Genomic DNA, 144,179 nt, shown 5'->3' with positions numbered 1-144,179 from the left:
CACCACGCTGCGCCGTCCGTTTCAACGGATACTACCGCGGAGGCCCCCACTTCGGCAGCTTCCACCGACGACAGTGCCAGCTGCCCGTCGACAGGCGACACCGACGAGAGTGCCGGCACCTTCTACTTGCCAACCGCAAGTATGATTGGCTCCGACGTTACGTCCTCCCGCACGGACGCGGCCGCCTCCCCCGCGAAAAGTCCTATCCGCCCGGAGAGCCCCTTGCTTTCATCGACGGAAGCCTGCTCGTCGCCTCCGCTCAACACCGCACCAGACGAGAGTCCGTGCGCGACTGCGATGTTGCCTCTCGACTATCTCGAGCATGCCGCCGACGGCCCCGCTTCCAACCACAGCCGGCCGAGAACGCCTACCCCAGTTGCGGAAGGATCAGGGCAGCACTTCCTCAGGAAGTCTCCGCTGCCGCCCGCGACCGCTAAGGACTCGCAAGCCTGCCAGCCCGCAGCGGGAAAGTCGAAAAACGCCGCAAGAAGACGACGCCGATTCCGACGGTTCGTCGACTTTGAGGCGCATTCCCCACCCGTTGACGGCGGCGTTACTCACGATACCGCCGTCACTATCCTCTACCGGCCCATCGAGCGCAGAGCCACGTTCCTGGCTCTCTCGCGAGACAGTGTCGCCGCTCAGCTATCCGCCGTGCCGGGCGTGAGGCGTGTGCGTGTCAACTTCCGTCGCAACGTGGTGGCTGTGGACGTGACACGCGGTGCCGACTCGGCGCCCCTTCTCGAGGTGTGCGTCATTGGTAACGTGGCGGTACGCTCGAAGGCACTCCACAGCAACTCCTGTGTGGGTATCATCTATGGGGTCGACCCTTCTTTCGACGCCCGCACAGTGAGCGAACACCTGGAGGCACCCGTCGCGGTGCTGTCGTGCTCGCGGAGTGGCGCAAGCGTCACCGTCACTTTCGTCGGGAGCGTCGTGCCTCCGAGCGTGCGACTTTTCAAGCAGCTACGCGCCGTTCGTGCCCGTCTGCCACGGCCACTTCAGTGCGACCGCTGCGGCGTTTTCGGCCATGCCGGCGCCACCTGTTTCCGCGACGCCCGCTGCCTCCGCTGCGGTGACTCGCATCCTACAGGAGACTGCCCCGCTGAGAAGCCACGCTGCCTAAGTTGCGGTGGTCGACACCTTTCAACAGAGCCGAGCTGTCCCGAGTGGCAGCGCGAGAGGAAGGCGGCCGTGTTGTTGTCTTCGTCTGAGCGGCCCCTCTCGAGGAAAAAAGCGCTTGAGCTGGCCGGCACTACATCGTGCGAGCCGCATACAGCCGCTCCGCCGACGTCTGCTCGCTCGCCGCAGGGTCGATCCTACAGTGACGTCCTTCGTGGCCGCGACACGCAGACGGCCGCCCCTGAGCCATTGCGCGGCAAACAAACCGCTCCGAGCAGCGACCCCAGGGACGCGCTCATAGCCGCTCTCGCGGCTGCACTCCGTGCCCTGCTCGTTCAGTGCCCAGCTATCGACGGCAACGTCCGACAGATGTGCGACGCGGCACTCGCCGCGCAGGAAGCTCTGCTTCACCACGACTAGGCGCGTCACCGCGCCTCATAAGCGAATGTAAACAACTTGCCCTCGCGCACTGTTTGGGCAGCCGCCGCTGCGTCTCTTTCACCCTTCTTTCAATTCCCTTTCCCTATTGTGCAGCGCGGTTGAGGTGTCCTCACCTGAGAGACAGTTACTGCGCTGCACTTTACCCCAATTTTTCTTCCCTCCAACAAGAATCTCTCTCTCTCCGCTCCCCCATTTGCCAATCCGTGTCACGTGGAAGCACGCGTTGCGCTTTTGTGCATTTTTTCTTTCCAGCGCTCTCCGATCACAATTTTCGGACCAGTGCGACGAAAGTGCTGTACGTGCAATCGGATTAAAAAATTATGGGGTTTTACGTGCCAAAACCACTTTCTGATTATGAGGCACGCCGTAGTGGGGGACTCCGGAAATTTGGTTCACCTGGGGATCTTTAACGTGCACCTAAATCTAAGTACACGGGTGTTTTCGCATTTCGCCCCCATCGAAATGCGGCCCCCGTGGCGCGGATTCGATCCCGCGACCTCGTGCTCAGCAGCCGAACACCATAGCCACTGAGCAACCACGGCGGGTCGCAATCGGATTGATCGAGTGCGTTAGCGAGCCAGATCAAATGTGCTAGGAACAACTTCATTGTGATGCCGTGCTGCTGCGCCTTCGGTTGCCGCAACTGACATCATCATCATCAGCCTATTTTTATGCACACTGCAGGACGAAGGCCTTTCCCCACGATCTCCAATTAACCCTGTGCTGCCGCGCAACTGGACGAGGCACTTTGCATGTACTCGGGGGCTTCTTTCACGCTCGGAAAAAAACCTCTTAGGTAGCACCTGTTGAGCAACAGACAGCTGTATCGGGAGTTTTACATGTCGCTCTACAATTTTGTCATTGACACTTTTCATCTAATTATAATATTTGAGAAGTTCATTAATGAATCAGGATTAATTATCGAAATAAATGGAATGAAAAAAATAATTTAAGTATCTCCAAGCGATGACAAACATTACCTTGGTTCTGTCCAGCTACATGGCATCTACGTGGCTACGCGTATCAATATGCCACAAGACAAACGCTTGAATTAAGGATGAGATATGCCTACGCCGGTATCGGCGATATTGCTTTCGCCGCAATCGTTCAAAAGGCCGGTTTCTGGGGTTCAAGTTCCCGAACTAGAACTTGGGCAATTAGCGACACCACACAAAGCTCCGAACTATGCTCGGCTGTTAACGTGCACGCACGAACAGCGAACAGGCGTGTTTACCTTTCGTCTTTTATGAAAATGTGGAACCTATACGACGGAAAAAAAAAAAAAACGAAAGAGGTGAGTGGTCAGCAGTGGAACACCGTGATCGTTGCACAGCCACACTGCACAAGAAATCTGATTTTAACACGCCAACATCAATTCATATATGCAGGACACGCAACTGCTGCCGGTGGGACATACATGAAAAAAAAAAAAAGGAAAAATGTGTCTAGTTCATATGGCAATTATTCATACATGGTCATTGCAAATTTGGAGGACTATTTGTAGATACATAAACCAACTTAAATAACCGTATCATGTGTACCCGTTTGGGGTGTTGTAGACATCATCCACGCGGCGGTCCTGGGTTCAAGTATTGTTGTGCTATGTTCTGTGAACTAGCACGGTGTGGATGTACAAATTGTCATGCACTCGCCATGGCGCAAATGTGCTTTGCAAAAAAAAAAAGAAAAAGAAGCATTTGTTACATAAATCTTTTTAAAGAGCCCGCTCACACTACGGGCCGCGTATATTTGTGCCGCATAGCAAGGGTCGTTATATTTAACTGTAGTGCCACATAAAAAATCTCGCATTCAGACGGCAGGCCCCTTTGTAGCAGCGATTGTTAAAGTTTAGTACCGCATAAGAAAAGCCCGGCAAAGCACACGGGCCGCATAATTGCTGGCCGCGTACCTAGGGCCCCGTTACACTATGAGCCGCATACATTTAGGCCGCATAGCAAGCGTACTTTTGCTAGGAACTTTTCTCCTGGATAGACGACGCTGTCTTAAGCCAGATTTGACCGAAATTATCCTGTTAGATGACATGAATGCCCAAACACAGGATTTAGACGGTTATACCGACAAGAACGGGAAGTTAATGCTAGATATCTGTGAGCAACGTAACAATGTTAGCGTGAGTACGCGGCCTAAATATGATGGCCAGACCACATGGGAAGCCATAAATAGGCAATCGAACATTGATTACTGCCTGATGACAGAAGGAATTTGTAAATTGAGAGAAATGGTCATTGACCATGAAGGGTATACCTTGCATAGGGAGTGACCATAAACGGCATCATTTTGTAAATGGGATATCTAGTTGGGAAAGAGAGCAAGGAGCGAAGAATGGTCAGTTCAGAGTTGAACGGTGAAAAATAACAAATATAGGCACACGAGTCGAGAACAAACTTGGCAAATGACCAAGCAAGGGGTGGGAATATAGTGAGCTTCTAAATGCAATGACGAGAGAAATAAGGAAAGAGAAGCAACGCGTTTACTGGAAAGCAAAAAGGAAACCGAAAGGCTCGTGGAACAGTACGATACGGGAAGCGATCGGCGAACGACAGATAGCATCGCGAGAGCATAGCCAAGCAAAAAAGAAAAAAAAAAACCGAAAAACGAACGGGCAGTTGCCGCAGGATGAAGCAGACAGATGAAAAATATAGCGCGAGACAAACATCTATGGTTCAAATACTGCTTCAAGCAAAGATTGAAGGCGAAAGTGAACTTTGGTTGTGAGAAATGCGTTAGAAAAAGAAGGCTGCACCTAATATTCTGGAACCATATTAACTAGGTAGGAAGTCAGGAACAGTGAAACTCCATGTATGTGGTAAATAAATGAACTTGAACTTGGAACTGTACAACATATCCTAGACGAAGGTGGAAACAAACTGAAAGGAGACGTGGCATTAATTATATACGAAAAGAAACAGCGGATTCATTTCAAAGCAATGACGAGGTGATTTTTGAAGAAAAATAAACAGCATGAACGAGAACCAGATGCAAAAGGAGCTGGTGCTGAGAAATTTCAACTGGAAGAAAGCCGAAGAGAAAATTCCTAAGCGCACAGCCACATGGTTAGAGGAGGTTTCCATTAGGCTGATTAATGAACTACAACTAAAAAGTAAAGAAGCTCTGTTGAAAGCACTAGGAAAATACTTACAGGATAGGTAAATACGAGAAAGTTGGCTACAAAATAGAAAGAACTTAATTTATAAAGGTAAGGGGGAAAAAGATACAACTCACTCATATAGACCGTTGACCATTACATCGGTGATACACAGGTTAGCAACGTAGGTGATTCAATTGAAACTGCAAGCATGGGCAGAACGTAATGGCATATTGGGAGAACTTCAGGATGGCTTCAGAATCGGTAGGTGTCTGGATGATACCTTATTTGTTCTTGCTTAGTGTATCGAAATATCCAGAGAAGTAAGGGGACCGTTATATGTGGCCTTTTTAGACAATAACTGAGCGCATGACAATGTGGACCGCAACATTTTGTGACATATATTGAAATGGGAAGGCTAAGGCAACGACTGTATACAGCTTTTGAGAGAGATTTACCCCCAAAATACCGTTTGCGTTGAATGGGAAGGGATGAAGAGCAAGGAGAAAGTTGATATCACCAAGGTACTGAGACATGGGTGCCCTTTATATCCACTTATGTTTAAGATGCACATGGCAAGGATGGAAAGGGCACTAGAAGAAATCAATATCATGTTTAATCTATCTTACAAACAGGCGGGCACGATAGTGGAGCAACATCGTCCAGGTTTGTCTTTTGCAGACGACATTGTGTTGCTTTCTAACAGACAAATTAATATTCAGCGTCTGGCTAATACCTGTGGACACCAAGGTGAGAATTTCGGATTGAAATTTAGAGCCAATAAATCAGGTTTTATGGTTTTCAATGAAAACAGTGAACAGACAGTGTCAATAATGGGCCAGGAGATGCTTCGGGTAAAAGTGTACAAATACTTTGGTGCATGGATAAACGAAGGCAGTAGATATATGGAAACACAGGAAAAAGAATAATAGCAAAGGGGAAGATAAATAAGGCCATAATTAAAGACAAAGCGCAGTGGGGATGAAATAGGTACGAGATGCTCCGGTGTATGTGGAAAGGTGTAATGGTTCTGGGACTTACGATTGGGAATGCGGTTGCTTGCTTGAAATCAGAGGTACAATCAGGACTCGATGGTAACCAAAGGTCAGTGGGACGCCTCGGATTGGACGCTCAAGGGCAGACTACAAATGAAGCTGTACACGGCGATATGGGCTAGACAAATTTTGAAGTGAGGGACTCGTAGTAAAATTGATTTCGAGGAAGGACATTAATATGAAAGTAAATGGGTTGCGAGAATGTTCAAGTATTTGTACAGGAAAAATATTGAATCACAGTGGCGGATAAGAACTAGGAAGCTTACCAGCAAGTATGCCACTGGTATAGTAAGCAACATGGCAAAAAAGAGCGTCAAACAAGAAGTCAGAGAGGCTGAGACAATCTCCTGAGTGGCGGCAACTTAAAAGTAATCTGCCATGAGTAACTACGTAAGAGGTAAAAACGAAATCAGGAAACAAACAATTTATGATAACTCAAAGAGAAGCTCATTACTTTTCGAAGCGAGATCAGGATGCCTTAGAACGCGTACTTATAAAGCGAGATATTAGAAGGAAGAAGTATGGGGTTGCTGCGGTAAAGCTAGGGATACGATGGAACATGTTTTATTAGAATGTTAAGATATCTACCCAGCTGCCAGTTCAGGCTCCCCGTCGCCTCCTTGAAGCATTGGGTTCAGGGCTAGCAGGGGGAAAGTAAACATGTCCGCAACAGATATTAGTAAAAGGCGATTGGAGGTTTGGTGGCAGAAAAATAGGGAGGACACAAACAGGGAGGCGTACAAACGCAAGGTTCCCAATAGTGGTTCAAAATGGTTGATGCCGGGAATTCTTTTTGTGCTTTTAAAGAAAAAAAAAGAAGATAGGCAAGGCACTAGGTAACATAACAAGAACTCTGTGGCGCCACTCCACCGCCCCGTTTCAAAGGGTACACTCATAGCATGCATTCATTTTACTCAGGCTGTGCACTTTTACCGATTGCGTGCGTCGACAGGAGGCGTAAATGAAGCTTGCTGCCAATCTCTGTACACGTTTGAGTTTGTTGATTTCGTATTGCTGGTGAGGATCTTAAATTACGCTGGCGTATTGCAAAGCTGAGCATATGATCGTTTTGTGAGCTTTGAGCTTGGTGCTGCAGCTGATAGCCTCTTTTGGAGAAAGCCAAGCTTGCGTTGGGGCAACTGCACAGACGTTATCTAGATGAGCATTCCAATTTAGTTGGTCTGCAATCGTTACGCCGAGATATTTAATATGGTAGGCCATTTTGAAAAGTCTTTTTTTTTTCTTCACTAAATAGATTTTTTTTTACCATTTATGTATGCCGAAACATTCAGCTACATGTTGCAAAAAAAATTTCAACTATCGTTAGTTCGGAAGTTACAGTGAGTTTTCCAACACGTACCCTCGTATTGTGAAACCGAGAATCAGTACTGTTCGCTTTACATAAATATTATTCTGAACTTTTTTTTTCATTTTATGTTGTCGCCGAGTAGCCACATCAACAAAAGGAGACTCTAGAGCACCTCATGGGGGACCCAGCTATGAAGTTGATGCGTTTTGGGCCTCCGTCTTGTTTCTGACATCTTTCACATGGTTTGAAGATTTGTTTACGTTTTTCTCAAAACAAGATTTTGTTCCACCCCATGTTACGCAAACTTTGATACCTTTCATTAATGAACATTTTTATATGAAATTTTGCCCACTAATTCCTCGCCTAGAGCTGTGTGCAATGAACTAGAAAAAAAATTTATACCCTATTTTTGCATTTACAGCTCATTTTGCAAATAAATTTGGTGCAAATTGGCATTTTTTTCGCCTTTGCTTATTTTTTCGACATTACTTTCTTAATATTTGTCACATTGCATTTATCCTAATTCATTGCACAGGTCCACCACTTAACTACATAAATGCCAAAGCTTTACAAAGTCTATGAAATGATTAGTTGCTTTACACTGCTCGCGCGACTAGCACTTTTACCACATTTTGATAAAGATTACCTACAAAAAAAGATCAAATGAACATTTTCTTTGCTTTAAATAGTTTAATAAGCTAAATAAGACATGCTTTTCCGGAAGCGAAATTTGTTTAAATCCTGGCTTCCGATTTAAAGAATTTCTTTTGTGTGTAGCCTATCACTTTTTGTCTTGAGCTCGGAATTTTCTTGCCATTGATTCCTTTATCTAAAATCAAAGGGAAATTTCCTGCTTGAGGAGGTTATGCAAAGGGATATTCCTCCGTGTGCCTCTTCAAGGAACATTGGACAGCAAGAAGATCACACAGCTTAAGTAATGTACAGGTCAGTGCTAATAATGAGCTAGTATCTTCGTAATTCATTAAGGAAGGAAAACCACAACACAGATATTAAACTTAGCAAATACAGCGTGGGAGCTTTCTGGGAACATTTCCTGCGTGACAGCGGCCTTATTTAATGTGCGTAAATAGGTTACATCATTGACGTCACATTAACATAATCAGCGCCGACATTGGAGCGTTAAACTTTAGAAGGGAACTTTGGCATTCGGCTTTGATGACTGCCATTGTTCTCTGGGAAGAGCTCTTTGAACGGATACTTCCCCAGCATGTATAATCTGCTTCGGTGTTGTCTTTTAGTCTGTCTCTTGATTTACATACCTGCAAACCTGTGGACTTTAAAATTCGTTAGAATCCCGCAGACACAAACGGGACGGGTATAGGGGTGGGTGAAAGCACGCATTTCTTTAATGTTTGCCCTACAAGTATACACGTTTTGTGGTATACATGTGCACTTTAGTAACAATGATATACCGTTATACGTGCAGCAGACAAGCAGCAGCAAGCCTTTTTTTTTTTTTTGAACAACAAAGAGTAGCAAGCAACACATAGCTTTTAGATCACAATGACTTTTTCATCGAGTTCGAAGCAGCATCACTGCACCGCTTATGGCTGGGAGTGGCGTTTGTAAACACGAACCCCCTACCGTTCTAAAATAGACGATCGCTCGACGTTACACTCCTGTAAGTGCGAGGAAATAATTGAGTAATCGCTGCGCCCACGGCGCAGTGGCCAACGCTTCTCTGTCTCCGGAAAACTTGAAATCGGCTAAACTCGAGACCATTTTCCGAGTCAGAAATAGTCGGACTAAAGCCACATCCGCCGCTGGCGGAATAAAGAAAAGGAAAAAGAAAAAAAAATCGCGCATTAGTGCCGCTCTTGAAGAGCACCGGCCTGAGTGACCGTTTTTAAACCTCTGCAACTTCCCGCGTTCACGCAGGGCTCACTCTTTCCCTCTTTCTGCTCCCGCTTTCCCTCACCCTCAGCGTAGGGTAGCAAAGCGGAAGTTGACATTCATGTCTTTACTCTCCGTGATTTCCCTCTCTCGCTCTCTGCCTCTCTCTCTCTCTTGCTGTTGCCAATTTGACCTACTTCAGGAAGCTGTCTTAATAAACTTTTACCCTATGGCATGTGACAACTTGTTCTGCCACAAGAACGCAACGCAGGTAAACTCACAATTTATTTTTTGTAAGCATATTTTGCAATCCTGCGACGCCCCAACACGGTTAAAGTTTTTCGAGAAAAAAAAATTATTTTTCGTAGAACTTGGTGCAAGATTCGCAAAATTATAAAACAATCCGGAATTTGCAAACTTAACGAAAAATTCGGATTAGTTGGCATGTAGTATAGGCTTTAAAGACACACTAAGTTGATCTTTCGTTTAAAGACACAGTGCATAAAAAGTGTGACTGTTTATATTCACCTCATGGGGGGGTCTTAACATTTCTAGGCTTGGGGGGGGGGGGGGGGGCAAGCGTGCTGAGTTGCTCGTATACCTTTTCTACATCCTTGAACGTCACGAGCGGTAAGTTTCTGTCGCAATCTCTAGCTATGCTTTCATAATTGTGCTGTGTGGTTGAAAATTTAAAATTTTTGCACGAAGCATGCTCACACCCCGTATATTAGCGTGCGCTGTTCGTTTTCAAGGCGCCGTACATATAGGGTGTCCCAGCTAACCTTGGCCAAGCAGTTCAACGAAAAACAAAAGCGGTAAAAGAAAACAAGAAAGTGCAGTATACAATTATAATATCTGCGGTGGTTGGCCGTCAGAGGTCTGACGACCGAACACCATAGCTAGGTCTTAATATCGTTTCTTGCGCCGTGTTTTTTCAATTTTTTTTCCTTGAACAGCTCGATAGCTCTTTAAACAACTTGTATGCAGTGCTGACGCTCGGCGAAGGCTGCAAACGGAGCAATGGCGCCCGTACTTGATGCATATAAAGGCGAGGTCTCTGCCCCCGTATTGTAAGGAAGGATCGCAGAATGTCTCGCCTGCAGACTAACCTTGGAAGGTAACGTGTACGAGCGCAGTTTATCCCTCGTGTTGTCCAAATTTCACCTCATTTATATTTTTCGATGTGCGCTGAACGTTTCTGTGCTTAAATACATGTTTCTTTCGCACTCTATGTTCCCATGGAAGCGTAAAGGACAATCAGTAGTCGTGTTTGCATATGTGCTATACAGCAGAGTGTCGCATTACTTTGCCAGCGCATCGCGTTATACAAACGGAGATAATGCGCTATACCAGGTGTAGATCAAAGAAAGGCGTCACTCTTATTGGTGAGGTCATGGCGAGCAGCTGGCATCCCACGTAAAGGTAAACAGGATGAATGTGAGACGGGGGGAATCCAAAATCCTGGACATGTGGCGGGTTAAGGAATCTGCCATCAGTGTCTCGGCCGGCCCTGCGCCTTCTGATCGACAGCTGGCTAGCAGCTGTTCGCCAGTGCATGGCCCACCATTGAAGCTGGCGCGCCTAGCAGTTCGGCGCGTTTTGCAGGCGCCGACTGCCTGACAGCTTTCATTATGCAACGAAACGAAGGTGGCGGAGTACCGATCGCACATACGGTAGCTGCTATGTGGAAAGCATCTGTTTCGGCAATCGGTTGAAACTGGATTGAGGCTACGTGATGAATTACATAACCTTATAGCAGCGCTTCTGAACATTTGAGCCACTGCAACACGGTTTTTTCCCCCCAACGTTCAGGACTCTCACAGCGCTGGCTTCAGTGTTTGCCGCACTTCTCTGTGCAGCAGCGTATGCTTTTGAGCCTATTACATTTGGCAGAAACCGTGCGGCCTGATTCTCGACTTCCTCACGCGCGCGGATCCGAAAAGGCGGCGAACAGGAGCCGCCTCAAGGAGGTGGGGCGGCGACAGAGTTGCCATCGGAGGCACGTGAGGTCACCACCGGGCGGGCGCCTCCTTCCACGAGAAAATCGACCGTTGGTGTGAACAGCATGGGGCGGCGGCGAAGCAAGAGGAAGAGACCGGCCGAGTCCGTGAGTCGCCGCTTCGCGTCCGCCGTAACGTTGCACCGTCGCGCGCTGTGCACCCGGAAACGTGGCGACATGGGGGAGGACCCAAGGATGTTGCTCACTCCTACAGTGCATAGAAATCGCTAGAGTGCGTGATACGTAAAAAAAAAAATATTACTTACAAAGACACTCTTGCTTTTTACGCGACCACGCTTGCTATAAAGATGTCAAGCATCACTGCTCAGTGGTCGTCAGTGGTTGCTTGATAGGAAATTCCTCTCTCCAGTTCACCGTACTTGGCTAATATGAGCGAAAGACCGTGACAGAAATGTGCACTCAAACGAAAGATGCCACACTGAAGTTTTGTTGTTGACGATCGAAACTCACCGTAAGCACCAATCCAGTTCGTGCACTCAAGCTCCGCAGACCTGTCAAGAGCGGGCCTGTAGGTATGCTTATGGCACATTGAGGTCCCGTGTACGTATACTTGAAACACATCGCAATCTGACCTGAGCGACTAGCACGGGCGTTGAAGTTTACTCCAACATGCTTGCGTCCGTCAAGGTATTACACTGCGCTGCAGTCTGACCTTACAACACAGGACATCAGGCACTTTTGCAGTAAATATATACTTATATACGACGTAGTTCCTTCTTGTATTTTTTTAAGTCTTGATCTCATGTTTCAAAATCTTTACTAATATGACAGAAACAAAATAGTAAAACGTGGTTTTTTATAATCGCGGGAAATTTTACTTGAAAAGGGCGGAAAGGACAGAGGAGCGTCACTTCCCCCAACTGTTTAATGCGAGACAGATGGACACCGTTCCGTTTCTATGTATATGTATACAACGCACGTGCCACATCACATATGTTATTGACGCCACGACAGTTTCTCTCACAGACATCTCTCAGATAAACGCAATTTCCGAAGGAAGTTTACATACGCACGCCCTGTTGTTCGCTAATAAATAAATAAATAAATAAATAAATAAATAAATAAATAAATAAATAAATAAATAAATAAATCTATGTGCACACGAGCTCTTTGGTTCTTTTTTCCGCCCAGTGTTCCAACATTGGAAAAACAAAGCTTACGCAAATGCAATGAAATGTGAGGTGTGCGTCTCCTTTTTTTTTCTTTCTAATTGTTCGATGCTTCCTTAGCGGTTTATACACCGGCCTGCTTGCCGTACGCAGGACTATTCCACAGCGGAGAAGAATCTTTGCGGTGCCTTAGAGAGCCTGACCAGCTGGCATAACAGAAAGTTCTATTGAATAACCCCGCAATGTGTACTATACTCATTAGAGCATGCCTGTTTAAGAGGCAACCTTACTTCCGGCCTAACTGGGACTTCCCTATTAAAGTACATTTGAAACACAGAAATTATCTCGTTGAACTTTGTTGCACTAAAGCGAAAAAGCCCCATTCTACCTATACGGCGGGGAGCAGAATTTTGACATAAGTGCTCAATTTTTCTTTTTTAGAGATAGTGCCGGAAATTGTTCATTTAAGAAGCACAAAGTTTACAAATCCATAAATTCGCACCAAAAACAAATATAGCAGTCCTGTAAACTGCAAATGCTAAAAAAAAAAAAAACTGAGACAAATGTATTACATGAGCTTACAGGTCACGTAAAATTGTCGCAGCGTTTAAAGGGTTTCTCAAAACCCCAACTTACATTTGATTCCGTCCGAGTGTTTATTGACGCGAAAGCACCAAATGGCCGATTCAGTGATAAAGCCGGTGTCTGTCGTCTGGACAAGCGAAGGACGGCGCCTAAATTCCCATTGGCTGCGACGCCACTTCACGAGCGCGCCTCGACGGAGCAGAGCGGGTTAAAGGGAACACCTGCTGCCGCGAAAGCGCGCTAGGTGTCGCGTGAGGGGAGAGCGCATGGCCGCGACGCCACGTCATCCTCGCTTTCGCAAGCCTGCGTTATCCGCGCGTTCTTTGTCCGCACGAGCCCTTGCCTGCGTTCTAACTGCGCCTTGGTCTATCAAAACGCCCCAATCGTTGGTCAAGCGTCTCAACGCGCTCTCCCGCCCGCGAGGAGTTATCTCGAAGGACGGCTCAGCGGCGTTCAGTTGGACATCAGTGCTTCCGCATTCACTGTTCACAAGTGCTTACGCGTCCTCGGATTTTTTTTACAGGGTACTCAAAAAGGGAGTTCGAACACGGTGCGGAGGTTTCACCATTCGTACTGTCATAATCGGACCCGTACGTGAACCCTGGCGATGCGTTTGGCTGATGGGCACTTCTTCATTGGATATGAAACGATAGAGGTGCGCCTGACTGACGGGCGGTTCTTCTTCGCTACAATTCGTATCCTTCATAGCTACAAGAGTAAGGGGGCCTATGGCGGTGTTCCGATTCGCCCGCTCCGCTCGGTAGAGGCGCGCTCGGGACGTCGCGTCGCAGCCAATGTGAATTTAGACGCCGTTTCGCTGCTACAGACGGCGCCGGCAAAGGTGGCAGGCAAAGAGTGCGAGACAGTGGAGAAGAGTTCACGTGACTTTTTTTGTTTTTGCGACCTGGTTATGAAGTCTTATGATTCGAAATCACTTGATGGCAAAGAGTACGAGCCAGTCGGGAACCGTTCTTGGGAAAAATAAGTATTTTTAATTCTCGTACTTCGCGCGAGAATGGGGCCCAACTAGTATTCATGATTATGTCACGCTTTTCTAGTAGCTAGACGATTTTCACCATTAGGCAAATTTGTGTTGCGACAGACCTCGTCAAACGCAAGAGACCTGATCTTGCAGGTGCCGAGCCAAAGCGATTTCTCCAAACCCACGTATAGAGAGGAGCTCCTGAAGTAAAGCTTTCTCTTAAAAGGCTTCTCACCAGGCCACATAGCAAATTTTGGTTTTACGCTGGAAGTTGCTACGAACTCTCTAAGGAGTCTTATACCGTAATAATATTTTTTTTTCAAATTAATTCATTAATAACAGAGCTGGCGATATCTGAAGTGCCACGAGCACATGCTTTCATGAGGTGAGCGACACCACCAACATAGACACTCTCTCCGCTTTCCCAAACTAGCCGCCGCAAGCGAAATTCCTTCCCTGCGTTCTCCCATACCGAAGCCGAAGGATCACATGACGAATGAGTCACGGGCCTCCCCCCCCCCCCCCCCCGCTCCTCTTTTTTTCTCTCTCTCCTGCTCTTTTAGTGAGTGGCGCACTACCGGTGACGATCTCGCGCGCGAGCTGTTGCTTCTGTCTCGCTTAGCGCAGCGGGCGATTTTGCGCGCTCTGCACGAGAACGCCTGATTAGCTTTATCAGTCAGCGTCCCAACCGCGAGCACGGAGCCATGTGCGAGAGAATGACAGAGCATGATCGCTGCGCCGGGACACGGTAGAAAATGACAGTTTCGTTCTCTGCGCGCGCGACTGGACGACGTGGCAACAAGCAGACGAAACGTAACCATGTGTCTCTTGCTGTAAGCGGTACGAAGTAAAAAAACAAACAAACAAGAAAACACGCAGACATTCGGTATGCATGTTTTATTATTTCTCTACACTTCAATTCATCTATTGAAGCAACAGATTAAACAAATAACTAATGGTCCTTTAAGGATTGCGGGCTGCACGCGATCTATAGGCAACACTCATTGTGTATGATGCCTGCGCGCTATATGTAATTATATAACTATATATATATTATATATAATTATATAATTATATGTAACTATATGTAATTAAATGAAATTGCCGATATTTACGCGCAAGAACCCCGATATGATTATGAGGTGCACGCCGTTGTGCGGGATGGCGGAAGAATCTTGTCCACTTCGGGTCCTTTCATGTGCATCTATATCTAAGTGCACAAGCGATTTTTGCCCGCCGTGGTTGCTCAGTGGCTATGGTGTTGGGCTGCTCAGCACGAGGTCGCGGGATCGAATCCCGGCCACGGCGGCCGCATTTCGATGGGGGCGAAATGCGAAAACACCCGTGTACTTAGATTTGGGTGCACGTTGAAGAACCGCAGATGGTCGAAATTTCCGGAGTCCTCCACTACGGCGTTCCTCATGATCAGAAAGTGTTTTTGGCACGTAAAGTCCCATAATTTTTTAACGAGCGATGTTTTACATTTCGCCTGCCCCATCGGAATGCGGCCACATGCAATGCACGAGCATGTCATATTAAAGGCCGAGAAGAACAGTCGTGTTAGTGCTCCGTTAACGATGTGTACTTCAACCGTCTTCTGCTCGCTTGTGTGCTTAGATTTAGGTGTGTTCTGAAGTTCAGTTGGTCAAAACTAATCCGCAGGGGCCCTCTCCCGCTACGGTCTCTTGCATAATCAATAGTTATGTCATCTTGGACGAAAAATAAAGAAACGAACAGTACGTCTCCTCGCTTTGTGGATGCAGATGATATACAAACAGGATGCCGACCTCGTTTGCACCTGCCCAGCGACGGTGGTGAACTCTAGGACTAGTGTCGCTGTAATAGATTCGTTGTTGTTTGCGTAACATTTGTGCCATTTCTTTATGCAAGTTCGCTATGCCAGAGAATGGGAGCAGCCAGTGCTGCCTATGGACGCCAATATCCGACAACAAAAACAACACATCTGTCGCAGGTTTAGGCTAGTTGGCAACAACGACCGTTTGCTAAATAAATAAATGAATAAAAAAAAAATAAATCAGTCTGGCTTGGATCCAGCATTTCACTATTCCTTCTGTATAGTGCGGCGACAGTATATACGCCCAGCAGAAGGACTAAACTACTTGCTCCTCGATCGGCACCGCCTAACTATACCCCGCTTCTTTATTGCAGCTTGCAAATGCGGCGTCTGCCGAACCGGCTGCAGTCAGTCCGCGGGCAGTGTTGGCAATGGCTGTGGCATGCTTGGCAATGGTGCTGGTGATCACCGCGCTGGTGGCCTACATTCGATCGACGCTTCATCCGTGGCACCAGGAGAGGGACGACGGCATGTGTCGAAACCCCCAGTGCCGTGGCTATGCGCAACTCTTTTTGGTGAACGTCAATTGGACGGTGAATCCGTGCAGCGACTTCGAGGCGTACGTCTGCTCCAAGTGGAAGCCATCGAGTGACCCTTATGCATACGGCTCGGCCCTGGCCACGTACGCTATCCAGGAGTGGTTTAACGTCTTCCACACAATGATCGTCGAAGGCCCCAAACATTTTGCTGCCGCAAGGAAGGCGCAGGCAATGTTCGAGGCTTGTCTTACCAACAGCAGCGCTAACGGGTCTTCGGCGGCGTTGTTGAGGCAGTTCATGCTCGACAGAAAGATACCGTGGCCGGACGAGCCACTCCCTAACGCCAGTCCACTGGGGGTCCTTGTGGACCTTGCGTACAACTGGCGACTCGATCTCTGGTTTCAGCTGAAAGCGCGGAGGACGCCTCAAAAAGCGCCGCATATTTTGATAATCGCATTGGGTAACTTTGCTCCGCTGTGGGGCGCCTATAAAGAAACGGCAATCAGAGCGGAGGGCATCGTCTCCTACTGGAATCGGTTCCACGACGCTTTCGCGGTGCACCAGCCCCGACGCAGTGAGGAAGAAATTGGGAGAATCGAGAATGTCGAGCAGAACGTGCTTGCCGAGCTTCTGCAAGTTTTTGATAGAGATGTAGCCGCACCTTGTGAGTTCTTGCTAAAAGACATAGCCAATATTACGACTAATCTGTCGTCACAGCAATGGATAGAAGAGCTAAACACGAACGCACGGGTGCAAGGTGGCTACGGTCTGTCAGATCGCATCGTTGCAAGCGACGTGGCCCTCCTAGAGGCTGTGGGCAGGCTATTTTCCAAGTTCGACAGGCGTTCTCTGTTACTGCACATTTCCTGGTTTTTCATTCAAGCCTTTGCTCCGCTTGAAGACCGCAGCCTTCTGCCCATAAGCACGGACGGTACTTGGTATTCCTTGGTGAGGCGCCGCAGGCTGTGCTCCACACGAGTTGAAATGTCGTACAAGCTGCTCATCAGATCACTCGTGGCTCTTACAATTTTTACGGCGCAGTCTAGAAAGGCAATCAGTGGCTATCTTGGCCTCGTGACGCAGCTGGCGCGGAACAAAATGTCCGTCCTTCCGTGGTTCGCTGATGAATCGTTCACGCGCGCCGCATCGTCAAAGCTTCAGAGCAGCACAGTCGCCCTCTGGCCACCCAAAGACTTATTAACCGACGAAGGCCTGACCGCCATGTACGCCAATTTCTCGTCCAACGAGGTCTCCGTGGTCGAGCACTGGGTGAATGGCATGAAAGCCAAACGTGCCCTGCGAGAGCAACCAAGATACGAAGAGGTCCAGGATTACCCGCTAAGCTTTATGCAGCCGCTGTTTCGGTATGACTATATCATGAACAGAGTGCTCATATCGGCGGCAGCTCTGCGCATGCCTGCGTACTCGGGGCAAGGCACAAAAGCAATGCTTTATGGCGGGCTGGGTTTCTCGTACGCTTTACAGCTGGTGAAAGCTTTAGACCCAGGAGGTCTCAGAGTGGACGCTGACGGAAATGTGCACTCGTGGGCTCCGAAGGAGTGGAGTGAAGCGATCGCCAACAGGTCGACCTTGTGCCACGGGTCGTCTTCAGGCAAGAGTCTCTTTCCGGAAGTTCCGGCGCTAGAAGTGGCACACGCCGCTTACGAGATGGCGCCTGGTGATACGCCGCATCCCGGCCGCGTAACGATGGCGTTTAACGAGGACCAAGTTTTCTTCATCACTGTCTGCCTCAGTCTCTGCAACCTGTCGCCAACCTTCGGCTCGATAAGGGGTGACTGCAACAAGGCCGTCGCGAACTTCGCGAACTTCGCCCGGGCCTTCAAATGTGCTCCCCGGGATCCAATGAACCCGGAGACAAGATGCTCTTTTTTCAACTAGCCATCGGCACTGTGTCACTATTTGGCACTTTTTCTTGCATTTGCGAACAGTCTTCGAGTGTTCGTGGCGCTAACTATTTCGATATTATTTATGCTTACTGATCGGATTTTGTCTATGGAATCGATGACATGGGATACAATAAATTTACGCACGTAATAAAATGATAAATCGCAAGGTATATAAGAAGCTTGAGGGGGGGGGGGGGGGCAAAATGTATATAAGCATGCCTAAAGGCGTAATTTAGGCATACTTTGCATACTTTCTGTAAGTAACGACGGATTATGCATGCTGAATGTCGCATGGTTCAAGTGGGTCTGAGTTGTGCTCTGATGACAAATAACCCGCACATATCGCGGGGTAAAAACGTGTCGTTTTCGTTAAAATCTACTCCGGGCCCGCATGAACTCCTCGCACGTTTATGTCCACTGCAATCATGTCAGTGTACGTTTTCCGCTTACTTGTGACTAAGATAGTCGCGTGAAATCGCGTTTAGCCGCTGTTTAGCTGATGCCCTACTTAGTCCTGTGACAAAAAGAGCTGTACAACCGTAATTCGTTTTGTATTTATCGTGAACATGTGCTCACGCATGTCGTCGTAGTTCGCAGGAGCTGAGATAGGACGTTTAGTGATGGAAGCTACCGTGAGTGCGTCTTAACTTCAACCCCTGTCGCCACATGCGTTAACTTCTTGCGTAACCAGGTGTAGTTTAGCACTGGATCAACGCCATGAAAGTCAGTCGCAGCGTTGTTACGAACGGCCTGCGGGGGCTGGCGAACTATAGGAGAAGCGACCGACGAAACTTGCCTGGCCCGCTGCGATGACTCACTTTGTGAAAACAACAATGCGCCGAGTCAACAGGCCATCGGCGCCGCGATGTCTATGGCGGCGACTCGCTTTGTAAGGACGAAAGTACGACAGTCCCCACCGAACGGCGCCGAGATGTCTACACGCATCGGCGGACCAAGTATTGTTAGTGGATTCGCCGTCACCGACACGGTTTGTTTGAAGCGGTGAAACTCCTGGAAGAAGGTGTTTTGCGGCGCCGTCTCACGGGTCTTAGAAGTCGCCAGTCAATCGACAGACGCAGCATACACTGTCTGCAGGCTCAGCTCTGGGATCAAAGAGGCGCCAGCTTGGGTCAAAACCTCTGTCTGCGAGAAACCTCTCAACTCGTTGTGGTTAGTGAAACCTGTGCGGAAGTGAGTGTGTAAACCCTCCCCCTCAAAGGCGGGTCGGCGACGATGACTTTGGACTCTCCCATCGGTCGAGGGTTGAACGGCCGTTTTCCCTCACCTAGGGATCTAGGGAGGATAGAGTGTATTTAAGCAGCCGTCGTCGGCTGTTCGGGGTGCATTCCTCTTTCAGTCATGCTAGACTGATGAACTGTAACGTTCTCATGTAGATACTGTAAATAAACCCCATATTCCTCGTTCTCGATGAGAAAAAGTCTCTCCCTTCAACAACGTCCTCAGCGTGGATGAGTTGGAAGACGGCATGGGCCAGCTACCATCGATTTCATGCCCGAACCCAACCATTACAGCGTATACGCGACAAACCACGTACAAATGCATGACGTTGCTTTAGGTGGGGTTCTTGGGGACTTGAGCGCTACAAGGTAAGTGCGCTGGTGGGATGAAAATGATGCTCCTGTCGTGAATAATGGGTGCTCAAACTTCATACAAACAACGGACACAGCAACTGATATTTATTTGGAGCGCAAAAATACGTTATATGTGAAGCACACAAAGAAAGCGCATGAAAGGACACAAAGTGGCACATAGAAGTGTCGTGGATTTGGCTCCAACAAAAAGCAAGAAGCAAAAACATATTCAGTAGCATACAAAGAAACAACTGTACATTCATCACTCTATTTCTTAACCTAAAAGCCTCCAGTGTTTCTCTTACAGCGGTGTATTTGCTTCTGCCTAGTACTATCCTAACCTCCAAAATTACTGGTCACAACCGCAACGATCACTAAGCGAGCGCCGTAAGCCTTAAATTTCGCGCGTGCGCTTTGATTGTGTCATCCATGCAGCAACGGATGTGTTCCACATAGGCCTTGCTACATTACAACATTATTCTGATGCACCGCTCCGACGGAAGAGTTCATTATAGTTGTGCCGTGATTTTTTATCGTATACCGGCTTTTTATTCAATCGATCGTCAAAACAGGTACGTTCCGTGGAAGTTGTGTGTTCTTTATTCGATTCCTGCTTCGCAGGGCCACTGTTGCAAGCCACTGCTTATCCATGTGTAAACTGGTTGTGCTCCCCATTGTTTTACAACACAGCTATCTTTCTATCGGCATAGTGAGCAGCTTACACGAGATGTCATACAGAAGCATATATGTACCTGCAAGAACTCGGATGCTTATTGTCATGTCAGAGTAGGGCTGTTGCAAAATGAATCTGTAGATGATTTGAAGGATCTGCCAAGAATGGGGTGGCGTTAGAAGAGCATGTTTAAAGTATTTTTACATTATATGTGTCAAGCTAAAATGGCAGCGCTCACACCGGTATGCGAGCAGAATGGGAACACGCGAGCGCACACGCACACTAGTGTGTGTGTGTGATAGATAGATAGATAGATAGATAGATAGATAGATAGATAGATAGATAGATAGATAGATAGATAGATAGATAGAGAGAGAGAGAGAGAGAGAGAGAGAGAGAGAGAGAGAGAGAGAGAGAGATTGTCTCTGAACGGGACATATATTTGTTTTGGGTGTAAAGGTAAGGGTGTAACGAATGCCGGTCTCTGCAAGGGGATAGCGACCTGCTGGAGTTTGCGATAACGTCTCATATTGCGTTATGAGGTGGACCTTCACCGTGTCCTCTAACGTATTGTTTATTCCCAGCGCGAGCAGCTTCGGCGTTGAGGTGCGTACCGGTAGGCCGAGGGTCACCTTGTATCCGCAAGAGTGTCTCGACCCTATACTTGTCACCTTTCATTAAGCGTAGACGTGGTAGGGAATAAGTAATTCTGCTCAACACAAAGGCCTGAACGAGCCGGCTTGCTATTAATGCTGAGTCTGAGCGTTTGTAGAGCTGCCTTCAGCAACCTCTTAAGTGGTTCCGCGTTGCGTCCTGTTTTGAATATAAAGTTCCAGGATCCTAATCGTAGGGTTTTCAGGGATCAGATTCCCTCCCGCTAAGATTTTTGTCCTTGGTGTGGGGCTGCGAGCGCCCCGTCTCCCGCGCTGCTCTCGAAGGACAAGTAATTCGGATTTCTGTAGCGAGCAATCGAGCCCTCGAGGTCTGACGTTCGCACTGCTTCCTGTAGGGTTTCTCATATGTGGGCATCGTTTCCTTTGGATACCTAGAGGTTGAGATCATCAGCATAGATGCTATTTTTTAGGTCTGGAATCTGGGACAGCAGAGGTGGTAGGCCCTTCATCACCAAATTAAAGAGAAAAGAGGACAGAATCGATCCATGAGGGGTCTCTCTGCTGCCTAAATGGAGGGTGTTCGAGTGCCGATCGTCATTAAGGCTTACCTCTGCTGTCTTGTTGTGTAAGAAGTCTCTGACATATCAGTAAGTGCGCGACCCCACGCCTTATAGTTGATGTAACGATTCAAGAATAGCCGAATGCGCGATGTTGTCGAAGGCTTTTGTCAAGACAAATCCCAATGTTGCCGTAGTGTCCGCCGCAGAGGTCCCATCCAGCACGTCATGCTGGATACGCAGCATGACGTCCTGAGTGGACAACCCCGGGCGAAATCCGATCATGGTGCAAGGGAGCAGATTGTTGTCTTCCACAAAGCTGCGGAGTCTGCTAAGAGTCAGATGCTCCATTAGTTTGCCTAAGTAGGATGTAAGCGAGATCGTGTTCATCCAGAGGATTGTCTTGCCCACATCTCTGGCACCGCTTGACCGTACGGGTAGGACAGATGTCCTGGCAATTCCATATGCCACGACAGATGCTACAGACTGCTATATTTTTCTTATATAGCATGCAACGCATAAGAGTACCCCTTATTCACGTAGTGGAGACTTTTGGTCCATCGAAAACGGTGATAATAGAGGTACTGGTATCCAGACGCCGAGCATTGGGTGTATTGTGCTGCAAGCTGGTTATGACATTTGCTTGTGTGTCATATCCGAGGATGCCATGTAGGATTCCTTTAGCTGAATCGTCTGGAGCAGTGACGTAGGGGCTTGATTTGTAATTTTTTTTTCGCTGAGCGGTATCTCAGTCAGGTTACTGTAGGCCTCTGCTCGTTCTTCATCCGGTTTAGCAATCAGGACCAGTGGCCTTATGACGTAAAACTATTCCAATATATTTTTATTCCAATCTCCTGACGTCAAATTTGGGTAACCACCGACGCAAGCATTGGGCTGTGACCCACAAGATTGTCTGAACAGACCAATCAAACGCTCTCCTTGTTTATAGGAGGTCACTTTTATTTGCTTTAAAAACGAATAACATTGCCTACAGTGAGCGGCTTGTCTTATCGAATTTGCTGACAAGAAGCGAGGAGCACGCTCAAGTGGAAAGGAATTCGATGGGGCCGAGCCAGTGCACCGAAAATCGATAACCCGATGAAGAGGGTGGTGCTGGCGTCTGCGATCGGTCCGCTTTCCCTTACTTGGTTTCAGGTGGCTGGTCGAAAATCGCGGCGGCATGCAACGGAATGTTAAAATGCAGCTAAAACGGATCCTCAGCAAAGAAGAGTTGGCAGAACGAGGTCGTAAACGTGCCGAAATTGCTTGAAAACGTTACACGGCCACTCAAGAAGCTTTATTGTACGCAAATAAACCCAACTCTCCGGCAGGTACGAGTAGCCAGTGCCTAAAAAATCGGCGGCAGCCATCTTTTATTCCTTTCGGAACGGGGCGCCCTGCGGCCATTAAAAAAATTCAGTTTTCTTCGGCATATTAATACATCTTTAACGCGTACACTTCACTTTGACGCGGTGAGTTCTCGCGATTTTGCGACGTCGCGTGACAGACAGGTGAAGTGGGTGAAATCCGAAAACTTTTGATATAGCCGAGGGCTAATGGTAAAAAGGCGTCGAATCAGAAATAAGTATTTTTTTTTTTTGTTCGGTCCAATGATGCATAATCAGTGTGCACAAGTCATATCATATGGGGAGCTATCGCGGTTTTCGTGACGTCGAGTGTCAGACAAGCGAAGTGGGGGTGGTTCAAAAAAGTTTTTGACCAATCGCAGAGGGCTGATTGCAGAATTGGAATAGAAAAGTTTGGAATAGCTTTACGTTATAGCGCCCCAGGTTCTGCGCGCTCGGTTCAGCCGAACCACATCCCTGAAGGCCATTGTGCCCGTGATACGTGGAGTTTTCCGGATGTGGTTGGCGACTTCAGCCTCACTCCAGGCGCTAAGTTTGAGTCCCTCCCAGGGGCGAACGATGATATTGTAGTCATTGGCTGGCAGTTGAGGCGGAAGCGCGCGCCGACTTGGCTGGCGCGGTGCAGCTGTTTGCGACGTGGATCGTTTACGTGCTGCGCTTGCCTTGCGCTTGTTACGCTTGCAGAAGCATGCGGGAGGAATTTCAAAGTTATGGCGAGTCATACTTAAGATTGTTCTAAGCGCATTGACGACGAGGACAAGCCAGTGTACACGCACCTGCGGATGAGTGTAATTTGCATGGCAATGAATATGCGCACCTGTTTCTAATAGAAGAATTTGTTGAATAGCGCTTGTGCGTGTCCGCTCGCTTGTCCTTGTCGTCACTGCGCTTAGAGCAATCTTACAAATGCCTTACCAACAAGGCCATACGTGAACGCTGGTAGTGGGGAGTCCTTTGGAGACGCTGTCGGAGATTTTCGACTGCCCCTTGGACCAGAACGCCAACGCATGTCGTCGGACACTTTGAAAATTAATATCCCGGAACTGGTGCTGTGCAGAGAATTCGTTTCAAGTGAATACGCCGGGCGAACTCGACGGCTATAATTCGTAGATTGAAATAGATGGCATAAAGTAATTAATTAAAAAGATAATTAGCGCAAATATGTTAATTATCCAATTGAAAATTTTGATTTCTCGCAGAAGTAATGGCCGCCTCATCGAGTAATTTAGATCAAGGGTTAGAATTGTGCTATCTGCCATAGGCAATTTAAAAAAAAAATTGGCGCAAGCTAAAAAAAACGCACCCTGTATTTAGTAAAACTACGTAAGAGACATTGTTATCATATAATTCGTAATATTATATAATTGTATAATGTTTTTACAAAAGCCGTTACACTTGCTCAATGAGCGCCAGAGTTCCCTCTAGCATAGAGTTTCCTTCAATAATTACTACAGTGAACTCTGGCGCTGTAATCGTTGAGCCACCATGGGAATGATGGGAAGTACATGGATTTGTCTGATCTGCGTGCTTGTGGATTGAGACGTTCTTGTGGCTTTGTTTATTACGCTTTATATGCCTTCATTGTTGTAAATTTTAGAGCGATATATGCTCTTCGAAGTGCGATCACGCACAATCGCTACTAATTGCAACGATTGAGCTCGTCGAGGTGGCCAGATCGAAACGCGCCAAGCGTCTGAAGGTACTGGCGTTGGCTAGTTAGCTGAAAAACTTATTAAGGTCCTGCAAGGCGCGCGTTAGCGCGCAGCGGGCGACTCCCACGTCGGAACCGTCAAGCCAAGCCTGTATGTAGCCTGTAGCCTGTAGGCCGTGACGTCACGCCGCTGCCGCGCGTGACGTCACTCGCGGCAGCGGCGAAAGGTCAGGTGAAGGAGTCGGCGGCGGCCACCTGCGCCGTGCGTGACTTCACTCGTGCTCCGACATACGCCGGCTCGCGCGAAGCGCAGTGTTGACTAGCCTAGTGAAGCTTCTCGCTTCAAAATGCTTGGTAATTTCGTTGTACGTAGTGGGCGCGTCCCTATTCTCTGCAACCTCGTTGTCGCCGAGCCGTTGCCCGGAACCGGCGCGCGGTCTGTTTAGCGCGCTCGCGGACTCGTGGGCAGACTCGTTAAGGTTGCGGATACCGTCGCCGCCGCCATTCCGGAACTCGCGCAGGGCTTGATCGGGGACGCCGCCGCTCTCGAAAGCTCTGACTGCCGACCTCGAGTCGCTGTAGATTACATCTCTTTCGCCGCCCAGCATGGTCAGGGCGATGACCACTTGCTCGGCAATCACCGGGTCATTGGTGCGGACCGATGTGCAGATGGTGACTTGCTTTTTGAGGTCGACGACGACTGCGGAGAAGGCGTGGCCCCCGTGGTACGCCGCCGCGTCGACGAAGCAGGCTTTACGCTCGTCGCTGTGGATTTGCTTGAAAATAGTGGCGGCTCTTGGCCGTCGCCTGCCGCGGTTGTGCTTGGGACGGACGTTCCTCGGGATCGGCACCACGGTGACGCGATCACGGATCTCGCGGGGCATCTGCCCCATCTTCTCGCTAACCTCGGCCGGTGAGTGGCCGAGCTGACGTAGTACGTGTCTACCGGCCTCGTAGGTTGAGAGGCGTGTGACCTGGGCCCGTCCCTGCGTTTTGACAATCTCCTCCAGTGTACTGGGGACGCCGAGCTGGAGCAGTCGCTTCGCTCGGTGTGGGTCCTGATCGGGATACCGAGGGTCCGCCTGTTGATTTTTCTGATCAGGACGTTGAGCTTGTCCCGCTTGGCTAGTTGCCAATTGTGCATGACCGCGATGTACGAAAAGTGGTAGAGCACGAAGGCGTTGACCAGGCGGATGAGGTTGTCATCTCTGAAGCCATGGTGGCGATTGGCAACCCGCTGGACCAGCCGAATCGCGCGCACTGGTGTGCCTGCAACAAATTCATAAGGGCGCTTCACATCGCTTGTCGATGCATGCGTCCTTGGCGTAATGGTCTCAATGTCAGGCTCTGTGCTAGAGGCCCTGTGTTCCAATCCTGCCGTTGGACAAGTTTAATAATGTTTATTTAATTGTTTATTACGCACTACATTGTTGAAAATGACAACCTTACAAAGTCACGAAGCCGCGTGAAACCAGAAGGACGAAGTTTAGGAAAACTTATGTACTTCCCATAATTCCCATGCTGGGTCAGCCGCTCCCATCAGAGCTCCCGTAGACACTAGCGCCAGAGCTCCCTCTACTAATTGTTGTATGAAACCTCATGCTCTTTAGTATATTGTAGGAAACCCTATATGCTCGAAATGGTGTCGTTCAACCGTGCGACAATGCTACTTGCCTTGAGCGACTCTGACAGCAGCTCTAGTTCATTGGAAAGCATAGCCGCACCGACGACGACGAGGAGTAGTACGTGCTTTACGAAACGGCATTTAACATGCAAATCATGAAATCGCGATATGGCAGGCGGATAAGCGGACGTCCAACTTTCGCTGCCTTCCCTGTCGGAGCACGTTTATTTTTCGCTGGTCGATCTGAATTGGGTCACCCCTAGCCGGATTTTGTTGATCTCTCTTGGATTCAACACCCCGCTCTAGACCGACCTGTGGCATTCACCATTACATAGATACTTTTCTTCGGTCAATCCTTTTAGAGAAGTCAAGAAAAAGAAGAAGAAGACTGTGACGCTTTGCCCGCGCGCTCGCTGCCGATGAAGAGGACGACGAAGGTCGTGGTTCATGCTCACGTGCCCTCGAGGCAGCTTCGCAGAGAAAGGAACGCCGGAGACGGGAGCCATTTTTCTCACTCTGCGCCTACGAGCAGCTCGTCCGCAGTCGGTGCGTCGCCCGGTATACCTCTGGCCCCTTCGGCTACTGCGACGCGGGTCTCTCGCTGCCCGGGGACGGAGGCGCCGTTCGATTTCTCCGGCGACTGTTCCGCTCCTAACTGGGGTGAGTGTTCTTTGCAATACGCCGCTGCGCGCAGGCGTTTTCTGAGCGATAATTTCTCGCCCGACAGCTGAATTTCTCACGTGGCGAGATCTGCGGCGCTCTCTGCGCACTTTCCGAGACGCGTCGCATGGCAAGCAACAGTCTTTCTCGAGTCTGCGTCTGCTCAGCAGCAGCGCGTATTGTAGGGCTGTAGCTCGTGGCCTAGATTTCGTGGTACGCAGCCGATCGAAGGTATAAAAACCGAAGGCGTCTGACTGAGAGAAGCGCCCATACGCCTTTCTTCCTTTGTTTGCTGTTGGCTATTTTTTCTGCTGGCCTATTTTACCCTCCGGCGCGATTTACGGCAGCGAGAAGTTGGTTAGGAAGAACGAGGCCTAGCGCCCGCGTTGACCTCGTTTTTCCCGAGTTCTCCGCTAACTTCACGCGGTTCTTGGCCAATTAAGCGAGTCCATTGCATGATGCATTCATTCGCTCACTTTTCTCTCAGTGCCGCCTCTGCAGAGACAATTGAGTGCTGAAGTGCGGCGAGAATATTTTCGTGATTTTTCACCGCATTTAGTCGTTTAGTAAGGTGGTTATAGAAAGGTACTCTATTTGCGAAAAAAAAAAGAAAAGACAGGGTGGAGGCAATAATAATAAATCCTCGAAGGGATTCGCCTTGAGAACAGACATCTGGATTTCGTTGACCGCAAGGCACTTCGAGCAGTATAGCTCTGTCTTACCACCGCGACCGCATTACAAGCCGTCCGACTCCACAAATTTCGAAATATAATTTCGAATTTCCTAGCCCACATTAGCAATAGAATGTCTTAATCTGGAATGTTTCCCAAACAAACTTAAAATAGCCATAGTTTTCCCAGTTCTCAAAGGCGATACTGACCGTACTGTAAACAATTTCCGACCAATATCGATATTACCGCCTCTTGCAAAGCTTTTTGAAGCTGTAATAAATACTCGATTAGAAGATGTCTTGAGGAAGTATGCTATAATTAGTGAAGCACAGTAATGGTTTTCACACACACACACACAAAAAAAAAACGGTCTTGTGTGAACATGCGCTCTTAAATGTCAAGCATAAAATATTACAAAACTTTGAGAAACGATTGTACACGATAGGCTTATTCTTCTACCTCAGTAAAGCATTCGATAATATGAACCATGGTATACTCCTGTCTAAACATTGATTGTGGCATACGTGGAACGGTATTGGAGCTAATGAAAAGTTGCTTGACTGAAAGGTATCAATTTGTTTCATTTAATCAGTTCAACTCGTCACTTCTCAAAGTAAAGACTGGTGTCCCCCAGGGTTTCATACTTGGTCCTTTGTTATTTAACCTCTACATAAACGACCTACCAAGTATTTCTTCCACACTTAACATAATCATCTGTGCCAACTACACAAATCCTTTTTTCGCGAACGCTTCCCTACAATACCTCGAGAAATAAATGACTGAGTATTTAAATTTATTGGCTGACTGGCTCTACATGAACAAACTGCAATTGAGCGTTAATAAAACGAAATCTATAATATTCAAACCAACAAACAAGAAATTCCTTCGTAACATAAGTGTTTTATTTCAGAGGAGGTGTATAGAACGATTAAAGCCATAGGTCCTGGAAGTATGTTTCCAAGATAACCTCTCTTGAGACACTCATCTCAATAAGCTAACCGGTGAGCTTAGTAAAGTAGTAGGTTGTACGAGTAGGATTAATGCTCTTGTTACACTATGGCTAACGAAAGTGTAGGTGTAGTGCGCATGCGTTTACCGTGATGCAATTGCATAAACACAAGTAAACGCAGATCTACAACAGGAACTTCTTGTATCCGCAACGTCGCGAGGCGAGAAGAGGTAGCGACTTCCGACGCTACACGACGAGTGAGTCCAACCCTTCTTCCAATGTCGAAACTTGCCAAGCCGCCATCAGAGACGCTGGCTGTAGTCACGGGCCGCGAACGCGGAGAAACGTGGACGACGTCGGCCGTAGCTCTGTCTTATCTTTCGGTGCGTTGCCTCGTTGGCGCTGCTACGAAAGCAATGTAGTATATGCGCTTTCTTGCTCTAGGATTACTTAATGTCCATTAATTTGGGAAACGACGACTGAAAAACATTACGAAAAATTAATACTTTTCGAAAATAAAAAAGGGAAATACGAATGTTTGGAAACTATGGGCCAAACAATGAAATCTTCCTTACCTCAGTAAGGAAGCCTTCATTGCGGTGAGGCTACCTTATGTCACTCTGAAAGCATCCTTACTGAGGGGTCCTCGGTGAAGGCTTCCTTGGTGCTTCCTCAGCATAAGGTAGCTCCAAAGCTACCTTCATGCGTCCTTACGCCGCTCCTGGCCCTGAACGAGCGCTTCACCTCACTGCTAAACCACGTGACGTATGCTAGCGCATGCGCGCTGTCGCCCGCCTGCGGAGAAGCGCGAGCACGGTACGTCTTGTCAGGCATGTTCGTTTCCACGTGTTCGTTTCAGTCACGCGTCCGGCATGAAAGCGTTGCTAGGCGTTGCTAGGCGTTGCACGACGCCGGCGTGCCAGCGTTGATGGAGCACATCAAGTTTTGCACTGTAATGCGCTACATTTTTTTAACTTTAGTAAACAAAACTAGTAGAAAGCGTCCACGCTTCTCTATATTAGCTCTTCAATTTAAATATTGTGCGACGATACAAATTTTTTTTATAGAATAATGGTGTTCGCGTAAAGATTTTGAGAGATAATCTCGAACCCAGGCACGCGGCAACCGCTCCTTACGCGAGGACGGGTGAAGGGAGCTTTCAGAGTACGCTTGCTTCCTCCATCGGTCCTTCGCTGTAAGGAAGCCTCACTTAAGGTTAGGAAGCGCTCGAAGGAAATGAACATTTCATTGTTTGGGCCTATATCATGGTAGGCCGCGAAATCTACCGTCATGCAACTTGTTTGGCAAGCGCTAATTACTCCGAGCCAGTCAGGTATACCAATATAGGTTAATTTTACGTATAAAAAGAAATAGTCTTCGCATCGTTAGTACTCCTATTTCTCCATTACCTTACCCATTGCGCAAACAAACGAGAACAACACCGTTCACCCGCACAAATTATGCACGTCAAGACCACACACTTTCGCACGTTGAAGGTAACGGGTGCTGTTCCCGCTAAATGTTGATAACCGCGCAAGTTCCGATGTTCCAATATGTCATGTTACACCTCAAGGCGCCTGGCGTTCAAGCTTTCTGTAATGATCCTCTAAATTTTATTTACACCAACTCTACCTTGCAATTTAACGACTAACCAAAACACCGAAACCAGCGCCACCCCTACCATTATTTAAATGGTGCTGGCTAGCCTGAATATGTGAAAATGTGCACCTGATTAACGCGTTACACTATGGGAGACAGTCGTGTGAGTCGATCACTGAGTGCCATAAGTGTTTTTTTCTTTCTTTCCTTGCTTTATTTTTCTTTTCTTTTTTTTTTTTTTGCAATGTCTTTCCAGTCTAACCAAAGGAGCAAGGCACCCAATGGTTTCCGGCCAGCCGCCAGATTATCGAGCGTGTTTCTCTTAAAGGCGCTTACACTGTGAGCGAAGTATGCCTAGGACTTCGCTGAACGCGGGGAAATTGCCGGCCGGCGTGCCGCCCTCGCGTAGGCCGCCTCTGCTGCCTACGCCTACAATGCCGAAATCTCCGGAGTGCGATGAATCGGCGAACAGCAAGGAGATGCCCCTGCGCATCCTCTGCCTAGATTCCGGCCGGGGCCCGCCGACTGCGTCCCAGCTGCGCCAGCTGCTGGGCTTTCCCGGCGCCGTGGACCGCGTGGTGCCCTGCGATCGCTGCGAGGTCGCAGTCTACGAGAACCCCGTCTCCGCGGCACACGTGACCTTGCAGCTGGAGCGCCCTCCGAAGGACACTTTCATGCAGATCGTGGTGAAGTGGTGAGCGCGATCGGATTACCTACGCGGATCGTGGCATTGACGACGAGCTGATCGAGGGCGCGGCTCTTGTTCCAGCACGGGACCAACTGGTTAAATGTGAACGTAAAAAAGGCTTAGCGCTTATCTTAGACTGCGCTGTTTTTTTTTTTTTTTTCAGCTTTGAAAGTCTTAACACTAGCACTTTTCTTGTCATTTGTCCTTGTCGGGCTTCGCACTGTAAATTAACTCGACAAACCCGCCGCGATAACGAATTATTATTGTATTTGTGTAACGTTTATGGCAGTTGTGCACATGCTGTCAAATGAAGCCAGCGCTTAGCTGTTGTGAGCAGTCAGCCAGGATATTCCTTGACGCAGGGGCCCCATAACCCAAAACGGTTCCAATTAGCGTTTATTCCAATCTCCTGACGTCAAACTTACGTAACTGCCGACGCAAGAATCGGGCGATGACCCGTAGCGTTTGAATCAACCAATCAAAGCTCTACTCGTTCATAAGAGGTAACGCTTGTTTGTTTTCAAAACGAATAATATTCCCTCTCGACAGGTTTTTCTATCTAACTCATTTTCAAGAGGCGAGGAGCAAGCAGTAGTGGAGAGGGTTTCACTGGGGTGGTTTCACTGAGGCTTTCACGCAGTGAAAGTAGATAACTGGTAGAGGAGGCCCGGTGGTGCCGGCGTCTGCGATTGGCTCGTTTCTGCTTGCTAAGCTTGCGGTGGCTGGTCGAAAATCGTGGCGGTGTGCAACGGAAAGGTAAAAATGCCACTAAAACCGACCCTCAGCGCAGGAGAGCTAGCACAGCGATAGCGTAAACGTGTCGAAAGGGCTCGATAACGTCTACAGCCATAAAATGTTTAATATACGCAAATTCATGCTCTCCGGCAGTTGCGAGTGGCCAGCATCCGAGCGATCGGTATAGGCAGACATCTTCTATTCCTTCCACATGTAATGGGGCAGTCTTTGGCTATTGCGAAAAAAAAAAAGTTGCTTTGTTCAGCATATTAATGACATATTTAATGCGTACACGTCACTTTGACGTGGTGAGTTTTCGCAGTTTGCTGACGTCGCGTGAGAGACAGGCGAAGTAGGCGCAGGGCGAAAGCTTTTGACCAATAGTGGAGGGCTAGAGCCAAAATATTTAGAATCGGAAATGCTTATTTTTCTTTTGTTTGGTCTAATCATGCATAAACAATGTGTACACGTCATATCATATTCAAAGTTGTCGCAGCTTTTTTTGACGTCGCGTGACAGACAGGCGAAGTGAGAGGCTGGCCCGAAAAATGTTTGACCAATCGCGGAGGGCTGATTGCAGAAACAGAATAGAAACATTTGGAATAGCTTTACCTTATAGCGCCCCAGGATCAAGGATTTTCCCTATTTAGCTTTTACCGACAGTTAGAAGTGGTTACAATCCTTGTCTAAAGCAATATCTGAATTTCTGGTACTTATGGAAAGGAATGCAAATCAACAAGGAAAAGGAACGTATCGCCACGTGCCGAAACCAGCTGCCTTGTCTTTCATCCGGACACCGGGCAACCCAACGGTCAACAGTGGTCGAAAAAGGGCTGTCTCGTGCTTCAGGTTTGGACATATCCCTTGTTTGGCCACTGTGATCACTTTTCGCCCCTATTCCTGTGAATCTGTCTTCTTTGGATGAGTCATAAAAAACTGACTTCTAGGATCCAATTGACTTCTAGGATTGGGGAGTCCCAAGCTGTGGCCTTCGGCCAAGAAAGAACACAGCCATCAGACTGCTATAAAATGGCAGGCACCAATGAACAGAACCATACAATGCGTTAAAAATTAGGACATGCATCGGCAACAATTGATTCAACTATGAATAGCAGACATCGAAAATACGATGTAAATGTTTACTGCATGCACAACAGGATATATTAGTAGTACTGGGTGGGCTCTCTAACTCATCCTGAGACGAATGAAGTGTCGGAATAAGCTATATGCCATTACTAATGCTATCGCTAATTGTCATTCTTAAATGTTGAAGAGCATGGCCGATTCTTGTTAGCGTAAGATTTCGGGAATGACAAATGCGATTGCGCGAGGTGAGATAGTTGTGCGCGGTGTGAGTTAAAAATAAAAGTCAAGCTAACTGTGGTTCGCGACTAACTTCGTACATCTAGGAAGCAGTACTGCGCATATTTGACTAAGCCGTAAACACTTGCGACAATTTGGACAAATATCTCGGCACTGTGAGCCGCTGTAAATCGGTACGTGCAAGGCCTTTTTAGTCTAAAGAATATTGCGGAGAGTGGTCGACAGATGGTGGTGCTGAGCGGACCAACTTGTAATCTTTTGAGTTACGTTAACGCACATATGTGGCAAATGCGGAATAGCAGCAGGGGCGTATAGGATTGAGGTCTAGTTTATTTATCAGAAATCCCTTAGCACCAGTTTAGAGATAACCGTTCCGAAAACGTGCTAGGAAACGGTTACATATTTATATGCATATTCAAAGTCTCCTTCACGCGCTGCGGGATGATTGGAACGTTACTGCATATCGTAGAGCAATTTAGAGGAAGTCATCTAGAGATATAATGTCGGGACTATTCTGAATGGATATGGCACTTCATCACCGCCTTAAATTTCGGAATTTCAGCGTGTAATATACAGTTAATTACTAAAGAAAGTTAGAATCAGTGGAACCTTATTATTAGCTAATTGTACATCGCGACTTGCCGTTCGAGCGTAACGTACGTTCGCCTTTTCAATTGTAATTGACACGCAGAGGTGGAGTCGCGTTATCAGCCGCACGAAGTTTTTGAAACCGTTTCGATGTAAAAAACTACTACAAAAACAACATATAAATACAGGCGATAGCGAAGCTAACTATGCCTGACTCCATGGCCCACTGCGATCTCGCTTGCCGATAGCCACTGCAAAAGAAACGCTTATTCCAAGCCGTGAGGACGCATATATATGACCGGGTTTTGCACACAAGCTGCCATACAACCAGAACTTTCTTTCAAGGTAATATAATGAACCTCCGGACTTAGAGATGCTCGATGTCCTGGACGTCCTACAAAGCTCCAGTTCCGCTGCTTCGTTCTTGGATCCGTGTCCTTGTTGCGCTGTTACGCCAGATATGATGAATTCAATATATTTTTTCTATATTTCCCAATAATCTATCACCGCCCATTGTTTTCAGACTCTTGCGCCAATTTTAAGCCGTGTCTAGTGAGAATTGGCAAGGATGTTCATAGCGGAGTTTTAGGGCGCACTTACGCGCGCGCACACATCGTCTAATGCCAGTGCAGAGGCAGACACTATGGCTAGGTAAGAGTAAAGTGGATGAATCGCAACTCCGCATTAGGCGAGCTGCCTTTGTGTGCCCTGAAATGAGTACTATACACTTAAGCTATCTGAGACGTGTAGCGAGAACGGCGCACGCATCGATCTTTCCCGTCCTAAAAGAAAATTCTGCGGTTTTACGTGCTCAAACCAACACCACGACCTGATAGTCACGCCGCAGTGGGGAATCAATTTCGACCACCTGGGGTTTCCTCAACGTGCATCTAAATCTACATATCCTGTTGTCCCTGTCAACTTGCATGCCCGATTTACGCTACGCATCCCATAATGCGATGTCAACTAGCACATCGTTCTGTCCCTTTGAGCACTTGAATGTCAGAGATAGCAGCGAGCATCGTCATTGGTCATCCATTAAAATCGCACGGCTCAGGTTTGCCCGATAATAACCCATGACGCCATCGGACATTCTACGCATGTCGGTGGTGCTTGCGTGGATTCAAGAATATGTGCTACACCCATTCGTTAATTCGTGTAGCGCGCCTACCATTGCACAAGGTCTGTCTCGCTGTCAAATTGGAGACAACGTTCCAGAAGTTTTCTATACAGCAAGCGAGCCTTGGGCAAGAAAAATAACAGTCGTATTTTTTTCAAAGCCTTCACCTACAGAAAAAAAAAGAAAACAATACTCGCGCACATTACTGTATGCAACAATAATACTCGCCAAGGGAATCGCGACATGACACCGCGTAACCGACGCCCCGTGTGATTATTGCCACAGGGCGACTAATAGGTTTAGTCACACGATAAATATTGTTTCTGAGTGTAGGCGGTGCCGCCTGCAGCTAAAAGGTGTCATGTCTTGATAGCAAGAGTTAGTGCGTAGTGCACAGTCTTTGTTAAACGTTTCGAAGCCACTCCGCGAGGGACACCATCTGTTGGCGGCCCCATCGCAGGGATACTCCTGGCACCCGAAACACAGCAGTGAGGGTCCTAGTCTCCCCAGGCCCCTGGCGCTTCGGAATGATGCATGTTATACAGGGACCTGGAAGCATTTGACAAACTATGCACGCAGTATTCTCGAGGAAGATGCGTAAACCTACCTGCCCCCCCCCCCCCCCCCCCCCCCGAAAAAAAAAATTTCCAGGAACTGCGCAGACGCTCAAGGAATATCACGTGTATTATGGGTAGCGTACACGCCCGCTCGCTGAGAGAGACGATTACATGTGCGAAAGAAAATGACCGAAGCCTATAGGCATTGTAGCGTTATATCACCTATTTCTGTTGAAGCAGAAATACTGGAACCGCTAAGTAAACCGTTAAATTCGTCGCTGGATCCACCTTGATCTGCATGCAGAGGGAAAACGGTCTCAAATTATCTGAACGCTGATAGGTTGTCTTTAACGAGAAATCCCCGAAGACGCGAGCGCACGCACGTTGGCTCTCCCATCGCCCGCAGGTGTGACTTGGAAATCGTGCAGCACGTCCTCAGCGGTGGCGTGGCTCGCAAGTGCGATCCACCCGAGTGGTGGCTCGCATCGGAGGAGCTTGAGGAGCGCTGCAACCCGTACGACTCTGTGATTGCCATGGAGCACAAAGACGTACCTGTGACCGCATTCGCGCTGGGTTGTCTGCTGGGCTACAACACCTTCGTTGCGCACTTCGACAGCGCGCGCACTGCTCCCCCCGGTACCAAGACTTCGTCTTCTAAAAAGTCGTCCAACTCCAACAAATACGGAATGACAAAGTTCGCCAAGTGGAAGAAAGCAGAGTTGGACCCTAGATCTGGCTGTGCGCTGTCCGGAGGCAGCTCGCTGGCAATGGCGCCTTGTCGCAAGCTGGCCTGTGAAGCCAAGAGGTTTTCTTTGCGGAGAGCGTCGGCTAACTCGGAAAGAACGCCTTCGCCACCGCCTTCTCCGAGTGAACCGCCTGCAGACTCAACCTCCAGTGAGATCAGCTCGTCCACTCCTCCGTCGCAGCCCGCAGAGGAGCAAGCCGCGCAGGAGTCGCCGAGCGCGAAGTCTGCTGAGAGTGCAACTGCCACAGCTGAAACGCCTCCGCCCACGACGTCAACTCCGCACAACCCTACCGCAACAGCGGCGGACACCGCGGGGCGTTCTGTACTCGCGTGCCCGCTCCCAGCGGCTCCGCCGTCGTATGCCTCCATCACGACTCATCCGAGGTCCAGCGATGCGACGGAGCATCGTAGCAGCTGGCAGGGCTGGCTGACGCCGGTGGCGCCCCCGGTCCCGGAGCCACCGCCGCAGCCATTTCGGCCTGGCCCGCAGCCCGCCATCATTCAGACCACGCCGCCACCGAAGGAGAAGGGCAAATGGGCCGCGCTGCTGTCGCCCAAGGAGGAGGACTGCGACGCCCCGTCGGGCCCCACATCGTCGTCGCCCAGCCAGCCACCAGCTCCCAGCACGGGTTCCTCGGTGGGTGGCGCGCTGGCCACAGATGATGCCTCGAGCGCGCCCTCGAGCGCTGCTTCGCGCGCGGATTCGTCGTGCTCGAATTCGCCCTCGTTGCCCACGTCGCCCAAAAGCACCAGGTCGTCGGCGTCGCAGCCTCCACGTCCGGGCGAAGGCTTCAAGGTAAGCGGGACTTTTGATAAGACAAACTCGGCGTGAACACCCGAATGAGGTTAGGAACGTACAAGTAATAACCACTGCCGTCCGGCTCTCTGCACCTATTCGGGGCCGACCGAAGGGCTTTAATAACCGACCGCTGGCAGACCGAGTTGAAATTGCGCCAAACTGCGCTAAATATCGCTGCCACGCACTGTATGCCGGTCTTATTCACCGCTTTAACTGTATACTCCACTTTACTTCCTGAGATGTCCCTGAGTTTGTACGAGATGTTTAGTAGTAGTAAGCAGTAGGGCAAAACTTTATTAAGAAAGGGAGTGGGGGGAAAAGGGTCAAAGAGCGACGGGTGGCTCCCTTAGTTCAGGGCTCTACTGGCCTTGGCCGCCCGCTGGACTTGCTGGAGGAGTGTCCTCTGCACCCCCAGGTCCCAGCTGGCGAGCTGTAGCTCCCACTGCTCCGCTAATTATTGCTTATTTGTTTGTGTTAGGCTGAATAGCTAACTCTGGCGGCATTCTTTCACGAGATGTTTTTTTTTCTTCTTTTGAATAAGGAACATCTCATACGCAGTCAACGGCAACTGACCAGCGGTCGTTTGTTTGCGAACTAATGTAATACACCGTGATGCTCGCACGATGCCGCTGTGTATCGATTGTCGTTGCGCTTTTGTAGCAATCATTCGCGGTGCATTGTCAACGTTTACCGTATACTAGCAATTTCTGTGCCAATAATTAAATTTCGTGCGCTGACAATGCAGGTGACGCAGAGCAACGTTCATTTTGAGCACTGTACCAGCGCACTGCACCTCTACTTTGTGGACAAGCAAGACTCCAGTCACACCCTCTACCGACTCCTTGTCAGGTATTCGACGATATGCCGCATTGTGCTGTGCAAAACGTCGCCCACTTCTACAACCGCCTACTTGCACCTCCTGCACACGCCGCTCCTCTACAAGCTATGTGCCGGGAACAGTGCCATGAGCCACTGCCACCGCGAGGGTGACTACCTACCCCAGGTGAGAGGAATTTCAGGGAGAAGGGAAAGTTGTGCAGACTTGAGAAGCATATGTAGGCATAAACCGGACTGTTAGCATTGGATTATATAGTTTTCAAACCGTATTTCCAGAACGTTGAATAAAAAGTAGGAAGTACGAGTGATAAAATATTAAGGCAAGATTCTGCACAAAATATGCAGAATAGTTGCAGCGTTTGAACGTGGTTAGTTGTTCACACAATTCCTAGTCCCGCATCGTGACACTCGGTGGGTTGTTCGCGTACGAAGAGCAATGGCGCTATTGATTTATGTCCGCCACGCACGCGTATACACGTGAACAGCGTGAACGAGGTGGCGTGCTCGCTCCCGCGATTTGCAATCTGACGGGAAGTATTTGACGCCGGGACAATTCCTAACGTGACCAGTTGTTGATTCTTAATGAGTGCCAATTATAAAATCCTTCATCGCCCGCATGATACGATGTACAGTATATAGCGTGAGGACAGTAGGGATAAGGCTTCTGTCGGTATATAGAGCTACTTAAAACTATAAGAACAGCGAGCTCGTTATTGAGCGTGTTCGGATTAAAAAATTTCTAGCGCTGCACAACGGTGTCTGTTTTTTTTTTTTTTTTTTTTGCATCTCGTCTTCACGCGTCTCCATATATATCACGTGTCCAGCATAATGACTTGCCTGATTCCGTCATCGCCGAGCAGTGAGTGTAGCCGCCGACACAGCGTCGTGGCTTCGCAGTTCAACCTGTCCGACACCACACCGTGGGACCGGGCCGTGGAGTTCGGCGAAGGGCCCTTCAAGTGCGGCCCCGACGTGCTGGGCAAGAGCCGCGTCCTGCGACTGGCGTTCAGCGGGCCCCGCCACTGGGAGCCCCTGTGCAACCTGATCCTGCGCACGCGCAACTGCGCGCAGGTCTTCTACGCCGCGGTCCGCGAGCTGCACGCGCGCGACCTGAAGCCCGTGCCCAGGCCCAGCGTCCCGGACTACGGGGTCACCTACGCTCTGCTCAGCGTCTGGTCCGAGAGCTTCCAGGTGAGCATATAACAGTGCGCGAGACACCGAGGGTGATCGCGGGAGGGGTGAGATGCGCCATTCCAAGTGCGCGGTGTTGCAAACCTTGGGATTGTACTCTAAAACATGAGCGTGGCGCGATCGAAGACGTTAGTGTACGCATCGAGTCATTCCTTGCATGTGTCTGGGTTTTCTTTTTGTAGTCATTAAAGAAACTCGTCACTCTAGGGTTTCTTCGGCAGTTCTTCGTTTTCTTATTTTTTTTTATGGCCGCATGAACGTCGTTCGCAGTTGTACCTCTTTATTTAAGAAGGCCAAATTGCACATGTGGAACTTGCAGTTACACAGCTGTTAAGCTATCGGAGCCGCATTTCTTTCGATTATCGTACTCTTGTGAAGTGCTCCAAAACGTCCGCGAAATAACTCTTTTTTTTTTTCTCTTCCTCCGCGAAATAACTCTTTTTTTTCTCTTTTTTTACTCTTTCTTTTTTATTTATACTCGCTATATCTAGGAAAACACCGCCGAATACTGGTCTTTAAGTCCGTTATTACAGCGTTACATATGCCATTCGCCCGCCTCCCCTCGTACAAACTGTCGCGTAGATAAGTACCATTGGCACGTTCTTCCTTTTGACAGGTCGCAGACGAGCTTGCGATGAATCCTGACAGTTACAAAGAAGTGCAGCGCAACCTGACAACGCGCGCGCAGGATTGTCCCCATGCCCTGGAGGAAGTGCTCTTCGAGCTTTACTTCTCCCTCAGCCAGGGAAAGGTGAGAGGCACGCCGCCCACCTACATCGGGTCGGGCACATGCAGGTTTCGTACACGGCTAACCCAAGTGGGCGCGTTTGAAGCTTGTCCGAAGTACAAAAAAATAGCCCGATGTTGTATTGTTAAAGGGACACTAAATAGAAAAATGATTTCTACTGGATCAGTAAACTGCCTCTCTACTACACCAAAAACACCAGTCTTACCACGATAAGATGCTTGGTAAGCCAAAAGAAGCGCAAAAACGAAAGACTGGTGGGGACGCCCCTTGAAGTTCCCGCACCTGGTCGCTGTGACGTCATGGATTTTGATGTCATCTTCTAAGGCCTACTTAATTATATAGCCGTACAGATTAACTACATTGTGTTCTAAAGGAACCAAATATTCAACATGGCAAGTTTCTAAAAGCTTTACTGAGCCGACGCAACCCAAATGCGAAAACATACTTTGGAATCCCTGACATCACATTGACGTACCAGCGTCGGGGTTTTGGCGCGAGATTAAAATCCTGATACTTCGACCTTGCTTTTCTCGTCTAATAACCAAACTGTTATATTGAAATGACTGCCTGCAGTGTTCTCAAACAATGCTTTATTAGTCTAAACTGATTTGTTGTTTCGCTTTAGTGTCCCTTTAACGTTCGTTTCTAAACTTATTTGTCCTCGCTCTTTTGCCTTGATACATTACGTGTACAAACCAGTTCATACATTCCAAGTTCCAATACACAGGTGTACCAGCTAACTTTAAGCTGAGGTAAAAAAAAAATAAATGAAATTCGGGTCTTATATCGAAGGAAGCGACTAAACGCGTTTTGCCGGTCAGTCCATAGAGTAAATAACGCAATCCTTTTTGCGTGCTTCTTATATGCATACTTAGGAATATCTAATCTAACTCCGATAGTCTCACGTTTATAGATTAGAAAGTTTAGAAAGTGTATGGAAGTTTAGAATGTATATAGCGTTTCAGGCTGATTAAGCAGAATTAAGTTTCTACCTATTATGCAATAGTTATTTGCGAATCTTAGATAAGTCTGCGATGTATGAACACGCTTGCGCGCCGCAATCGCAGTGCTGTCAAAGGTGCCGTGCGCGAACGAACCGCGCATTTAATCGACAGTGCGCGGCCGCTCACAGTGACAACTTTGGCAGTGACGCAGGCGTTGGCTTCAATATTCCCGCCAGGGATTTGGACCCGGTTACACTGCCGAAATCAACAGACATGGTTCGGTCGCGATTGCACTAAGCAGAATGACGAACCCGAAATTGGTCGCATGGCAGCACACTATCTTAAGAGCACTGTTAATTCAAACGCGGCGCGATTGAGGGCACTGCGATCGCGGCGTGCTAAGGTGTAGTCACCTGGGTTGTTCAGTAATCAGCGCGTTTCCAAAGGCACTCTAAAATTTCCCTAATATAAATTTGTCTATACATCCAAGATCCCCGGGGTTGTTTAATTCTCACTACTTATGCAAATAAAACAGAATTAATAGAAATTCTGTGACTTTTCTCCGTGGCCGACAACACGTTTAATGCACCAGGATATTCTTAAGAGTTAGTTACTTCTAGACTTCTAGCCGGGTACTTCTAGCCAATTGGTTTCCTTTGTCTTCTGCTTTCCTCTCTTCGCGTGTGGTGACGTACAGGCAACCGGCTTCTGATGGCCCTTCCAGAAGCGCTGGGGCTCAAGCCGATGAGAGCGTTAACTAATCAGTGGTGAAGATAAGCAAGGAGACGTTTATTATTTTAGCGAGAAAATAAAAAAAACAGGCAAGAGATTAGTCGAGGGTTATTACAGGCATGGGTTGCCTTACAATCCATAGTCGTCGTCATCATCATCATCATCATGATAATCACCATCATCAGCAGCAGCGGCCTATTTTATGTCTACTCAAGGAGAAAGGCCTTTTCCTGCGATCTCCAGTTAACCCAGTCCTACGCCAACCGATTCCAACTAGTAAATTCATCACCCCACCTAGTCTACTGCTCTCCTCGACTGCGCATCCCTTCTCTTGGCACCCACTCTGTAACCCTAATGGTCCAATGGTTATCTAACCTACACATTACATGACCTGCCCAGCTCCATTTTTTTCTAGTAATATTGTTACGGAAGGATGAAAGAAGACAGAGAAAGAAGAAGATCGCGAGACGCTGGCTGCTGCGTGTTGGTGGTCAGCCATCTTATCTATTCTGACTCATCCTGTGTATATATATTGTACATACTGTCTTTACATACTCCCAACACCCCGTAACACATTTGTGGGAGGTGTGGGGTACCACGGCTGGAAATAGAGCTCCGCAGTGGACGTCGCATCCCCGTCCGCACCGTGAATGACGGTGAGCATGCAGGATCAAGCTCGTTGCCGCCTCCAACGTCACCGATGCCACCTACGTCGATGTCGCCTCCGGTTGTGGTTAATTGTGCAACCCAAGGATCCTGGAACTTTCTGCTGGATCGATGGCGCCGACGTTGAAAAGTGGGTGGCTATGTATGAACACGTGAGTGGAATCAACGGATGGGACCCTACACTTATGCTAGCTAACCTGTTGTTCTACCTACGAAGCACGGCAAAGGTGTGGTACGAAAACCACGAAGAGGAGCTAACCAGCTGGGACCAATGCAAAGATAAGTTGACAGAGTCTTTGCGTAAACCAGCCGGCCGTAAAATTGTCGCAAAGGAGGAACTGGCCTCCCGCACCCAATCCCCCACGGAGTCGTATGTTTCGTACATCCACGACGTGCTGGCACTTTGTCGTAAAGCCCATCGCGACATGACAGAAGCTGAAAAGGTCAGGCACGTGCTTAAGGGCATTGCTGACGACGCCTTTAATCTGCTCATGTGCAAAAGCTGTTCTGCAGTTGATGCCATCATTAAAGAGTGCCGACAATTCGAGCAGGCAAGAAGCCGATGCGTCTTGCAACCGTTCGCCAGACTTCCCAATACTGTCGCAACGTCGCCGTGTGAAGATCAACCCGCACAGCAGCATGCGTCGCCATCAGAGGACGTGGTGCGAATCGTTCGACGTGAACTGGATGCGATGGCGCCCGCAGATTTCTGTTTGCGTAGCCCTGATGCTACCATTTTTCGTTTCCCCTCGCACAAGCCATCGTTCACCAGGAACTTGAAAACATTGAATTAGATTCTCTCTGTGCTGTCGCCAATCCCACAGCTAACGAACGCCCTTCTACTATTTTCGTTCCACCCCGACGCTTCTCTCCGCGTTATCGCAACCCGACTGAGTGGAGAACTGCGGACGACCAGCCGATATGTTTCACCTGTCGCCGCATTGGTCATGTCGCCCGATACTGTCGCAACTCGTGGCCCTCAACACCTCGCACGCCGACCAACCCGCATTGTGGAAATACCCGCAATGTTTCACCCACCGCCGAGTCTAACAGTGCCGACAACTCTGCTAGGAACACGTGGTACAGTCGCTCACCATCGCCACGCGGACGCCAATCTCGCTCACCGCAAACACGTCGCCCATCTTCCCGTTCGCCGCAGCCACGTCGCCTTCCGTCCCCGGTGGCTTTTAGCCGCACCCTTTCGGAAAACTAAGAAATACAGCCCTCGGAGGTGCTGCTGCATTGCCTACTACTGCAGCAAATCCCCTGTCTGTGCCCACAAAGAGAAGCGTAATTAACGTGAAAATAGATGGCGCACCTGTCCAAGCACTCGTCGACACTGGAGCCCAGGTTTCTGTGATGAGTGCTAGCTTACGCAGACGTTTAAAGAAGGTCCTCACTTCAGCAGCTGCCCGAGTGCTTCGTGTGGCCGACGGCGGCGTGCTGGTTGTTCTTTGAATGCGTACTGCGTGTTTAAGTATAGCCGGCCGCCCTACTTCTGTACTCTTTGCTGTGATCGACAACTGCCCTTACGACGTTATCCTTGGATTGGAATTTTTATCCACTCATTCTGCTCTCATCGACTGCGCGACAGGCGTTCTTCAGTTAGAACTGCCTCAACTCACCGATGCTCGGAGCACCGCCCCACCGCACTTGTGCTCGCTTCACGATGTGCGTCTGTCACCTGAAGCAGTTACTTACGTTACTTTGAGCGCTCAGCCACAGGTTCCTGACGGTGAATATGTGTTTCGCCCCATCATCGACGTGCTTTTGAACCGGAGCCTTACCGTTCCGCATACGCTGGTCACTGTTACTAATAACGACGTCGTTCTACCGCTTCTGAAGTTCAGCAAGTGCCCTCAAGTAATTCCGGCCGGTATGTTCTTGGCCAGCGTTTCTAGCGGTTCCGAATTTGACATTGAGAGTCTGAATGTCGAGAGTTGTTTATTAGCGCCAATTGCAGCTCACAGCTCTGGTTCCTTAACGGATGACCTCGCCACAATGATTGCACCTGACCTCACCTCGGCAAAAGCTATGGACATACGTCTCCTACTTGAATCGTACAGTGACATCTTTGATTTCGGCGGCAGGCCTTATGGCCGAACATCTGTTCAACACCGTATAAACACTGGAGACACGAATCCTATTCGTCGGCGTCCCTGTCATGTATCGTACGCTGAACGTCGAGTCATCCAATCAGAAGTGGACAAAATGCTCCGCAAAGGGGTCATCGAGCCATCAGCCAGCCCTTGGGCTTCGCCTGTCGTCCTTGTGAAAAAGAAAGATGGTACCTGGCGTTTATGCGTCGGCTATCGCCACTTAAACAAGATCACGCGAGAAGACGTCTACCGACCACCACACATCGATGACGCCTTAGACTGCTTGCACGGAGCTAAATACTTCTCGTCCATCGATCTTCGATCCGGCTACTGGCAGATTTCATTTGATGAAATGGACCGCGAGAAGACGGCCTTCATCACCCCGGATGGCTTATATCAGTTCAAAGTCATGTCCTTTGGCCTATGCAATGCTTATGCGACATTTGAACGTATGATAGGCTCTCTTCTGCGAGGCTACAAATGGACCAGCTGTCTTTGTTACCTTGACGACGTTATTGTTTTTTCTGCCACGTTCGGCAGCCACCTTACCCGACTTCCTGCAATTCTTGCGGTCTTCCGAAAAGCCGGCCTCCAACTGAACTCCACGAAATGTCAATTCGAACGCCGTCAGATTACCGTGTTGAGACACCTCGTAGACGCATGCGTTGTTCAATCAGATCCGGAAAAAGTTCGCGCCGTACGCAGTTTCCCTGTGCCACGTTCTGCTTCTGACGTGCGCTGCTTCGTCAGCCTGTGTTCTTACTTTCGCCGTTTCGTCAAAAACTTCGCCGACGTTGCTGTGCCTTTGACAGATCTGAAAAAGAAGACGCCATTCTCATGGGGCCCGGAGCAGGCTCACGCATTCGCCGCCCTCATCGGGTTTCTGACCACCCCTCTCATACTTGCCCACTTCGATCCATATGCACCCACTGAAGTCCACACTGACGCAAGCGGCCATGGCATCGGCGCTGTTCTCGTCCAACAACAGAATGGTGCCGAGTGCGTGATAGCTTGCGCCAGTCGCCTGCTGTCACCTGCCGAGAGAAATTACTCCATCACCGAGCGGGAGTGCTTGGCTTTAATTAGTTTGGGCTGTCATTAAGTTCCGGCCATATTTGCACGGCTGCACGTTTTCGGTCATTACGGACCACCACGCACTCTGCTGGCTGTCTTCCCTCCGGGACCCGACAGGACGGCTTGGTCGATGGGCTTTGCGGCTCCAGGAATTTTCATTTATTGTCAGTTACAAGACTGGACGCCTCCACAAGGACGCTGACTGCTTCTCTCGTCACCCCGTGGATTCCCCTTGATCCTGCTGCGCATGATCCAGTGACCTGCTTGATGGCTTTTACTGACATGACCGACATGCGCGCTGAACAACAACGCGACGCATTCTTACAGTCCATCAACGCCGGAGGGCAATCTGGCAGCACCGACGGCACGTGCCGCATGTTTGTGCTGCATGACGGCATCCTCTATCGCCGATATCAACCCTGACGGCCCCGAGTTGCTGTCCTTCCTCGTAATCTGCGATCCGTCGTTCTGGAACAACTTCACGATGCACCGACGGCGGGATACCTTGGAGTTTTGCGTACATACGACCGCATACGACGCCGGTTCTTCTGGCTGGGTCTCAAATGTCGCAAATTGCGAATTGTGTCAGTGCCTGAAGAAACCTCCCCTGCCACCTGTCGGCCGACTCCATCCAATTGAAGTTCTCTCTGAACCATTATTTCGCGTAGGCCTTGACCTGCTTGGCGCTTTTCCGACGACGACGAGAGGGAATAAGTGGATCGCCGTCGCTACTGATTACGCGGCACGCTACGAGATAACAAAAGCGTTGCCGACTAGTTGCGCAACCGACGTCGCCGATTTGCTCTTTCATGACGTTATTTTCCACCATGGTGTGCCTCGACAGTTACTTACAGAGCGCGGCCGCTCGTTCTTGTCTCGAGTTGTCAAAGACCTCCTCCGCTCTTGTGCCACTGAGCACAAGCTGTCCACCGCCTCCCACCCACAAACTAAAGGTCTTACGGAACGTCTCAACCGAATATTCGCAGAGATGCTGTCGATGTGCGTCTCCAACGGTCACCGCGACTGGAACGCCACGCTGGCCTACGTGCCGTTCGCGTATAACTCGTGCCGACATGACACCAAAGGATATTCGCCCTTTTATCTTTTGTATGGTCGCGACCCCACATTGCTGTTCATTGCCATCCTTCCTTTTGTGCCACGTGTTGCAACTGAGTACGCTCGTCAATCATCGATCGCGCTCACATGGCACGTCAAGTCGCCCGATCTCGTTTATTAGCCTCGCAGCATAGACAAAAAGAGCGTTATGACCGGTGCCATCGCGATGTTAAGTTCGCGCCAGGTGCTTGGGTGCTCCTTTGGTCACCATGTCGTCGGGTTGGTCTCTCCCTGAAGCTTCTCTCTAGCTACACAGGGCCTTATGAAGTCCTACATCAAGTTAACGACGTAAATTACGAGATTTCGCCGCTACAGTTTGATGCATCCTTAAGTCCGACACCTGTTGAGGTCGTGCACGTTTGGCGGCTGGAGCCATACTTCGCTCGCCATTCTTCGCCTACCATGCGCCGAGCCAGCGCTTCACCACCCGGGGGTCCTGTTACGGAAGGATGAAAGAAGAGAGGAAGAAGATCGCGAGACGCCGGCTGCTGCGTGTTGTTGGTGGTCAGCCATCTTATCTACTATGACTCATCCTGTATATTTATTGTAAATAGAGTCTTTACATACTCCCAACATCCCCGTAACAATATCGATTTGAATATCGGCTATACCCGTTTACTCTCTGATCCACCCCGCTCTCTTCTTTTCTCATAACGTTACGCCTAACATTCTTCGTTCCGTCGCTCTTCGCGCTGTCCTTGTTCTCGAGCTTCTTTGTGTCCAAGTCTCTGCCCCATATGTCAGCATCGGTAGAATGCACTGATTGTACACATTTCTTTTCAATGATAATGGTAAGCTTCCAGTCAGGATTTGACAATGTCTGCTGTATGCGCTCCAACCCATTTCTATTCTTCTGTAAATTTCCTTCTCATGATCAGGGTTCCCTGTGAGTAATTGACCTAGGTAAACGTACTCTTTGACAGATTCTGACTGGTGATCCTGAACTCATCATCCATTGCCAGGCTATTGTTCATTATATTTGTCTTCTGCATATTATTCTTCAACACCACTTTTAAACTCTCTCTGTTCTCAAGGTCCTCAATCATTTGTTGTAAATCGTCCCCAGTGTTGCTGAACAGGACAATGTCATCTGCAAACCGAAGGTTGCTGAGATATTCACCATTGACCCTCACTCCTAAGCTTTTCCAGTTTAATAGCTTAAATACCTCTTCCAAGCGCGCAGTGAATAGCATTGGAGAGATTGTGTTTCCTTGTCTGACCCCTTTCTTTATAGTGTTTCTTTATAGTGTTTCTTTATAGTGTTTCTTTATAGGACCCTTTTCCTGGCATCACTCGAGTTCCCCGACCACATCCAATCTCCGTCGCATTCAAATTATGGTGCGCAGGAGCGCGTCTAACACGTTCCCGGGCCTGTAAAACAAGTTGGCGACCCCCACCTCATGTACCGCACGTCGAGCTATTGTCTCCACCGCTGCTTGACTCTTCCCGAAAGTGGAACGGGAGGCTGACACGGTTCCAGTTGGTTGATCTTGATCCCGAAAAAAACTGCAGCTCTGAAAGGTCGTTCAAAAACAACCCGTCTCCTCCAGCTGAACGCTTTCAAGCGGGGAGGCAACACCAAGTCAACACCGGTGGCAAGTCACCCCTCGGACAGTGGAGCCCTTGGAGTGGCCCCATTGGCCGAATGTGACACTTGCACGGGCACCTACCATTGGAGGAAAATGACACCTGAGCAGGCTCGACGATTGGCCGAAAATGACGTGACCCCGATATACCAAAGGGTTTAAAAGCGAGAGACAGGGAGAAGAGACATTTATTCATTCATTCATTTCTTTCGTTCTTCTTTCCACGGGCCGCAGCGTCCGATTTGCTGCCGGCCGTCAATGACTGTTCATTACTTTGTTATTACTGTAAATAATGTAAGTAAACCTTCAGTTTCATCTCAGAATCCTCCTAAACGTCACCAAATAAATAAATAAATAAATAAATAAATAAATAAATAAATAAATAAATAAATAAATAAATAAATAAATAAATAATTTAAATAATTCGGCCAACTCCCGCACTCAACGGCAAGATCCAATATTATGTATCTTTCTACTTGTGGTGAATTAAGGTAGCTGTGGAATCTCTGTATATATTTTCCAGTATATTTACGTAAGCCTCCAGTACTCCTTGATTACGTAATGCCTCTATGACTGCTGGGATCTCGACTGAAAGGCCTTTTCGTAACCTATGAAGGCCATATAGAGAGGCTGATTGTCTTCTGCGGATTTCTACCCGATTGATGACATGGATGTGATCCACCGTAGAGTATCCCTTCCTGAAGCCAGCCTGTTGACTTGGTTGACTGAATTCCAGTGTCGCCGCTATTATTATTGGAGATTATCTTGGTGAATATGTTATACAATACTGTGAGTAAGCTAATGGGCCTATAATTTTTCAGTTCTTTAACGTCTCCTTTTTTGTATATTAGTGTAATGTTGGTATTTTTCCAATTGTCTTGGATCCTTGAGGTCATGAGACATTTCGTATAAAGGGCCGCCAGCTTCTCAAGCATTTCTCTTCCATCTTTGCTTAAATGGACTGTTATTCCATCCTCTCCTGCCGCTTTTCCCCGTTTCATGTCTTGCAAGGCCCTTCTAATTACATCGCTAGTTATAGAAGGAGCCTCTGTAATCTGTTCATTACTACTTGAAATGTAGGTATCATGGCTGCTCTGGGTACTGTAGAGGTCGGTACAGATTTCCCGGAGGCGGCGGCCGCATTTCGATGAAGGCGAGATGCAAAAAAACACCCGTGTACTTAGATTTAGGGGCACGTTAAACGTTTTGTTAGATTTAGGGGCTCGTCAAACGTCTTGTTAGGTCTAGGGTCACGTTAAACAACCTCAGGTGCCCAAGATTAATCCGGAGTCCCCCACTGCGGCGCGCCTCTTAATCAGATCGTGGTCTTCGCACGTAAAATGCCATACTTTAATTTTAGAGATGGGCCAAATGCTAGACAGCAATTGGTACCTACAGGTGAAAATTTCGCAGAAAAACGTATAGCGTCATACATTTCGCATCCTTTCGCCGACATCTCCTAGGATTTTGTGTGTGTGTGTGTGTGTGTGTGTGTGCGTGTGCGTGTGCGTGTGCGTGTGCGTGTGTGTGTGTGTGTGTGTGTGTGTGTGTGTGTGTGTGTGTGTGTGTGTTAACGAGTGAAAAATGCTTTCGCGGTGGTTTTTCCGACACACACGGTCATTGTACACTTGTGTTACGGTCTGAACATAGCATGTTGCACGTGCCCTACTGCAAGGGCTGTCGGGCACGATCTGTGCAGCACCTACAGCCCTACGTATCCTAAGACCAGTCGGCGCGTTCCCTTTGTCGTACCAAGGTCATTGAGAGAGTTGCTGCTCGCCTCTCCGTGAATTGTTAAAGTGTGTGTCGCGCGAATCCGACACGAAATGATCGCCCGAATTTGAACTGCTCAGTCTAGGTAATCTGGCTGTCATTCATCCTTTCGAGCTGGCTGACCAATCATGCTACCTTCAATGCAGGCTACCCTGAATGCAAACGATTCGCCATTGTTTGCACGACACCGACAGGAAGACTGAGCCGAAAATCGCATTACACTCCGACAGGCGAACTCGGCAAGCTGTTGTAGTCTTCAGGCGCCAATAACTATTTCCATTGCAAATTTAATTACAATAATTTCTTGCGTTTTCAGAATCATAGAAGAAGGTACAGCTGCAGAATGGATTAAGAATCTTCAATTCTACAATGAGTTTTGTCCAAGTTTACCGAATGTAGACCTGCATGCAAAAACTCTCGAGCGACAGGAAAGTCAGATATGAAAGCATCACCAATTTAATGTGTAGCATACTTGTAAATCACCTTACCCAGACACTTGGCTGATGCCTGATGTAAAACTTTGTGAAAACGAACCCGCCACGTGACGACATACTGACACTGAGAACAAACTCAGTCGCCGGCCTTCCAACTCGTTTTTCTAAAACACCTTATATGCGTATGTTACGAAAACTTGAAACGCAGGTCCAACCAGAAGTGCCGCGTTTGAATTCCGTTATTTTCCTCCGCGGGTTCGCCTTTGATGCACCGTATACTGGCGCGCAGAATTGTACGCACAGTGCCCGAAGGAGACAGAAGCCGGTTAAAAAGACGGGCGCCACCCACGCCCGACGCTCTACGCAGGTCTTCAAGTTCGGCCTAGCACTGGATCGCCTCTACGCGCGCTACCGGGGCCACCGGCTGCGCAACGACGCCTTCACTGGCTCGGTGATTGCCCAGGAGCTGCCGGCACACATGGTCAAAGTGCGCAAGGTCATTCTGACGCCCACCCGACGCGTGTACCTGCCCCCGCAGCTGGTGTGCAAGAGCCGGCTGCTGCAGCACTTCGACACCGAGTACGCGCTGCGCATCGTGGTGCGCGACGACGACTGCAAGCTCGTGTCCTTCTCGCTGGGAGCGTGCAAGGACGACTTTCTGAGCGCGGTACGTGCCTCGTCTGGAGCACGAGCGAGCGAGCGTCCGCGTATAGCGGTGCACAGAGTATACGCTGCCTTCCGCGAGTCGCCACATACACTTCGTTCAAAATGAACCTTTCGCGTAAAATAACGCCTAGCAGGAGCTTTTTCACATAGGTGGAACCGATGGGACTTCGTGAATTCTTGTAATATATATGCGTCAGAATCGTTACCCTGTGATCATTTTTTCTTAATTACTGTAGCATAGCATCGGCGTTTTGACCCGCCGCCGCGGTGGCTTAGCGGCTATGGTGTAGCGCTGCTAAGCACGAGGTTGCGGGATCAAATCTCGGGCGCAGCGGCCGCATTTCGATTGGGGCGAAATGCAAAAACGCCCGTGTCCCGCGCATTGTGGGCGCGTTAAAGATCCCCTATAGTGGTCAAAATAATCCGGAGTGCTACACTACGGCGTGCCTCGCATTCAAATCGTGGTTTTGGCACGCAAAACCCTGGAATGCATTCATTCGTTGTTGTTTTGATGAGAAAGCATCAAGTGGCCCATTGAGCGAAAAAGCCGGCGTCTGTCGCCTGGACAAGTGAACGACGGCACCTAAATTCCCATTGGCTGCGACGCCACGTCACGAGCGCGCCTCGACGGAGCAGAGCGGGCGAAAGGGAAAACCTGCTGCCGCACTGGCGCGCCAGGTGTTGCGGGAGGGGAGAGGGCATCACCGCGACGCCACGTCACCCTCACTCTCGCTCTCGGAAGCCTGTGTCATCCCGGCGTTCCTTGTCGGCGCAAGCTTTTGCATGCGCTCCAACTGCACCTCGGTAATCGCTATAAAAAATTTTGTATAAAGAAAACAAAAACAAAATTCGAATGGAAAAACGTTGGCGTTAGTGAGTTTTGAGCCAACGACCTCACGCTCAGAAGCCGAGCGTCTGACCCACTAGGCTAAACCGACGCCCCAAGGATAACAGGCCTGTATGCTCTGCTTTTTGACGTCGTGCTACTGGACCGACATTTCTATTTGCATTGTTTGCGATGCAAGACTTGAAAATAAGCACATAATATGGCTGTCGGTATGTTGTTGCTGCGATATATAGAAGACTTCGAGTAAACAGCTATCGAGTGAAGCATGTGCCCTGAAAAGCGCATTAATCTCCTTATTTTCACATCTGTTTTGGTGGCGCTAAGCTGCGTTACACCGTGCCGATGCAGCATTTGCGCAGTGCAAGAGTTAATAGATTCATTATGAATTCGTTTCAGAGTAATTCTGCTGCGCTGCCTATCACCTAGCATCGCTTGGTATGTTTTCACCTCAGCGTTGCGTTATCCACAGGCTGCACAGCTTGCACCGTTAACCAATGCAAGATGGAAATTTTCTAAGCTTGTGCAGGTGGATCAACTTGCATTCCGGAGGGCGGCCATATCTCACACTAAACAATTTAACACCCTTATGGGTGCATAGAGGGTGCTCGGTTTGTTCCAAGACAGATGTGTTTTTTTTCTTTTTTTTTACCTTTTGTAGCAAGTAAACACGAGGATAGCTGCAACAAACGACACTAAAACAGCATTAATAAATGTTAATACCTATATTGGCTGTTACACTGTTAAGTCAGATGTTTCAGTAGTATTCCGGTCGTCAAAATTATTGCTCAGTTTTCAACTACGACGACTCTAATCACAGCTCGTTGTTGTGCCCAGTGAAATTTTGTACCCTTAAGGGTAAGTGCGCTCGCAATGGGACAAACTAGCACCCGTAAATGTGTAATAACTTCGAGTGCGGACTACAACACAAGCGCGTTCTGATTTATTTGCGAAACGACGTAAAGTTAGCGTGTTCGTGAATAAGCTCAATGCGTTTGCACAACCATTTCCTTGCGCACGAATGAACGTAATACCGCGCGCTGTGGTGTCAGCGTTTAGACGTCAGCCTTAACCGCACGTGATCACTGCGCTGTAACGTCCTCCGCGAGACTGTCGATGGCGCCGTACACCTCGACATTCCCAGCCGCTCATAACCTCGCCTTTACCCGACGAATAATCTGGTAGAAAGGCGGCGCCAGAGAAGCTGTATACAGAGATATATTCATACACTGCGCGCTTGCTCCTCGCTCCGCCAGGTTATCAAGCCACCGCTAATGCACGGCCTGAAGATCGGCGGCCGGCATTTCGTGTTCCTAGGATGCTCGACCAGCCAGCTGCGCAGCCATGGTGTCTGGTTCTACGCCCGCGACAACGAGGGCCGCACTGCCGAGACGATACGTGCGGGCATCGGCGACCTGTCAGCCATCCACAGCGTGCCCAAGTTCATGGCACGGCTCGGACAGGTGCGGAGAGAGCGCGCAGTTTGTGGACGCAAAAACAATGTGCCTTGTCGAAGCGCGTATAGCGAGATCGTACCCGTCGCACGCGTGAGTTCTCATTTTTTTTCGCAAGCTGCTTTCAGTAGCGTGCAGCTATGAAGTGCGTGTAGTGAAAAGTTGTCATGTCATGTGACGGGGTCAGACGGGGGAATGACTCCATTTTGAAGCTTTGCCAGAGCGTCACAAATCCAGACCGGTACGCAACGAATTACACGTCATTACTTACTTGTAATGAATCACTTTTCCGGTTATTTTGTGATTTAACGATTACTTTTTTTTCCTCGGTAACGCTTCCTGCAATACTACTTTCTTTAGTAACCCATTACATGTAACCAGTTCTTTTCTTTTTTTTTTATGAAACAAGCTGTAACAGGGGTCGCACTGAAGCCTTGAGAACGTACACTTAGCGGGAACTGCAGTGTCCAAAGGGATTAAAACAAAGTAGGTACATGGGTTACCTCCATCCTACAATCAGCGTCCTGCACCTACGCCTCAATAATCAGAACGTGGTAGGCATACAGATTAGCACGTATGTCTTGGAAGGCCAACCTCCCTGAGCTTTTCTCTTACACTAAATCTCCCTCATTTCGCCATCTCTCTCATTCTCCTGCAAGTGCTTTTAAGCGGCCCTCTTAGGGGGTAAGAGCTGATGCTCAGTTCGTCTTCGCTTAGAACCGTCTATGACTTCTCTGATTAGATGGAAGTTCTTGACCGTTAAACGCTCACGTTTCTATCTGTCTGATATGTACGCAGCTGACATACACCTATTTCTTGCGACTGTAACACACAGACCGTATTCTTAACGGCTGAATAATATACAGCTTTATACTAAATTGAACTACAGATTTGGTCGCATTTTCAAGGAGCGTGAACATTTGCGTTAAAAGCAGTCATTTTAATCGAAGTGCAAAACGAATGAAGGGCGCCGGCAGAAGGGGCCCACCTTATGTCGGCCGACAAATTGGAAGGACGCTTCTGTGGCTTGATAGCGATGACCACTTCGGACGTTGAGGCCAGGAAATACCTACGGACGATTTCTCAGTTTTTTATTGGCCTTACTGGGAGCGACTTCCCCTAGCCCCAGCAGCAACGAAGCGCGGTGCTTCATAAAATACACAGACTGCGAGCATTGCAGCCTCGAGTAAGCACAATCTTGCGAGCAAGGTGTCCGTTCAGCACAACACAGGCCTTCTCTCCAGTGCATACATCAAACAAGTTTTGCGTTTCGCTGCGGATAGCTTCACAAGAAAAGGAGGCAACATTACCAAATGAAATGTTGAAAAGCAATTCCTAATGAAGGTAAACAGCGTGTGAAGAGCTGCAGAGCAGGTACTGAAAGAGCCAGGCCAGCTCATCCTATCTGCTGTATTTCTGCAATGGTTATAAAAGTAAGGAGAAAAGTATTAAGACAACTTTTTTAGTAATTAATTACTTTTGTGGGGCAGTAAATGGTAACTAATTACATTTTCGAAAAAAGTAATTGTAATCGATTACTTCTTTTTTCTGTAACGTCTACAAGTCTGCCCAAGTATTGGGATTGCTGCTGGGACTGATCCCAAATCTTTGAACCACTGCAGCGTGGACAATGTTGCTGAAGTCTGGCATCCGCCCCAGCTTTTGTGCATCAACGCCATTAAAATAGCACGTTCAAAGTATAGGCTTCTCACGACTACCTACGTTTCCACGAATTTAGGCCGGTAGTGGCACAAACGATGTATTTCGGGGGTTTTAATATTTACCGCTATTTTTTTTCTTTACGAGGAAAAACGAATCGAGAAATACGGAGGCCTTTACTACTCACGAAATAATGGCTAAGCGATCGCGAGCCTGACTTTCATGATTTGTACCTAGCCCCTAGTCGTGCTCTTCCGCAAATATTCTTCCTGGTGTGACCAGTATTCTTTAGGTTGCTCTTTTACAGACGTCTTCATTCTGACCTCTAGCGAGCGCTTTTTCCTGAACTTCTCTTTCAGCATGTCATCTTGAGGTACTGTTCGTTTACGAGAAATCTTTTTTTTTTTAATTTTAACGGAGCTCCTACCTACATTGCAACAGTAAGATCGTTTTCATTGGCATCCACTGAAACGATTCGAATCACGCTTGATGCATTAAATGGAAGGTGAAAATTTTCATTACATCTACTTAAATGGCCAATAAATATATGAAAACTAAAGGAATAATTCATACATATAAATTAATTCCAAAATAAATCATAAAGCATAGCTGACTGATCCGAATTTTAGTAATCAACTATTTTACTAACGAACATAAAGCACAGATACCGAAATTTTCCTGTTGGAGCCAGTGAGTTCGAGAGGCTCATGCATTTAATCGGGCTTTGAAACTAGCAGCAGTTCGGAGATAAGCGGCGTCAAACTTGCGGTGATAATGCACTGAACAAAACTCCTTTCTTTTGTGCATCGAAGCTCGGAAATTACTGGAACACCAACGCGTTTTACTGGCACAGCTTCGTGGCGCACACCACGAAACGGGCGTCATCCTTAGAATTCGTTCCAAGTGCGCATGACTTGCGAACTTAATCGGCTACAATTCGCAAGCTGCAATATGTGCCGTGAACTTTGATTTCTCGTACAGATAACGCCGCCTCTTGGAGTAGTCCATCTGAAGGCATAGAAGTCTGCTATACGCTCCGCAGGCGTTCCTTGAAAATTATGTTAATAATTAAACAAAAAGCAGCCCCATACAGTGCATCCCTCCAAAATCCCATGATAGCTTATTAAAAATGTGGACGCGAAACACGTTTCTCGAATCTAGACCTTTACTAAAGTTTACAGACTCGTGCATGTGATATCCGTTTTGGTTGCGAATTGACGGTGTTTTGCGAACTCGGTGTTTCAATGAAGTTTTTTTTTTATAACGTTTGCACCAATTTTCGCAAAAAAAAAAAAAAAAAAAAGATAACTTGCCCACGCGTCCTTGCCCAACCCTCAGGCCTTCTCCCAGTCGCTGGGCTTCCTCACCGTTCAGCGCCACCACACGTGCATCGAGCCGGACATCAAGAAGACGACGACGATTCGCCGGTCCGGCGGCGATGTCTTGCACCGCGAGTACGTGTTCAGCGACGGCATCGGCCGCATCTCGCACGTCCTGCTGCGCAAGGTATGCAGGGGGCCCCGCATTACCCGCCGCTGTGGCTAATAGCGCTGCGCTGTTGAGCACGAGGTCGATCGCGGGTTGCGACCCTGCCGCTTTCCGATGTGGGGCACAATGCGAAAACGCTCGTCCACCACGCGGGGCCTGCACGTTGAAGGAAGAACCCAAGATGGTCAAGGTTAATCCCGAGACCCCCCCCTCCCCTCCCCTCCCCCCCCCCAACTTACCCCACCCCTCCCACTACGGCGCCTCGTATTTTGATCATGGTTTGTTTTAGCACGTAATACCCAAGAAGTCTTTTTTTTTTTTACCGAGCTTTGGCCGAATAGTAAAGGGGCCCCTCGCCTGGTTTAGGCGGTGCAAACACGCCGTGTGTCCAGATAACGCGATGATAATTGTGCGTCTGGCATGTACTTATATGCTTGGCTGCAGTGGCAGCGGCAGTCGAAGAGAGCCGCTGCTGCGGATTGAGGTACGTTACCTTTTTGCCGCACCACCGCCACGCCACATTTCTGTAAAAGACATTCAAAGAAATAAAATGTGGCGTGGCGGTGGTGCGGCAAAAAGGTATATATATATATATATATATATATATATATATATATATATATATATATATCCTAATAACTAAATCATGGTTTTGGCACATAAAACCTCATGATTCAACATTGTTCTGCTTGCATGGATTCGTGAGGGGGCCTCTAGGACACGCAGGCGGTGAAATCTACTCCGGTTTCGTACTAATTAAGTTTACGCGCCTTGAGCACTCCCCGCGCGTGCTGCAGATAGAAACGCGAATGTCATCCTGAACACGCTAACTGCTATTTAATGAACCGGAAGCACCTATTCCCATTGCTTTGAGATGTCCGACGCGGTTCATTACCTCGGAAACAATAGCGCAAACTTGAGACAGGGATAGAGAAGGCAATACATGTACCAAAATGCCCAAGCTGATCTGGTAAACTTAATTACCTGATGCATACAAAGCGAAATCTGTCATACCGGGTGTTTTCTTTAGATCGGGCAGATTTCCTTTTATGGTGTACGCTGTCATGGGCTCATTCCAACAGCCTTTTTGGGTGGTGATGGAGCCCGCCGTCTGTGTCCGTATCAGCTATCGCCGGGAATTCGAAAAAAAAAAAAAAATACCCAGTTCCCCCGCCGGGATCGAACCCGGGCCCGTTGCGCGGGAATCAGTCATTCCACCACAGAGCCACGCCTATACATGCTAGCATGCCGCGGAAAAATAGTAAACGTGTTCTAAAGCGCGAGGATACACGTGATGTGACATGCGCGCCGCGCCTATCACCGATACGTGCGCGTTTTGCATTGCAGTTGTATATTACGTTAGGTGGAACGCCATGTAGCGGATGCACAGGTAGCGGTACAAAGCAGTGAAAGAAGGTTTGAGGAAGAAAAATGTTATGGAAATGTACAAATGTTAATGTAATGGAAAAACATGTATGGCGAACCGGATTGATTCAAGCAGGCTAGGTGACCGTTTCTCACCGTCCCGTTTCAGAGGGAATGTCATTCAAGCATCATCATCACTACCATCGTATCGTGCCAATTTGACATGCTCGCCGCGAATCGTCCATGCGTAAAAACTTTGCAGTTCCGTTATGTTCCTTCAGGTGTCCCGACACGTAGCCGTTGCATATAGCAGTTGCATGCTGCATTTAGCTGGACCTGGTAAACTCAAGCAGGCTATGTGACCAGTTGTCACCATGCCGTTTCGAAGGGGATGGTAACGAACCATCATCATCATCGTCAACAGCAACTTACCGTGCCACGGGTCAACGTATGCGACATGTGCGCCACGTAGTCTGGCAACCTCCGTTTGCTCTTCGTCACACGTTATGGCGCCTCCTCGCAAGGTACGAACCGCTGCTGAGGAGGCGAATCGTAGAGCCACGTTCACGGCTGCAACCAGGCAACATCGGGCTCAGCAGACCGCTGTGCAGAGAGCAACACAAGCTTGCCGTCGACGCGGGGCGGACAGTTCAGATCGTTCTCGTGAGAACGACGCGAAGAACCTGTAGGGCGTGGTGCCGCAACTGGAGCTCCTATAAAGCCGCTCCTCCAGCTTACGCTGCGACTGTGCTGGGTGTGCCCGCGCAGGCCTGTGACTTCTTTTAAGAAATCGCGTGAAGCATATGTCACGATTAGGCTTGTTCATGGTGGATCACATTAAGAGGATATTTTCGCGATAAATCGCATGCCCATGCAACTAATTTAAAAATTCACGTATTACACATTTAATGCTCCTTAATTGCTTACTCTTGCGCATTTGCTTGCAATCGCTAAATTGAAGCTGAACAGTAATGAAGCGATGTCTGCGTAGCAGAATAGCAGCAAGTTCAAGATATCCGTCCCAAGAATCTGTTAAATATGCACGGACCTTCCAGTTAAGATCATTCCAAACTGCTTGAGGAATGCTTTTGGAAAAATATAAACTGGAACGCAAACGTATTTTAAATACATATTAAGTGCGGATATCTCGCCAAGTGGTGCCAGTCTCGCTATTTCTGCTAAGCTGTCATGACGGTGCTGTGCTGTGCCCTGGAGCGAATAATATAAGTTAATTTGGGAATCTTTCTAATCAGCTGCCTGGACATTGCAAATGTTCATGCAGGTAATTTCAGCTTCTTCCACAGATCATGTAAAGGCTGAACAGCACTCTCCATAAGAGGCAAAATTCAAGAAGTCTGTTCCGACTAAAAGAGAAAGATAGAAAAAAAAAGTAGGGAGGTGGTGTAATGTACCACTTAGCACACCTCTGAGTCCTCTAAGCGAGCTCATGCATGACGTCACGCGTTTCACGCCGCACAGCTCAACAGAAGTAGGCGTCGAGCAGCGCACACGTGCCAGGGCGCGTCGACTTGCCTCCTCCATCGACGATACGCGCGGACTTGCAGGTGCACCGCGCCCTCGAGCTGGAAGACGGCGAGGAACCGTGCGCCGTGCAGATTCGCTACGGCGGCTGCAAGGGGATGCTTCTGCTCGACCCGACTCTGCCCGGACGCCGGATCATCTTTCGTCAGAGCATGTGCAAGTTCCACTCGGAGCACGAAGACCTGTACATCCTGAAGACCAGCAAGCCGCGTGAGTTGTCGGCCAGCGCGTCGATTCCTAGCGCGTATATATCTTGTCGCTGAGCTGTTAGGTCGGGGATTATATTGGCCTTACGGTCAGATGCAGACTTGATGTAAAGAAAACGTTACTGCAATATGCGGTACACTACAACTTCGCGTGCGTGCTCGTGGTCACTTGATCTGTTGACAAGGTTTGGCGTTCGGCCTTGTTGGTATGGCATAGTCACAGGTATAAATCAGGTTCTTCTTATAAGCGTTGCGTGATTTCAAGTTTATAGGCGCACCTTTAGATGAACGGCATACAGTTATTGTATGAACAGGAAGATATACTTATGTATTGTATTTGCATCATTGATTTTTTTTTAGTACCCGACCGGCGGTATAGCCCAGTGGATATGGCGATGCGCTGCAGATCTCGAGGTGGCCGGTTCGATCCTGGCGACGGCGGCGGCCATATTCCGATAGGCGCAGAATGCAAAAGCACTCGTGTACCGTGCACCAGGTAGACGGTAAAGAGCCTCGGGTGGTCAAAATTGATCCGGAGTCTCCCCTACATACGACGTGCGCCCCCCCCCCCCCGCCCCCCCTCAACCAGATCGTGCTTTCTGCACGTAAAACCCCAGATTTTAAAATTTTTACGTGTGCCTAAATGTGGTTATAAAAGTGCTATAGTTCTTGCTTATGAGCCATCTGTGTATTAGATACGTATACCTTGGTAACTGGTATTGCTCTTTATAGATTTAACCGTTTCAACAAGTTTATTGAGACAGCTCGTCTAGTGGCCGGGGTGGTTTCACCGTTTCATCAATAAAGCACGTCTACTTGCTCACAAAATATGACGTGTTCACGAGAGGCCATTATTTGAATACTAATAAGAAATGTCCATGTTACTTTCTAAAGAATGTGCAGCCTTTGTCGAAAGTATAGGGGCTACGTTGCCTGCGACCGCAGCTGACTACATGGCTCTATTTTTACTGCTCGTGCACACACACACACACACACACACACACACACACACACACACACACACACACACACGCACACACACACACACACACACACACACACACACACACACACACACACACACACACACACACACACACACACACACACACACACACACACGCACGCACGCACGCACACGCGCACGCACGCACGCACGCACGCACGCACACACACACGCACACACGCACACACACGCACGCACGCACGCACGCACAAAGGCTGTACATGTTCAACATGGATGGAGGCAACAGGAAGTAAAATTCGAAATAAGAAATGGCGGCCGCATAGATAACGCGCTGAAACGTGCCGCGCAAGCTAGAAATGCTATAGCGTGTTTTTGCTAGTGCAAAAACTCGCTCGAGAGAACGCAGGTCGTTGCAGAGCTGCGAGTGAGACAGCAGCTTCGGCGTTTGCGTGATGTTCTTTCTCAGGTGTGCTGTACCTGAACCGCCCCATGATCACCATCCTGGAACAGAGCGGAATCAAGTCGAAGACGTTCCTCACACTGCAAAACCACATCCTGGATTCGTTCATCGACAGCATGCTAGACCCTCATGAAGCCGCGCAGGTACGATCGGCTTTGCAACCCCCGCCCCCTCCCTTCTTAATTGCGTTAACATTTGAAGCGCCCGTTCTGAGGTTTAGTTTCATCAATGCGCACTGAGTAACTGCATTGAACATGATGCATGTTTACAAAACTGTCTTAACGATAGAATTGTTCGCAAGATGAAATTCTAGCCAATCCAGATGCAGGACACATCATTAGGGAAGGCGGATGACAGGGGGGATTAGGGACGGACGAAAAGCTTTGCTTATAATACGGGCCCATGTCGGCAAAGGCTCAAGCACTGGATGGAGGAGGCGGTGGAAACAAGGATGGGTTGTGGTTGATGAAAGATGACAGATGACAGATGATGACAGATGGCAGAATAGCGTCGTTCTTTCTGAAGTAATTATGAAAACGGCAAAGCCTATTTATGTGTGCCGAAAGCTGTCTTGACTGCGCCAACAGTAACTCTCCCACTGCTTTGGACATTGGCGCGTGTGCGTTGTTTACGCTCCACACATGCACCCCAATGACGCTTCTGTGCGTGAGTTGACACAGACTCCTTGCGTTGAAAAGCAAGAAACTGGCAACAGAGAGAGACCGTAGTGCAGGACTTCCCGAGTAATTTTGGCCACCTTTTAGCCTGCATCCAGAGAGGTCTAAGGTGTATACCCTGCACGTAAATATTTCCATTAGAATGTAACCAGGCGCTTCTTTTTCGTTTTTTAAGGATTGCACTGAGCCGCGCAACCTTACTTTATGAAAAATTGCTTTTTTGTCTTTTCTCATTTACAGCATATATAGAAAGACAGCAAACGTCGACGCCTGGTAAATATTTCATATCGGCCGAATTCACCCGCGCAGGTTTTGTGCACGTACTGTTCCATGCGGCTTCCGTACAAGGAGCTGGCGGGAGTCGGCATCGACCTCACTGTGGAGCCTTTCTTCCGCGCTTTGGTCCGCGCCGTCAACAAGAAGGTCCTGAGTAAGTGCACCGTCGACAGCTGCCGCAGCTGGCTGCTGCTTCATCTGCGCCGTATTAGTAGTTCGCCATGTGCGAAACTGTCCGCTGGACCTAAGCTGATGCTGAGCAGTGGCTTGCTATAGGGACGCTACAGGAGAAACACAAATGTAGGTGCACTTCTTAGGCTAGATGGTGAAAACCTAGCAAGGAGGGGGGGGGGGGGGGGGGAGTGCACATGTCTAATTGGCACGCGTATACCGATGAACTTACACACAAAGAAAAAGTAACACCTGCGTGGGTAATTGGATGGCGAAACTCTTTTTGCACCTTTACATTTACTAGGTTTTGAAAAATGGGTGTACCAGATAGAATGCCCCTAGTGCACCCTTCAAATAATTTCAGGGTCCTAGAAGGGTGTTTTGTGCGAAACACACACCTTACATAGCTTAGGCTGCGCGGGCACTTCAACGTTTCAATCAAGTATAAAGCCGTACAGCCTTATTTCTTAATGGTTCGCACCAAGTGATTGTTCGAGCACGGCATATGGCAACATTAGGTTATGGATGTCAACCTGCTACTTCATGAATATGGTTTTGGTGCTGGCTGATCGACGAACTGAAGAGCGCGGCCGTCGGCTTAATATATCAGATAGAGTCAGCGGCGCACTCTTTAGGTGCTGTGTTGCTCTCCGTGGAAGTGTTGGCAGATCGGTCGAGAGGTAGCACTTCCGACTGGCAATCCGCAGGTCTGCAGTTCGAGTCGTGGAGAAGTGTCGCGCGTTTTTTTTTTCTTCATTCGTTTAATTTTTTACAAACGACTCGGAAAGCAGTTCGGGATTACTTCGGTCGACATCCTAAAGAATATAAGGTAGTTTTATAATAAAATATATCGCTGTAAAAAAAAAAAAAAACATAGTGTGCAACAAACAATAATGGAAAAGGGACAATGATAAAGAAATCACTCTTTCATGTAAGTGCATTGGTGTAAGGAGATGACTTATCGACACAACAAAACACCCCTGAGGGGGCAATTGTCCTTAGTGTGTAGAAAGAACGAGCGGTCGTACTGTTTTTACTTCATATGTTTACCTGTGTTAAATTGCACCTCTAGTAATACCTAATAGAAGCCAAAATTAGTTCACAGCTGTAAATTATTCCTTCAAAACTGTTTTTTGAAGAAATCGCTTAATATTTTTTTTAACTAGAAAAAAGAAATATAATTTCTTTATATTTCGCACCGACTCCTTGGCGATGGGATACGTCAGGGTGAAGTTGCAGAATTAAAAATTATTTTTCTCGTATTTGCACCTTCTGGCGCAGTACATTAAGTTCTCGAAACTTGCTAAATACAGTTCTTGGCAGCTTTAGAATGTAACGCAATATATGCTTATCGATAAAGAACATTAACCAGGCTCGAGCAAACAGTGTCAAAACAAGTGACGTTAAGGCAGGCTGGTACGGGGACTTCAACGCGGCGTCGCCGCCAGTCTTTCACCTTTGCGTCTTTTTCTTGGCTTATACCAAGCCTCCTCTCACGGTAAAAGCGGCTTTCTTTTTTTTTTTCTTTTTTTCATATTCTAGAAAGGTGCTTCGCTAATACATCACAACTTAATATCTCCAGTGTCCGTTTATTATATACGCTGGGGGATTTAAATTTTCAGGGTAGGCAGTATCAATTCGTCTATCGAAATACTATAGCTATTATAGCGCTTAATTATAGGCGTCTTTCTCGGTTCGCGCTATGCTTACTTTCGCGTTATGACCATCGAGCACCAACTATAGCCATATCTTACGCTTTGTTCTACGAGGAACGCAAGCTGGACAGTTACCGCCTTTGCGCGACACACCTGAGGTAACTGTAATCGCGCCTGTGCAGCGTGCATCACTGCACAGTATTAAAAGGAGAAATGATAGCGCACGATGAAAAATAAGCATCCTTATCCGCACAGAAGCGTGCGAATCACGAAGCCCGTGAAAGCGCGTTCGCTTCACTCGACTGTATATCTCGCCCATGCCTTGTAGTGTGTACGCTACTTGCGACCCTATTGTTTTCGTCGTTCCGTGAGGCACGTCATGGCGCTACGCACGGCGGTGCGAGGTTCAATCTTAACGCTTTCGCAATAGCCATTGCATGCAGCAGGTGACTCACTGCACGCGACTTACCGAATGACTTACGGTCGAAGCGACGCAAACAAAACTTCGCCCGCGCTGCCAGTGTGACACGCTGTTCCCTTTTCGCTCGACAATGCACGCTCGCAGAGGAGCTGAAGACCAAGGCCCGCATCCTGATCCCACCAAGCTCCGGCCGCACCATGTTCGGCGTGCTGGACGAAACCGGCACACTGGAGTACGGGCAGGTGTTCGTCCAGTACTCGAATGACATGCTGCGATACAAGGTCAACGACCCCGCGACTATCCTTGAAGGTATACTGTCTGGTTAGCGGCATTGTTTTCGCTTCTTATTTTGTCCTCGGAGTGTCGCAGCAACTCAAAGAAATAAATTCTTGATTGGATCTTGCTTGATCGTTCCTGGAAGAATGATGTATACCGTTCACTAGCTGGCTCCTTCATTACAGTTTTAAAGAACGGTCCGCGCATGTGCTCCCGTTCGCCTGCAGGCTTACACATACTTCACGCGTCTTCTAGTTCCTCAGTATAATCAAGGCTTTCGCTTTGGTGAAATTATTATGCCTTGAGTTATCGCTATGTGGAGTAGAAGCTAAAGGATTTGTAGTTACCTAACTGTGGGAGGGGGGGATAGAAAGGTCTGTGGCCATTACAGTAGTCTGTCGCTGTGGGCGACTTCTAGCTCCTTTGCTGCGGGCAGCGTTTTTATTAGGTTTAACTCAATGTGGGCTTCGTTCTTTCGAAACGCGTTTGAGAGTGCCGCCATCTAGACGCGCAAGAGGACACTTATTTTTCCACAACTCGCGGGTATTTTCAGAGCCCGGAAGAAGAACCACATAAAAGGGGCAATTAACCAACCTCATTTGGTGTTTCCGAGCACGTTATGGCCATTTCAAGTAAAAATTATGCCCTAATGGCCATTTCAAGTAAAACTTATGCCCTAAAAGGAATACTTCGAACCGGTCGTCTTGTGCCATTCTATACTCAGTGTTTTGGTTCCAAATACGGTGAAACACCCGGCATATAGCAGCAGTAATACCTGTACACGTTACGTAAACGCAAGTCGGAATTCAGCTCAGCGCGTCTGTATCCGTGTCGCCGCGGACATCTGGGACGTGCGCAGGTGACGTCATCGTGACGAAGAACCCGTGCATGCACCCGGGCGACATACGCAAACTGACGGCGGTGAACGTGCCACAGCTGCATCACGTGCGCGACTGCATCGTCTTTCCGGCCAAGGGGGACCGACCGCATCCAGACGAGATGGCGGGTACGCATCCAATTGCCACTATTTTTCCTGATCCGCGCAAGTGCGGCTTCTCCGCACTGCGCATTGGCCCAACGCATGGCGGCATCGGCCGCGGTTCAAAGGAAGACGAAGTCTGCTGAGGCTTGTCTCTTGCGCGTGGTTTCATCATGAGAGCCACGTCTACATTTTCCCGTTCATCTCGTATACACGCTGATTGCAAAACTAAATACACCGCAGTTACCCTGGGCAAGCTTCCTCGCGGTAAAGCAACAGCTTTGCCAATATTAAAAGGGTCCAATCTCGGAAGCACTTCGACGCACAGTTCTCCCGTGAAAACAATGCTCCTTCTCCAAAAAACCTGCGTGCAGCAGCGCTCTATGTGAAAGTTTCTGTATACGGCTCGGTAGACCTAGCTGGCCATGCGCTTTGCGTCATATCGCAATATCCCACGCAATATCACTGCAGACGAGCTGCTAGCGATGTGATTCGCTGTGTGTTGTCTGTGGTTGTTGAAGCCAGCTTAAGTTCACGCTAGTCCACGGTCTGATTCAACAATTCGTCCCCATTGTGCGAATCCAGTTTTTAGCAGACCGCTGCCATGAATTGGTTGATGCATCCAGTTATCTTTTGCAAGGCAGAGCGATTCTTTCACGCCCCATCGGTCGTTTCGAGCTGCATACGTATACCTTCTTCTCGCCTTTGTAAAGTCACTGGACGACAAAAAATGCACGAAGCAGTGAATCGCTTGGTCTTGGCTCTTCGTGGCATAGTTACAGCAGTAACAATAAAGTGTAGAGGAGGGTACAAGAGGAAGAGATTTGGAAACGGACAGCTCGAGTGACGAGGACCTTCGCGGGTCCTCCAAAGCAACGGCATTGAGCCTGGGGTTCGAGCGTCGCATGTTGAAACGCGCTACAAAGAGTGCTAAACAGTGACGCAGCGCCGCAAAACACGCCGCAGGGAATCTCCCTTTTGCGTTATGGGCATCGCATCGTTCGACGCAATAGTCTGGTATATACCTCAAGCCACTTAATCTTGCAGTACGTCTCTCTCTCTCTCTCTTTCTCTCCTTTTTTAAAATCTTTTTAAACCCTTAAGCTTGGGATCGAAACGAATGGTTCTGTGGCAGAGAGAGCAATATGTCGCCACTTGGACTGGATTGGCTCAACATATTGACATCACTGGCGGGACAAATTGCCAAGTACAGCTGACTAATTACCAAGATGACGTAAACTATCAATAAATTAGCATAGGTATACATGGGTTAACTACGTTATCAAAACCGGCGAGGACATGTTCATACGAGTACTACACGATTTCCTCAAACGAGCTAAAGCAGTAGTTTCGAGATATCCTTTCGAAACCGCACCTCGCAATGCATAGGCGTTGAGGTGTTTTCAGAAAAACAATGCCGCTGCGTTTCATCTCAACCTTCGAGACGGACGTGACGCGAGCAGTGGCGGATTTGTCGCAACATGTGTCCTTATGAATCTAACCAAAATTATTTGGTGGAAATTTTGCTAGTTAAACATAGTGATAATTGCCGTGCAAATAACGTCCTCCTCTGCGCGTTATCTAACGCAAGTTGTGGCGTTGCGCCATCTGCTATACGCGATTTTCAAGCCTGCCGCACCTAAAAAGGCGAACCTCGAAGAGTGGCCTTACATTGCACCGTATGCTCATCGTACAGAGAAAGTATTTCTTTAAGTTTTCTAAAACCTGTTCACGAATTTGGTGCCTGTAGTGCGTTGGGGGGGGGGGGGGGGACTACTTCTTTTACACGGTATCTCACCGTCTGAGATCAAGTGAGTCATTGAAATCAAGTGAGTGAGCAAATCACTGCGCTTTAAGAATAACGATTAGTGCGCTTGATATGTTCGATTTGGTTTGGCTTGCAGCGGTTGCCCAGGTTATCGATCAGAAAGGCATTCGGCTATTTCTTCGGTTTCAAAACGTCGTCTCTTACCCATATTTTCCTGTTCACGTTAACGCCTGCTTTTGTTTTATTTTTATCTTGGTAGGCTCCGACCTCGATGGCGACGAGTACTCAGTGTTGTGGTACGAGGACCTCATCTTCAAGGCCAACTGCAACCCAATGAACTACTACCACGATCCACCACGTGAACGGAAAACACCTATTGTGGCGAGTACTTTGGATGTCAGATTAAATGCTGTGAGCGTAGAACGCAGCGTCAGTTGGCGAAGAGAGTGAGAGAAAAAAAAGTACATTGAGCTGCCCTCAGCTACATGCTTCGGAGGAGCGAGTGGAGAAATCTCATGGATCAGTCACTGTTACTCTAGGCAATGCAGAGGCCATGCCTGTGCACAGGAAACAGTAGACATGTAATTGCACAAAATGTGTATGTACTTGTGAAGGGCGATGTCTGTGGAGAACATGTACATTGTGCAGCAGCCCTCCGATATAAAACAAGCCGCAGCCGTGTATTGCTATTACACGTGTGGTACGTTTCGGGGGTGCCCATGCACAGCACTTTGACGCGGTCGGAACGGCTGTCTGGCGCGGAACGACAGTGACTTCCCTGCAGTCGTGCTTTCTTTAAAGCCCTTTGTTGTAACAAAAAAAAAGAGATAAATATAAATGAATCTGACGTGAGCCCGCACTGCTATAGGATTTCTTAACCGCTGCCTCTTCGATTCCCAACATCCTTCCGGCAGGTGCAAGACATGATCGACTTCTTCTGCCAGTACATCAAGGGCGACAAGATCGGCCTCATAGCGAACGCGCACCTCGTGTGGGCGGACTTGCTGGACGCCGGCATCAATTCGCGCCGCTGCCGCGATCTGGCCCGCAAGTGCGCGGTCAACCTGGACTTCGCAAAGTGCGGCGACCTCAAGGGATTTCAGAACGCCGAGAAGCCGCCCATGTACCCAGATTTCATGGAGAAGCAGGACACGAAGAACACGTACTGCTCGCGAAAGGTCCTGGGCCAGCTGTACAGGAACTGCAAGAAGGTACCGTGCACGCTGATCGTTTCGACAGTTTATACGGAGAGTTTTTACAGAGTTGCTGCGTCTACTGCGCCTGCAGGTGCCAGCCATCGTTTTTCGCGGGCATATAGTAAGGGTTCTTTAGAGACTTTTGCGCGCGCAAAGACAGGACGTCGAACGAAGAATGGACACACACATGCGGAAACTTCATCTGGCCTTTATTGGCTTTTATATGTACGCTTCCACAATCGGGAAAAAACAGGAAGGCAAGAAAAACAACAAAAGAAACGTGCGAAAACTGCAAAGCCCCTTGTGCCGGAGAAACCAAAACTTCTCACTGTCATACCATGCGCGCGCAAAAGTCTCTAAAGAACCATGTACAACCAACTCGCCCAAAGCGTAACGCTTCCGAACTACATATAACGGAGCTGGCAGAAACAAACGACCGACAAGCAGTCGGCCTGTTCCTCTCGCGCGCTTGCAGCCAGTGTTCGGCCGGCTTGGCTTTGTCGGCAGCTGCCCCGTCATCAAACCAACAGTCACTGCACGGCCCGCGCCGACAGTTGCTGATTGAGGTCGCGATTAAAGGCCAACTGCAACAAAATTTCGAGTTGCGTAAAACGCCTAGGTTTTAGATAGCGTTTCAGAGCAGCCTCCGAGCAAAATTTTACGTTTGAAATACGAGTAGACGCGTCACGAAAGACTCGCAAAAGTAGATTTTCATATCGAAACTGAAAAAATAAAGAGAAAAACGCCGCTATTGTCTTTCGTCGCAAGTGACGCATATAACTCGGAATTCACGGCTCCTCTGCACAATCTCCGAGATGAGGCAACATCCGCGCCTGCCCGTAGAGAAACGTGCTGGTAAAGAGGGACACTCCCGTAGGGCCCTGCGGCCGAGCAACTCCACTGTCTCCACACCGATAATTTTGCCTTCCGAGATTTTAGACGCGTGGCTTGGCTCTGTTTTCGTTTCGGTTTCGATAACAATACTTTCGATTCGGGTTTACCTTCGGCTGCAAGAAATGTTCAATACGTCGTTTCTAGCGGAGTGTAATATCTTGTAATATTTCATTTTTAAGCATGCCGTAAGAATGGACGCAATAAACTCTCGGATCACAAACATTTTACTGGAAAAGCCGACAAGCTTATCAAAGAACTAGCAAGGCTGAATCAGCTCACGCAGATTGGGAAAATAATGCAATCAGGGCTCTCTTTATTGAAATTCTTTTACCGTTTCTGAGCCGCTTTCCTCAGTTGCACACAATAAGAAGCAGTGGTTCCGTACAAAATAGTTAATTTATTTCTTGTTTACATAGGGAAATGGACAGAAAAAATACTGAATCACACACTTGATCAATACAAAAACTGCAAGAAGAGAGTTTTAGCAATGCCAAGCAACGCATCAAGTAAAAGTGGCCCTTGCGAACCGGGCCAGGCGCATGCAGTGAGGTAAACATCCTTCTAAAGGATCCCAAATGCGCATTACACTGCTCGAGCCGCGCCAAATGAAACATTTGTGTGATGGTACGGGCGAGCCACATATAACAAATTCTGTGCTTTAAAGGGCCCCTCAGCAGGCCACACAGCAAACTTTGTTTACACGCTGGAAGTTATGTGTACTCTAGGGAACCTTCTGCAGCAAAAAATAAAAATATTAATAATAATAATAAATAAGAAATTACAGTGGAGTTAGAACCTTGTTGGGTTTCTCTTGACGTTCGCAGCTTCGCTGAGCTGGGGAAGAGAGCTGAGAGAGAGTGAAAGCAGAGCATAGAGAGAGAGAGAGAGAGAGAGAGAGAGAGAGAGATTTATTGACTTAAACGATTTACGTGCAGTGGTCGGAGCCCCTTTAGTCCAAGGCCCCGCTGGCCTCGGCCGCCCGCTTGACCTGTCTTATGAAGGACAGTTGTCCCGCCAGGTCTGAGCTGGTTAGCTGTGCCTCCCATTGCTCCATTGTGTGGTGTGGTTTATCAAATGGGTGTGATTCACAGTCCCAAGTAATGTGTTGTAGTGTACGTATGCCGCCGCACCACGGGCAGTCGGGCCTGTAGCGAGTGGGGAACATGGCATTCTGTAATTTAAGGTGGGGGAATACCCCCGTCTGAATTTTGCGCCAGTTGGAGGCTTCCTCTCCACTGAGTTGTGGGTGAGGGGGAGGGTATTTTTTTCTTGTTGCACGCTGATGAGCGAGAATCTCCCTGGCATTCGTTGGATTGCGGCCATTACAGTGGCTACCTGGGATCGTCTCAGTCGAGTCGGCCCGGTTAATAATACCTCGGGCTAGCGGATCGGCCAGTTCGTTCCCCTCAAGGCCTGTATGACCTAGACACCATAGGATCTGGTGATGATGGGCGAATTTCGTCGGCATTATTGAGCGACATGTTTTGGTCACGTGGCCCTTGAGAAAAAGGCGACATGCTTCTTGGGAGTCTGTTATTATGGTGGCGTTATTTTGCGTGCGTTCCGCGTGAGCGCGGGCCACTGCCACGGCGAAAGATTTGGCAGCCGCCGGAGTACCTGCCCTGACGGATGCCGTAAATTGTTGCTGTGAATCGCGCAGCATAGCGACGCGGCGAGGGTGGGTGGAGCCTAGCGGGAAGAAGGAGCGGCGCGGCGGGGATACAGGTGGTGTGACGTCAGTGCTCTCCGATAAAAACCCGCACGCTCGCTTCGGCGGATTTCAAGAAGCTACGAGGTACACGGCGTCAAAGCTAGCATGCATCAGAGCTAAGGCGTGGCGGTTGCCGCCGCGTGATGTCGATGCAGCGTCTGGCGCACGACACCGACGCATATGGCGTCTCAACAAATCGCTTCTGTTGCGGCGAGCGCATCAAATGGCATGCCGTCCCAACCGAAACCCCACTCAAAGGAAGACGGCATGGATTTTTCTTAAGCCTTAACTTCCCCAGCTCCGCTGGTCTCAGGTGTTTGCGATGGCAGAGCCACGCGTAATCTTTTTTTCAAATCGGCTCATTAATAGCCGAGATAGAAATATTTTGAGTGCCGTGAAGCCATGCTTTCAGGATGCGAGCATCGCCACCAACATAGACACTCTCTCCATTTGCCCCGTCTGTTCCTTCTCCCTTCTTTTTTCCTAGTTTCTTGCGCTACTTTCCATTATGCCTACATACCAACAAGCCTATCAAAGCATCTTTCTCGATCACATGGGGAGGGAAGAAATTTCGCAAGCGAAATTCCTTCCCTGCGTTCGTTCATATCGGAGCTTGAGGATCGCGGGACGCATACGTCACGGGCCCCGCCTTCATCTTTTTTTCTCCTCGTTTTTTTTCCGCGTGGCGCACTTCCGCTGACTGCATCGCGCTCGAGCTAGTGTGATTAGAGAGTTTTAGAATAGGGGCCCCAAACGTTTTGGGGCCCCAAAGAAATAGCGTCGAAGCCACTGCGCATGCGCGAGACGCAAACTGCGTTTGGGTTTTGCGTTGGGAACGCTATTTCACAGATTTAGCGGGAGCCCAAATAGCGGCCCCAAAAGCTTTGCGTTAGCAAACATAGCGGCACCCATCGAAGCGACGGCTCTAACCTAGCACCAAAGTGCGTTCGATTCGTGGTAACGCGTTAGCAAGCTAGAAGTGACTGTGGTTATCGCTTTATCTCAACTAGCGTGTGTTATGAAGGTTGATTCATTAGACACCGCCGATTCCGAATTCGATTGTGGATTTTATGGCTCGTAGGCCTAACACGGCTAAGCTTGGCTGATGGAGGCACGTAAAGTAGGTTTGCTCAAAACTAAGCGCAACTAATTGTTTGCTGCTTACAGAATAACCTCTAAATTGTAATTAAACGCGAATACACGCAAGCCAAAATTACTATTCCTATCATAAAATGGTATATTTTATTTAATTATTTCTAATAGCTTTTCTTTGACGCCATAGTGGCGCTGTCAGCGCAAGACGCTATCCGCAAACGCAAAACCCTATCCTAAAGCTCTTCAGTCGTGGGTGCCCCAATGCCAACACCCGCAAAGCTCTTTGGGGCCCCAAACTATTGGGGCCCCTGTTCTATAACTCTCTAATACCCCGTTGTGGGGAAGAGATTTAGGTTAGGGGACGCAAGCGGCTTGCGTACGCAAGAACTAGGGGCGACGGTGCTGCGCATGCACGGACCAAGGCTTACGGGTCTGTGCATGCGCAGTTCCGTGACGCCTATAGTTCCTGCGTACGCAAGTCGCTTGCGTCCCCTAACCTAAAACTCTCTATTGTCTCGTTTCGCGCAGCGAACGATTTTGCGCGCTGTGCACGAGGACACCTGACTAGCGGTATACGTCAGTGCTACACAAACATTGAGGAAGACACAAGCGGATCATAGAGCACGATCGCGCGCTGGAACACGGCAGGAAATGACATAGTTTCGGAGTCTGCGCGCGCGACTGCACGACGTGGCAACAAGCAGACGAAACGGAAGTACATCTCTCTTGCTGTGGTGCGAAGTAAAACACACACACACACAAAAACACGCAGACATTCGGTTTGTGTGTTTTATTATTTCTCTAACATTTAATTCTGTTAAAGCAACATATTACACAAATAACAGATGTTGCCTTAAATAATTCTCGAAGTCACATGTCACCACGAGCGACGTCATAGCACGAACATGTGTACGTCATCCTCCGGCTTGGAGCGCGGCGGCTGCGAGGAGGAAAAACGGCGTTCGGTTTGAAATTTCAGATCTTTCCGCGGCGCGCAGCGATGTAATACTTTGCAGATACAATCGATATCGTGCATTGTATGCTCTGAACTTGTCAGCTCAAAACCGCCAGGCCAAACCGAATGTCTAGCGGGTGACTTATGGAAAATTACGCGTCGGAAGTAATGCAAATGCTCTTTCGGAAAAGGTGGGTGCAAAAACAAACGGGTGGCTGCACGGTAAACGAGTGCCACAGTTCAGATTCTACGCCACGCGTCCAACATATGCTCACCCAGCATAACAAACGTCTTGCTAACAATTTTCTTAACGCAAGAAACAGGAAAATTCTCTGCAAAGAAAACACCGTAGCGCACGAGCGAGGCGGTGCGTGGAAAAGCGCGGTGGGGTGGGCGTAACCAGCGGCACGTGACAGGCGCAGCATCACCGTCTCCACAGGCAGTTGCATGACATAATTTCTAGAGGGAACTCCGGGTCTAGTGTTTACGGGAGCTGAAATGAGAGCGGAATTACCAGCATGGGAATTATGGGGAAGCACATGGATTTGCCTAAACTTCGCCCTTTCGGCTTCAAACGGCTTTTTGACTTCGTAAGCTCGTTATTTGCAACAATGTACTGCGTAATAAATAATTAAATAAAGATCATTAAAATTGTCCGACGGCAGGATTCGAACACAGGAACTCTACCACAGAAGCCTGATATTGAAACCATTAAGCCACGGACGCATGTATCGACAAGGGAATGAAACGCCATTATGAATTTATCGCGGGCATGCCAGTGCATTGAGGCGCTTGGCGCGTTTCCATTTGGCCACCTGGACAAGCTCAATTGTTGCAATTAATAGCAATTGTGCATGTTCCCGGCGTCTTTTGCACTTCGAAGAGTATAGATTTCGCTGAAATTTACGACAATAAGATTTATATAGCGTAATATACAAAGCCACAAGAACGGCTGAATCCACAAGCACGAAGATCAGACAAATCCATGTACTTCCCATCATTGTCATGGTGGTACGACTGCAGCGCCAGCGTTCCCTCTAGTAATTATTGTATGAAACTACACTACAGAAATGGGATGCGTGGACGTAACCCCATAGACGTATCATAAGCTGTCTACCTTTGAGGTGAAGTGGAAGCGCAAACCGCTGCGCCGCCTGGGGCGTGGTCAGACCCTTACTTGCTCGGCCGCGAAACGGCTCGAGTGTCCGCTCTTTACGTAGGTATGTTTCTCTATGGCCTACCCGCGACGCGCCTAAATAGTTTGGAGGCGGTGTACTGGGACTTACGTCACATCCGCTAACCACCAGGTGCACGCGTCGTCTCCTAAGGTACCGTTTAAAGGCTGCGTTTAAGAAATGTAGACAATTAGCTGCTCTTTCAGATTGCTTCAGTAGTATATACTTGTCATTTATTGCCAACTTAGCCAAAGCGAAGTTTCGTTGCAGTTGGTCTAAGTACGATTGCTATAAACGCCGGTGCGAATGTAAATGCCTGTCCGCACGCTGTACTAGGGTGTTCACTTGTGATTAGATGCTAGTTGCGGCGCGGAAGTGGAAGCCGAGAACTCCCGCCGAGCTCCTTTGCCCCCAATCCGTTTGTGGCACAGTTCACTCGTGTGGAAGTACGCAACGAGCATTTTTGAGCACATATATGTATGGATTGCCCGGTTTTAATGTTGAACAGGTCGAGCTGAGCACTGAGTGCCTGGACGTGGTAGAGGACACCTTGCCAGACCCGCGGCTGCTGCTGGAAGGCCGAGAAGCTTTCGTGCCGGAAGCTAAGGCAGCCTACCGAAGGTAAGACTGCGGAATGTCCTTGCTATCCCTAGGATAAAACCTGAATAAGCTGACGTACCTCAGTGGCTACGATCTCAAAACAATTTTACACCCTTCGGTCTGGATTTTGTCCCACAACGAAAAGCGTCATGGATCTTGTGAGAACTTCCTTTCTCCGACGTGCCGCGCTCGCTACTCTACAGTCAAAAACGCTGAGGCATGTCGGGACACGCAGTTCACGGCATTAAAGTACCGGGCGCGCAGCGTTAACTAAAGACAATGCAGGAAAGATTGACGTCAGCTATCCTCATAGTCCAAGGTAGCCTCAGGTAGTCAAAATTCAACCGTACCTCTATGCTAAAGCGTCTCATAACCACGACATAGCCTCTGCGGAAACCCTCACGTAAAATCGTCTCTTTGCGTACGAAGCGCTCCTGTTCTTGTGCCACGATAATCGGTAATCTGAAGTACGTTCCTACCCGTAAAGCACAGCTGCCGTCGCAAAAGTTTCCGCAGCCCGCCGACAAGAGAGCAGTGCGCAGAGTTCTTCGGCCTGTGTTCGTACTACAAGAGACGTCCATTTCAAGTGGGAAACACCGCAGGCGTTTTCAAAAACTCAAACGACGCCTGCAATCACCACCTGTACTTGCACACTTCGACGAAGGCGCCGATACCGAAATCCACACCGACACAAGTAGCATAGGTCTCGGTACCGCCAGCTGCCAGCCGGTCGTTGTTGAAAGCGAAATGCAGTTATTCTACGCCCTTGTAAGAGATTGTTGCAGTTAACATTGAATAATACCTTGTTCTTCAGCAATCGCGCATGGCGCGCCCGTGTTCCATCGTCGGTATATCATTGGAATTCTGCACTCGCCGTCAAACTGCTTTCGCACCGTTCTTTCCTCTGGGCAGTCATCGCCTCGTTGTACTCGTAGGCTTGTAATTCGGAAAGCTTTTCGTTCGTAAACAATCTTTGCCATTGGCCGAATGCCTTCACAAATATGCCCGGCATCAAGGTTGATTTCTAATTTGCTTTTAGGCGCATTTTTAGAATAATTATTCGTTCGTGAATGCAGGTCTTGTTCGTATATAGTATTACTTTGCGTCAGCGCCGTTTGCTACTTCCAGAATTTTTCAGTGGCTTTTTTATTGTGCGGGCGGCGCCTAACCTTTACTACGTAGAAACACTGCCGCCTATAGGCGCTTTCTTTGCTCTTCGTTGTCTTTGCCACTGAAGTCACCAAATTCACTCTGGTTCCGCAGCAGGTGCTTAGTCCTAAGCGTATTACGGGCCCGTTTGTAAAGACCTCCTTCCAATCGAAATCAAGCAAATGCGCAAAGGGTTCCATGTGTACATCGCTGAAACTTACTCAATGCACTATATACTCCATGCACAAACAGGATGTCTAGCACATTTTCTGAGCTTGACAGATGCTCCTGTCCAACGCGAAAGTAATAAATGAACCTTTTTCGTGGACGCGAGAAACGCACAGGAAGACGGTGCTGGCTGTGATGTCCGGTTGCTGTATACTGGCAACGTGTGTAATCTCAAGTTACGAGCTAACTAACGCAATGGTATGCTTGGATTGCCGAAATACATATAGATATTTATGAATTTGGTGACGTCGTCCTTTCACTTACCTGGTAAAGCTAAAAATTTTGGCGTCTTCAAAGCTATAAAAATATCAAACGTATATACAATCGACGCCGATAAACAGCGTGACACGCTGACATGATTGTCTATGCACGCAAAACTGCATGGACTTCCTCATACATAATTATTTTATGAACACGCTTGACATGATTGTCTATGCACGCAAAACTGCATGGACTTCCTCATACATAATTATTTTATGAATGACAAAATCGCAAGATTTTTCTGACTTTCTGAGTGAACATATAGTTTGCTTCGCATCACAGTGGCGCATATGTATTTATGACCAGGCGTGCTTGAGAAAGTTACGGTTCTTAAGTTTTCAGTAGCAAGAAGGGTCTTCGTTACTCGGACATGTGCGGCCGCCTGTGATGCGCAGCAACCTATTTAGGCCGCTTTGTACAGTTGAATTAGAGATGGACACTTCCAGACTAAATGTGTTGAGTTTGGGAAACCCCGTTTCCCACTATTTGGCGCTTATTTCAAGTAGTGCAGCTTTCAATCTCCACAGACCAAAACGGATTGTGCGAATGTTGTGTGGTTTAGATAGCATTTATATGGATATTCCAGGCGCATTTCTGCCGTCGCCGTCGCCGTGAATATTCGTATAAAGTCCAAGGGCGGTAAAATAGTCGCCCCGTACCGTGTGCTATATGTGAGAGTGAAAGCGTGCGAGAGTGAGCCCGTCATCGCGGCTCAATCTCGCGCACGAAAGTTAGGAAAGCGTGGAGGAAGCGTGCCATCTTCCGTCACGTGCAAGGCTCCAGGGGGGGGGGGGGGGGAGGATTCGTTTTCCTGCGGGCGGCGCGGTCGGCCGCGCGCTGTGTTTTCGCGGCTTAGTACACGTTGATGCGAGCGGCAGCACGAAGGTCAATTCGCTCGCTGCTGCTGCCGCGATTACTCACTCCAGCGTTTTGACAGTGAGTTTCCGCGGTCATCGATCGAGTGAGCGGTGTTAATGTTTGCTTGTGCGCGCGTGACACCACTCTTGTTAATTTAGTTAGTAAGCGTATGTTTACAACTTTATACGTCCGATAAAACTACTGTCCTTACTTAGTATAGCTGTCCACTAATTTGATATCGCGATCGGTACTTCGCCTTTTGGGCAAAACTGTGACTTGTTATTTTTTCACTGGATGACCACTTTATCTTTCATGAGACCTTATTCACCTTGCGGAATTCCACGAGAACATACACAAAGACCAGTGTAAACTAACCGAAGTAATTTACAATGAGGTAGTTTAACATCCGTATAGCCACTCTAATCGCTCAGTGTGCGAATCACCGTCGTGAAAACTTCTTTACTATACTTGCGCACTTATCCAAGCCATACAGCGATGCGGACGCCTTCTGCTGGCTGCCCTGGAGAGAAGCGCGGGTGATCAGCTGCTGATATGTTCTATGACTGGCTATCATATATCGCAAGTGGCCTGGTGAGCTGAGGTTAGTTACTTTATTGAACCTTTTTGCGGCGCAGTTTGTTCTAGAGAAACGAGGTGGCGCTTTCGGCGGCGCGCCACACGTAGCCTCAGCGACAGCGCACGAATACGAAACCACTACCGCTTTCACCTTGCTTCTGGGAGATCAGCTGTCGGAAATGCATCTGAGTTTTCGCTAACGCACTGAGCTCCAGTCATGCCGGATTTAATCGTGTGGATATCAGACGTGTGTAGTAGTTCGCTGCAAAAATAGTGACTGGCATATTATGGAATGAATCTGTGTGGCCAAGTTCGCGGACCGCAGGTGCAACTGTCCGTATGTGTTACCGGCACTTCGAGATGGCTTTCCTCGAGGATACAGAAATTTGCACTTTCTTTGAAGGTTGTATCGCTAACCTTCAAAGAAAGTGCTTCAGCCCCGGAACGTTGGCAAAAGTGAGTCCTGCTCGTTAAACAATGACAAAGGGAGTAGCGCCGCTTCCTGTCATAGTAAGTTTCGTGCACAGTATCAACACACATCTACCCCAATTGGCACGTAAAATTACACCTACTCTATCGACAACGTGCCAATGAGTGAATGGATGCATACTTGAATATATGAGCATCATATACGTACAATAAATGACGGACTACACCGATAGCGCACGAAAGGTCGAGGCGGAATGTTTCGTGACGGTCTACAAGAGTAAGCGAGTTACTATAGCGATAATACATCTTTTCTACAAGGTATTACAAGTTACAAAACAGCTACGATTCAAGCCTTGCTCGCAGCAAGAACAAATCTTTCGGATGCGAGCCCACCCGCGAGCGATTAGGCAGACAATAATCGGATAGTGACCGCACCGATGAAGTCAGAAATGTGACAAGCCGCTGCTTCAAAATATTTGCCAAATAAAGAACGCAGAGCAAAACACACTAATCCTGATTCATTTAATGAGAGGAAAGTTTGGATAGCTTGGAATACATATTTGGCCCCGTTTTTAGAACAAGCACGATATACGCTGTTCGCGCCGTTGAGACATAGCTTAACCAACTCCGAAAGCGCTTTGCATGTTCTCTGAAGCTGTGGCCAAAGCTTCGTTTCGTCCACCCAGTCACCGTCTACGATATCTCCCGAAACAGAGGTTTGCTAAGCCTCACCTGCGTCATACAAGCCCATACACGGAGGCAACGGAGGCAGTTGAGGCAAGCAATGGATGCGTCACCACGTGATCAAACATGGCAGCGCCCACGGGATCACCGCGAAAAGGGTTATTAGGTTGGAACAACGAAGGTTTTCGTATTTTCCTTACTCTTTTCCTGCTTTTCGCCAACCTTGACGTTAAAACCCACATCGTGTGTATGTATATATCGAAAGCTGATGGTTAATTCGTGGTTATGAAGGAATCGCGTCTGGGTGCAGTGGCAGCGTTGTCGACAGTCGTGGGACTCTACGGAGTGTTCTCGTGTCACACCGAGCTCGTTTGTACGTACAGGTACGCGATGAAAATCCGGGCGCTGCTGAAGTCATACCGCATCGAGAGCGAGAGCGAGGCCCTCTCCGGTGCCGTGTCCAAGTTCAGCAAGTACGTGAAGGAAAAGAATGACCCGACGGACGTGGCCATGGTTCTCGAGAGCCAGGTCGAGCACGTGGTCCGCCGGACGCGCGAGGAGTTCTTCTCCCAGCCTCTCGGCGAGCTTCAGGAGAACTTGAAGGCCTCGGCCTGGTACCAGGTTTGTACAATCAATCAATCAATCAATCAATCAATCAATCAATCAATCAATCAATCAATCAATCAATCAATCAATCAATCAATCAATCAATCAATCAATCAATCAATCAATCAATCAATCAATGTACATGTAAAGTGACAGAGGAGCCGCTGATAAAAGCTGCCATTCAGCTGCGTGGACTAACGCGCGGTTTTCATTAAGTGAACAGCTGGATCCGGACATATTAGCAGAGTCGACCACGACTTTTTAAGACAATAAGAATATGTTGCGTTCTTTTTTTTATCTGAAAGCATTCGAAACTGCGTATCGGTGTTTTCTAACTGCCTGTACGACGGCTTGCTCCTTCATAGGGTTTCTTAGTCGAAGAAAAGCCACAAGAAACGTCTTTCAACCAACACAGATGGCTCCTGTAGCAAGGAGCAGTTAGCGTAGTTGGAATTTATCATGGTATATATGGCCAATGTCCACATGGTTGCACTAGCAAGGGACAGCTAGCGTCTCCTGGCAATAGCAGGGGTTATGGAGTTTAATATGGTATGCCCGCCAATGTTCAAACTTCACCTATGATGTCACCTTCTCCAACAGCAACATGGAAGCTCGCCGTCCCCAGACCGGCAAACAACACAACTCTGCGGGGTGTTTGATGCAGGTGACATACGAGCTGCAGGCGTCAGAGGGAGGCATTCAGAGCTTCCCGTGGGTAGTGCCGGATGTGCTCATGCGGATCCTGGTCAACTCGAGCCAGTCAACATGCGACGGCGTGAACGCGTCGCGCAACAGCTTCACCCAGCGCCTCGGGGCCCTTCTGCTCGGCCGAACGCCCGACAATCGCGATGCTCGAGGGGACCAGGAGCAAAGCGATGCCCGCATGCTGAACAACCTGCTGAAGCTCATGTACGACTGGATCGACTCAAACCGCGAGTTCCTGTTCGTCAAGGAACCCCAGGAGGTTGGCCTCTACAAGAACATCATGCGCGACGCATGCGTGAAGGTGCGGATTGACTATGCAACTGAGACTGAAGCAGTATAGAGTGTCTCTTAGAATCACCGACAGCGTAGTGCATGTATCAATCGTACGCGTCATGTGCATGGCCCATCCCGGCGCTTCCGTCTCGACAGCTTCTAAATAGACCTCTCCCGGCCCACCTCAGGACGAGTCGGTCACGTGATCTTCCTGTACACGCGGGAGTGTTTGGTATGAGCTGACGTCTTCCAAGTGGGAAATGGTGCTGTGAGAGGTACAGAAGTGATTGAGTCGGCATGATCGAAGTTTCGGCTGGCTTAGAGATGGACGGGGCACCAAGCGCGATGTGTGCGCGCGTGTTTGAGCCTACAATCACCCTTGGAGACGAGTTATGTATTTCTGAAAATTCGCTTCACGAATGTGACCTTACTACAGCATTATCCCTGCAATGCTAAAATTTCATGTTCTAAAAAGAGTTTTTCAGGGCTAGAGCATTATCACTGCAATGCTAAAATTTCATGTTCTAAAAAGAGTTTTACAGGGCTACGGCTTAGCCGCAATGAGTAGTTATGAAGTATAAGACGATTCCAAGAGAGTGGGTACCGTTCTCTTCCGGAATAATTTGTGCTGTTTACTTCGACAATAGTTCAAATTCTTAACCCGCCGTGGTTGCTCAGTGGCTATGGTGTTGGGCTGCTGAGCACGAGGTCGCGGAATGGAATCCCGGCCACGGCGGCCCCATTTCGATGGGGGCGAAATGCGAAAACACCCGTGTACTTAGATTTAGGCGCACGTTAAAGAACCCCAGGTGGTCGAAATTTCCGGAGTCCTCCACTACGGGGTGCCTCATAATCAGAAAGTGGATTTGGCACGTAAAACCCCATAATTTTTTAGTTCAAATTCTTATCTGTAGATACATTGCGCGACCACCACGTCTGTTGGACGACGTTTTCGCCCACGAATAAAATAGTTTCGGTTACGGATAACAGCATACCGCACAGTGTGAATCACACTTGTCGAGGGGTTGACCCACCGGCTGCGGACTGCGTGAGCATCCGAAGCATTGGTAGGTGCTGGGATATAGATCCATTTGTGCTTTATAGCGCATGGTATAGGCACGCTGTATGCTATTAATGCGTGCGGTGTTAGTCAGTGTGCTTTCTTTTCGAAAGATGAGAATGAAAACCCTTTTGTTTCGCTCTTGCCTGTCCCGTCGTCTGCGACGCACTCGCCCGTTTTAAGGAAATTGTGTCCTCACAAACGGCCGTGGGATTATTTTTATGCGGTCCCCTTTAGATATTAATGCTTTACAGGGCCAAAAGGTAATGCCGAAGCACAAAACCTACGTGCATCTTGCTGGTTCACCAACCGCAGTGATCGCCGTGTCGAGCAACGCCACCAGCGTCATAGAGGAAGCTGACGTACACATAGCACAGTGATTTCAGGTATACTAGACTCGAAATGTGTGATAGCATTGCCCAGTGGCTGACGCAAATATGTTATAACGATTGGCGTTTTGATGTTTCGGGGTCTTGCACTATAGGTTGACCGTGCACGAGCATGTTTTAGTTCTAACGCCAAGCGATTAGATAGAGAGAAGATGGGATTCCCAATTCTCGCTGGCAATTCAGAGACGCCGCTGTTTTTTGTTGAATAAAGAACCGATACAGCCAAAATAATTCACAACACGCGCACTCACCGCAGCTGATGATGCGCGTCGCCCGGTTGCATAGCCAAGAGATTTCTGCATACCGTAGCTGCTGCTACGCCGAAATGATACACAGTGAGGGGTTCTCCGACAATCTCGTTTGAACTGATATCACGCAAATTTCACAGAGAACGAGCTAAAACATCTTCAAATCCTTTCGCAGCGCCCGACGGCAACACGTTCAAGCTACGCCGCGTCGGCTCGCCCAAGCCAGAGAGGAAGAAAGGCTCACCGCGCGCCCTTTCCTCCTCGCCCGATCAAACGGTCTATAGAAGGCCAGCGCACGTGCCTTGAGCCGCGACGTCACAAAGCAGGAGCTGACGAAAGCAGCAGGCGCTTTTGAAGCCACGCTAGGCGCAGACCTTCTCTTGACTGGGTGGTCTTTCAGTTTTGTCTTGACGTCAAACACGTATCTTGAAGATTGCTCCTTGAGTGATTACGTTGGCTCTGTGGCTACTTTCCATCACGCTCGTTGTATGATCAGACAGAGCTGAGACCTTGCGTGACGATAGCAGCCCCGTAACACAGCCTACCGTGCGGATAAAACTTTCAGTAGCCCATGGTTGCGGGCGTACACTCCCTGCAACGCGCATTGTTATGAACATTGCTTGGCCAGACGCATTAGGTTAAAGGGGACGTTGATACAGGCGCGCGCCTGTTAGCATTCAAACTTTCGTGGCATTTTTGTGCCGTCCCTATCGGACGGTGTCAGTATAGTTCAGTATAGTTCAGTCGCACATGGATGGATGGATGCTATGAGCGTCCCCTTTTGAACGGGGTGGTGGGTTGCGCCACCAAGCTCTTGTTACTATATTGCCTAATGTCCTACCTATGTTAAAAAAGAAGAAAGAAGGCAGGAAAGGAAAAAAAGAACCCGCGATGAATTCTCATAACCATATTCCATAACCCCTATTGTGAACTTTGTTTTTGTACGTCTTCGTTGTTTCTCCGTTTCCCTACTTCCACCAATCTTCCAATCGCCTCTTACTAATCTCTATTGCGGACACGTTTGCTTTCACACTGCTCTCACGAACCCAAGGATTACAAGGAGGCCAGTAATGCCTAAATCGACTGCTGGGCCGATATCTTCACATTCTAATAAAACATGCTCCATCATTTCCCTAGCTTTACCGCAGCAAGCACATGCTCTTCCTTCCGTGTTATACCTCGCTTTATAAGTGCGCATGTAAGTGCGTCAAGAACAGGGGCTAACCGAGGGGCCCGATTTTTCTTAATCATATCATGAGAAGCCAACAAACAGACATCAAGAAAAACAAAGGGGCAATTGTACTTACTGATTGAATTAAACAAATGATAAATTAATGACAATGAAAGTGGATGACAAAACAATTGCAGGTGGGGAACGATCCCACGTCTTCGCATTACGCGCGTGATCCTCTAACCAATTGAGCGACCGCGGCGTGGTGTCCCCATCCACTTTCTCGGGTATTTATATCTTACTACTAAAACTAACCTTCGGAGTGTTAGCTAGCGCCACCACCCACAAACCTTGGCGGCGGATGTGGAACATCCTTTCTGCCGCAGGCGTCACGAGTACGTGATCTTTCTGGGTGAAGGCAACTGCTCAATAAATCCACACGTGCTGCCTGAAGGCATGAATGTTTCCGGATTCGAGACCCTAGTTATGTAAGAACGAGAAAAAAGGGGGTTAACTGAGGGGCGCTATTTTTATTAATCATATCATGAGAAGCCAACAAACAAAGACACCAAGGAAAACACAGGGGAAATCACTTGTACGTACTAATTGAATAAAGAAATGATAAATTAATGGCAATAAAAGTAGATGAAAAAACTTCCCGCAGGTAGGGAATGACCCCACGGCTTCGCATTACGCGGGCGATGCTCCGAGCATCGCACGCGTAATGCGAAGACGTGAGATCATTTCCTACCTGCGGGAAGTTGTTTTTTCTTTTCATCCACTTTTATTGGCATTAATTTATAATTTCTTTATTCAATTAGTACGTACAAGTGATTTCCTCTGTGTTTTACTTGTGTCTTTGTTTGTTGGCTTCTCATGATATGACTTATAAGTGCGTGACACTCAGTCCCACAGCGCCCTCTGGCCAGCGCTAGTTCTCCATAGTTCATTGAAAAGGCACGTGTATTGAAGAAACGTAAAGCAGCATGCTAATAGACTATTTGTCATTCGACATGTACCACAAATTGCCTTGAAGTTAAAAGGCTGTTGCACAAGTGTTCGTTGCATACAGTAAACTATGAATTTGGTAGTTCTTGTCTCCATTGCTTTGGAATACCGAGTTAAAAAAAGGACCCATTCTCGTTGAACGATGTGCTGAGCGATTGAAATGTGATAATCGCACCGCATGGCGATTGGCACTTCTTGCGCCACCTGTGAGCACTGGGTGATCTCTGGGGGACCAAGTGCGGTCACAATGCATCAGCGCGGTGTCCTCAGCATCTACTGGTGGCCAAAAAGTGCCGGCAGCCATGCGCTCCGAGTATCGCGTTTCTGTACTTGTATATACATGTATACAGGGGGTCCCGGCTAAATTTAGCCAGAGTTTAAAAATATGCGAATGCCACGTAGCGGGACAGAACCAAGGTAATGTTGTTTGCCGTCGCTTGGAGATACTCAAATCGCTTTTTGCATACCGCCTAATTAGAAAATTAGTCTATATAATCAACTTCTCAAATATTATAATCAGATGAAAAGTGTCAATGAGAAAATTGTAGAGCGACATGAAAAAAATATCGATAGAGCTTTCGGTTGCTCGACACGTGCTACATAAGCGTTTTTACGAGCGTGAAAAAATCCCGTGAATACACGCACAATTGCCGGGTGACAGGCCGCTCGAGGCACTTCGCGTGTATTTGTGGGCTTCTTTCATGCTCGGAAAAACTTTTGTGTAGCACGTATCGAGCAACCGAAAGCTGTGTGGAGAGTTTTTCATGTCGCTCTAGAATTTTCTCATTGACACTTTTCATCTAATTATAATATTTGAGAAGTTGATTAAGTAATTAAGACTAAATAACCAATTAGGTGGAATGCAGAAAACAACTTCAGTATCTCCAAGCGATGCAAACAAGATTACCTTGGTTATGTCCAGCTACGTCGCATTCGCATATTTTTAAACTCTGGCTAAAGTTAGCTGGGACACCGTGTACATATATTTGCAACAGTGCAATGTTTGAAGGACCGAAGGTTAGTGCTATATATTTAAGGAAGCAAATGCCTGCTGACGAACAGACTTGTGCAGTAGCTCGCATGGTAGCGTATAACGAGTGAGAAAAAAACGCTCAGGTTTTGCTTATCTATATATTGTTCTACAAACTGCACACAACTGCTTTTAAGATCCCGTGTTCTGTTAGCCGGCTAGGGTAGCGAGCCGGCATTATGTTACTTACGCCTAGACATGCTAGACTGAATGCTAAACAGCGATGTAACGAGTGCGACACACTGGGTCTCTTCAAACCACCTACACAAAAGGGTCCTTGCGCTGGAAGTGTTCGTAAGAGCAGATACCAATCAATCGTAATGACTGTGACATTTTCTTTTCATACCACGCTTTCGGATTGCACAAGTATGCTGTCCACATCGCTTGACTGCGCACAGTTGAGGTTTCTCGATTCTACACCATTTTCTAAGACCTCAAAATGTTCATCCACTGCATGAAAACATTGGCGCACATGCTATTTTACTTGCGATAGCCAGGCACGAGGAGTGGAGCCATTTCCCGAATATTACAATAGTAGCTGCTAGCAGCAGCTCTTTATGCTCTCTGTACGTCCCTCCAATATAGAAATGTATCACAAAATGTTTTACTTAATTAGTAAAACTATCGATGCAGCGCTCAGAAAGAGGAATCGAGCGCGCGTCATGCTTTTCGTGAGGCGAGTGACGTACAATGTCTTGGCCCTGCAGCGTACAGTGTCGAGCTGCCCGATAGCCGCGCTCTGTCTGCGTGAGCCACGCCCAGGTGTTTGTACGCGCTCCTATGGCGGTGCCACAGCGAGAACTGCCCCGAGTGGCGGGAGGCCGTAGCGACAAGTCTTGGCGAAAGTTAACTTGTCCGCATACATTACCTTAAGAGTATTGCGTTCAGGCCAGCGCTGTTTTGAGCAGCACCTAAATATTTAAATTGAATTGGCCCGCGGTATGATACTATACCTCACTTTGCACCTGCCTCCCACGAACGGTGCAGGTGTCCCGTTCTCTCTGCCGAGACATGCAGCCGCACAAGCTGGTGATCCTGTGCCTGCGCTTCGCCTGCGCCTGGTGCCTCAAGATCTTCCAGGGGGGCAGCGACGGCGAGGTCATATCGAGGGAGTGCCGGCGCCGCTACCGACTCGGCCACCTGGCGCTCATCACGCTTAACCGCCTCTCCATGTCTGGAAACCTCGCGTACCTGCGTCGGGCTCCCGAAGGCTGCGTGTCCACCGAGTTGGTCAGGTGCGCACGCCGCAGTTGAATATATTCTCGCTTTGAACTGAGTGAACCACACCTAACGCGCGCCGGCAAAACGCAGCTGCGGCAGCAGAGCGGCCACACCGACTGGTGGCGAGCCGCAGCGGCAGTCACGGGACAGCATGAAAATCTTGCCTCTTCCATTTACTGTGTGTGTAGGTGCGAGATGTGGCCTGCTTTTTCCTTCATCTGCTGACAGGTCGGCGCTATGTTTACGTCCTTCGTTCTTAACGCGAGTTATATGTTATGAAGAAGACGACGTCGTTGGCACTGACCATCATGTTGCTGTGCTCCCTTCTGTTGCAGCGTCGCCGCTTTGAAAAGGCAATATAGAGTTTAAGATTAGGGGCTGGTCTTAAGCGCTTGCGTCCCCCTTATCTAAAACTGTGTAATGAGAATGAGGTACTGGGTGCCGCCTCCACGTCCTCGTATTCAGGGCGCATCTTGTCGTAGAGAATCAGATATGGCTCACACTCTCCGAAAACCTTTCCATCGGGACGTCTCGGTTTAGACTCATCATTGCAAAGAACATTCGCAAACCATGACAAGAAAAAGAGACCCAACCAAGCAAATCAAATCAAGCGCGAACGAGAGCTGACGCGAGCTGCTGATAGTACGAAACCAGCGGTGCGGCTGTCACCACGTTCGAGTACGAATCCAGTTTCCTCCGCCACGTCACTGCAGGGGCCTCTGTCGTTGGTCTGCCTCGTTCGCGGCCCGTTTGCCGCCGCGGAAAGCCGCGAAAAATTTGTCCAGGACCGATCCCTCCCGCAGCACGAAAAAGCTGCCTCGTGCTTCGCGGCGCGAGTTTCTCCGGTAGTGTGTATGCGCCTTTAATAGGCAATGGTTGCCCGCGCAAACGGTTGTCAGAGATGCCCCGATAACGGCACATGTGATTTTGCGTACGAACGAACTCGATTTCGCCCGTACCGTATGGCATGGTAACATAACAGACGAAGCACGCAGGACGAAAGACACTTCGTTCGTGAAGGCTATATCGTTTACGGTGTTAAGCAACTGCCAAACAATTAACTTACCCAAAAGCTCGCCATGACATTCCGGCGTCACTTCTTATAGTTAACCGACTATGTCACCGCTCGCGTCATCACGAAAATTCCGGACATTGTACAGGGGGGTATAATTAACATCCCGAAGCTACACAGTGTGTTATGAGCCACTACGTACACTGTAAGAATGCTTACACCCTTAAGGGTGTTTACTTGTCCCAATGGGGAGACACCGTTAGGGCCTTGCAAAAATTTATAGAGGCTGACAACGGAGACGTGCGATGACAAAAGACGTAGTTGAAACTATGTAATCATTCTGACAGCCTTTGGCGCACAGAAGTATCCGACAGGATAGTTTCAAATCTCTCCCTGTGAAATTACCTTGTCGCATATTTCTGTGCGCCCAAGGCTGTCAGAATGATCGCATAGTTTTGAACTACGTCCTTTGTCATCGCACGTCTAGTCTGAGCTCCGTTGTCGGCATATATAAATTTTTGTAACGCCTTAAAGGTAAGTGCGTTACCAGTGCGACAATAAAACGCCCTCAACGACGTAAACATTTTTTACAGTGCAGTAGTGGGCTCCCGAGTAATTTTTGACCATCCGGGGTGCTTTTAATGCACACGTTAAAAGTACACGTGCGTTTTCGCACCTCGCTCAACCCATCGGAATGCGGCCGCCTCAGTCGAGAATCGAGCACATGGACGTCCTCGTACTCATCAGCAGAATGCCGCAGCCACTGAGCTTACTCGGACTCAGGATTTTATAGTCCTACTGTAGCACCGAAGTTGCGGGGTACTCTGCGTGGTGGCGCAGTGAGACATTTAACCAAAATGACCAAAAGTGTATGCATATTTAAGCAGCCGAATGAAATAACAGCAGGTGGCAACGTTAACGCCCATGGGTCAAATGAAATCCGATCATTTCTATTTCCCAGAAAGAAAAGATTCTGGCGATGCTCATTGGCTAAAAGCTGCTATGGACTGCTTGACTTGGCCAATGATCACTTTACAAGGTAGTTGAGGCGGAAACAAAGAATAACAAAAAAGAATAATACGAATTATCGTAAATATAAAGTAACAAAATGTTTTTTTTTACCTTTTCCTAATACCAATACACAAAATAAATGAAATAATGAATTACTTATGCCAGTACATCATATGTAATTACATGTCTTTGGAAAAAAAAAACACATAGACGCAAGGAAATAGATACTAAAAGGTGAGATACAACCATAAAAAGAACCATAATTGAAAGGAACGAAATATCACAGAAGTAATATGCTTATACACATCGGTTTTTTCGCTATCTGTATTGTGTTCCACAAAGTATAATAACGTCAGAAAGGTACAATGTCTCATGTCTCGACAATGTCACATGTGTCCTCATACGTATATATGGAGTTTTCAAAAGCAAGGGAACAGCGGGCTTGGTGCTATCAGTCAACCATGGTGACGAGCGCAATGCAACTCAACATTAAATGCAGCCAGTAAAATGAAAAAAAAAATTGAGCGGAAGTTGTCCCTTAGTGTAGTGCAGCGTGACGATCGACCTTTGCCGTTGTGCGTACGCAGGATCTACATCGACAAGGAGGACGACGAGTTCTTCCTGATCATCCGCCGCTACGAGGACGTCTTCACGGTCATCATGTCGGACTGGTCGGGCGTGCACACCATCCAGTGCGACCTCAAGACGGACCGCATGGACGAGTGGTTCCTCCAACTCATGGTCACCGGGAGCCGCTGGGCGCTGGAACGCCTCAAGGAGATCGTCGTGTACCCTTCGTTCCGCGAAGTGCTGTCGCTCGTCTTCAAGCGGCAGATATCGCAGCCCTAAAGGGGAGCCGCCCAGCACCGCCGCCCCCGAACATCGTGTCTGTAAGGGACAGTCGCTCTTGCGGTCAACGGACGTGTCGTCCTTTTTGTACAGTTCTGAAAGACAGGTTGTTCACGCCGACGTATACACCTGTTGAATGTATTGTTTGGCTAGTTGGTAGATCACCGTTGGCAAACTAGAGCCCAATGCGCGGAAACGCAATCCCGAATGTACCCTCTTATTTGTGTTTCCTGTTCGCAGCGCTCTAGTTTACCAGTTATTCTCCGCTGTCAAATCCGACCGCGTTTCATCACAGTGTCTGTAGCTTAGCTATAGAAAGTCGATAAATGTAGCGACTCTTTAGGCACCTGAACGACAACTTTACGGTGTTAGGATTCTGACCAATTTTTTCAAAGAACCTTTATTGAAGTAAATAGGTAGTAAATTGCCCTAGTAAAATTACTCAAAGAGATTCGGTTAACCTCAGTGCCTCGCGCCCATTAAATTCCATAACTGACATATGCGCCTACGTTTGTCGTTCTTCTAATAGCATACCAAAGAGTTGGAGCCTTATGACGTAAAAATATTCCAATCTGCTTTTATTCCAATCTCCTGACGTCAAATTTACGTAACCACCGACGCAAACATCGGGCGTTGACTCGTAGCGTTGTTTGAACAAGCCAATGAAACGCTCTCCTGGTTTATATAGGAGGTCACTTTTGTTTGCGTTCAAAGCGAATAGCATTGCCTTACTTGGCAGGTTTTTCTTATCTAAATGGCTGACCATAGGCGAAGCAGAAGTGTAGAGGCTCTCGGTGGGGTCGGGATAGCGCAGTTAAAATAGATAACCGGATGGGGAGGGCGGTGTCTGCAATTGCTTACCTTTCGATGTCTGTTAGAATGTCGCGACAAGTTGTAACGGAAGGGTAAAAATGCAGCTAAAACGAACTCTCAGCGAAGAAATGTTGGCACAACGACGTCATGTACGTGCTAAAAAGTATCCAGAACGTTATACTGTCACACAGCAGCTTAATTATGCACGAATCAATCCTTTCTACCCGGCCGCTCCTATAATTATTATGGGGTTTAATGTGCCAAAACCACTTTCTGATTATGAGGCACGCCGTAGTGGAGGACTCCGGAAATTTCGACCACCTGGTGTTCTTGAACGCGCACTTAAATCTAAGTACACGGGTGTTTTCGCATTTCGCCCCCATTGAAATGCGGCCGCCAAGGTCGGGATTCGATCCCGCGACCTCGTGCTCAGCAGCCCAACACCATAGCCAGTGAGCAACAACGGCGGGTTACCGGCCGCTCCTAGTACTATAGCCAGTGCAGGAGCTATCGGCGGGCAGCCATCTTCTATTCATTTCGGAACGGGCAGTCCCCGGCTACCCCCCCCCCCCACCCAAAATTGGTTTTGGTTGTCATATTAACGCATCTTTAATGCGTACACGTCACTTTGACGCGGTGAATTTTCGCGGTTTTGTTACGTCGCGTCACAGACAGGCGAAATGGCTGCAGTCCGAAATCACGAAACCAGTAGCGGAGGGCTGGTTTCGAAAAAGGCGTAGAATCAGAAATAATTCAGTTCTGTTCGGTCTAATCATGCGTTATCAGAGTGTGCAAGTAGTATCAGATGAGGAGCGTTGGCGGTTATTCCGAAGTCGCGTGACAGACAAACGAAGTGCGGTTGCCCCCTATAGATTTGACCAATCGTGGAAGACTGAATGCTGAAATGGAATAAAAAAGTTTTGAATAGGCTTACTTTATATCACCCAAAGCTTTCCAAGGCTTTCTACGCAAAGCATATTTTTGAGAACTGGGGCCCTATGACGTAAAACTATTCCAATATGTTTTTATTCGGATCTCCTGGGCCGGTATTTTGTAGCGATGGCTTTTCCGATTCTATGCTTTTTCAGGCTTTTCGCGCTTGGCCAGTAGTCAGAGCGACGGTCTACCCACATTATCAACGGGATCAGGCGGCCGTGTGTGCTGGATGATAAGAATAGCATAGAATAAGGCATAAGGCATCGCTACAAAAAAGCGGCCCTGACGACAAATTTGCGTAACCACCGACGCAAGCATCAGACGGTCACCCACAGGGTTGTCTGAACAGACCAATCAAACGCTCTCGTGGTTCATAGGAGGTCACTTTTGTTTGCTTGAAAAACGAGTAACATTGCCTACACTGAGCGGCTTGTCTTATCTTATTGGCTGACAAGAGGCGAGTGGAGAGGGTCTCGATGGGGCCGAGCCGCTGCACTGAAGATCGATAACCGGATGAAGAGGGTGGTGCCGGCGTCTGCGATTGGTCCGCTTTTCCTTACTTAGCTTGTGGTGGCTGCTCGAAAATCGCGGCGGCATGCAACGGCAGCTTAAGGATGACGTTAAAACGGATCCTCAGCAAAGAAGTTAGCAGAGTGAGGTCGTAAACGTGCCAAAAGTGTTCGAAAACGTTACATGGCCACGCAGAAAGCTTTATTATACGCAAATAAACCGATGCTCTCCGGCAGGTGCGAGTAGCGATCGGCGGCAACCATCTTTTATTCCTTTCGGAACGGGGCAGCCTGCGACTATTCAGAGGAAAATTCACTTTTGTTCGGCATATTAATGCGTCTTTAACGCGTACGCGTCACTTTGACGCGGTGAGTTTTGCGGTTTTGTGACGTCGCGTGACAGGCAGGTGAAGTTGGTGCAGCACGAAAACGTTTGACCAATAGCCTAAGGCCAATGGCGAAAAGGCGTCGAATCACAAACAATTTTTCTTTTGTTTGGTCAAATCATGCATAATTAGTGTTTTCACGTCATATCAGATGGGGAGCTATCGCGGTTTCGTGACGTCGCGTGACAGACATGTGAAATGGGGGTCGTCCAAAAATGTTTTTGACCAATGGCGGAGGCCTGATTGCAGAATTGGAATAAAAAAGTTTGGAATAGTTTTACGTTATAGCGCCCCTGTAATAGAAAATCGGAGGTTATTTTATTTTGGCTTTCGACATTTCGATTGTTAACGTGCCACTAAAAGAAGTAAATTGAAGCAAAATAATGTGGAATACGTCTGTAATAATTAAAAGCAAAGAAGAATATTCCGGTAATGTCATCGTCATCACTTGCGACTTGTCCTTTGTGGTGCCCTTCGCCGCGACCTAGCGATATTGTCGAACAGAAGTTGTCAACGCGCTTTCGGGGCCGACAAGCAGGACGCAGACACGGAAGACGAGCACACCGTCGACTTACAATCGATATTTAGTTTTGTGCATGTTTGGTACCCTACATTTACAAGAGATAATAAACTGTCGTATTTGAGTAACCGCTCAAGAACGCGCACCTAATTTTACTTTAGTGTTACTGCAGGGCAGATTCGCCCACGAAGCCGCGTTTCGGCCACAGGGCTGTGGCTGTAACCTGTTGGCGTCTCTTGAAACTCTAATTACATTCGCCGCACATTTAGCAACTCATACACTTAGCTAACATAATTAACACTTGTCGCTTGATCACTACTGCTGTAGGAAGCGAAAGCCCAGCCGAGCTAGAGAAGAACACAGCATGTCGCCTCTAGGACCTCACGACCAGTAAAGGATACGTCATTTCAGTGCCTATGCTCCACAGCGCCCTCCAAAATATCACCTCGGAAGATTAGTTGAACCATGGAATGAAAGATCAGTTCATTAACATCATAAACATCACTTGTTTCATGGAAACGTGGTCCTCCTATGTATGCATCATGTCGCCGCTGATTGTGACGTCATCTTTTTAAGAGATTCCATTCCTTCTTCCTTTCGCTCTTTGCAGGCTGAAGAGGCCGTCCGAGGAAGGTAGTTTCCAGAGCAGCTTGAGGATTTCAAGGCCACTTAGATTTATTTCCATTTCTCCGTGAACAACGTGCAAACAGCCACTCTGGCCGACGTCTGCTCCGCTCGTCAACTTCAAGCTATAGCTTTTTGTTTTCTCTGAAGGGACAGCGGGTGCCAGAGCTTTTTTTTTTCTTTCTCTCTCCTTATTTTTTAAATCGGGCGTTGTCGGTTAGGCTCTTCAAAACCCGTCCGTCACATCTGGTAACTGCCTGAAGCGAGCTTTCTTTTTTCCTTTTTTTCACGAAGCGTGTCCACAAAGTGAGCTTTGTGGTCGACGTGTTCATAGGTGGCATATACCGCGCGTGGCTTGTGAGCAGGCCATTTTGCTTTGTTCACAAGAAATAAAGGCCTTCTTTGTGTGAAAGTGCGCCCGGCATTCCCATCTCTTTCGGCTTAAGGTAGACACCTTATGACCCGTTACGAATCTTTTAAATCCCGGTGCAGTTGTTTGCAGTGTAGGTGGCACCACAGCCTGAAACGCTAAGTTTTGGCCAGCGAAATTTTGTTATGTGACTAGGTAATCTCTAAGCTTTTGCACAGTGGAAGCGCGAGTACTGCGCCTGAAGTATTCTGAGAATTGCGAGGCTGTATAGTAACAAACTTAAGACCAATCTCCCTCACATCGTGCTTAGGCAAATTATATGAGAGGATAGTAACAAAAAGACTACAACATTACATGGAGGAAAACGAGCTATACCCCCATAGTATGTTCGGTTTCCGATCCAAATTAAACATGAGGTTCTCAGCAACATACCATGCGGCGGAGAACACATCTTAATGGCACTAGACATAAAAAGAGCTTTTGACAATGTCAGCCACGGGGCAATCCTGGAAGGCCTTAACAGCGTAGACTGCGGGAAGAAAGTACACGGATACGTCAAAGCCTTCCTCTCCAATAGAACAACAATAGAGATCCGATCGCAAAAATTCCCCATACCAAACAAGGGGACACCCCAAGGTTCAGTAATTTCCCCGATACTCTTTAACATCGCAATGATTGGCCTAGGGCATAAACTAAGCAAAATCAAAGGCATACAACACGCCATGTATGCAGATGACATCACCATCTGGGCCACTAAAGGCTCGCTGTGCCAAAAAGAAAGCTATCTGCAAGAAGCAGCCACTTGCGTGGAAGAATACGTCGGGGAAAGAGGCCTTGAGTGCTCAACGGAGAAATCCGAGCTTCTGAGAATTACACGGGGCAAGAAAAGCAAGGAAAGCCTTAACATGCGGCTAAAGGGGCAGCTGATACCGGAAAGCCAACAAATCAGGATCCTTGGAATGTGGGTGCAATCCAACCAGCGCTGCACCCACACGCTGAAAACACTCAGTCAACAGCCCAAATAGCACGCATGATCACGCGGGTGTCATAAAAGAGATATGGGATGAAAGAAGGAGACACGCTTAAGCTGGTTGGCAACCTGGTGGTCAGCAGGGTCACATACTCACTCCCGTACTTCAACTGCACCAAACAGGAAATACAAGAAGCAGACGCCATTCTACGCAAAGCGTACAAAACAGCACTTCACCTGCCGAGCAATAATACATCGACAGAGAAACTAATGGCACTTGGTTTAAGCAACACCTTCGAAGAAATAAAAGAAGCCCAAAGTATCGCACAGCTCATGAGACTCCAGCAGACCAAAACGGGAACGGAACTGCTAATAAGGCTAGGCTTCGCGGAATCAATCAAGGAAACCCAAAGAACGGAGGGGATTCCTGATGAATATCGGAAAACATACACTGTTAGTCCCCTACCCAAAAACATGGACCCAAGCCTCCACACAGCGCGAAGGGACGCAAGGGCGAAATACGTCGACAACTACCTGGCCACAAGAAACACAACAGTATACATAGATGCTGCAGTATATGCCAAGCAAAGAGGCGTTTAACATAGTAAAGACAGCTGCGATATTAATAAGCCAGGACTACAAAGAGATCAGCAGCGCGTCAATGAAGGACTGCTCGGTAACGGAAGCTGAGGAAATAGCCGTAGCTCTAGCGGCAGTGGAGGGCTACCGATCCGAAAGGTCTTTAACAATACTCACCGACTCGCAAGCTACGTGTCGGAATTACATGAACGGCAGAATAGGACGCAGAGTGCTTCACATCCTCCGCTCCTGCAGGGCTAACAACAAAGTCAGGCATACAATTTTCTGGGTACCGGGACACGCTGGAGTAGAAGGTAACCTAAGGGCGGACAAGGCAGCTCGAGAGCACACAAACCGAGCGGCCACAAGCACCGACCCTGAGGAACCCATACCAGTCAACCAAAGCTACTCAGACATTCTGAATTACTATAAGGGGGTCCGAATCAAATACCCTCCTCCCCACAACAGGCTAAACCAGCATGAAGCAACCTCTTGGAGGAGGCTGCAAACAGGAACATACCCAAATCTAAACACACTAAGCAAGATGTTTCCCACCCAGTATAGAGACATTTGCCCCTGGTGCGGCGCCAAGCCCATCTTATATCACATTACATGGGAATGCGTTCAGAACCAACAATTCCTTCAAATAAAAGACCCGAGTGCGGAGCAGTGGGAGAGGGTGCTCTCCAGCAGCGACCCGAAAGTCCAGCATGGACTAGTAAGGCACGCTCACCGAGTAGCCACCCTCAGTGGTGCCCTGGAATAGGGGCGTCGACCCTGCGCAGATGGGGAAGAAGACCGTGAAGACGGCCGACCACATCTGCCACCGCTAATTTCTAACCAATTAGAGCAAATAAAGTTTTTCCTCCTCCTATAGTTTGACGAGTTTAAGTCTGGAGTGAAAGAAAGTGACAAATTCAGAAGCCCTCGCAGGTAAGAGGGCCGACCACATCTGCCACCGCTAATTTCTAACCAATTAGAGCAAATAAAGTTTTTCCTCCTCCTATAGTTTGACGAGTTTAAGTCTGGAGTGAAAGAAAGTGACAAATTCAGAAGCCCTCGCAGGTAAGAGGAATGATGGTAAAATCACCCAGGTACATATAACTGGTGGTTTCTAGTATCACGCGGCCCCGCTGGGTTAAACCTCTGCTTGCATATCTGCGGCACTCGACGGTTGTAACGCACGGCTAATCGTGCCCTTGCTCCGGGGCCAGTGTGCGACAACATTCTTTTCAAATATCGAGGCCAGTGATACAAAAGGCATGAAATGCGGCGAGCAGAAAGCGGGCTCAAATCGGCGGCCAGCGGCACTCAAACGTACCGTGTACGGATAAAGCAACGTATACACGTGCTTTTCCCAGGATTAGACGCGCGATGTGCGAATACGCATGACTCCTCCAAGTAAAAAGCAGGTATAACGTCAGAGAAGATCGCCTTGCGAAGACTGACAGCCGGACGTCACGCTGCCTGATGTTTCTCCGTGAGTCTATTGCTACGATTGAAGCTAAAAACTCTCGTTTCCAGGGCACATAAGACTCACGCGAAGCGCACCGTGGTGTCTCGTCCACCTCTGTTGGCGCTAAAACGCTCTTCAAGTACGTTCACCAACACGCCCAGAACACGCTCTTCAAGTACGTTCACCAACACGCCCAGAACACTGCTATCAAAGTGTCGTGCATCAGGGCTGCTTGCCTTATTCGACGTCCACGCTATAAGCGTGAAGTTACTGGGTACCTCATTGACCTCCTCATTGACGTTCGTTCGTTCGTTCGTTCGTTCGTTCGTTCGTTCGTTCGTTCGTTCGTTCGTTCGTTCGTTCGTTCGTTCGTTCGTTCGCTGGCTCGCTCGCTCGTTCGTTCGTTCGTTCGTTCGTTCGTTCGTTCGTTCGTTCGTTCGTTCGTTCGTTCGTTCGTTCGTTCGTTCGTTCGTTCGTTCGTTCGTTCGTTCGTTCGCTCGTTCGTTCGTTCGTTCGTTCGTTCGTTCGTTCGTTCGTTCGTTCGTTCAACTTGACTTCACGTTGCCGCGAAGCAGAACTGGCCGTGGCGTAGTTCAAAAAATTTGTGGCAGAAACCATCGAAGATGATCGTCAGTGTCAGCGATAGCTTTCTTGTGTGGTGTGCTGCATATCTACGTGCAGACCTACCAAGCTTAACATGTAGAAGTATGGGCACCATTAAGGCAGTAACTTTCGCCGCCGGTCTCAGGTCGTGCACCATCGAGGAGCGACGCCTCCCAAAGCCACTGGAGGCGTTCTTCTCACCACGCGAGTGTCTCCTGGTAGCTGCCATGACAGCGTTCCTTCTGCTCTCAGCAGCAGTTGCCTCGCTTGCTGCGTCGCGTAAACATGTCACACCCGCGTATGGCTAGAACACCGTCGTTGGAATTGAAGCCCGTGGTGGCTTAGCGGCTGTGGCGTTGCGCTGATAAGAACGAGGTCACGGGAATTCGACTCTCGGCCGCAGCGGCCGCATTTCGATGAGGTCAAAGGTGAAAAAGAAACGCTCGCGCATAATGCACGCGGTTCTCGATAAGGAACTCCAGACGGTCAAAATTAATCTGGAGTCTCCCACTACGGCGTGCGCCTCATAATTATGGTCGTGCTTTTGGCATGTAAAACCACGGAATTTTTTAAGGAGTGGAACCAACCCACTCCCCCCTCTTTTTTTCTTCTTTTTTTTTTCGGTCAAAGCTTGAATTTAGCATCCTTATGACTATATTGCGGTGGCCTTGTTGCGGGTCCACGAATGTGGGAAGGACAAAGAAGCGCCAATTCGTCGCGTGCCGGTGGACGTTGAAGACAAATCGTCTCGTGCGGCGCTCGTGTATTCGTGCCACATCGTTGGTCGAGGACAGATCGGCAGCAATGAAGCGGCGTTCGAAGAGCTGCGCGGTCGAGAAGAGCGAGTCCCGCGCCGCGTCCCCGGCCCGAGGTCGAGCGGCCCGGTCCGACCCGGCGAAGAGCGAGCGCCGCGCATCGCCCGTGACGCCCCGGGGCCCAGCCGCGGTCCCGGCCAAGCAGCAGCGGGGCGAGGGAGGCGCCGACAGCGAGGCGTCTCCGTCTTCCGCCGAGTCCACCAGTCACACCACAACGAGCATCGAGAGCGAACCGGTCACTGAATCCACCACAGGCAGCACATCCCTCGGGTATGCCCGTTCGTAATGTCCCCGGAACGTTTTTTTTTTTTTTTTCTGTCGTGCGTATATATATATATATATATATATATATATATATATATATATATATATATATATATCTAGACACAGAGGGTATATCTCTCACGAAGTGCTTTCTCGCAAGAATTTAGCGTCAGCGCGTTATTAATAACGCAGGTACGAGTGGTTAAACATTACTCTCCCCTCAAAACGCGTCTATCACCCTATAACTTTTACGCCGCGCGTCCATCGCTATGTACCGCCTGGTCTAAGCGGTCACGTAATCGTTGTCTTCTTCCGGCTGATTTGAATCGAGTGTGTTCTCGCGCCTCTTTCCTACGCAGCTTTTCTCCTGGGCTTGATGAAGCCAAATCTAACAACCAATGGCGCTAGGCGAATAGAAACGGCGGGCGTTATTGCTACAAGTGTATATGCAATGCACAAACCACAAAGCTGCTTCCTGTATTATTTCGGTTTGATAATCGCCTGATAACATGTAAATGCCTAATAACGCGTACGTTTACGATTGCCTTTATATTAGTATCGTAAGGTTTCTTGGTAGCCGTCGGCGAAAAAAGGAAGAGCTGCGCCTAACTTGTGAGTATGGTGTAATTGTCTATAACGTGTCGTAGACTCCAGAATGTAAAAAAAACAAAAGTTCGTCGGAAATCGAGCCCACACTTTCTGCCTGGGAGGCAGAAATCCCCCTCCTGCGGTTACTGCTGAAAGCGCATTTATTTTCAAATTTGCGGGCGATCCCTGTGTTGGATAAGAAGGCCAATGTTGGCATTGACGCGCAGCGATCGTCGCTGCAGTTTTATTCCCTGCGCTCACTTGCTGTGCAAGATGAGCGTAATAAGGAGCTGGTACCATTCACGTTCCTGCCGCCCAAGAAGACATCGCTGCTCCTATTTTCCCGTGAGAACCCCCCGCGAATCCTCGGCTGCCCCATTGCCAGAGCTGCAGGAGGCGATCCGTATTCAGCCGATATATAGTGGGTCATTCGTTTGAAGAAACATACAGATTCTCTGCATTCGTGCGCTTACTTTAGGGATGCACAAATTACTATGGATCCGCATGCTATAAAAAAATAAGCTTAATGCAGCGGCATGTTTAAAGGATTCGCGATGACGTAACGTTGGGTAGCCAATCGGATCGCTCGCCCGGGTGACACCATTCACGCGCGCCACGTAGCGTGCGAAGACGCGGCTGAAAACGGAGGGGCTCCGCTGCCGCTGAGATCGGTAGCGATACACATTTATAAAACCTTAAAATAAATTAATACGCTCTACGCGGAGCGCTTATTAATGATCAGAAAGACCTACGCCACCGACTCAGCACGTTTGTACGAAATCATCAAAATCATTTCAGTGTTCCTTTAACGCGAACTCCTGAGAAAATTCAGCTACGATCACTCGGTTCAGCTTCGTGTCCTTCGCCGACCAAGCAGCGGTTGCAGTGGCCTCGCGGTCATCTGTGTTTAGGTCCCGATCTGTGGCCCTCACTTCCAAGGAGTTCCCATAGGTAACGTGGCGTCCCAGGTCTCAAGCGTACAGCTAGTGACTCGCTCGAGAATATCAGAGGCACGATATGGCCACTTCATCTCCTCTCTCCTATGCATGCGTGGTCGCCGCCGGTAATCGTCTCAGCTGTCGGTGGAAATCGTTATATAACAGCCCCGGCGGAGGCCGTAGGTTCCCCGTAGGTGCATCAGTGGCCCCAGCAGTGCACGGCGCGGTAACGTGCGCGGCACACTCCAGCGAGAATGTAGTCCAAGACCACGCGAGTGTCTCTTCACGTAAAATTTTTTGTAGCATAAACGTTACACGCAGAACATTGCGCTCCGAAAGGCAACTGCAACAAAAATAATTCACCTTCGCCTAAACGTGAGCACATGACTGTGGCGGCGGAAGGCTGCCGGTGCGGCCGCAGATCTGACCCGCTTCCCTCACGTTCACCAGCATAACACCACGGCAACGCCACTTACCCCATCGCGCCGGAATACTCTCAGCGTGGCTGGGCCTGACCGGCTAACGCATGCATGCCTGTAGACCTTCTCTACTTTACCTAGAGGGCACGTAAATGGATAACGGTATAATCAAAGGTGCTTAAGCACTCTAGCGTTCCGCGCAGGCGTAGCTTTTCGACACGCTAAAGCGTGATTGAGGAATTATTGATGCATCATCGAGGTGATACTGTTAAGACAAGTAAGACAACAGACACAGCAAGGGCGCTCTGTTTGAGGCACATCTTTCTTGCAATAACCGTGGCTACAGCTGAGGCTGCGCACTGATTTCGCCTGGTGCCGCAGTTCCAGCGCGTACGAAAGCTCGGCGACGTCGCTAGGAGCCACCCGGCGCACGGGTCGCGGGGCGAAAGCGCCGAGAGGAGGCCCGTCCCGCCGCCGGGGATTCAAGTCGTGGTGGCGGGCGCACCACGACAATGTGCTGGTGGCGGCGCTCGGCCTGTTCATCGTGGCCTGCGTCGTGGCCACCGCGGTGAGTGCTGGCAGCGATGTGTAAGTAGGAAGAAAGATGCTTAATTGCGCTACCCTATGAGAGAGCATAGGGCAGTGCCCGGTGAGTGACGGAGGCGGTACAGCCTTAGATCAGGCATGGCCATCATACCGTCACTCATCCAGCTCTCGTCCTATATTTTTTGTTTGAAATGTGTTCGTAGTTGCACGCGCGTTCAAACACTCGGACCATATATATACAGGGGCCACCTCTTAAAGGACCCCTCAGCAGGCCCCAAAGCAAATTTTGGTTATACATTGGAACTTGTTTGTGTGTCCTCTAGGGAGCGTTCTGCTGCAAAAATTTTTCATATCGGCTCATTATTGGCCGAGGTAGAAATATTTCAGTGCCGCGAACCCGTGATTTCAACAGGCAAGCTCCACTGCCAAGCAAGACACTGGAGAGCTTTAGATTAGGGGACGCAGGCAGCGTGCGTACGCAAGAACTAGGGGCGACGGTACTGCGCATGCGCAGACCGAGACGTAGGGGTCCGCGCATGCGCAGTACCGCGGCCCCTAGTTCTTGCGTAGGCAACCGGCTTGCGTCCCCGAATCTAAAACTCGCTACTTTCTCCACTTGCCCCGTCCAGCCTCGGCAAGCGAAATTGCTTCCCTGCGTTCTCCTATACCGGACCTCAAGGGTCGCGTGACGCATACATCATGGGCCCCGCCTTGATTTTTTTTTCTCCTCGCTTTTTTGCGGTGCGGCGCACTTCCACTGACGGCATCGCGCTCGAGCTGTTGTTATTGTCTCGGTTCACGCAGCGCACGATTTTGCGCGCTGTCCACGAGGACACCTGACTAGCGCTATAAGTCAATGCTACATGATTACTGAAGCAGACACAAGCGGATCACAGAGCATGATCACGTGCTGGAACACGGTAGAAAATTACAGTTTCGGAGTCTGCGCGCGCGACTGCACGACGGTGGGGACAAGCAGACGAAACGGAAGTAATCTCTCTTGCTGCGGTGCGAAGTAAAACAAAAACATGCAGACATTCCGTTTGTGTGTTTTATTATTTCTCTAAGCTTTAGTTCGTCTATTCAAGCAACATATTACACAAATAACAGATGTTGCCTTGAATAATTCTCGAAGTCACGTGTCACCACGAGCGACGTCACAGCGCGAACACGTGTACGTCATCCTCCGGCTTGGAGCGCGGCAGCCGCGAGAAGGGAAAACGGCGTTCCGTTTGAAATTTCAGACCTTTCCGCGGCGCGTAGCGGTGGGATACTTTGCAGCCACTATTGTTATCGTGCATTGTACGCTATGCGCTTGTCAGCTCAAAATGGCCAGACCTGGTGAGGGGCCCTTTAAACGCAGTAAGCCTTTAGGTGACGGGACGAGTGAAACGTAGATTCTCGGCTCTGCTAAGAACCTCCCTTGCGGAACTTAGCGCGCCTTCGTCTCACATTAAACGCAACGAATCGTGCATAACACGGTCCACTATAAACAGTCTGTTCCAATAAAGGTAAAACCAAGCTGAAGAACACGACTTATGGCTAGTATTCAGAAGTGACCAAAATATTTCTTTTAACCGCTGTTCAAAACGGGCATCCAGGAAAACTAAGAATTGTCAAAGCAAATAGCTGAGAACTGCTGTAACGTTGTTATTCATATAGTACATATAAGTGAGGACGGTTCTCTGCCACGTACACCTTCGTGAGCTGGTATAAGGAAGTCGCTGTATAGCCCGCTGCTGGCCGGACGGCAAACAGCCGTCTGTTTTTCGCAATAAGTCTACGAAGGCTTGCGAGGCAGCACGTAAACAGCAATGGTATAATTTGCCGACCACGCACCATGGCAATGGTGTAGACGACATAGAACAAGAACTTCCAGTGGGGCACGAACGAGCGGCATGTGTGCTCGTCAAGGGTGCGGAAGAGGAAAATATTCAGGAGGGATTCAGGAGCACACCTGCGATTAGTTGTGGGGGAAAAAGCGAAGCACGAAGAGAAATCTGAAAACGTGCAATTTATAGTTACAGTCATACGACCGCAAGATTTACAAAATAGGGGAAGCAGGACCTTTGGACTGGAATTTTTTTTTTTTCATTTACGGAAATTTCTTGACTCGGCGGACGTCGTGGAATAGCCACTTTCTTCAGAACCTGCATGCCACCTGTTGTTGCCTCTGAAATGCTTTCCGCCTGGCGGTTCTGCATGCTCACATGTAGCGTCAGGCTCTTCATGACTGTCAGGACCTTGTGCCGCTGATTCGCATAGCACTGTGGTCGACCCTATCGAGGCTTCCTTAACGGTCTGGCCCCGGTAATGCGCATTACTCGGATCGTGAAATAGAAATTTAAAAAAATAGAAATAGAAAAGCCAGGGAAGATGGGACTTATAATTTTTTCAGCGGAAAGATTGAACCCGGCAAAGTTTCCGTATTAGCCTTAAAAATGTCATTATCCACTACGGTAACAAGCACCTGATGCGCCTCATTTTGCGGGATGAAAAGTGTATTTCCAGGTCATTTGGCATACGGCTAAATGTACGACCTCGTTGACACTCAAACTGTGCATTCATCAGAAGAAACAGGAAACTCGCGTTCACAACGAACTTTGTGAACGATAGGAGAGAGGTCGTTCATTCATTTACCTTTTTTTTTGCGCAACCCAGTTGGACCGCTGGTTTTCCGTTCAAGCCAGCGTGACGACCACACCCGTGGCTTCCTCGGAGCGAAAGGCAGTCGGACTTTTGGACGCACCGGCCAGCCCAGTTGGCGCTGCTGCCAAGGAGGCGAGAACGACGACAGTGACCGCTGCCGTCGCCTCAACGGGACCGTCGACCAAGGGACGGGATCGCCACCGTGCGCTCGCCTCGACTCCGGCGTCGTTCTTCGAGGCAGAAGCAAGCAGCGAACCAGGAGACATTACCAGCGAGGTGAATGGTTAACTAGCTTTACAGCTTATAACGCCACATATTTCGTCCATGTAGATGTGCTGGCTACTTACTTGAGCTGGTGCCTGCTTGCGTCGGCAGAAATAACCTAAATAAACATGTCATGTGCCCTTCCGGTCTTGAACATAATGGGTCTGGCGCCTCCTAACGACCAATGTTTGCATTTGCAAAGCGTTAGCAACACAAAGGTACCGGCTGCCCAAGAGAATGCGAAATTGCAACGGACATATTCGACAGTTCAATAAACGTGTGCGTGTATTACTTGCGACGTTGACAGGCCAAGAAGCGATATATCCGAACGCTGCGGGCACCCCCCCCCCCCCCCAAAAGAAAAAAAAAGAAAGGAAGTGCAGTAAAACGTTAAAGGGCAAAACGTTTACACAAGCTCGGACACTGCGGCGTACATACCATGGTTGTCCGTAGCTGGTCGTCAGATGAGCGACGCGCATGATGCGCCAGCAATCGTACAGCGCAAGAGGCCAAGGTTACCAAGCAGCGAAGCATTTTTTCAGTGCCAGAGGTGCGCCTGCTCAAGCGAGTGTACAGTTAAACAAACAAAAAAGAATAGTTAACTTCAGTATACCAATACGACATAGGTGCGTCAGCGAGGTTGGAAGGGCCCCAAGCAGTTACTGCTGATGAGATCTCATACGCACTCAGTCACATAACTCACACAACGATAAGTGTATAAAGAAAAAACAGACAATGAAGCCCCACAGCTAACCTTGTACACCTACACGGATACCCAAGACAGTGTGGATGGAAGGATGGCGGCCGCGGTATACCGTAATTGGTAATGCACCGAACGTGTTAACGCACGTGGCTGTTTCGGGTCTGATGCATATGCGGCAAGTAGATATTTAACGGTTGAACTGAATACTATAGTGCTTCTTAAAGGAGTGTACAGGGCACAGTGCATCAAAGGAAGAAAACGCGCGCAAAAATGATGACAAATGTCGTTGTGTGAAACAAGCGTACACCGTAAGGGTGTCACGAGGAGCAAGTATTAACACATCGATCGCTGAAGAACGCTTATTATGTCTTATTATAGGTCACATCATCACTGTTCCTGGAGCACCTACATGCATGACAGCAATGCATTAGAGGGCGTTGAATGATGCGAAAGTACCTTAGCTTGAATTTTGCGAGAAAGGCTGCTGGTGCCAAGCTCATAAATATAAAAGGCAGTACTGGAGGTCTGCCGAGTTTTTTGAGGGCGCGAAGGCCACAATCTCACCATTCTAGCAATACGCGTGCTGCGTTTGCTGAAATTGATATGCATTCTTAATTTTCGCATAGGTGTAGTAATGAATTCATATTTCATTTGAAACGTCTTAGGTAGAATAGCTGAATCGCGGAATGCAGCCTACAGCGGACGAAGCAACTTGACCATCTTGTCTTTTTAATGGGTAGTAGCTGTCCTCACTTAGCCCTGTAACGAAATGTATTATTGCGCATTTCTGGCTGAAAAACAAGACACAACGCATAGTTGACAGCTAACCTTGTCATACAAATTAATGTCTGAATGCCTCACTGATATCAGGCCGAGTGCGTGTCGTTATTAGATTCTTACAAGCATATAATTTCGCATCTCCACGGCCACCACTCGGCGATAGCGACTCCCTCGTTATGTTCGCTTGTTCGGATTTTCCAGACTGTATAAACGCCGAAAATATTGCAAGAGGGCCCATTGCGCCGTACGCAAGATTGCCGCGCTACTGCACAAACTACGTTCCGCTTTCTTTAATGGGCCGTGTGGCCTGTGTACGGTCGCCTAAGAAGTTGATCCAGAAGATATCAACATGCAATAACGACGTAATGGAAGCGACTAAAAAAAAAAGTGCCGAAAGAGCGCGCGCGGTGAATCTCAGGCTCCCCACTTTCCGTTATGCGTGGGATATATAGTGGCGTGAACGTTTTATTTTTATTGAAGTATTTGCTTGAGGATCACAGTTGGTATACGTCAGAGTACGTTCTACATGTCCTGCACCGGGATATGAAACTTTGTAGAGTTTAAAAAAAAAAAGCTTTATTGCGATACTTGTGACGGTAAAAGATAAGCATATCTTCTTTTTTTTTTCTTTTTGTTAGTGCTAGACAACACGCGTTGACGGCACACTGTTTGCTATCGCTCTGACGCCGCGCAGCCTTACACCGAGGCGACCGACTCGACGACTGTGCGGACGCGCTCGACGAGGGGAGCCGCCGTGCAGAGACGGCGACGCCCGCAGCGGCGAACCCGGGCCTCGACCGCAAGACGGCGAGCCCTCGAGTCCTGGCGCCGTAGCCGGGGCGCGGTCGTCCAGGGCGGCGGCGAGCTGCTGCGCCGAAAACTGCACTCGGCGCACCGGCTGCCCGTTGGCGCGCCCCGTGGCCCGGTCAGCACTGCGGTGAGTCGGCCTGCCGCCACCGGGAGGGGGGACTGCGCTCACCAATCCCGTGGCACGTCGAGTGACGTGAATTCGAGGTCTCCGTCTCGGCGTTCAAAGCCTGTGTATATGCATGACTGCCTTAATATAGGACAAGGAACTCGACGACAAAAAAAGAAAACGGCAGGGCAAGCGCTCACGTCACAGAAAAGTTCATTCCTGACGAAAAGCAAGCACGCTTTTCGAAGCGCCGACACACGCAAAAAAAAATATGAATAAATAAATAAATAAAAAATAACGACAAATATCGACGCGTGCGCCCTTGTAATACCAAACAGTTAAACATTATCTATCGCACTACTGTGCCCTCAGAAAACAAGACAAAAAATCCGTAACTTCAAAGCAAGAAACCCGCCAGAGCTCATGCGCCTCCAACAAAGGCACAGACAGGGCAAAGTTTATAATACATTTGTTATGGTACTCGGTTTGATACTGAATTTACTTTGCTTTTATAATTTTGTGTCGGTGGTTAGGAAAACTGCTTTTTTTTTGGGGGGGGGGGGGGTGAAATTAGCGCTTCTCTTGCCCTTTTCGCTTGTGTGGTCGTCGTCCTTCTTGCGCTATTAGCGAGTTTTAGATTAGGGGACGCAAGCGGCTTGCGTACGCAAGAACTAGGGGCGATGGTACTGTACATCCGCAGACCGAGACGTAGGGGTCTGCGCATGCGCAGTACCGTCGCCCCTAGTTGTTGCGTACGCAAACCGCTTGCGTCTTCTAAACTAAAACTCTCCATTAAGAGGAAGCTTTAGCTCGGTTGCTCCAATCTAAATACATGTAAAAGGAGAATTCGTTTTTCTCGACAACCACAGCGCCAAATTTGACGAGGTTTGTTGCATTTAAAAGAACACTTATAATCTAGTGACTCCTGGTTTCGAATTTTTTGATTGAGATTGTCAATTATTTATTAAAACTTGGCAAATATCGAAAATTATCAGAAAACGAAAATATGAGGTTTACAACTCTGTAACTCAGCAAGGAAAAATGATAGCACAATTCTGTAAATTGCATATGATAGTACGTCTAAAGCGTACAAAATTGATGTGTTACACATCAATCTAAAAAGAAATCAGTGATATGGAAATGCAGCTTTTGCAGAACCCTTGTACACAACTTAAAACTTCACGTAAGATATAAAATGACATATCAAATATATTTGCTTTCAATATCTAATGGATGCCGACTACAGAACCGAGATATCTGTTCTCGATACTGAGCTATTAATTTATAAATTCGTGCTTCTATCTTTTTTCAAGTTTTCGAATATTTAAAAATATGTTTAGAAAAAATTCAAGCCCAAAATCGAAGTTCCGCTTTCAACAGTCATCAGAATTCACCTTTCACTTTCTAATGCAACAAATTTCATTGAAATCGGTCCAGGGGTTATCTCAGAAAAACGTTTTTGCGTTTTACATGTATTTGAATGGGCCGCGTCGGAGTTGAGCCCGAGCTAAAGCTTCCTCTTAAGGCAGTCTTGCGCACGTATAAACTCGCCCGGTTTTGAGTCCTTATTGTAAGATTATATATATATATATATATATATATATATATATATATATATATATATATATATATATATATATATATATATATATATATATATATATTGGACAAACCATTTATCCTCCGAGTTCATATATTAATTACATACTTCTTAACCGCGTCGAGGCTGACGAGCCCCCGCCGCGGGTCGTCACTGACTCGCGCCGTAGAGTCGGGCTCCCGATTCATGTGGACCACCTGCGGTCTCCTTTGACGCACACCTAATGCACAGCCAATCAAATCAAATCAAATTCAATCAATCGTCTACCTCCTCTTTGCCGACATAAGGCTGCCAAGAGAGTAACAGGAAGGGACGAGAATGGTTAAACTTAAATCGCGCGTGACTCCTGGATGCCGGTTCACGTGTAGCGCCACCCTTTCACTGCGCGACGTAACCCATAAAAAAAAAAAAGACAGATTTTTAAGAGGGATCACGCCTTTCATTTTAAGTTCAACACTGCTGGTGTTTTTGTTTTTTTTTGTGACAAATTTTCACTCTTTTAGAGCAAATACTGGGCATATGCGAGGCAGCCTTACGTCGCGCAACCAAACTTACGAGCACTCCCTATAACTTCTACACACGGCTTCGCTGTGTTCTGTCACTAATTAAAATTAAATTAATTTAATTGGATTTTTTTACGTGACAAAAAACACGATCTGATTATGAGGCACACGGTAGTGGGGGAGTCCGGATTAATTTTGACCGCCTCAGTACACGAGTGTTTTTTGCGTTTCGCCCCCATCGAAATGCGGCCACCGTGACCGGTATTCTATCCCGCGACCCCGTGCAGCGCAACGCCAAAGCCAGTACGCCAGCACGGCGGGTATGTACTGTAGCTGATGGGACTTGTACGGGATTAGGCACTTACATGCATTCGCTTCAAATTGGTGCAATGTACATATACTTCATCTTTTACGCTAGCAAAAAAAAAAAAAAACCTTCAACGTCTATATTAGGCGCCTCGGATGCAAAATGCTTAAACAAATAGACGCCAGTTTCTACTTTATTCCCTATAGTCAAACGGGAAACGCCAAAAATGAGAGTAAAAGGGGTCTTCTTGCGGCAGCAGCGGCACCTTGCAGAGTCAAAAGTGCATCAGCTTCGATCCTGAGATCTCGTTCGCGCTGTCCCATTCCGGAGGCACAACGCAGAATTTCGACATCGCTAATAGTACACTTAAGGAAGCATAATAGGAAAGTTGAAAGTGCCACTGTGCGCTCCATCTGAATATTGCAGTTTACCTCGGTTCTATATAAAAGCCGCCAGATCCAAATTCATTGTGCAAGCCCGCGGGTACAAATGAAGTTTCCCAGTGGCGCTTGGCGTGACCTTCAATTGATTCTTTCGTCTGCGACGTTTCGCAACAGTATACATCGTGAACATCCAGCACACGAACTCATAATCAGAAGAGGTTACATCGCCTGCGTTGACCTAAGCCTGCTGCAGCCTTGCTTGACTTGCTTGACTTCAGTTGTGCTACAGATATATTGAGGTGAATTGTTCACTCACCCGGAGATTAACGGGGCCTTATCCTTTAGCGCCAACTTTGACACTCGCTGCTCCTTCGGAGCGTGGATAAGTTGATCTGTTGCCGTCTGAACCTTACACAAGTGCTTTCAATATGAGCTACAACCGCTTTCCCACGCGTCCATGCGCTATAGCTTATACTGAGCGCGACAGTGCGCGAAGCTAATGTTCCTCTCGACCGCGGTAATGACAAATGATCCTCTCTACTTCAGACGCGCCCGCCACAGCAGAACAGTGGCCGTTGTGGCGCGGTCCGCTACACTTTCTGCCCTCGGCTGCGGCGCGAGGCGTTCTACGATCGGGAGATGGGAGACTGCGTCGCGGTCACCACCGCCGCCGAGCAGGATGCGGAACAGGAAGTGGCTGCACGGGCGGCAGCTCGGCGCGGAGGCCGCCGCGTCAGGGACGAGACGCCGCTGTGCAACAGCAGCCCCAACCGCTTCTCGTCGATGGACAGCTGCCGCCAGAGCTGCCTGCGAAGCGAGCTGCCCGCCGAGCGGTGCTTCGACAAGACCATCTTCTCCGAGTGCCGCAGGTGAGACGTGCCCGAAAACGTCGTGTTTTCATTTCGCCCGTCGATTATCGTCCGTACCGCCCGTAGGTTTTTATTTTAGTCATATTCTTGACGAGTCCGACCAAGTTTTCTGCGTCTGGCCGTTTTCGAGGGTCGATCCCGATGATAGTATATACTCTCAATATTTGGGCCGGCGTGCCGCTTCGAACACTGCAGGTATGTGCCACTGCAGCCGCTTGGTCTGTACCAATGAGCGTGTGCCGGTCTTCGATAAACCTCTTTGACGCCAAATTGGGTCACTGGGTATCCCGACGACTAACGACATTCACGAAGCATTACGTAGATGAATAAATTGTTCACCCTCATTTCTGGCCATGGAAAGTATATTTGCGCAAAAAATATGACTTCTTACTTAAGCTATTGCCTATTCAGTAGAGTAATTGTTTAGTCATTTTGTAACTAATTCTTAGACTATCCTCAGCTGGAACTTTATTCCAACACCTACGTACATTCGCATTACCTAGATGCCAACTCTCCTTAACTTCTTTATTGATAAAAAAATGATCGCTTGATGACCAAAGCGTGTTTCTCGAAGAGGCCCTTATGCCGGCTTAAGAAATTGCAATGTCCAGGTAGCTAATCGCAAAAATTCAATCATTGTTTTTTTTTCGCACTTGTTGCAGCTCCGGAATTGAAGCGGAACGATAGTGAAGTCATTCTAACTTTGCAAGAAATTCCATTAGCACCCTTGTCTATATATACGCCCTTAAGATGTGCTGGGGAATGCTTTGGCGTTTTAGTTATATTTCCCAAAATCGTCCCTGTAACGGATCGTAACTGGAGCGTCAATGAAACAGCGTTACGTCAGAAACCTTTCCCTTTCTCTGTTAGTTCAGTATTTCCACTTGAAATGTTTTATGAACACATATTTCAGGCGTCCTGGAAGAGTTTTCTCCCTTAAGCGCAACAGTTTTGCGTATTCGGCCATAGAGCAATATTCAACTGCTTTGAATCTGAAATCCTGAAATACGAATCTCCCATGGGGACTATGGATTCGTTTGCGCAATTTCGAATGTTCGACCCCGCCAAACATTTTTTTCATATCTGGTATCGAAAATTCCTTGCAATGGCGGTAGTAAGGAAACGTCCTTCTATATCGCATTCAATACCCTTTTCCCCACTGAATTCCAATACATAAGTGGTAAAAAAAAGAAAAAAAAAAAAAAACCGAGGACACCTAAGCACTCCTTAAGAGTTGGGAATGCGAAAGCATTAATGTCCAGTTGAACGCCGCTGAGCGGTCCTACCAGTTATGAACTCCTGGCGGGCAAGCGAGCGCGTTGGGGCGCTAGGCCAACGCCTCCTAGATAGCGCAAGGTCGGTTCGCTTCGATCCGTGACGTCATGCTACCTTGCCCGACTGCCATATAACTAATGGGGATGCTTCTGAGTAAGCTGCGGTCATTTTGACCTCACCGCTTTCGTCACCCAATGCCTGGCAATGGAAATTTCGGTTCAAATAGGATGGCGTCATAAAGCAGAGGGCACAGGCCTGCTATCTAGGAGGCGTTGGCTTGGCGCATTTTGATTTGCCTTTACCGAGGCGCAGTTAGAACGCAGGCAAGGGCTTGTGCGGACAAAGAACGCGCGGATAACACAGGCTTTCGAGAGCGAGAGTGACGCGGCGTCATGGCAATGCCCTCTCCCTTCACGCAACACCTATCGCTCTGTCGCGGCAGCAGGTGTCCCCTTTGGCCCGCTCTGCTCCGTGGAGGTGCGCTCGTGACATGGCGTCGCAGCCAATGGGAAATTAGGCACCGTTTCACGGCTACAGACGCCGGTTTTTTCGCTCAATGGGCCGTTTGATGCTTTCGCATCAAAATTGTATCAACGAACATGTCGTAATGGTTATTAAACTGTGTTAGTAAAGTCAGTCCGTGCTCGAGGTGTGCCAGCATAGTATGAATACTAAAATGAACCGCGGTATCCAGATATCCGACGCCAAACTTGCACGAAAATTCATTCATCTTCCACCAATCGTTTGCCCACAAAACGTTGCAGTAAGGGACACCGCTGAACACGGATGTTCTGTGTCGCTGATTACGGGAGATATCTTGATTCCAACTTTGTAGACATGCCTTCTGCGAGTACCGATATGCTCGAATGCCACAAAGGGCGGCTTGAGCTAAAAGCAATAATGAAATGTCAGTGTGAGAAAGGTTAATGTAAGAGCCTTAGTCTCGATTCTCAGATAATTTTATATCTCCACTGATGCTATGTGACTTAAATAGCAATGTTGTCATTTTTTTCCTGGAATCCGATACTAGTTTACCAAATTAAGGCACTCGTCCCTAAACTATACATAACAATATCGCATTTAAGCTTTGCTTCACTTAGGGAGTTACAGCTACCGTGAAGCGCAAAGGGTTCGAATCCACAATTTTATTCACTCGTACAAATGGTTCGCTAGCGCTCGTGCTCTCGCGAATCGACAGCAGCGTCAAAACAAACTTACTTTTTGTGTACGGGGAGTTTTCCCAGGTTTACATGCACCGTCATCAATAGCTCCCAGAACATGGCCTTTGCGAGGCAGAGCGCACGCCCGATGCTTCAGATACTATCGGACGTCGACCTACGTGCGATTTGTTCTCTATATCGCCACTGAGGCTAGGCTTCAAGAGTACGAAAAGTTTGCAATGAATATTGAGGTACTCTGACGTGTGGGGGTAACGGCAAATATGAAGTTAGTGTGGTGGGGACAACCTTTATAGCGAAAAGCTAGGAAAATTTCGCACGGTCTTCTTTGACATACATGGAAATGTACTCTGTACGTCTACAGGTTGCCGGTATGTTATTTCGACGTTAGGATGCAAATTCGGGCGTGTTGGTTTTGCATATTCATGTAAGAAGTGCGAAAACGACCCCGCACATGTAGACAAACGCAAACAAAGCGCCACTTCCAACAAACTTATTCAAAGAAAAACGAAGGCTATTTGTAATACGCAAGGTGCAGTCGCAGTGCGTCGGGGGGGGGGGGGGGGGGGGGGGGGGGGGGGGGCGCGCAGCTGCATGCTGATACTGCAATTCTTTGGACGATATTGAGACGGGTGCTATACACTCGAAAACACCCGCGTGCTTCAGTGATTCTTCTTTAATCGTTTTTCAACCTCACCCTGCAACAACGAAACACGTGCCAAACTTTGGTGCACATGCACTTAACGATGCCGACAGTGAATTACCAGGTGACCTTTGGCGCATGTTTCGTTGTTGCAAGAAGTCTAGATAAGTGGGTGAGGTTAATTTAAACTTCGTTGTGGTCCCGGAACTTTCAGGATCAAGAACGGAAAGTGCGTAATAACGTGTTATAGCGGGCAAAGCGTTCGGCAGAGAAGGGCGTCAGGCACGCAGCGCTGTAGAAAAAACAAAGGGCACACAACATATAGATCACGATTATTGTTTGGGCACAAGATAAGCCCCGAAAAGTATTTGTAGTGCAGTATATGCTCTTGGGGACAAACGTTATCCCAGTCTACAACGTATGCACTTCCTTGGAACAACCACTCTAATATGAGCTTCAACGGTTCTGTGCTCCAGTGGCGGCCGAGCGGTCTGCAACTGATTATAAATAGGCATAATTTGTTAGTCGCGTTTTTTCCTGTCCGCTTGCACTTGCTTCTTGTTTCCTCGTGTAGTGCTCTCATGTCGGCGCGTTCTCGAACGAACCTTGTCGCAGTGAACACGTGCGGTCCACGCGGTGGTTCTTCGACGGCCGCCGTTGCCGAATGTGGCACTTCCCGGCCGGACGATGTCCCGACGCCAGCGCCTTCCGCACCCGGAGCCAGTGCGCCCGCATGTGCCCATCCTCTCCCGCGGCGCCCAAGAAGGTATGAGCGCACTAACACGAAAACAGCACGGATGAAGGAAAGGTGACGACGCCGATTAAAAGCGGGCTCGTTCGCAGTGAAGTGCTTGTTTGAAACGGCTGTTTGAATAGTAGCGTCCTTAAACAAGTGTGAAAGCGAACATTTGAAACCAAAAAAAAAAGGAAAGAAGAAATCGAAGTGTAAGCAGCGCCCGTGTTATACCTTGTTTGGTGAAACTTTGCCCGATGCAGCAGCAACGCGGCCTCACATTACGCCTACGTTTTCGCAGCTGTCTATACTGCTATGGATAAGAACTTCGGTCATAGAAGCAAGCGCATGAGCATGCTTTTACTGCTCCTAAAATAAATAAATAAAAAAAAAAGAAATGCGGATGAGATAGAATGAAAAGTGGCTGATTTATGCATTAAGTTAACGAAATGCTGGAGTTTTGCATGCAAATCGACTACATTCTTATAATGAGGCACGCCGCAGTGCGAAACTCCGGCAATGCCCGCGGGCACACGAGCGTTTCTGCATTGCAAGCACATCGAAATGCGCCCGTCGGGGGACGGGATCGAACCTGGAACACATTTCCATATCAAGAAAAATTATAGTCACCTTTATTTCGCATAGAGAGCAAACAAACAAACAAACAAACAAACAAACAAAAACAAAACAAACAAACGAAATGTTACATCAGCAAACAACATAGTAATTAATTAGTAATAGCTTTGCTAACTATATATGCGGAGCTGAAAACTCGTTACAGCTGTCAGAATTTTACCATTGTATTTGCGTTAAGTTTCTTGTGCTTAGGTCAGAGTTCTTAGACGTCATATTGAGCGTAGCAGAAGAATACACTGGGCTTTGTTTAGTTAAATCATCCGGTGGCGGTTATGCGTGGACCATTTATTCTTTTCGACCTGCAGGCCTTAACAGTCCTAGTAACCCCGTATATTCTCTGGCAGCCGATTATGAGAAGAGGTAAATCGAATATAACATTTTCGTATCTGTATGCTTCGATTCAAAACAGACGCACAGAATTCGTGTTCCAAAGGTCAAATATTCGCGCACCCGCTAATTGCGCGAAATATGGCAAGCGGGCTTCCACACGCTACGCAAGATAATTAACGAAGCTGACGGATGCCAGGTTCGCCGCGTCGTCGCAGCTAAAGTGAAATTAAGAATTCTGGGGTTTTACGAACCAAAACCACAGTATGATTGTGAGACACGCCGAAGTGATGGACTCCGGATTAATTTTGATCACTTGGGGTTCTTTAAAGGGCCCCTGAACCACCCCTTGGGCTTGATGAAAAAAGGCAGTCCGCGGATAGCATACGCTGCTGTGAACGCCTCAGCCAAATTTTGCGACTGAGTCGTGCGCGGCCCGCGGATCTCGCAAGCGGAGCGCCATGTCATCTTTCTCTCAAACGCTCTCTTTTCAGCATAAGCATACTCCTGATTCTCTTTTGCACTCTTTATTTCGTAATAAATCCGATTCACATACGCGGCTGCTATTGGCTGACGTCAAATCAAGAAGGGTGTTTGGATAAGTGCGCTTCTTCCCACTGTTACTGTGTATATTTATTGATGAAGTTTAATAAACAGGATGAAGTAAGCGAAAATAAAATGCGCTTTCGAATTTCGATACTGATTACGTAGTGCCGGAAGAAGCCGACCATCGCCTGCTCATGCACGGTCGGCCATGGCCGCCTTCTTTGGCCATGGCCTTCTTATCGGTGTCGAAGCCGACGGGTCTCGCTAATTTCGACTAGTTTTGAACACTCAACTAGCCTCTGACCACGTGAAACTTGAGGTCAGACCACACGCACGCTTGCCAGCGCGCGCTCACTCCTGGCTGCTCCTGGTTAGACGCCTTGGCAGACTTCGCTTTGTAATGAGCTATTGATAGCACTTCAAAAATGCGCAAGTTGGGCGTGGCTAGTATCCGTCGGTCAAGCTGGTGCAGGACAGAGCCGGCCCGCTCCACGTAGCACAACCAGACAGGAGCACATGAGCGCGAGCGCGCACTCTCGCCCTGTCGTGCACAAAGCATGCGCTGCAGTTGCAGGTGGCCGCGGTCTGTGTAGCCACTGGCTAAGCGCACTGCGGCTTGCTGAGGACAAGCGCGTTTGGCGCGTCGTAGGCGCCAAAATCGGAAATGGTGGCGTCTATGTGAACATCCAAAATGAAATTTGAACTGCGTCACACGTTGACGTTCAGTAGGCGTATACCTTCGTGGGCAGACTCCGCTCCGCCGTAGCCTTCGCAGTGCAAATCATTTCAAGAAGGAGCGGACGCACCGCGAACGGTACGTTTGATGGTCAATAACTGCACTTCTGCTGAACACATTCAAGAACTTTTTGCGGCAAGGTATTTCTGAAGTAGTCTAATTTAACTTCAAATTCATTTCTCGGTTTCGACAAAAAGTGGTCCAGGACCCCTTTATAAGACCTTTGCAATGAGGCTTCCACGGGCGCCGCCATATTTGGACTACCGGCGCCGCCTAGCGTCTGCTTGGCGGCGATTCCATACTGGACTGTCGTTGCTCAACCTCAGCCGGCTCAGCGCTGCTGTTGCTACCAATAGATTTAAAAACGTTGGTTGCTATCTACATCTGTTTTTCTCCGTATCTTCGGCCTTCACAGAGTCGTCTTGCCACTTTCGTGCTATTCTCACTAGTGTCGAGAGGCATCGGCTACGCTTCGAGACGGAAAATTTCCTGCTGGCAGCGGCCGTATACGACTGCGCGCGACTGCCGGATGGCGCCGGCAAGCGTCAGCTCAGCGCTGCAGCTGCTTTCACCAATGACTCTCCGTGTATTAAGTCTCCGCAGCGTCGTGTTGGACCTTTAGTGCAAGTATCACCAGTGTTGAGAGGTGCCGCTTTACTCATTAGGGCAAGAACTTTCCTGTTTTTAGCGCCCGTGGCTGCGCATCAGTCGGTGCGATTGCGGAATGGCGTCGACTTGAAGATAACATAAACAGATATTAAACGCGCTTCGGCGCGTTTCGAAAAATCAGTCTGACAGTCGTGCATACATTCGTCAGAGGAGGACTGGGAGATGGGGCCGCCTGTGGCACAAGGTTTTCTTTTGCCCTCTGGAAATGAAAGGGGAGCGCTTATTACCGATGTTATCGCCAACACAACGTGTGAGCCTACCTTCTTCGGCAATTGGATGTCGTGTTTCGTGATACGCCGCCGCCCCTTCACGACCTACTATTAATACGGAAACGACCACTGTCATCAGGCTTGCCAAAACTTGACCTTGTTGGCTCATATTTGCATATTTATAGCCCATCTAAACATTAGGGGCTGACGATGGAGAGACACACAGCTCATCTTACCTTCCTCGCGTATCCGAGCTGAAGCATCGGCTCTGGATTCTCAGATATACGTTTCATGTCGATAAAATGAATCGAGCAGACGCGCGACGACTCCGTAGGGACGAATCCCTTACGATTTACAGCGCTAATCCAGCGATGCTTCAGTACCGCGTCGGCAGGAAACCGATACAACAGTTACATGTTGCAGCCGCAGTCCTCTTGCAGAACATTGTACGTGCTGCACTGCACTTTTCTTGCTGTATTGCGCTTCTGGTTGTTAGAACAACCGCACACAGCGCAGTGCTGCCCGGACGTTCGCATATCCTGTGCGGATAACCTTAAAATCGCGAAAACGTCGTGCAGTCAATGCGGGAACTGCGCGCGTGACAGTCCAGCAAGAGAGGGCAACTATGAGACGCTAGCCACTCTCGCTACCGGGGGCCTGATATCCGTTTCCGACTCTCTGGTTCGAGACTTCAAGTGCAAAGGTCTATAGCGTGCACCCAAAGCACGGTACAAGGGCGTCTTTGCGTTTGCCCTCAATCCAAAAGCGGCCGCTACGGCCTGTATTTGATCCCTCGACCTCGTCCTTAGCAGCGCTACGGTATAGCCACAAGGCGACTACGGCGGGTGCAGCTAAGGCTCGCCTGCTAGGAGCAGGAACGCAGCCATTCGCTTTTTCCTCCGTCACGCCTTGCCTCTGCATGAACTGCGCTACCTTGGTTTTGTCGGACAAGTTGCGCGAAGAACATTTGCGTCACTTAGAGCGCAATTCACTCAGAGCTGGGGCCGTCACTTAGAGCTGGGGCCGTATAACGTGAACCATTCCATGTTTTATTGCGAAGCAATACTACTTTAGGTCGCACTTCAGCCCGTTCCGTGGCGAGGCGGTGGTAGGCACCATTGACCTTTAGCGTGACCTCGCTGCGTGACGTCACACCACGTGACCTAGAGTGACGTCACACCAGCTGTGTAAAAACGGGGCCCCATCTCACGCCGTCGCGAGGCGAGGCGGTAGCCACCAACGGCGGCCTAACTCCCGCTCCTCTCACCAGGGGCGCGGCGCGGCGCCCGAGTCTACCCGAGTCATCCTCGCGTGTCGCGACATCAGCAGCGGCCTCCTCGCAGCCGCCGACGTTCGGCGGGTGTCGAGCATCGAGAACGTCGTCATGCGCTACTTGGACCTCTCGTCCTTCAGCTCGATACGGGCGTTCGCCAACGGCGTGCTCAAGTCCGAGATGCACCTGGACGTACTGGTGCTTAGATGATTCACTGTAAGCCGTAACACTAGCATAACCCAAGACTACCACCAGCCATACTACCAGCTGATCCGAGAATAACACACTATTGCTTCGCAATCACCAGGCTTAACCAAGCTAAGCCACGGCCGTTTTTTTATTCCAATCTCCTTACGTCAAATTTTGCGTAACCGCCGGCGCAAACATCGGGCGGTCACCCGCAGGGTTGTCTGAACAGACCAATCAAACGCTCTCCTCGTTCATAGGTCACATTTGTTTGCTTGAAAAACGAATAACATTGCCTGCACTGAGCGGCTTGTCTTATCTAATTGGCTCACAAGAGGCGAGGAGCATGCTCAAGTGGAGAGGGATTCGATGAGGCCGAGTCACTGCACTGAATATCGATAACCGGATAGGAGGGTAGTGCCGGCGTCTTGGATTGGTCCGCTTTCTCTTAGCTTGCGGTGGCTCGTCGACAATCACGGCGGCATGCAACGGAAGCTTAAGAATGACGCTAAAACGGATCGTCAGCAAAGAAGAGTTGGCAGAACGAGATCTTAAACATGCCGAAAGTTCTCGAAAACGTTACACGGCCACGCAAAAATTTTATTACATGCAAATAAACTCATGCTCTCCGACAGGGGCGAGTAGCCAGTGCCGGAGCGATCGGCGACAGCCATCTTTTATTCCTCTCGGAACGGAGCAGCCTGCAGCTATTCAGAAGAAAATTCAGTTTTGTTCGGCATATTAATGCGTCTTTAACGCGTATGCGTCACTTTGACGTGGTAAGTTTTTGCGCTTTTGTGGCGTCGCGTGAGAGGCAGGTGAAGTGGGTGCAGCCCGAAAAGTTTTGACCAACAGCCGAGGGCTAATGGCAAAAAGGCGTCGAATCAGACATAACTATTTTTGTTTTGTTCGGCCAAATTATGCATAATCAGTGTGTACACGTCATATCAGATGGGGAGCTATCGCGGTTTTCGTGACGTCGCGTGACAGACAGGTGAAGGGGGAGTGGTCCAAAAAAGTTTTTGACCAATCGCGATGGGCCGATTGCAGAACTGGAATAGAAAAGTTTGGAATAGTTTTACGTTATAGCGCCCCTGGACTACTTGCACATAACTCGCAATGGGTAGTTAGCTAATTATAAAAAATCTGCAAATTTTTTTTCTCCCAGAATGTTTTCTTTGCGAGATATCAGACGAAACTACGCTGAACTGTATGACTAACCAAGAAAACTGATGAGCTCGTTGCTTTGAAAAAAAATAAAGAAAACATGAAGCCAGGGGCGCTATAATGTAAAACTATTCCAAACTTTTCTATTCCAATTCTGCAATCAGCCCACCACGATTGTTCGAAAACTTTTTTGGACCACCCCGACTTCACCTCTCTGTCACGCGACGCCACGACAGCTCCCCATCTGATATGGCGTGTACACACTGATTATGCATGATTTGACCGTAAAAAGAAAAATACTTATTTCTCATTCGACGCCTTTTCGCCCTTAGCCCTCAGCTATTGGTCAAAAGTTTTCGGGCTGCACCCACTTGACCTGCCTGTCACGCGACGTCACAAAACCGCAAAAACTCACCGCGTCAAAGTGACGTGTACGCATTAAAGATGCATTATTATGCCGAACAAAAGTGAATTTCCTTCTGAATAGCCTCAGGCTGCCCCGTTCAGAAAGGAATAAAAGATGGCTGCCGCCGATCGCTCAGGCGCTGGGTACTTGCACCTGCCGGAGAGCATTGGTTTCTTTGCGTATAATAAAACTTCTTGCGTGGCCGTATAACATTTTCGAGCACTTTCGGCACGTTTACGACCTTATTCTGGCAACGCTTCTTTGCTGATTATGTTTTAGCGGCATTCTTAACCTTCCATTGCATGCCGCCGCGATTGTCGACGAGCCACCGCAAGCTAAGTAAGGGAAAGCGGACGCCGGCACCACCCTATCTTCATCCGGTTATCGACTTTCAGTGCAGTGGCTCGGCCCTATCGAATCACTCTCCACTCGACCGTGCTTCTCGCCTCTTGTCAGCCAATTAGATAAGACAAGCCACTCAGTGTAGGCAAGTTGTTTTTTCATCCACTTTAATTTCCATTAATTTATCGTTTCTTTATTTCATTTATTAGGCACAAGTAATTTACCCTGTATGACTAATAAAAATCGGGCCGCTCGGTTAACCCCCTTTCTTCTCAGTGTAGGCAATGGTATTTGTTTTTCAAGCAAACGAAAGTGACCTCCTCTGAACGAGGAGAGCGTTTGATTGGTCTGTTCAGACAAACCTGCGGGTGACCGCCCTGTGCTTGCGTCGGCGGTTACGCAAATTTGACGTCAGGAGATTGGAATAAAAACATATTGGAATAGTTTTACATTATAGCGCCCCAGAACAGAATGAAGCCTAGGAAAGGCCTATAGAGGAAATTAGCTATCCTTTAACTGCAGGTTGGAGCTAGGCTTGTGGCAAACGTAATATGTTTAATGAAGCAACAAGGAAATGAAAGTGGAAGAGACAACTTTAGATAGTCTTTAGAAGACGCGTATTTAGTTTTCGCAATGCGAATTCATGGAAAGTGTCCAAACTTACAGACAGCATTTGTAGCTTATAGAATATGACCGCGAAATCTAGCGATCAAGACTAGTTATAACCCTATTCGTACGTAACGAGGCGCGATCGCTGCGGGGTGATTTTGATGAAGGGAGAGCGTTTGATTGGTCTGTTCAGACAACCCTGCGGGTGACCGCCCTGTGCTTACCTTGGTTGCGGCACAAGGTAAGGCGCTAGAGCAGAACGGTGTATTTGAAGAACAAAGTAGTTATAATATTACATTTAAGGCTGCTAGATATTCTCTTGAATCACAATATACACATCCCGAGGCTCAATCTGTTTTTTTTTTAGTGGCAACCAAAGAAAATGTGGTGGAATGTGCGTAGAAGCCTATGTTAATTAAGAAGGTTGCAAAATCTAACGCTAACGGGTGTTGGAATCTCAGCGCTGACGCCCGTTGTTGCAATCGGACCGCTGGCACGAGTTGTTGCAACTGGGTCGCAAGCCCCAAGGGTACCGTTGGCCTGGCGGCCTGGGGCACAACTGGAAGCATCCGAAGGTCCCGGCAAAGCATGAGTCGGCTGGTAACAGAACAACTTGTTTATTCTAGCATCGCAAAAGAGCGGGCGGTCAGGTCGACCGAAGTGGAGAGACGGGAGAGCACGTAACTCAACGGAAGAAATCGGAGCCTCTCTCTTGGCGTCCGGGGGCAGCTGCTCTTATACTCTCGGAGTTGAGGGCAAGAAGGAACGCCTCGATAGAGGCGCACGTGACGGGGCACGGACACGCTGAGAGACAGGTTGAGACGAGTGTAGTGACGCATCCGCCGGGCCGGCGCCGGTCAGACCTCCTCGCTTCACACTTGGGGAGCTCCTCTCCCCGGCTGCCGCGCTTTGACAAGCGTGGGCACCAACATACACACACACACACGCACACTTGAAGACACGTGGCATTGAAACATGCCTGGACGCGCTTGGCGGGGAGGCGTATCGGCGGCGCTGAACGGGCCAAATGTCCGCCGCTCTGAACGAAGCCCCGGCGTCCGTTGCATCCGCGCCGGCTATACCGCGCGTCGTAGGCGAAACGTAACACGGGCCAGAAAAGTACAAAACACTATTGTATTTTAGGGGAGGGAGTTGAACGTGTCGCGGGAAGTTTGACGCGCTATTCTCCATCAGTGCCGCTTGTCCGTTCTTGGATACGTCAGCATGGTCTGCTCTGAAACTAAATGTCGCTCTTGCTTACATAAAACATTGTTTTGTCCGGCAATATCCGCCATGGTAGCTTAGTCGTTACAATATTTCGCTGAGCATGAGGCGCGGGTTCATTTTCTGGCCGCGGTGACGTCACTCTGACGGAATCAGAAGGCAAAAACACTCGTGTACCGCGGTATGGGGCTCTTGCATTGCCCAGGGGGCGCTGCGAAAGAGGTGCTAAAAAGCGCCCTCTGTCCTAAAATGGGTCGTACCAAGCTCGGTCGTCTGCTTCGGAAAGCACGTTTACAATATGGACCCGCCACTTTCGGTTGTGTTGTATCACGGCCTGCAGCGAATATCGGGCGCCGAAGATATTTTCAGGGGTGGCACGCTGCGTAAAGGCAAGAAATTATGCAGTGCCGAATACCTGTACGCCGTTCAAGAATTAAGCGGCGAAGTTTTAGCGCGGTGTCAATCGCAAGTGAAGCGAGTCGCGTACCAAGTGGAACTTCAGGTAAGGTTTCCACGCTGCTAGATTCAGGCGCCCAAACGCGAGGAAATGCTTGCTATAAATGAATCCACAGCAGCGATAAGCAGACATCATGTGTACGGAACTGCTCGAGCACACGACGGTACGCGCCGCGATGTACGAACTGCTCGAGCGCACGATCGTACGTGTTGCGACGGCAGCGGTCTTTCGACATGCCGCGAAACGGCGGGCCTCCTGCAATCTTTGTTGACTGCATGCCGCTAAACAAGTAGTTATGCCTGCGTTGTCGTAGCGGCCATCTGTCCCTTTTAGTAACTGATAATAACTGATGCAATGCATATGAGCTTGCACGTACTTACGTGCGAATCGCGCTGCAGCGCGAGCTCGTGCGCTGCTCGCTTGACGTAGCTTTTAATGACAGCGCTCGAACATCGATCTGCTGTAATCAATGCCACCTTGCTGCGCTGCCTCAACATGCTGGCTTGAGGTCAAGTATGAGCACATTTAACTCTCTCTATAACCTGTGCTGCTCGTAGTGGGGTAGTGAATTGTCACCGAATCGGCCCGGCCATTTGTGGTCATTTGCGCACACTTGTCACTCCACCACTTCGCATCGGTCGAATTGTTAATTGTCGCTGTGGCCGGGTCTCGAATCGTGAATTACCAGCCATGCCTGCTGCTATGTCGGTCTGCTGTCGGGACTGTAGGTGCAAAAGACCGAAATTTAAAACGCAGATAATCAAGCAAGCTTCAAGACAGGCGAAGCAGTCAGCATGGCGCGAAGTTTCGCTTACTCAGAGCGACGAACTGTAGCTATGCAGCGCGCCCGACGCTCCACTTCGTGAGGCCTTGAAGGAAAACGGTAGAATCTGATGTTCGGATTCAGGCCTTCTTGTTCATGGCAGCCCACGACGCAGAAGTAATGACGGTGACGCCTTTTCGAGGCTGGGCTACGTATCTCCGGATCGGCGTCACCGATTCCTTCTGCTACCAGCATTACGTCCTACGGCACACGGATAGTCCATTTTCGTTAAACTATAGGCTGCGGCGAGCTCGCAGCGTGGTCGGCATGGTCTGTGAGAAGTGACGAGCCTTTTCGCACTCGCAACAGGGCAGAAAAAAGTGCGAATCGACGCAAAACTCGGCCTAGAAACGTGCTTCGCCACAGCCAGGGCTCAATACGACCCAAGCTGGTACGACCCAGATGTCGTTTCCCGCGCCGCCACCAGGCGCCGCTACTATACCTCAAACTCCAGCGCAAGACGTCCATGCGGTGCAATTTAAACAGCCACGGCTGATCACAGCCCATCCAATACGGCCTTTCACACTGGCACTGCGTTACATTGAAACACGCTAAACTCGCTCGAATAATCAACATTTCCGGTAAACACTATACCTTTTTTGGCAACGCCATATCTATAATTAATCGTTCTCGGTAATTGTGAGGACGGGAGATAAATATCCATCCTATGTACTAGAACTATTTCTCTGAGATGTCTGCAATATGTTTCCATGGATATGTACACCTTTGGAAGCTGTACCAACGCATCGCCATAATTTTAGAAATGTGGATATAAAGGAAAAGCCACGGAGAAATGAGCAAGTATAAGTGGCACGAGATGATCTTTTTCGTGCATAACCCTCCAAACATAATGACGTTGTAAGGGTATGCCAGCACACAAAGGATAACTAGAAGAAATCGTTAGTCAAGACAGAAAAAAAGGACAGGACTCCAGCGCCCTTCCTGTTCCTTTCCTATGTCCTGCCTCGCGATATTTTTCTAGTTATGCTTACTGTTTGCTGGCATAAACTTATAAAGCACCATGTAGCAACTCGCCCAACAAGCCACCCTTAGAGTAACGTTTGTAAAGATACACATGTAACCACTGGTCTATCTCTAAGGTAATTAACAGTAACATCCAGACGAATTTCTAAGTTGTGTATATTTTTGATCAGTACAAGTTGATGTCATTCGCAGTAAAAATGCAGGAGTGCACGGTAGGCTGCTGCGGCGCAGGTGTCGCGCTATCCAACGTGTATAACATGACTCCTGAGGCTGAAATAATTGCATATTGCCCCTGTATTACTACGATAGCAATGTTCGCCGCGAGGTCAAGCATAGTCGCCACCTGGCGGTTTCCGACGGAACCACTTATGGCCCCTGAGATTGTGCGTGCTGGCAGGCTTTTCTCCGCTCGTCCCATTCAACGCGCTCCCCAGAAAAAAAAAAGAACGAGAAAAAAGAAGACAAAAGAAACCCGAGAAAAAGGAAAAGAAAATGAAAGAAAAAAAAGAAACGCGCGCGCGCCGCTGCTCCGAGATGGCGTTGTTATCAGAGGGCCTTGTTAGCCATGCCGTAAGCAGACACGCGGAAAAATGACTAGTATTTTTTGTGTTCGTTGTTTTTGACATTTAGTTCATTACCGTTTATAATTTTCGCAATGCCTGCTTGGGCGGCAACTGCATATGCTAATAAACGAGTAAAGAACTGCATAATTTATAATTTCACGCTTCGTCCACAGTTTCTGGCAGCGTCGAGCCTTCAGAATGCGGCAGTCAGCAGCCAATGGGACACAAGTGCACGCAGCAGAATACACGGATTTTCTTTAACCCGCAATGGAACCTTTCTTAAAACGTGATGCGCGCTTTAGTTGTTTAAAACATTCATTTACACATTTAGGTTGTACTTCACAGTGAATATTCGCCTTTGAACTGACATTCTTAACCCGGCGAGTTAAGTTTCTCCGTCTGCTAGCAATGCCAACAATAGATACGTAGAGAAGCTTTAAAAAATGTCTTTCTGTTGTCGTATATTTTTTCCTGTGCTTTCGCTTGTGAGCTGATGCATGTGAATACGCGCAACGCTTGTTTTTATGAGTAAACATGGATCATAATTTTGGCATCTAATGGCAAATTGACCAGACTCCGTTTGGTGACCTAGCACGATGAAGCGTATGTTGTGGCGATTGCGGAAGAAAATATTATCATTTGGGACGTACATGCCAAAAACTCGATATGATGAGGCTCGCCGTAGTGGGGGACTCGTGAATAATTTCGGCCGTCTGGGGTTTTCTAACGTGCACCTAAATCTAAGTACATGAGCGATTGTGGCACGTTTCTGTGGACGGATTATGCTACGTCTGGCTTCACTCTTTATCATGACGGCGAAATTCAGAGACGAAAGCAAGCACCGACACCAGCAGGCGACTCGTTCAACGCTTTGAAATCAGCTCACAAAAATAATAAACAAACATATAGCGGGCAAATTTAGATGGGGATAGTGCGCTTTCGGCACGTGACAAAACTTTGGCAGAAAAATTTCACTTTTACGCACCTACGTGAATGTAGTGGAGAGTATAATCTCAGAAAAAAAAACGCATTTAAGAATAAATAGGCGCCAGCACGCACATTGCCCATGTGCAACTTCAGCCGGCATTTCTAAATAACTATAGAGACCATATACCCGCGCAAAATTATTTTCTTCTCACCTCATCCAAGCCACACACTCTAAAAACAAAGAGAGTTCCGGGAACTCTGTTTGAGGGAGTATCTGCTTATCCCATATCTAACTCCTTTGAGAGCAGAATAACTCACCCCGACAGAATTTTATAACTACACTGCAAAGGAGTGCTAGTACTCTTCTGCAGAGTGCTAATACTCTCTCCCCACAATAGTATTAGTACTCCCCCAAAGTGTTTGCTCTCGCCCAGACCGAGCACTTCTATTCCTCCAAACCAAGTGTTTCTACTGCCCCAAACCGAGTGCTTGTACTCTTCCTAACAGAGATTGTACTCCCTCAAAACAGAGTGCTAGTACTCTTCCCAACAGTGTGAAAGCACTCACGATATAGAGCCATGGTCAGGTTAGAAGGGATTCGCAATACTTGCATATGGGGAATATTTGATTCCTTCATAAGCAGCTCCTGTACTTATGCTTGGGAATTGGATGTAATCTGTAGTTGCCGAGTTACTCATATGAAACATTTTTTCTTTATCCTTTATTGATCCTTTATTGATCTGTCACAAGACAAACTGAATAATATTTCGAGAAACGCACTGACACACACACAAAATCAGATTACAATAATGTCCATCAACTTTACAACCCATCTTGTAATAAAACACAAGTCTATTCTCTAAAGTTTCACCACTATTGAAGTGTAGAAATATCCTTCATTTTCAATTGGCCCCATCTTTTCAAAAATAAAGTATACAATGGGCAGTTAAACACAAAAAATGTGTGCAAACTCGCAAAGTATTGACACTACGATCGAAGAGAAATATGGGCCACATTACTGGCCAGCAAACGCATTTCTAGCACAAAACGCATGCACTTGTATGGCAATGGTTATGAGATGAGCTGCTAAGCATGAGGCTGGTAATGCAGATAAATTGTACAAGACACTTTCTTTCGTGCCATATTCTCAGATAACAGCTCATTTGAGAAGGTCCTGCACAACATATATGGATGTTACTGAGTGAGAGTAAAGCGCATTTAGAAATCTGTCGTGTATTCATGTGAGGCCGCACATCTAGTTTTGGTTATAAATATTTCACATAAGGTTATTCATGTATGGGGCAAAGTTACTAGTAACGTTGGTATTGGCTGCACCCCATTGTTCCTAAGCGTGTGTCTTGTCGTGGTTTTGCAGCAATATCCCGTCCACTTGGTGCTCCAGTCGCTCCTGTTGCTTCGTTTATTACGCTTTATCTGGGCCTAAATGGGACCAAATAATTTCAGAGGAATTTATATTTTCTAAATGCAGCACGTAATGAGACTGCAAGCACGCATAATCGCTGCTAATTGCAGTGGTTAAGCTTGTCCATGCGTCTGTGGCGTAATGCTTCAATATAAGGCTTCTGCGCTATAGGTTCTGCGTTGGAATCCTGCCGTCGGACAATTTTAACAATGTGTACTTAGTTATTTATTTCTGAAATGTGATCACTTTGCACAGTCACTAAGCCATTTAGAGCCAGAAGGACGAAGTTTAGGCAAATGCATCTACTGCCCATCCTTTGCACGCTGGCTGAACCGGCTGAACTGCCCTGCTTGCGGTTCCCGCAGACACAAACGCCACAGTTTCCCATAGTAACTGTATGAAACTCTATGGCGCTGCCAGCGCTCGCACTGCCAGCGTTGTGAGCGGGAGCGCCTGCGAACATCGAGTGTAAACTCTTCACGTGTGTCTTCGGGCGCGGGACGCCGCATGTGTTTTGTTAGTAAGCAAACTTTTGCTCCAATTTATGCTGGCGCTCTCAATGGTTCGCCATTTGGGTAAAACTGCGAATTTTTGTTTAACACTAGCGCTATCTTGATAAGTAACGAAATATAATCGAAACAACCAAACCCTCGTGGCTGCTACCTCCTAATGAAGGCAAAGGAGTGCTGATTATGTGTAACATGGAGGGGGGGGGGGGGCGGCGAATACGTGCTCAAGCAGGACTTTGGTTTTGGCAAGTCCGTTCATAGCTGATTGGGGAGAAACGTAGCCCAGAATGACCGGGGACAAGGAACGCGCCGTATCCACGCAGCGCTCGTCCCGTGTACTGCGCGTTCTTTGTATACGTGCATTTACGCGCTGCGTTTAGCCCAGTTAGTCGATGCGTGCACCTTTATCAACGTTGACGTGTGCCTACCCGTGCTCCCCCACCGCCATGCTGACGCGACCATTGCTTGCTCGCAGAAACACCAGCCGGACCGCCGCTGCGGCGCTCCCCGGTCGCAGGTGTGCAGCGAGCGCCACCTGCGCTTTCCCTTTTTCGCCGACGTGTCCTCGGGCGATGGCCGCGTGCGGTGCCTGAAGGCGTCGCAGGCGACGCTCGTCGGTCGCCGCTGCCTGGTCGCGCCGAACCGCTTCTCGGGGGTGGCCCAGTGCCGCGCGGCCTGCGTGCGGGCCGCTGCTGCGGCTCGGCCGAGCCGCCCGAGGAGTGGCCGCGAGGAGGAGGACGAGGCAACGCTAGGGAAGCCGCGGAGAAGTCGACGCGCGCGCGCGCGATTTTTTAACGCTTCGAAAATATCGATACATTAAAAGGCTGTACGCCCCAAAAGCTTTTTTTTTTTGCCCTCATTTTCCCACGCGCTCTACTATTACAGCGTTCGACAAGTTCGCCACAATTCATTCCCGAAATATTACATGGCTGTCCCATTACAGTTCGTCAAAAGAAAATAACAATGTCCCGATTAAACTTGTACCGACCTCGTTGTATCCCAACACAACCTCCAGCCAATAGTTTTATCCGATAAAAGGTGACCGCGACGCGCCTAGCGCCCTCGATAATCGTGGAGTACCGCAGAGAGCGGTTACGCTACCTCCCGGCACCCCTAAGCACTGAATAAGGATTATTAAAGATGATTAAAATCTTAATAATATTTATTCAGTGTTTTGTGCGCCGGAAGGTAGCGTAACCGCTATCTGCTGTACTGGAGCAGGATTTGAAACCGGTGGTCCTCCGGCGATGGGGCGTGGAGGCGGGGTGGAAGGTTGTAACCGGCCAACTTCATTTTTCTAATTAAACATTTTCCTACTGAAAAAAAATAATTTTGGGGTTGTTGGAACCGCACCGCTGGCCCGAGTTGTTGGGGTCTCGGTGCTGACGCCCGTTATTGCCAATGGGTCGCAAGCCCCAAGGGTAGCGTTGGCCTGGCGGCCTGGGGCACTGGAAGCATCCGAAGGTCCCGGCAAAGCATGAGAAGACTGGTAACAGAACAACTTGTTTATTCTAACATAGCAAAAGAGCGGCCGGTCATGTCGACCGAATTGGAGAGACGGGAGAGCACGTAACTCAACAGTACAAATCGGAGCCTCCCCCTGGCGTCCGGGGGCAGCTGCTCTTATACTCTCGGCGTCGCGGTCCAAAAGGGAAGGAGGGAAGGTCACGGGATGAAGGTCACGGGACGGCGCAGCAGGGGCCCACGACGGCGCGAGCGGTTGAGCCGAGAGACCTCCAGGCCCCTCATTCGGGGAACTCCGCTCCCCGGCTGCCGCGCTTTGACAAGCGAGGGCACACACACACACACGCACACACGAAGACACGTGGCACTGAAACACGCCTGGACACGCTTGGCGGGTAGGCGTCGCGGCGGCGTCGGACGGGCCAAAATGTCCGCCGCTTTGAACAAAGCCCCGGCGTCCGTTGCATCTGCGCCGGCATTACCGCGCGTTGTAGGCGAAACGTAACAGACCGCCCCGCCGGGGGAAGGAGATCCCGATGGTCAGGGGACTGCATCCGCTGTCCGGAGGGATGTCGCTCGATGATGCTCATAACCGAAGTTGGGCGTCCTTGGCGTTTCTTGAGCGCAGCGCACAGAGAAGGCCTCGTTCTCACGTTCAGGTGCACACAGGACACTGCAAAGTGACTTCGGGAGAGTTGACATTTTTGTTCTCGTTTCCGGCAAGCGTTAGAACCACGCCTGAAAGTCAACCGCTCAGTCAGCAAGCACGGCACAACCCTCACTAAGCCCTGCCAGGCTCTTTCCCCTTTTATACTGCTGCCTAGTTCCTTACAGTAGTTTAGCAGCACTCAGAACGCGTCCATAAATCGGAAAAATTGCACTAAAAAGCACATCATCACTTTGAAACACTACACAAAAGCAATAAGTTAAAAAAAAATCCTGCCTCAGGAAGAAAAACATCAGTAACAAGCAATTTTGAGGCTGATTCCCACGTTAGGGGCTTCGACTTAAGCCATCGGCGTTACCGTTGAGACTCCCCTTTTTGTAACGCACCTCAAAGGAATATTGTTGCAAAGCGAGGCTCCAGCGCAGGAGGCGGCCATTTTTGGGAGAGATGGTCTGCAGCCATTGGAGAGGGCAGTGATCCGTTTCAATGATAAACCTCGAGCCGGCTAGGTAACATGACAATTTCTGAACGGCCCACACGATACACGCACACTCTTTCTCGGTGGCGCTATACGCCTGCTCACGACTCGTCAGCTTACGACTAGCATACAGGACGGGGTGTTCTACTTCTCCATTTTCCCGTTGGCACAGTACAACGCCCATGCCTCGCTCACTAGCATCACACTGAACAACGAACCCTTTTGTGTAGTCGGGCGATCGTAGCACCGGCTGGCTTGTTAGGGCGCTCTTTAGGGCGCTAAAAGCCCTTTCCTTTGTCTCGTCCCAGACGACTGTTTGCGGCTCTGTCTTTCTTAGAGCATCCGTCAAGGGAGCCGCGATATCAGAGTACCTGGGGATGTACCTCTGATAGTAGCCGGCGACACCTAAGAACGACCGAATATCGGTCTTCGTGCGCGGTTGCGGGAAGTCTCGCACAGCGGCCACTTTTATTTCAGAGGGGCGGCGACGACCCCGACCAATCACGTGTCCGAGGTAGACAACCTCGGATTGTGCTAACTGGCACTTGGGAGCCTTGACTGTCAAGCCCGCATCGCGCAGGCGGGTTAGCACTGCCCGCAAGTGCGCCATATGCTCCGGCCAGGATGCGGAGAATATCGCTACGTCGTCTAGATACGGTAAAGCGAATTCTTGCTGTCCCCGCAACACTTTATCCATGAGGCTTGAAAAGCAGTATGGCGCGTTCTTCAAACCAAAACTCAAAACTTTAGGACGGAATGTCCCCATTGGTGAAATGAACGCCGCATACCTACTAGCCTCTTCTGTAAGTGGAACCTGCCAATAACCCCTGACAAGATCTAGGGTGGAAATAAACTGAGCGCTACTCACTCTCTCAAGGCGCTCCTCGATGTTAGGGATCGGATAAATTTGATCCTTAGTGATGGAATTAAGCCTGCGGTAGTCGACGCAAGGACGAGGTTCCTTGCCCGGTACCTCAACTAAAATCAAAGGGGAGGTATAATCACTCTCACCCGCTTCAATAACACCGAGCTGTAGCATTTTCTTTACCTCAGCCTCCATAATATCGCTCTGGCGGGGTGACACCCGGTACGCCTTGGATCGTACTGGCTCTGGGGAGGTAAGTTCTATGTCATGAGTAAGGACAGAAGTCCTACCAGGCCTCTCAGAGAACAGACCTTGAAACTCTTGTAAGAGCTGGTGTAGTTCTGTTTTCTGCTCAGGCGACAGCGATGCTTTCCTTATTAAGTCACTAATGACTTGATCGGTGTCTTTCCTGTTCGTCACTGAGCCTAGTCCCGGAAGCTCGACCGGAAGCTCTTCTAACTTTCCCGCATCGGGAATTTCCTCTCCAGTATCTGGTGCCTTTAACGCTACAGGCTCAATTTTATCCCGTTCGGGCGTGCCCTGAATACCAGCTTGCTGCGCCTCTGACCCTTTTTCATCGTTCAACAACGTCGGCCCCGCAACTACCGCCTTTGCAGCGAGCTCCCGAACCTTCGATCTGGTTAAGGCCTGAACGCTAGCCTCACCAAACAAAAGCCCCATCTCGCGCAGGAGGTGATCGGACCTGTTCGAAAATAGGTACGGGTACTGGGGGGGCAGCATAGATGACACTGCGGCCTCCGTCTCAAGTGCTCCGAAAGGTCCTTCAATAAGCACTTTTGCTACCGGCAGACACACGCTATGAGCTTCCACTGCTTGCTTGATCCATGCGCACTCGCCCGTGAACATATCGGGTTCTACGTAAGAGGGGTGAACTACATCCATCGTAGCTGCGGTATCGCGAAGCACTCGGCACTCTTTCCCGTTCACGAGGAGGTCTCGCATGTAAGGCTCGAGAAGCTTCATGTTCTCGTCAGTGCTGCATATAGACAAAAACACGACTTGTGTTTTTGTTTCTGGACACTGCGCCGAAAAGTGACCCGGCTTCTGGCACGTATAACAAACGCGCGCTTGCCTCATCTCGAACCGCTTTCTGCGTTCGGCTTCGGTTGCCGCCGTCTCCTTACGTTCGGTCGGACTGCTTTCACTCGCATCCGCACTACGTGTATCCCCCTTTGCTCTCATGGGTGTGAACTTCGGCCTCTCAAACTTGGAGCCAAATTCACCCTTTTGACCGTCCTTAGCTCCGCGAGCCCGACGCGTCACAAACTCCTCGGCTAACTCAGCGGCTCTAGCCACCGTACTAACGTCTGGCCTATCCAAGACCCAGTACCGCACGTTCTCAGGTAACCGACTATAAAACTGTTCTAGCCCGAAACACTGCAGAACTTTCTCGTGGTCACCAAACGCTTTCTCTTCTTTGAGCCACTCCTGCATGTTTGACATAAGCCTGTAGGCAAACTCTGTATACGACTCACTTCTGCCTTTCTCATTTTCCCGGAACTTCCGACGGAACGCCTCCGCTGACAGCCTGTACTTCTTTAGCAGACTCGATTTCACTTTCTCGAAATCCTCTGCCTCCTCTCTCTCCAAGCGAGCGACTACGTCGGCCGCCTCGCCGGGTAGCAAAGTGAGCAAGCGCTGTGGCCACGTTTCCCGAGAGAACCCCTGCTTCTCGCACGTTCGCTCAAAGTTAACCAGGAACAAACCAATGTCCTCTCCAAGCTTAAACGGCCGCATCAGGTCAGTCATTTTGAACAATACTCGTTCTCCTGCACCGTGTGCCTGACTTCCATTACGAGCGCGTTCCATCTCTAACTCGAGACGCTTCATTTCCAACGCGTGTTGACGGTCGCGCTCTTCTTTTTCTTTCTCTTTTTGTTCTTTACGTTCGCGCTCATCTTTCTCTTTCTGTTCTTTAAGTTCGCGCTCCTGTTTCTCTTTTTGTTCCTCCCTCTCCTCAATGGTCTCAAGGCATTCCGACAGCTCGTCATCCTCAGCTTCTAACTCAAAAATAGCCCTTAGCAGTTCTGGTTTTCTGAGTTTGTCTGAGACATCCAGACCCAACTCTCTTGCAAGCTCCAACAATTTCGGTTTGCGCAACGACTTCAAATCCATGGCTGCTCTGAATGCTGCTTTCTCTACTGCCTACTATTGTCTTGCCGCAAACTAACCCGGTAGCAACGACAACCACAATTACCAGCTCTGTTTCTAACACTAACAAAAGCCTGGCAAAACTCAGAAGAAGAAAGTCCCGCACTCACCAAACCTTGCAGCCAAGACTTCAGCGCAGTCGTTCCGCTGCAGGCAACCAGTCATCACACAGGGCTCGTTGCGCTGCTCCCGGATGGTCGTTGTGCTGCTCAGCATAGTCAACCGCATCTCTTCGCTGCTGGCCTCCGTTGTCGCGATCTCACCGCTGGCAACCAGATGTTGGAACCGCACCGCTGGCCCGAGTTGTTGGGGTCTCGGTGCTGACGCCCGTTATTGCCAATGGGTCGCAAGCCCCAAGGGTAGCGTTGGCCTGGCGGCCTGGGGCACTGGAAGCATCCGAAGGTCCCGGCAAAGCATGAGAAGACTGGTAACAGAACAACTTGTTTATTCTAACATAGCAAAAGAGCGGCCGGTCATGTCGACCGAATTGGAGAGACGGGAGAGCACGTAACTCAACAGTACAAATCGGAGCCTCCCCCTGGCGTCCGGGGGCAGCTGCTCTTATACTCTCGGCGTCGCGGTCCAAAAGGGAAGGAGGGAAGGTCACGGGATGAAGGTCACGGGACGGCGCAGCAGGGGCCCACGACGGCGCGAGCGGTTGAGCCGAGAGACCTCCAGGCCCCTCATTCGGGGAACTCCGCTCCCCGGCTGCCGCGCTTTGACAAGCGAGGGCACACACACACACACGCACACACGAAGACACGTGGCACTGAAACACGCCTGGACACGCTTGGCGGGTAGGCGTCGCGGCGGCGTCGGACGGGCCAAAATGTCCGCCGCTTTGAACAAAGCCCCGGCGTCCGTTGCATCTGCGCCGGCATTACCGCGCGTTGTAGGCGAAACGTAACAGGGTGTTATGGATCAAAGCCACGATTTCAATGAGGCACGCCATAGTGAGGGACTCCGAATAAATTTTGAGATTTACCTGAGATTTACCACCTGAGATTCCTTAACCTGCGCCCAATGCACAGCACAGATCGTTCTTTTTTTTTTCTCTCATTTCGCCCCAATTGAAATGCGGCCGCCGCGGGCGTGATTTGATCCCTCGACCTCGTGCTCAGTAGCACAACGCCAAAGAAACTAAGCAATCACGGTGGGTAAAGCTTTTCGTAATAAAATATTAGTAGGAAGCTTTCAGTTCACTTTTAATTGTAGATTCTCGATGTAAATTCGAGTAGGTTTGAAACGCATGAATGGCCTTATTGGGCCATTGCTAAAAGGTTGTAAATAAAGCTATTGAAAAAAAAAAGACATTGCGCTGTACTTTCACAATTCCTTGTATTTCGGAATGTTCTCAAAGAAAAAAAAATTGAGAATTGATGTACAGTCTGAGTTATTTCCATGCGCATAAAAATAAACTTGGGAAATTGTGAGAATGCAACTGAACATAGAGGTACTGATATGGTAAATTAAAAAAAAGCAAATTAGAAATTGAGACTAATTGTCACAGGAAACTTATTTTGGTGTGGGAATGTTATGTCAAAATGCCACGCGCGCATAGGAAAGCATAAACACATCTCACTCGATGACCGCGGACACCCGCTGTCGAAACGCTGCTGTGAGGAAGAGCGGCAGAAGCAGCTAGTGAATTGGCCTTTGCGCCTAGATTCTGTACCCATCGCAGATCGCTTTCGAGACAGGGCCCGCGCGGCCTCGCTCAGCCGTGCCATACGCAGCCGCAGTCCCAGTAGAAGGACCCCCCCACCCCCTACCTCCCCTGGTGCTTTCAGCGGCTTGTAAGACGCTGCAATCAATCCACACCTTTCTCCCTTAGCTTGTTCGCATCAGTTAGAAGCCATTACACGTTCAAATGCGGCGATAAGAGCTCTTCTCGAGGCCTTCCATCTAGCTTCGTGATGTCCTGGAAACACCTTTGTGTTCTTCTTGTGCATTTCTTCTGTCTGCTCAAATGTAGCTGATACAAAGTAATTACCACATACAAAATGGAGTTGAAGAAGCCAACGCATGATTTCGTTTACTAGAAAACAAGAGGCTCATCGTTTCCTTCACATGAAAACTGCCTCTACCTAGCTATTACTAAAGCGAACAAAGGATGAGCTCGGAAAAATGGTTACGGCTTCCGCTTCGATGCCAGCTCTTTTGCTTGTCCTGCTGTGCCTCCTGAAAGCCTTCATCAGATCAGTACCTCCCAAGAAAACAGCGTACGCTTTTCGGAGCACCAACAGCATCCGACAGGTCCAAATTTGAGGTCGGAAGTAACTTCCTAACCAAATATATTTTTTTAGTATATTAAACTAAACAGTGGTGGCGTCAAGGAGAGGTAGCACACTGGGCTTCTAATCTGAAGCTCTCAATTTTAGGTCCACGTCCGGTCTACCACATCTTTGACGCTTGAAGTGGCGTCTAACACCTGCAAAAAAATGCCGAGATCGAGTGAGCTTGTACTAGTATACAAATTATGAGAACCCACTAACCTTTAACAAAAACGCTCCTTTACCAGAACAAGAATAGGCCTCCCTGGTGCAGTATTCGGCCAGTTCCTCCCTCATGACTCTTACAATTAACCCGTGGCCCTCAGTCCCCAGTGGCTGCAAAGCACCCGACCAAGGTGGCAGTCAGACCTGCGACGCGGCATAGGGTGCTAAGAATTTCTGAATCTGGACAGGCCGCCACTAAAACCTGAATCTGGGAACATTTAACACGCAAACCCTAAAGTGAGGGTAGCTTAGCAGGGCGCTTTCAAGAATTATTAAGCATTGCCTGGCATATTATTGGCGTTAGAGAGGTTAGAAGAACTGGTGAGGCTTATAGAGTGCTAACTGACGGTCAGATCTTCTTCTAGAGATGTCTTCGAGATAAGAGAGAATACTGGATAGGATTGCTACTTCATAAGGCCATCGCGGACAACATTGATTAATTCTATAGCATAATGACAGGGCAGGAGTCGGGGCAATAACGCTAAATAGGAGATATAAATTAGCTAGTACAAGCACACGCTCCGATCTCCAGTCCTGATGATGAAGAAATAGAAGTTTTATGTAAGAAGAAGAAGAAGTATTTTAATGATTGGAAAATGTAGAGAGGTCGGCCGGATAATGGAGCATCTGGCCTGCTACTCTACGTAAGGGAAGGGGAAGAGGGGAAGAAAAAGTGTCACAATGGGGGATGATAATGGGAGGAACGAGGTGAATGACACATTACACAACTGGTATCACAGGCGTGAGTCCAGGCCCGTGTCACCTAGGAAACGTGAAAGTGCACGCATTGTCTCTGTCGTCTGCCAACTCTGTGGCGACGCGCCTAGCAAGAGGTCCTCCGACAGTGGTCCATTGTGTAAGTGTCTCAATGTATCTGCCAATGTCAGTCTTTCGCGCGCATACTCAGTTTTATGTAGCTGTTGGAAACAGCAATGGGAAAGACGCAAACTAGGTATACTGTAGCCACGGGCGACTTCTATGCAAAAGTGTGGAGAAACCAGGCTGGTGAACGAACAATTGGCAAGTATGGCATCGTTTCCAAGAATAGTGGTGGAGAGCTGTTGGTAGTATTCGCAGAAAGAAGTAGATTTCGAATAATAAAATTCTCCAGGAAGCGCAGTAACAGGAAATGACTTGTGAAATTCCTAATGGAGAAACAAGAAATGAAATACATTTCGTACTCTCTGCCCATGCCAGCATAGTGAAGGATGTAGAAATGTTAGGTAGAGTGAAGAGCAGTGACAACAGAATAGTGAGGGCTAAGATTGCTCTCAAAATTTGAAGCGAGAAACAGCATAATTAGTCAAGTAGACACAAGTCAATCTAGACGCAGTAAGGATAAAAGCAAACTAATTCAGGCTGGTGCTCGCAAACAAATATGAAGCTTTAGAAGAGCAAGATGAAGATAACACAGAGCTAATGAATGAAACAGTAACTAGGTTGATTTCAGGAGCGCAGTTGAAGTGGGTGGCAAGGCATCAAGACAATCAGTAGATAAGCTCTGCCAAATAACAAAGGGCCTAATAGAGAAATGAGAAAGCATGAAAGTGTCTAACTTAAAAGATCAGGATTTTTGCGCTACAATATCATGTTGTTGAACAAGCACAAACTCGGTGGATTCGGAGCTATCTATTCAAAATATCCTTCTTTGAGCAAAGTGCAGATGGCCGAACCGCTGGCCATTACTCTCGCCGTGGCGTCCCACAGGGCGGGTTTTTCAGCCCCACTTTGTTCAACCTTGTCATTATTGGACTTGCCAAGGTTTTACTGCATACATTCAACCTTTCCATATATGGTGACGACATATGCTTTTGGACCTCGACAGTTACACATCCCCAGATGCGTGCACAGCTCCAAAAAGCGGTGACCATGACATCGTCGTACCTTCGTGCTCAAGGGCTATGCATTTTGACTGAGAAGTGCGCCTTAGTCGCTTTTACCCACAAGCCCATGACCTAGTACCCCAATCCTATTGACCACCAAACAATTTCATACGAAAAATCTCACTGATCCTTAGGCGTTATTAACGACAGAGGCCTTTCGTGGAGCCCCCTCATATCATACTTAAAGGAGAGGTTTACCTCTGTCACCCATATACTAAGGTTTCTTGCTGGTAAAACGTGGGGCACATTCGTGGCATCTGTGCTCCAACTATACAGGACACACTTCCTAGGATAATTGCGATATTGCACACCAGTGCTGTAAAATGTTATCAAAAATAACATCCGTGTCATACAGAGAATTCAAGACCAAGCCCTTCGAACATGTCTGGGGCTGCCTCGATATGCTTCAAACGTAGCAACGATTGCCACCGCGACAGACCACCCAGTAACGAATTGTATAACTGTCGACGCACTCCGGGCGCATGTTCGCCACGTGTCCAGAGTTCTTGACTGCCACCTCGCTCGCTTGCCTGAGAAAAGACCCAAAGCAGCGTTTTCCAGGTCAGTTACGGCTAATCAAGACTTTTTTCTCATTGAGATACTCGCCCGCAACAAGAACGGCATCCTCTCTGCGGTGTTTGAAAAAGCGCCCTGTGTAGCTTGCTGTTCCAGGAGTTGCGAAGAAGGTGAGCCTGACCACCGCGGCTCTACAGCAGATCACATTGCAACTTTTGCATTGGTTTTACGCTAACCGAATCCATGTTTACACGGACGGTTCGGTCTCGGAAAGTTCGACGGCCGCCATTCTTATACCATCTCAATCGGTTGTCAACAAGTTTAAGACTTCACAGACACGACATCTACAGGTTCCGAACTGGCCACTCTTCGCGCTGCTGTGGAATACATTGAAAAAGAACCACCTAGCAAATGGGCAATACTTTGTGATTCGAAAGCAGCCCTCCAAAATTTGCGAAGTTTACGAGGTGGCAATTACGACCAGCTGGTGTCCCAACTTAACCAAATTCCATGGCCGTTGCGCTTCTGAACGAAGATATGATAAAATCTTTCAGTGGCTGCCGGGATAATTGCGGCATCGTTGGTAATCACCGCGCCGATGACGCTGCCCGACGTGCCCCAGAGTGGAGCACCGACATTCCTTATACCTTTATCGAGAGTCGACGCTGCAAGAGAGCTTTGCAATCTCGCGCGCACCATCACGTTGAATTACTGGCATAAATCGCAGAACTCTAACCGTCGATACAGTCTCGACCCATCACTGAAACTGAAATTACCAGAAAACCTTTCACGATGTGCCGCGACACTGCTGTGTCGGCTGTAGGTATCTCCTACAACTATCGTATTGGAATCGCGGACTCACCGATGTGCTCTAAGTGCAAGTGTGAATAGACCATCAGTCATCTTCTGTGCCACTGTTCTCGCTTCGATGACCAAGGTCAGATTCTCCTATGTGCCTTGAATAGACCGGATGATAGGCCATTCACAGAAGCAAAGATCTTGGGAGCCTGGCCTCACAGTTCATTAGCCTAGAAAGCCATTCGAGCGCTTCTTCGCTAACTAAAGGCAACAGGCTTGAGCGCCCCACTGTAGACATGCTGGACCTAGCGTAATGCATGTGATACGGTGACATAGACTCATGTCTTCTCTCTCTCTCTCTCTCTTGCACTCTCCCTTCCCCTCCCCACGTGTAGCGTAGCAAACTAGACTCAGTCTGGTTAACCTCCCTGGCCATGCTTCCTCCCTTCTCTCTCGCCCAAGAAAAAAGTTATTCAGTGGATAGAATTCACTAAACTGTCAAAGCTGGCAAACATGATGGAAGCTAGCGATATTCGAATTCATAACCTCGGAAAGATTGAGGAAGCGGTGAAAAATCGCCGCAGCATGAAATCAGCGAGAAGAAAACTTGGCACACGACAGCACAGTAAGTATGCCGTGAAAGATAAGCATAGCATAAGGATAGCAATTGACGCAGTAAAAGCAGCGGAAGAATCCTGTACTGACCTGTACAGTACCCAGAGCACCACGTAACCTTCATTGGAAGTTGTGATGTACACAATATAGAGGCTTCTATACCTAGCGACGAATGTAAAGAAGCTTTGCAAGACATGTTCGCGGGAAACGCGGCAAGGACAGGATGGAATAACATTTCATTTATTCAAAGGTGGAATAGATATTATGCTTGAAAACTCTCGATACTTTATGCGCAATGCCTCACGACTTCAAGTGTACCACAGATCAGGAAGAATGCCAACAGTATGCTAATCCATAAGAAGGGAGACGTTAAAGAACTGAAGAATTAATGCCATATGGCTTTCTTACAATGTTGTATAAAATACTGACCACGATAATTTCCAGTAGAATAAGGGCAGCACGTCAATCAACGAAGTGAACAGGTTGGCTTTAGGAAGGGATATTCTACAATGAATCACGTGCATGTCATCAATCATGTAAGTGAGAAATCTGTGGAGTACAATCAACCTCTTCTTATGGTTTTCATAGGTTGTAAAAACCCAAATAATTTAGTACAGACACCAGCAATCATGGAGGCATTGTGCAATCAAGGAGTACATGAGACATGCATACTTGAATATATTGGGAAATGTCTATAAACATTCCATAGTTACCTTACTTCTCCACGTGAAAAGTAGACAATTACCTATTAAGAAAGGTGTCAGGCAAGAAGACACAATCTCACTATTGCTATTCAATGCATGCTTGGAAGAAGTATTCAAACTATTACAATAGTAAGGTTTAGGAGAGAGGATGAACGGCCAATATTTTAACGACTTTTGGTTTGCAGATGACATTGTCGTGTTCAGCAACACTGGGGATCAATTGCAACTAATGATTGAGGACGTCTATTATTAGGGCCAATAGGAAAGTGTATTAGCAGGGTTGAAGATTAATATGCAGAAGGCAAAGGTGATGTTCAATAGCATGACAAGGGAACAAGAATTCATGATCCCCAGTCAGCCTGCGGAGTCTGTGCAGGGGTGCATTTATCTAGGTCCATTATTCACAGGGGGCCTTAATCATGAGAAGAAAATTTACAGAAGAATAAAGATTGGTTTGAGTGCATACGACCAGGTAAATATGCTCGCGTGAACGTACATGATCAGATCTGACTCGATAGCTGCGAGCACTCGCTATTCAAACGCTGGCACGCTGAAAAATCGATGGTAATGCACTAGCATTGAATCAGCACAGTGACACAACGTATTGCCAGCGTCGAAACGAGTTACGCATGAGGCTTGTACTGCAGCGAGACGCCTCTTTCGCGCTTTCCTAAGAACGAAAGTTGCCATCTAGATGCGCCTCGGTGCAGCCTGCGCATGGCCTCCGAAATGTATGGCACGCCGGTGCGTTAGAACACTGAGCAACGCGTTATACGGCAAGCGGGCTCCTCTCTCAGGCTTCTTACTGGACACGCTGCACCATCTGGTGGCACTGCCGAGAAGGCCGCGCCTGGCCTCCGAGACGAGAAGCGTGGCGCGCCGGTGCCGGCCAACGCTAAGCATTGTTCCCTCGCTTAGCCGCATATTCAGTGGTGCATACTCAGGGACCCAAGTTTGGCGAAAGGTTCATTGAAGAGCGGAATATATCAAGTGCATTCATGGCGCAACTCACTAAAGCGTTGGCGTGAAAGGCGTTCATTGAAAAGCGGCACATACACAGCTCATTCTGTGGCCCAGCCTGCTAATGTGTCGGATTACTGTCCTTAAGTAAGTGGGCGCGTTTCTGCCCAGCATCGGATAAATTTAAGCGATCTCTTTCGTCATTGGAGAGCGGCACATTCCCACTGGCGCATATCCAGTTACCCAAGTATCTTTAGCCAGGCGCGAGCAAAGATACCGCTCAAGGAGAGCAGGCCCGGTCTCTAATACAGACCCTACTGCTCCCTCGGGAAAAATCAGTGATGTTATTTTGAAGGTAGAGCGCCGTAAGGCACGAGAAAGGTGTAACCCACCGCCATGACTGACTCAGCTCGAGCGCCGCAGGCTCGAGAAAGTTTTTATTCTTGACGTCCTACGTACCTTTAGCTTCTGAGATTCGCGTACTTCCGATGTACCTTTACACACAGCGGTCACCAAATGAGACGTCAGTGCCCACTGCTTCACCTGGTTTACCGCGCCGGCGGCCAGCGCCGGAGCGTAAATGTACTCGCACATGGCCATAGCCGGCATGTCCAGGGACCAACACATACAAAACCAGGAAAGAAACTATTCCTCCGTAGTACCTAGGCAAAGTCAGATATTCAAAGAGCAAAACCCCCCAGATTTTCTCTCTCGCACCCGCCTTTAGTCGCGCCTGCTCAGAAACGTTGGGCTATTCCTGAAATGACAGTTTCATGTATTGACGCAATTGTTTCCACCTTCAGCCTAGAGCTAGTCCCATGGTGAAACCAGCTACCCCATACCAGCCATAACTAACATATAACATAATAATATAAAATGAGCTACGAGACGGCTGATGGAATAGTTTCTTCCCGTTAACAATGAGCTTCCAACGATAGAAGAAATGGCGGCGATGATTCGAGCAACACATGCATTGCAGTAGGAACATGAGCCTCCAAGAGGGCGCACGTTGTCACTGTGTTTTTCTATTATCTGCGAGCCCCTAGTACTCGTGCACATCTTATTTTGCCGTAAGGAGGCGCAACGCTTCCGCAACAGTTGCGTTCCAATATGATCGATGACGCGCCGCGGCTTCGAAAGACGATAACCGACTAGACATCTGGACCGTCCTGACCATATTCACTGTATGATTCATTTGTCAATCGTTCAGATTCTTGTACTATTCATACTCTATGCCATCTTTTCCTCTCAAATTTTTAGTCAAGACATTGGTTAGAAAGCCCGAGAGAATTTGGGGACTTCGCAACACTTATCTACCTAGATTGAGAGAGGCGCTGGAGAAGAGGACGATACTGCGTGTTGCGCCCCCTCCCGATGGGCCGCCCTGGCGGATGTCGGTTTTGCCTTCAGGACGCATCGGCCTTGACACCCGGGAAGAAACGAATATCTCTATCATGAACGCTGTTGTAGCCGACGTTTAATGAAGCTCCGCGCGGGCCTAGGCATATACGCACGTCGCAGTTTAGTAGTGTCACGCACGAGCTCTTGCGCTATTCGTCACTCGAATAAATATTTTAATGGTCCTTCGGGAACGATTGCTTCCTTCACTGTGAGTTTTTGTTTCTCAACGCGACCGTGACGAACTAGAGTGGGGGATACGTAGCGTGCGCCGCGCGAAGCCTATGCATGTTTGTTGACATCATAGCGTCTGCATTGCACACACATCTAATGCGATCAAAGCTTGCCTGCTTGCATTTAGTTCAATTTGCGTCTCTTTAGTTGATTTTATTTCGACTGCGCTTTCGTCTCCAGGATCTTGCCACAACCGATTCTTCGCTTGACCTTCGCCTTGCTTACCTCCACGTGAGCGGCTTACGCTTACAGCGCTTGCTATTTCTATCTATCTTGGTTATCACAGCTTGAAGTATCGTGCAAGCTGCATGTCCGATACACTTTACGAAAGAAAAAAAAGAAAGGGCGACCGTAAAAGGTTCGAGGCGAAATGCAAGTAAAAGAATTCAGTGAATCTGAGCACATGCTAATTTTTTTTTTCTTTTACGTTCCAGAGTTTTCCCGTGTAACCAGCCTCCGTGATTTATATTGTGACGTGAAATGACATTGCAGATGAACACTCACCCGTTTACTTCAATGGCATAGACGTTTCTGTCGTCTTTTTTGTTCCCTCGTGTGTCCATGTTTGCAACCCCGCCTTGCAGTCGCATCAATCTCTGTTACCACCTTGCTCAACTGTCAGTCATTCTGGGGTTCCCTCACTGCACAACTTCGTTAGCCAACTAAACAAGTCGCCTATTCGGCGCGGAGTCGTGATTCCGGAGGCAACGTTAAGGTGAACTTGTCAAATGGTAGCTGCAAATATCGAGAAGTAATCAGGTCCGGACTCGGCAGTCGATAGAGCTAAAACGGTAACGACGAGCTAAACTCTTAAGTCTATCGGCCGAAGATTAATGGTCCTAGCAACGACGATCATTTGTGCAGAGCTACTCTTTAGCAAGCTCCTTCAGACAAAACGAGCGTAGTCAAATTTCCAGCCCAATGTCTTTAGTAAGCGCACGATCCTCGGTCATTGTCTGTTTCCCTAAGTTTGCATTCCATGTTGTAGCTATGAAGCCGGCGCTGGTTGAACGCTGTTGACCCTTCTTCCGGTGATCCGTGGGCGCTGCCATGTTTGATCACGTGGTGACGCATGCATTGCTTGCCTCAGCTGCCTCCGTCGCCTCTGTATTTACAATGAATGCATGTGACACCGGTACGGCTCTGCAAACCGGTGTTTCAGCGAATATCGTAGACGGTGACTGGGTGGACGACACGCGAAACTTTAGCTACAGCTTCAAGGGACACGTAAGCGCTTTCGGAGCTCATTACAATTGGTCCAAATGGCGCGAACAGTGTATACAATGCTTGTAATAAAAGCGGGGCTAAAGATTTATTCCAAGCTATCCTAACTTCCCGCTTACGAATTTAACCAGTATCAGTGCATGTGTTTAGCTCTTCGACCTCTATTTAGCGAATACTTTTAATCAACTACTTGTCACGTTTCTGTCTCAGTAAATTTCCCCGGGTGGTCATCACCTGATTATTTTCTGCCTGATCACTCGCGGGTGTACTCAGTTGCGATAGATTTCTTCTTGCTGGGCACAAGGCTTGTAACGTAGATGTTCTGTACGTTGTAATAGCTGTAGCAAATAAGTATAACCACTAATCGTTCGCTTACTGTGTGAACCGTCACGAAACGGCCAGCTTCGAACATTAGTCCGCTGTATGTGTAGTCATCATCCATACTTTGGCGCGTTGATTCAAGCGTGCGCCCGCTCCTTATTCTTGATACGTTGGCGACAGAGTGGGCGCAAGTTTGCGTGTGAGTTGGGTGGATGTGTGTAAATAATGTGCGAGAAACTTACTATATGCCAAGAAGCGGCGCTACTCCCTTTGTCACCGTATAACGAGCGGTACTCATTCATGCAGACGTTCCAGGGTTGAAGTCCTTTCCTTGGAGATTGGCGCTGCAACGCTGACGGATTAGTGATATATATATATATATATATATATATATATATATATATATATATATATATATTCATC

At 48.5% G+C, this 144,179-nt stretch overlaps 3 protein-coding genes across 3 annotated transcripts; all 3 read left to right on the top strand.

The window, feature by feature from the left end:
• The first annotated feature begins 15,809 nt into the window (after positions 1-15,809).
• Positions 15,810-17,816, top strand: LOC126516574 (neprilysin-like). The gene has a single exon (XM_050166698.1). It carries the CDS (start codon positions 15,810-15,812, stop codon positions 17,814-17,816), a length of 2,007 nt encoding a protein of 668 aa, XP_050022655.1.
• Positions 17,817-29,495: 11,679 nt separating this feature from the next.
• On the top strand, positions 29,496-93,004 carry LOC126516477 (uncharacterized). Its single transcript, XM_050166604.2, has 21 exons — positions 29,496-30,475; positions 35,199-36,333; positions 37,082-37,339; positions 38,071-38,364; positions 38,981-39,115; positions 49,904-50,203; positions 52,303-52,509; positions 55,498-55,665; positions 58,578-58,764; positions 60,194-60,330; positions 61,174-61,294; positions 63,532-63,696; positions 64,523-64,669; positions 66,670-66,791; positions 67,325-67,621; positions 73,945-74,057; positions 78,605-78,842; positions 79,492-79,833; positions 85,699-85,946; positions 88,543-88,845; positions 92,579-93,004. The coding sequence occupies exons 1-20, from the start codon at positions 30,132-30,134 to the stop codon at positions 88,802-88,804; spliced, it is 5,220 nt and encodes a 1,739-aa protein (XP_050022561.1). The 5' UTR covers positions 29,496-30,131; the 3' UTR covers positions 88,805-88,845; positions 92,579-93,004.
• Positions 93,005-97,374: 4,370 nt separating this feature from the next.
• LOC126516478 (uncharacterized) lies at positions 97,375-127,798 on the top strand. Its single transcript, XM_050166605.3, has 7 exons — positions 97,375-97,655; positions 99,976-100,162; positions 102,802-103,065; positions 105,231-105,473; positions 108,792-109,114; positions 112,826-112,976; positions 127,435-127,798. Exons 1-7 carry the CDS (start codon positions 97,375-97,377, stop codon positions 127,777-127,779), a joined length of 1,794 nt encoding a protein of 597 aa, XP_050022562.1. The 3' UTR covers positions 127,780-127,798.
• The last annotated feature ends 16,381 nt before the right edge of the window (positions 127,799-144,179 follow it).

The sequence above is a fragment of the Dermacentor andersoni genome, chromosome 1 (assembly GCF_023375885.2).
Source record: "Dermacentor andersoni chromosome 1, qqDerAnde1_hic_scaffold, whole genome shotgun sequence".
NCBI lineage: Eukaryota > Metazoa > Arthropoda > Arachnida > Ixodida > Ixodidae > Dermacentor > Dermacentor andersoni.
Note: the sequence above shows the minus strand (reverse complement) of the source record. Positions and strands in the feature narration are given on the sequence as shown.

Coding starts and splice junctions, on each gene's coding strand:
- LOC126516478 (XM_050166605.3), top strand. CDS start 97,375: ATGAAGCGGCGTTCGAAGAGCTGCGCGGTCGAGAAGAGCGAGTCCCGC. Junction 100,163..102,801: donor CCTGCGTCGTGGCCACCGCG/GTGAGTGCTGGC, acceptor TGCGCAACCCAG/TTGGACCGCTGGTTTTCCGT. Junction 103,066..105,230: donor CAGGAGACATTACCAGCGAG/GTGAATGGTTAA, acceptor GACGCCGCGCAG/CCTTACACCGAGGCGACCGA.
- LOC126516477 (XM_050166604.2), top strand. CDS start 30,132: ATGCCTAGGACTTCGCTGAACGCGGGGAAATTGCCGGCCGGCGTGCCG. Junction 50,204..52,302: donor AGGACGACTTTCTGAGCGCG/GTACGTGCCTCG, acceptor TCGCTCCGCCAG/GTTATCAAGCCACCGCTAAT. Junction 61,295..63,531: donor CGTCAACAAGAAGGTCCTGA/GTAAGTGCACCG, acceptor GCACGCTCGCAG/AGGAGCTGAAGACCAAGGCC.
- LOC126516574 (XM_050166698.1), top strand. CDS start 15,810: ATGGCTGTGGCATGCTTGGCAATGGTGCTGGTGATCACCGCGCTGGTG.